This window comes from Spermophilus citellus, assembly GCF_964194105.1.
Source record: "Spermophilus citellus genome assembly, chromosome: 17".
NCBI classification, from domain to species: domain Eukaryota; kingdom Metazoa; phylum Chordata; class Mammalia; order Rodentia; family Sciuridae; genus Spermophilus; species Spermophilus citellus.
In genome coordinates this window covers 71,667,195-71,782,774 of record NC_138199.1, presented here as the reverse complement: position 1 = coordinate 71,782,774, position 115,580 = coordinate 71,667,195, and the positions used below count along the sequence as shown (strand labels likewise).

Sequence of the window (115,580 nt, the reverse complement as noted above, 5' to 3'; positions counted from 1 at the left end):
CTTTTTCCCCCATTTCAGGCTCTCCTCCACCCCCAGGACTTGCTTCTGCCCCCACAGGGCCACCGAGAAGCTCTGCACTGCTGGCTCCTTCTGGAACATGACGGCTCTCCTACCCTCGCTCTTTGGCAGCCCACTGTCCACGCCCTCACTGGTCTCAAAGGGAAGCCTGTCCCTGCCTCGATCCCCCAAGGTCCCATGGCCTCCCCCATGGAGCCAGGCTTCCCTTGGAGTCAGGGCCCGCCCTGCCTCGTGGCCACCGTCCCCTCCTCTCGCCCCTGCAGGTGTGCAGCGCTCTGAGGAGCGGCCTCTTCTCCCATCCGGCTGCTCTGCCTGGGCCCTCTTCTGCTTATTTGTCTGGCTCCTAAAGCTCATCCCAGCATCCTGCCCCACCCAGCCATGGCCGAAGACCCGCACCCCAGGGATTGGCTCCCGAGGGTGGCATGTGACCCAAACTGGGCCAATCAGGAACTTTCCCTGAGATTCTGTCACACTGAGAAAGAGGAGCTCTCTTCCACCTTTGGTGTTACTGGCTGAGGTGACCCAGGCCCCCGGGGAGGCCTATAGTCATGCCCAGTCCCTCCCCCAACCAGTGGATGGAGCTGCACTGTGTCCGGAGAACGTGGGGCCACGGCAATGAAGGAAGCTGTGCAGAGAGAGAAACTGAATATTCGGTAAGTTGCTGGATCCAGCTACCCCTGAAGCCAGGAGGACTCAGTCTTCCTAGTTTCTCCAGCCAATAAATATTCTTTGTTGATTTTAGTTTGTGTAAGTTTCTTTACTATTTAACTAAAAGGGTCCCAACAGATACAAGGGCCAGCCTGAGTCCCACAGGATTAGGCCTTTCCCTCTGTGCTGCTTTCTAACAGCACTCACCCCTGAAGAGTAGAATTACCTGTCCGTGTGTCAGGTGAGGGCGGTTTCTTTCTGAGTTTCTAATACAGTGAGAGTTTCTTCATTGAATGGGTGAGGAATCAGTGGGGGCAAAGCCCATCATCCCCACAGCAGACATTTAAGACCCCTGCCAGCCGCTGGCTCGTCCCCATGGTGGGATCCACAGGCTCCCACTTCCCCACACCGCCCCCTTTTGCCCTGGAGATCAAGGTTTAGTGGGCACCTGCACCTGCCAGAGGCCACGCTGGATGCCCAGCCTGTTATTACCTTTGGTCTTCACGAGGACCCCCCCCCCTTTTAACAACCAGGGTCCTCAGACTCAGGGAGGTGAAGAATGGCAGGTGGTGGTCAAACGGCCTCCGTCCCAGGCCACTGGAGACCCACCTGGGCTCAACTTTCTGCCCCACACCCTGTGCTGATGAGGCCGTGGCTCTCACCCAGGGTCCGTGGGCTCCCCAGCCCTCCTGCATTTGGAAACCACTGGCTTCCGGGAGCCCCGAGCGTGTTCTCTGGGACCCTCTGGGTCTCAGGGGACCAAAGTCCCTTTTGCTCAAGGGTGGGGCCTGGATGCCCAGGGGAGCACGGCAGGGGGACGGCAGGGGGACGGCAGAGGGCTGTGGAGAAAGCAAAGCATTTACTGAGGAGCTTCTCTTAAGAAGCCCGACATCCCTCCCAGGCCTGGGTCGGATGCCTCTGGAGCATTTGCTTAGAACCCGTGACTTTGCTTACTGGCCCTAAGATTCCCAAAGGAGGGGACAGAGATGGAGAACCGAGCGGTCCTGTGGCCACCACCCCGCTCCATGCTGCCACCTCTGTCCCCTGACACCACACTGTCCTCCCACGTGGCCCAGCGGCCTCCCTCTGGGCCGTCCTCCGTGGGCACAGTCCCCTGCTTCTCAGTGACCTCAGGAGGAAAGCTGGAGTCCTTAAGGTGGAGGCCCTGACCGCCGACGGCTGTGTCCGTCTCAAGGTCTTGCCACCCTTTAGTGCAGCTGTTTCTCTCCACGTGACACAGGTGTGCACACGCAGACCCTGGCCGCCTCCTGCGCATTCTCAGGGTCTCAGCTTCATGGTCACTTTCTCACACAGGCCCCCTGACAGCTCCTTCCCCTCCAGAGTCTAGTTAGTTCCTCCTGTTATCCCTCTGATGAAGTCTATACTGTTCCTGGGAGGGTCCTCTGCTCCACAGTCATTCTGCAGCTATCTGTGTGTTCAGCCTCTGTTTATCCCCCTGCGTGAAAGCCCTGGGAGGTTGGGCTTGCGTGGGGTTCCTTTGCTGCTCCGTGGGCAGCACCTGGCACAGGCCGAGTGTAGACAAGCAAGTGCTCAAGCTGTGCCCATCCGGGTTCCGCCTTGGGGCTCTGTGGACACCGCTGCTCTCCGCGGGTCCCTGCAGGCTGGCCCTCAGGCTTTGGCACCCAGGGTGCCTGCTTTTGGGCCCCAGGAGGTCTCGCTGCCCCTGAGGGGTCACGAGCAGTTCTTTGCCTCCTGCGTGGGCATCAGGGCCACCGTGGGGGTCTGATCCCGGAGAGTGCCAGTGGCCATGCTGCAGGTCCTGGTGGACAGGGAGCTGGGGTGCGGCCAAAGCACCTCAGTTAAGAGGCTGGGTAGAAAGGGTCCCAGGAAGGGCCCGCCCGCCCCTGGACGCACAGACGGGGCACCACTGTGCGACTGTGCTGTCCCTTCTGCCACTCTGCACCCAGCTTGGCGCGCCCTCCCCCATGTTGTTCTTTCCAACCCCTGGGGGGTTGGTTTTGCTCCCTTTTGGACAGGAGTAAAGCACAGGTCCACGTGGCCCGCTCACCACCGTGAGGTCGGCAGTGACAGGCGTCACGTGTGTCTCACTAAGTGACTGCCTTCAGTCCACGTGTCTGCAGCTGTCCTCTCCCGGCCCCTCCTCAGGTCCATCCCAGCACGTGGCACTCTCTGTGCCACAGATTTTCAGGACTTAGCAGGTGCCCCCCACACTCCACTAGCAAGCACAAGGCAAAGGGCCAGAAACGGAAGGCCAGCCCTGCGGGGGCATGACTGGGCCCAGGTCAACATGGGGCGGGGCGGTCTCTCGAGTGCTCCATCGGGACTGATTTCCTCTCCAAGTCGGGTCTCTGTGTGGTGACCCTCCTGACATTTTGGACACGGCCAGTCTTTGTGTGTGTGTTGGGGGATCACAGGATGTTGAGCAGCAGCCCTGGTCTCCAGGCACTGGATGGCAGGAGATTCCCCTAACCAGCTGTCTGTCCAAAATGTCCCCAGATGTCATCCAAGTCCCACTGGAGGCAAAATCACACCCAGTACAGAACCACTGCTAAAAGAAGAGTCCCTGAGAGCACTACGGGCTCCCTGTGTCTGGTGGTGAGGAGCCCGCTGCCCCTGGGCCCTCTGCCGGCCACCTGGACGGCAGCCCCAGGCAGGGAGTGGACACCCCCCCTCCTGGTCCTGGGGGGCCGGGAGTGCAGTGTGTGGTGTGAGCTCTGGGACCAGGACCCTGGACTGAACTCTCAGCTCTGTCACCGCTCTCGTTAGACTCAGCAAGTCCCTCCTTCTCTCTGTCACCACCACATCCATGATGGGCAGATTGAAGACGGTGAGCTCATTCCCGGACTCTGGTGAAGATCAACCACTCTAAAAACGTGACCGGTGATCACTGCGTTTGTCAAAGTCTAGCCCGAGTCCATGTCCGCCCCCCACCTCTGAACACAAAGGATCGATGGCCTGGGCCTTGTCTCAAGAAAATGCCTGACGCGGGCATTTTCAAAGGGCACCTTGGATTCCTTGCCAAGATCAGCTGGCAGCCAAGGAACCAGTGACGGTCCCGCACTTCCGTGGGTACAAAGTTGGTTCTGGGGTGCCCTCTCCCCTACCAATTGCTGAAGCTACAGCTTCAGGCCACCCCTGCAGCAGCCCAGCTCGCTGCCCACCCTGGACTCCCCGTGGGCCCCACGCAGCAGCTGCCCACAGTCACCTGACACTCAGGCCAGGGGACCTCCAGGGTTCCCATTCCTGCTCTGTCCCCTCCTGAGACCTGCTTCCCCCTCTGTGGAATGAGGGTAGTCAGGGCATAGACCCTCCAGGGCCAGTGTGCAGGATGCGCCCAAATGCCAGCCGTTGACCCTGTTATTAGTAATTTAATTTTACAAGAATTCAGAAAACAGAAAGCAGGTGACAACGGGACCGTAACCAAGTCCCCTGCATCCCTCCTCTTGGGGCCTCTGGTGTGTCTGGCTGGTGTAACCACGCCCCGCGAGCTGCTGGGAAAGACGGGTGTCCTGTCCCCAATTTGCTAGAGACTGAGGAGGGTGGGAAGGGAGAAGGGGGAATCCCCGGGCCCTGCCACGGCTGGGCTTGCAGCTGCCAGAGGAGGACGACTGGGGGTAACCTTCGAGAAGCAGACCCGGAGGAAGCAGCGAGGGCCAGGCCTGAAGGCTGGCTGCGCGTGCTCCAGGGTGGAGGGGCCCTGGGGTGGGTGCCGGTGCAGGCAGGAGCCCCGCCGTCCCTCGCAGGCGTTGCCCAGGGCTCAGCTCCAATGCAGGCCAAGGGTTTGTGGTGGGGGGCCAACGTGCCCCGCCAGTGGTGCTTTCAGGGAGCTCCGTTCCTCCCTTGAAAGACCAAGGCAATGCCGTGCCTCAGGGTGGGCCAGGCAGGGCGCGGGGACAGCGCTGCAGGAGGGCTGACCTAGGTTGGCAGCTCCTCCTCATCCACCTCCTCCTGGGAGCCTAGCTCTCTCTCCTCCTCCTCGTCTTCCATGTCTGAACCTCTTTTCTGTTAAAGAAGAAAACAGAATGTGGGTGCAGGGCAGGCCCTCCCCGCTTCTCCGACATGGGCCCCACGAGGCCAGAGGCAGCCCTGCCTGAAGCCTGCCAGCTCTGCCCGGGCGAGGGCCTGTGGGTGCTCAGGGCTGGCGGGGTGAAATTGACGGTCCTGCGCCTGCTGTTCCTCCTGGGGTTTCACCTGCAGTGTGGACATGACACCTTGCAGGGCTGACCTAGGGCTGGAAATAAGGGGTGCAGGGTGCCATCAGAGACAGCCGCAGGCCCCGGGGATGCTTTCTGTCCACTGGAGATTGGAGACAACTGCAGAGACTAGGAAAGGGGGAGGAAGGGCGTGCCAGGCCGAATCGGGGCCAGGGCCGTGGACCTCAGGCCTTCCGAGGCTCAGCCTCACCCGGAGTGTTTAAGCTGACGGGAGGAATACATTTGGGGATGAAGGCACCAAGCACAGAGCCTGATGGCCATATCACACTGTAAAAGGTGGCCCAAGGTCGCCTTCGCCTCCTGAAGGGCTGGACGGGCCAGGGGGTGGGTGGGAGGAGCTGCTGGCAGAGAGCAGGATCCCCGCCTCGCCTCTGCCGCTCCTGCCCCATTCAGTGCGAGAACAAAGGGGCCCCTCTCCAAGTGCTTCCAAATGCCAAACGCCCCCCACAAGCACCAGCTCCTTAGCGCTAGTGGGAGGGGGGCCAGGAGGGGTGTTCTCCCCCCACCCACTCCACCAGCCACCAAGAACTGCCCACGCCAACCATCCAGCTTCATGGGGGGTGGGGGTAGGGGACAATGTCAAGGGGCCTGTAGTCACACAGGGCCTGAACTTGGAAGTCACGCAGGGCCCGCACTTGATTATTGCCCTGGTGACACTTTTTCAAATGCTAAGTGCTTTTTCAACAAGGGCCCCATATTTTCACTTTGGGTGTGTGCAGGGATGCAGGCCGACACCATAGAGCAGCCAGTCTAGATCCTAGCAACCCTCACTTGGCCTTTTCTCCACCATGATGAGCTCTGGCTCCTCCCCACCTCAGCATCTTCTCCGGGGGCCCCTCAGGACCATGACACAGGCAGACTAGGTCTTGTTCTCCCTCTGTCCCCTGAAGAGGGACTGGAAGGTGACTATACTCTCTTACACCAGCCAGGCAAGTGCTCTGCCTCAGAGCCACATCCCCAGCCCTTTCTGTTTATTTATTTATTTTGAGACAAAGTCCTGCTAAGTTGCCAAGGCTGGCCTTGAACTTGAGATTCTCCTGTCTCAGCTTCTCGAGTGGCTGGGGTCACAGGCGTGTGCCACTGCACCCCGCTCACTTCACAGCTCATGCTCCTCCTTCTCCAGATGGAAGTGTGGCCACCAGCCCCGGAGATACAGCCAGGAGGTCTTCAGAGCCAGCCCCAGGGCCGGAGAGTGACCACAAGGTCGCTCCCGACACTCGGCTGCGAGAGCCAGAAGGGGGCCCAGGGCCAATGCCGTAGCCCTTCCCTCCACGGCCTCCAGGACTCACCTCTCTGACAGCTGGCCGTGCCCGGGGGCCCTCATTCACTGCTCAGATGCGCCTGCCGTGACACGGGAGGCTGGGGGACACCCTGCCCTCAAGGAGCCTGAAGTCCATTGGGAGGCAGAACCCCAGGAAGGAGCCAGCCATCCCTCCCAGTTGCCAGATGGACAAATAAAGGTCCGGCCCAGAGGCCACTGGCCTGAGGTCACCCAGGGAGTCTGCAAGCGGGCAGAGCAGGCCCGGCCCCTCCCAGCCCCCACCCGGGTCCCTGCCGAGGCGCCTACGAGCTTGGACTTCTTCTCCATGGCCTCTGTCTCCTTCTTCTTCAGCTCTTGGAAGATGACACTGAAGAACTCCTCCTCGGCCTTGGCGACCAGGTCCTGCAGGTCCACGGCCAGCTCGTCGGCCCGCTGGTCATCGTCCTTGCCCTCAGCCCTGCCCTTCTCCTTCAGCCGCATCTCTCGGTGCCTGGCCTCCAGGATCTTCTCCCGCCGGGTCTCGCGCTCAAACATCTGAGGCACAGGGGACAGAGGCCAGAGGGGAGGGTGGGCCAGGCTGGGCTTCTACGGAGCTGTCCTCACTCTACTCAACGCAGGGCCAGCGACCAGGAAGGACAGCTCAATACTGGGCAGAGGCTGGCGCAGGGAAACCAGTGTTCAATGCCCAGGAGCACCAAGCACCCGGGCCACAGGTCAGGGGGCCCTTGGGGCTGTGCAACATGGAGGCCCCGGGTCCAGTGTAGGACCAGCTCAGTGGAGAGTCTCCAGTCTCAGCCAGAGCCCGGAGGCTCTCCCAGGCCTCGAACTGGGGGCTTTCAACCCCACAGTGAGCCCCCTGCTGCTCCCAGGGCTGCCCAGGGAGGGGCTCTCTGCCCCTCCCCGAGGCAGGTCCCTTCCATCTGTCACCTCTATTGACATCAGCTAAGCCTTCATTAGAACTGATCTGATGCCAAAAAATGATTTTTAAAAAAATATTGTTTGAGCCGGGCGTGGTGGTGCACTCCTGTAATCCCAGCGGCTCGGGAGGCTGAGGCAGGAGGATCATGAGTTCCAAGCCAGCCTCAGCAACTCAGTGAAGCCCTAAGCAACTCAGTGAGACCTGCCTCTAAATGAAATACAAAATAGGGCTGGGATGTGGCTCAGTGGTTAAGTGCTCCTGAGTTCAATCCCTGGTACGTTTTGTTTGTTTGTTTGTTTGAAACTGGACAAATGGACCCTGTCAAGTCACTTTGGTTTCTGGCTAACCCAAGGTGGGAGGTAGAGAAACTTTCCCACAGGGTGAGCTGCCTGATGGCCGAGCACAGGCGGGTGGGCAGAATTGACACCATTCACAGAACTCACTTCAGGACATCACACTGCCACCCACAGACGTGTCCACCGTATCTTGGGGTCGGAGGGAGGGGACGTGTATGGCCCAGGCGCCCGGTACTTACAGAAGACGCTATGTTCCTCTCGTTCCTCTGGAGGGTGGAGAGCCCGCTGGAGACTTCTAGCAGGGTGGTGGTCCCCAGCTGGGAGCCACAGGCAATGAGACATCCAGTGTCCTGCACCCGGAGGCAGAAGAGGGCCTCGTCACACACCTGTGGGAGAGCCGATGGGGGTGGGGGGCAAAGTCACATTTGTCTGACCAACTGACCCCTGGGGAGACCTAGCCCCTCAGCCCTGTTCAAATACCCTCGCTGACACCCCCACTCCACAGAGTGACGTCAAACCCAGAGACCCGGCCGTCAAGACCCTCAGCCTAACCGGGGACCGTGGTGTGCACCTGTAATCCCAGCAACTCGGGAGGCTGAGACAGGAGGAGCGCAAGCTAAGGCCAGCCTCAGAACTCAGCCAGTCCCTGTCCCAAAATATAAAACAGAAAGGGCTGGGGTGTGGCTCAGTGGCAAGGCGCCCCTGTGTCCCATCTCCAGTACCAAAAAAAGACCCCTGGCCGCCAGCTTCCTCACCCGCCAGCCCAGCCCCACTCGTCCCATGGGACACCGTGGCCCTCTGGCCCGGCCAGCAGGTCTCAGCTTCAGCCTTGCTACAGGAGCTCGGGCCTGAAGTGGCTGCTGCCAGGAGCCCGTGTCCAGGGTCTGAGGGGTCCTCCTGGGGGAGGGGAGGCCAGGCATCTGCTCTCTTCTCTGTTTTAATTTCCCCTGGGTGACTCTGCCATACCACCAGGTTCAATGTCCCCCAGGTCCTTAACTGGGTAGGAGCACATGCCCCCAAGGCAAGAGTCGTAGGCGGCCAGAATGGGACTCACGGAGAGGCCCCACCACACACCCCACCCCACTCAGCACGCTGCCCCCCCACACCCACTCCCACCCAGAAGGGCCCTGCTCATGGGGGCCTGTACGCACAGGGAGGGAGTGCACCTGACCTTCAGGCTCAGGGCCGGGTCACACTGCTTGAACACAAAGTCCCAGATGTCCAGGGTTCCGTCCATCTTGGTGGTGAAGAACACTGCCGGCCTCACGGGGCTCCAGGCGCCATCAGTGAGGTAAGCCATGTGGTACCTGGGGAGCCAGCGCCGAGTGTCAGGGACCGTGGTAGGAAGGGGCAGAGCGCCCACTGAGCCACAGCTCTGCCCTCCCAGATGCTCCAGGGTCTTCGAGTCTTGCTGGGCAGGAAGTTCTTTCTTGTGTCTGACTTGTAGCCATGCCTGTCCCACCCACCCCTGGCACAGAGATTGCTCTTTACAGGGCTCCAGGCATAGTCCTTCCTGTGGGCTGGGCACTGGTGTCTCTCCACAGCAAACCAGACAGCAGGCACATGCTGCTGGGCTGGGGCCAGGCCAGGGCACTCAGAGGCAGCAGGAGGAAGGGCATACCTGGGAAACTTCCTGATCTGGTGCCGGCAGAGTTCTACTTCCTACTGGGCTTAATCTGGATTTTCTAAAGTTTGTTCAGTGAACATGGAACCTTTTTAAAAATCACACACACACACACACACACACACACACACACGCACGCGCTCATGGCAGAGACTTGGAATTTTCCATCAACTCCTCTCCCTTCCTCCGTGGTGGTACCTTTGCAGCTGGGCCCACTGTGACCACACCGGGGACTACATTTCCCAGCCTCCTTTGCAACTAAGTGGGTGGCCAGGGAAGCCACCGTGGGGGAAATGGTCTAGATAAAAAGGGCCTCTGGACATGTTGGACAAATGCATAGTTTTTTAGTATAAACACATCTCAAATATTAATATTGAAAACATCAGTCATTGCTTTTTTCCCTGGAATTCAACTTTACCTGGGGATCCTGAACTTCCTGTGTGTGGGATAGGGATTGAACCAGGGGCGCTCTACCACTGATACAGCCCCCGTCCTTTTAATTTTTTTATTTTGGGACAGGGTCTTGCCAGTTGCCGAGTCCAGCCCTGAACGTGTGGCCTCCTGCCTCAGCCTCCCGGGAATCCTCCAGTTTTATTTGCTGAATTTTACCGACGGCCACAGAGGCTCTGAGCTGAGCTTCCTCCGTCTGTCCCCTCCCCTTCTCTGCGCTGGCCCCTGCCCCAGCCTGCTGGGGGCTTACTTGGTCCACATGATGGACGACTCCCGGCTGTCCTCCGACCAGATGCGGGCTGTCCAGTCCCCTACGGTCAGGAAGTTCTTCGGGTAGAAGGGGTTTCTCTGGAGGGCGTAGATGGGGCCGTGGTGGCCTGAGAAGGTGCACACGATCTTCTCCGCTGAGGTCTTGGCCTTGCGGTTGCAGGAGACGACGATACCCTGCTCCGTGCCCACCATGAACTTGGTTGGCTGTGGAGGGGTGACAGAGGGGAAGGGACTGTGGGACAGGGTGGCATGGCCAGCAGGCTGCCCAGGGGGGCTGCAGGTGCTCGCAGACCCCTGGGTGAAGCTCTGGGCAGGCTGGGACCCACCCAGCTCTTCTGTCCCTCTCTTCCCAGTCTTGGGCACCTGCTGGAGGACCCAGGCTTATGAGTCCCTCCCTGACCTTCAGTTCCTGGAGGTCAGCACCAGCCCTCTTTAAGGAGCATGGCTTTGTCCTTCAGGCATTTGCCACAGGGATCCTGAATGTTTAAGATCAACAAGGCCCAGAGCAGGACACAGGGCCAGGCCATCCCTCGGGAGGCAGGCGGAGCCTCATCTGACCAGACGGTGACATGGGCCCTAGCATCACCCCGGTTAGATGTCCCTGAGGACTTGGAGCAGGTGGCCCCCATACTGGGAAAGTCACCTGGCAGCCAATGATGTGCCTGTCCTCTCTGGTCTGTGAGTGCCTCGCGGGGACCGTGACATTCACAGGTGCGTCCCTGTGTGTGTAGGGAGCCCGGTCCTGCCAGGTCCCCATCAGGGCTGAACACAGAGCCCTGTGCTAGGGTGGGGGTGGGGACGCTGGGGAGCAAAAAGGCTGTGCCCAACGTCCTCAGGTGGATGTGGAGACAGACCCTCACTTCTCCCTGCTGTCCCTCTCCCTATGTGGACTGGGCCACCCAAAGGCTGCACATCTGTGTGTGCAGCCGCTACAGTGCAGTGACAGGTTGGCCAGGCATGGAGCCGGACAGAGGAAGCCAGGCGGAAGAGCTGGTCCACGTGGGGCCCTGGGTGGGGGATTAGAGGTGTTGTCCCAGTGGGTCCCGGGCCACCGGAGCCCCTAGCACCCGGCAGTGACACATCATCTGCAAACACGGGGTGCTGCCACCTCAGGGCCTTTGCAGAGCTGCTCCGTGGCCTGGGCACTCTCATCCCGTTATCCGCTTGGCCAGTTCTGCGTCCCTCAGAACCTCGCTGGGCTCTCACCTTGGCCTGGAGGACCCGGCAGGCTCTGCTTCACGCTCACCCTGACTGTGGTCTAACCCACGACGGCCACACCACCCTGCCCCGCTCTCTGCGTCTGCCCCCAGCCCCTTCCAGGTATGTACTTGATTTCTTCATCTGCCATCTGTCCCACGTCCCAAAGTCATGCTCCTTGAGGACAGACATTTTGGAAGGGTGCCTGGTGTGAGCAGGGACTGGAAAGGTATTTGTTGAACAACTGAGAGAATAATGTGAATGGGCTCCCCCGGGCCGTTCCCCCTGGCAGAGAACGTCATCAGCAGGGCCTTGTGGCCAGCAGCTCAGGAGGTGCCACAGTCCGTCCAAAAGCCCTTGCAAAACCGGTGACAATACACATCTGTGTTCCCAGCGGAATGAGACACACTAGCCAGGAGATGGGAGCGACCTGAGGGCCTCGGACAAATGAGTGGATTAAAAAATGGGATCTACCCACATGACAAAATATTATTCAGCCTTAAAAAGGAGGGGGATTCTGGCACCTGCTACAGTTTGGATGGACCTTGAGATCATTGTCCAAAGGGAAAATGACAAGTTTTATGGTCCCACTCACAGGACATTCCTAGCACAGTCAGATCCACAGAGACAGAGAGTAGGCTGGTCAGCAGGGAGGTGGGGTGCGCTCATTCAAGGAGGGTTTGTGAGCAGTTTTGAGGGTTTGTGTCTATTTTTTGTTTGTTTGTTTTTTTTTTTTTTTTGGTACTGGGGACAGAACCCAGGGACATTCTACCACTGAGCCACACCCCCAGCCCTTTTTATTTTTTGAGACAGGGCCTCCCTAAGTTGCTGAGGCTGGCCTTGAACCTTCGATCCTCCTGCCTCAGCCTGGGATCACAGGTGGGCACCAGGGCGCCCAGCAGGAGTTTCAGTGTTGCAAGAGGAAAGCAGCTGCAGAGGTGGCGGTGGGGACGGTGGCACCACAGTGTGAATGCGCCTCTCGCTACCTTACACCTTAAAGTGGTAAAGACGGTACATTTTATGCATTTTTAAAAAACCATAATTAAAAATACATACACAGCTGGGGAGGTAGCTCAGGGACAGAGCGCCTGCCTGGCTTGCACAAAGTGCTTGGGTTCCATTCCCAGCAAATAAAGGAGAAAAAAAAAGGAAAAGAAAGAAGAAGAAGAAAAAACCCACACAGGCAACTTGAGACGGAGCTGAGAGGTCCTGAGAGGTACATGAGTGCACAACGCGGCGGCATGGAAGGACGGGGACCTCAGCTCACAGGTAGGACAGCGGGTGTCCCGCACATGCGCACTTGGTAAGGACGGAGCCAGGACCAGGCCTGAGGGTGCTCACAGCCGCCAGCGCGAACCTAGAAACCCCCGCGCGCAGGGCCGAATGTTTTCTGAGCCCCCTCACCTGCCCGGCCTCCTGTGCTTCATCCTCTTATGCCAGGGCTGGGGTCAGAAACCAGCCCCAGCCGAGAGCCACGTGAACAGCGTGGCCTTGTCTAGAGCGTCCTCATTTGCTGCTTCCAGAAACTTCCCTCTTCTGACACAGCCAAAACACAGCTGAATTCTGCCTCCCCCCGCCAGTTCTGGGGATTGAACCCAGGGCGCTGTACCACTGGGCTACACTCCAGCCTTCCCCCCTTTTTTTTTTTTTTTTTTTTTTGAGAGAGAGGGTATTGCTAAATTGTGGAGGCTGCCCTTGAATTTACAATCCTCCTGCCTCAGCCTCCCTGGTCGCTGGGATGACAGGGGTCCACCACCACTCCCAGCTTGACATTTCTTCAGGGTTTCTTCTTGGCTTCCCCCGGCCCCCCAGTACTGAGGATGGAGCCCAGGGCCTCCTCTGAGCTGGGGAAGCCCAGGACCATAGGAGGCCAGCCCACCCCTCAGCTCTTAGCCGGGCCTGTGCCCTGTGTTTCAAGGTTCTTCCTCTCATCTCATTTCCCTCTCCACCGCTTCGCTTTCTGCCCCAGAAGAAGGAAAGTGACCACGCCAGGGGAGGCAGGGCCATTCTGAGTTTTGGTCCTGGTCAGACCCCTTCCCGTAGAATGGGCTTTTCTGGATCTTGTTCTGTTCTGGTCCCCAGGGCCACCAAGCAATGGGTGGCTCAGCGGGCATGGGAACGAGCACCTTCCCTTCCCCGTGGACTCTGCTGCCCCCTGCTGGAGGTCATTGTAAAAACCAGGCAGGTGGAAGGCGTCTGCCAGGCCCCGGGCCCAGGGCTGGCCTGTCCTTAGGGGCTCAGGGAAGGGAGGGCCAGAGACTCACCAAAGTGGACTCGAACTCCAGGGAGATGGCGCCCAGGGCGTTCTCCAGCAGCTCCTTTCTGGTGATGTCCATGATCACCACCTCCGTGGGCTCGCTGATCTTGCGGATGTCCCACCACATGACCTGGCCGCGAGAGAGGGCAACTTGGAGACCCTGAGGTCCCTGGGCTTTCCCCTCCCTCATCCGGGGCATAAAGGGTGCAGGGCCCATGAGAGCAAGTGCCCTGGACAGTGGCTGAGCATCCAGGTCACCAGCAGCTGCCTGAAGCCAGGACCCAGGGCCTGGCCCCAGCCGGACTGGATTCAGATTGCAGGGCGGAGGCCTAAGAATCTGCATTCTCCAAGGCTCCCCACGGCACAGCAAGATCCAGCAGGACGAGAACCCAGAGTGCTCCCAGCCACCGCCAGGAGGGAAGGTGGCAGCTGTTCCCGCACGTGTGTGCAGGAACCTAGGTCCAAACACTCTCCTGGCTGTACTTTTTTTGGGGAAGGAACCAGGGATTGAACTCAGGGCACTCGACCCCTGAGCCACATCCCCAGCCCTTTTTTGTATTCATTTAGAGACAGGGTCTCACGGAGTCGCTTAGGGCCTCACTGTTACTGAGGCTGGTTTTGAACTCGAAATCCTCCTGCCTCAGCCTCCCCAGCCCCTGGGATTACGGGCGTGTGCCGCTGCGCCCAGCTTTGCTGTACTTTTCCTGGTAAAAAAACAAAATATAAAATCCACTTAAATATCCCAGGGGGTTGGGAGGCTGAGGTAGGAGGACTACAGGTCCAAGCCAGCCTCAGCAACCTAGCAAGACCTTGTCTCAAAAATAAAAGGGGCTGGTGGGTATGGCTCAGTGTCTAAGCACCCCGAGTTCAATCCACAGTACCCAAACCCAACAGACCAACAGAGAAGTGATGACACCCTCCTACCAAGCAGTCCCTAGCAGCTTGGGCAGTGCTTTAGGAAATAAGAAACGTCTTTGAGATCCACTAAATGGAAGCTCAGAGGGTCTGAGGAGGGCGCTTGAAACCAGGCCCCCGGGAGGGCTGGCGGTGGTGGGCAGGGTGGAGGTCACTGTCTGACTTCACGTCTTTAGGTCTTGCTCCATGTGCATGCGTTACCCACTGTGCAACTGACACATCAAATGTAAAAGGGAGGTTTCTCCAGGCGCCGTGGGGGGACGCGGGGCGCCATGCCGGGCCTCCTCTCCTCCCGGGGCTGCCCGGGTGCTACCTGCCCATCCGTGGATGCTGAGAAGCACTCAGTGCCGGTCTTCGACTGCAGCCAGATGGTGCTGTACACGGGGTCTCGGTGGCTGAACTCAATGGTGGACAGCTCGGCCACCAGGCTGCCCTTCCGTGTGTCCCAGCAGGCTGGCAGGGCAGGGGAGGAGAGACACGGGTCACAGGAGGCCTCAGCTCGCTCTTCCTGGTGCCAGGAGCAGGGAAGGAGGGAGGCTGCTTAGACTCTGGCTTGACCATGTGTAGACTCGGGAATTAGGAGCAGGCTCAGACCGGCCTGAGCTTCTTATCGGCCTGCAAAAACCTCCCCGAGACCCCCAGAGTGCAAGCTTCATTCCCCCGCTGTGCCTCTGCCGGGCGCTGAGCACCACCCGGGTCCTGAGGAAGCGGCTGGGAATGGGCCAGGCTGGGTCCCCAGGGAGGGCGGGGGGTCAGGGAAGGCTCCTGGGAGTAGTGGGGGGAACCTGGGGATGGAGGGGCCGGGGGTAGAATCCCGGCTCCCCTCAGGGAAGAGCCCCTAAGAGGCCCCGTCAGGAAGATCCTCCTGCTGCTCCAGCTCCTCCTGTCCTCCTCCCATCCTCCTCCCGTCCTCCTCCTCCCGTCCTCCTCCTCCTGTCCTCCTCCTGTCCTCCTCCATGCCTCCTAGTGAACTCCCGGAGGAGGAGCTTGACCACCATCTGCTCTTCCTGCTCTGCCAAGAAACGCGGGAGCCGAGGAGCATTTCCTCCTGACGGATTCTGTGTTCATTTTCCGAGGGGCGAGCGCGAGGGCCCCTGCTCTTGCTCAGAGCCTTTCCAGGAAACTGGTTTATAAAACAACCACAGAACTCGGTTCCTGAGTTTTGACTTAGTGTCCTCCCAATTCCAAGGCATTTGTCCCTGGACTGGCCTGGACCAGAAGTGGGTAGTGTGTGAGTGTGTGTGTGAGAGTGTGTGTGTGTGAGAGAGTGTGTGTGAGTGTGTGTGTCTCTGTGTGTGAGTGTGTATGTGTGTGTGAGTGTGTGTGTCTGTGTGTGTCTCTCTGTGTCTGTGTGAGTGTGAGTGTGTGTGTGTCTCTGTATGTGTGTGTGTGTGTGTGAGAGAGTGTGAGTGTGTGTGTCTGTGTGTGAGAGTGTGAGTGTGTGTGTCTGTGTGTGTGTGAGAGAGTGTGTGTGTGTGTCTCTGTGTGTCTGTGTGTGTGTGTGTTGCCCAGGCTGGCCTTGAACTTGTGATCTCCTGCCTCAGAGTCACCAGGATCACAGCTGTGTGCTGCGGTGCACTTTCTTGGCTAAGTTTGCTCTGCTTGGGCAAAGCAGTGCTCAAGGGCGGGTCCCATGGGCCCCACATGGCCCCCCTCTTACAGCAACAGGGCTGCAGAGCCCCGGCTACTCTGAGCTGGCAAGAAAACCCCTGGGGTTGTGAACAATGAGTGAGGCAGGCTCCTGAGTAAGTCATGGGGTGGGGGGCATCCCTGCTTCAGTCTTTGGAGCTCTGGCACCCGGAATAATTTGGCAGGGAGATGTATGGGAGCCTAGGCCACAGCCTGAGAGCTTCCCAGGGGCAGGTCTGAGAGGGAGATGGGCCTCAGGAGGCCCAGGGAGCCTGGCTATGGCCGGGGGGTTCTTAGCCTCCCTCCTCCTGCTCCTGAAGGAGAGAAAGTAAAGCAGCTTGTGGGGTGGGAGGATGGGGAACCCCTCAATGCCCGAGGTCAAGACTGGCCCAGGGTGTTGTGGGGGCAGAGGGCAGCAGGGACTTTCAGAGCTGAAGGTGGCCGGTTTCTTGGGATCTTACTGGGGATTTATTTCCCCCTCAATCTTTTTTCCAGGTGTGCCATCAGCAAAAGCAGCAGAGTAAGGACTTCCAAAATTCTTGCAAAGTAGCAAGGTGACAACTGACCAAAATGGTCAACACCAACTTTTTCAGAACTCTGGAATCATTTGATTCCTGGCCGCATTCTGGAGAGCTATGCTTCAGGGAAGCAAAAACTCCTGGTGGTTCCGGGGGATCCCTCCTGTGGTGTCCGCATTGGACTTGGCTCAGAGTTTGCATAGGGCAGGAAAGTCTTTTCCTTGAGGCACAACTGCAGGTGGCTTCCTGAGGCAGTGGGTAACAGGTGCGCCCAACAGCAGGCTTTAGAGGAGATGCCAGGTCAGGAGCTGCCCCAAGTTTGGACTCTTCCTGGACATCTAGGGCCCCCGGCACGGCTGGCTGTGTGCTGGCCTGCGGCCAGGCCACCCTGAGGAAGGAGCACCCACAGAACATAGTCTACTCAAGCACACACCGAGTGTCCTCCAGGAGAGGCAGCAGAACAGCCCAGAAACAATCTCCATCAAGGCTGAAGAGACTGAGATCAGGCCCAGCCTTTCTGACCAAAATGGAACGGAGTGGAGATCAATAGCGGGAGGAAAACTAGAAAGTTCACAAGCAGGTGGTAAAACACACACACACACACACACACACACACACACACACACACACACACACCACATCCTGAACACCACAGCGACAGACAGGGAATGAAGAGAGAAATTGGGACGGGCGAGCCGAGCACCAGGACACTAAGACCAAGAGTCGGAGGAGAGGGACGCTCCCAGCTGAGGAGGGCATTATGTTAAGACCAAGGCCAACAAACACGGAAACAAGGTCTGGGGGGTAACTCAGGGGTACGGCGTTCCCGCCTGGCATGGGCAAGGCCCTGGGCTCTGTCCCCAGCACGGCCAAAACAACATCCCAACCCAAACAGAGCCAGAGTGCCCTCAGATCCGTACCCTAACCTGCCTTAAGAAATTAGAGGAACCATAAATTAAACCCAAAGCTGACAGAAGGAAGCAATAACCTTGGAGACTTCACCAGCCCCTTTTTATATTTTATTTAGAGGCGGGATCTCACTGAGTTGCTTAGGGCCTCGCTCGGTTGCTGAGGCTGGCTTTGAACTCACTGTCCTCCTGCCCCAGCCTCCTGAGCCTCTGGGATGACAGGCGCGTGCCACTGCCCTCAGCCAAAAACTGGTTCTTGAAAAGAAAATGAAACTGACAAATCTGTAGCTAGACCAGGGGGGAAAGGAGGGTGCGGATGACTAAAAGCAGGAAGGACATGACCGCCAGCCTCGCGGAGATGACAATGACTGCGTGATGGCCGTGAAGGGTGATGGCCGTGAAGGATGATGGCCGTGAAGGATTGGGAGTCTACAAAGTAGATCGAGGGGCGAGGGGCGAAGTGGAAAAGTCCCTAGAAAGACAGACTATGAAAAAAGACGGATTCAAGGGGAAACGGAAAATGGGAAGAGACCCGTAACGGATGGGATTGGCCTAGGAATTCTAAAACTTCCAAATACAGGAGAACCCGGGCCAGCTCCCCCGGTGAATCCTACCAGACGTCAGCGGAGTCGGTGCCAGCCCTTCCCCAGCTCTTCCAACACAGACGGGGGCTGGCTTCCCAGCGCCAGAACCGCCAGGCCCATCACCCAGAGGTCTGCTCCCCCAAGGTGGGCTCCATAAGGTCTCCCCGTCCCTCTAAGAGTGGCCCCTAGTCACGTGTTTCCTGACTGGACTCAAACTTCGGCTTTTTAGATCTTTTTTTTTTTTAAATTTTCTTATAGCAGTGCGGTCTGTTCTATTTTAATATTTTTTAGTTGTCAATGGACTTTATTTATTTATATGTGGTGCTGAGAATCGAACCCCGTGCCGCACACATGCCAGGGAAGCCCTCTGCCCTGAGTGCCGGCCCCGGCCCTTTTAGATCTTTTTATTTTAAGCCAACCTCAGGCTTACTCAAGTGGACTAGAGGCAGCGCCAACAGAACAGGCTGACTGGCCAGCATCTGGGGTGGCCAGCTGCAGAAGTGCCCGCCTACAGGGTCTTCCAGGACCCGCCCGGGCAGGCGCTGGCTGAGAGCCGGGTCCCTCCTTACCTATCTGCCCATTGTAGCAGCCCCCCAGGAGCACGTGGGAATCTTTGGGGTTGTACTCCAAGGTGACCAGCGGAGAAGGTGGCTTCAGGACAATTTCAGGCCTATTTGGGTTTTCTATAAAGCAGGAAAAAGAAAAAGATCTCCTCAGGCCTGCACAGAAGAGGACAGGGTCAGCCAGTTTACCCCCTTTTCCAGAGGAGGGTGGTTAGAAGGCAGCCATTGAGACCCCCCCATCTTTCTCTGGCCTGCTTCCTTTGACCCCTAAGGCCTAAATCTTAGCTACTGGCTTGATTTGGGGGGACTGGGGTGTTGGCGTGGGTGTTCAGTTCCAGTTCTAGTCTGTTTCTCATATTTGGTGTGAAACCAGCTTTTATGGGGATGCGGGGTCCACCCCGGGGGTTGCTGTGAGAACTGGGCGAGCTGTTCAGGTCAGCTCCCGATGCAGCGCCTGCACAGTTGTTGTAAGGAGGGGGAGAACGGGAAGCCGGGTGTGTTGCTCGGGCCAGGCTCTTGTCCCTGCAGTGGAGAAAGGGTCCTGCTCCCAGCAAAGTTGGGTCCAGGCACAGTCCCCTCCCCTCCCCTCCCCTTCCCTTTGGGCTCCCTTCAGCCTGCTGAGCCTCTCTCTGTCAGGCTCTCCAGGGACCCACAGTGGGAGTCCCCTTGGGTTTGGTATTTATTTATTCATTTTGCAATACTAGGGATTGAATTTGGGGAGCTCTACCCCTGAGATACAGTCTTGGCCCTTTTTAGAATTGTATCTGAGGCAGGGTCTTACTAAGTTGCCCAGGTTGGCACTGAACTGGCCTCAGCCTCCTGAGTCAGGGGATCACAGGCGTCCATCATGGTGCCCTGGCTGGGGTGTGGTCTTCATGCCCCAGATGAGGAATCTGGAATTGGAGCTGGAGGTCAGCCCAGCGGGTGTGGGTCCTGGGCTCAATCCCCAGCACGTCAGGGGGAAAAGTCAATCTGGAGTTTCTCGCCTTGGAGTTTGCTTAGACCCAGGCAGCGAAGGGACAGCAGGGATTTCCTCCTGGCCCCTTCCACTCCCCGGCTGGCCCTGGCCTCAGCCCTGCCTGGCCAGCAAGACGCTGCTGCCCCTTACCCAGTTCCCAGATGTATGACTCGTGGCTCATGCCCGCAGGTGCCCGCTGAAAATTCAAGCAAGAATAGGCCACTGCCAACTTCCGGTTGCCATCGGGGTGCCAGGAGACGTGTGTGGCTGCCCTCTTGATGTCCTGCGGATCCCTTTGGGGAGAGCAAGGGAGTCAGAAGGCTGGAGGGTGGGGTTCCCCCGGTTTCTAGTAATTCTAGCACAACTAGATTCTTTTTTTTTTCTTTAAAAAATACTCAAGTATATCTAAGGAACCACCTTCACTTCAGAAAATCTATTTTAAAAACAAAGTGCAGGGAGAGGGAGGGGGAGGGGAAGGGGGAACACTAGGGAAGGATATTGGCCACATTACATTGTTATTTTAACGATATGGTCATGTTGTGTTTGTACAAATGCCTAACAATGAATCCCACCATGATGTATTAATTATCCTGCACCAATAAAAAGTGGAAAAAAAAATAAATCCAGACCAAGTTGACAAGACTCCCGTAAATGGAATACCAGTCCCACCAACTATAAATAGAAGGTAATAATAAAAACCAAGACAATGGGAACAGGCAAAACATGAAACTCCAGTTTAACCCTCCGCTCGCTGGAAGTCGAGCCAGAGCCTGATCTTCCGTTGCGATTCGAATCAAAAGGGATCAGGAAGTCTAGCCATCTCACGCCTCCGTGTTGACTCAGATGAGCTGAAAACTTCCATCCACACAAAACCCTCCATACGAATGTTTATGGCCTCTTTATTCAAATTGCCAAGGCAGGGAAGCAACCAAATTGTCCTTCGATGGCTGTGTGGATAAACGGTAGTGAACCCAGACAATGGGATACCATTCAGCACGAGAAAGGAGATGAGCTATGAAGACCTGAGAAGACACTCTGGGAAGGGCCAACTACACGGACAGGAAGATGAGTGGTTGCCAGGGGCTCGGGACTTGGGAGGGACGAAGAGGCGACCACAGGGCATTCTGAGGGCAGGGAACTACGCTGTACCCTACTGCAATGGTGGACACCAACCCATGGGGTGTGCAAGCCTCGGGAACAACCCTGATGGAAACTAGGGAGTGACAGTGGTGTGTCTATCCATGCAGGTCCAACTGGTGGGCATGCTGGCAATCGGGGCTGTGTGCCCAGGGCAGAAGGTGGGAGGGGCATGTGGGAACTCTCGGTACCTTCTGCTCAATTTTGTTATGAGCCTAAAATTGAAGTCTGGGAGTCGGGGCTGGGGCTGGCGCCCCTGGTAGAGCACTTGCTGTGCATGCCTGAGCATCCTTGTCAGGTCGAACGCATCATGTGGTTTGAGGGGTCCCTATGTGGGGTCAGAGCCCAGCAGGGCTGGGGGCAGCATGTGCCTGTTGCACATCCCTGGATACAGCCATTGGCCCTACTCTGCACCCCACAGGTCACCACTGGATCAGAACAGGTTGTGCTGGGACAGGGCCAGGTCCTTCCTAGGATGCTTGGTCAGCTGTGGTGGCAAAACGAATCCCCCAAGTTGCCACCAGAGGCCGGTCACCTCCAAATGCCTGCCATCTCTGGAATCTGCATCACCCAGACCACACCTGACCCAGACCACACCTGACCCCGCCCAGGGTCCTCAGAGACGCCTTGGCCTGCACCGGCTGGGACCCTCCCACACTTCCCCCTTCCACTACCTCTACTTCTAAATGGACAGCCATCTCCCTCCTGCCCCCTCCACCGCCATGAATGTGGCCCCACCTGCAACTCCTCTCACCAAGTCTTCAGGATGAGCTGTCCCTTTGCCCTGGTCCTCTCCCCATTCCTGTCCCCAAACTCTCCTTCCTTACTCTACCCATGTGCTCAGAGTCCCCGTGGGAAGTCAGTGTCATTCCTTCTAGGGCTGCTGGAGCCAGGGACCACAACTCGGTGGTATTGTTTTTTGTTCTTGTTTGTTAGTTTTTGTTAGGTTTGTTTTGTTTTGCGGTGCTGGGGACGGAACCCAGGGCCTTGCACATGCCAGGCAAGCTCTCTACCCCTGAGCTGCAGCCGGGGCCTTAGGTGTTCTTGACAACAGAAATTCATTCCCTCCCACTTAAGGAGGCCAGAAGTCCAAAATCGCAGGCGATCTCTGCAGGTGAAGTATATGCACATACCTGTCCACAGATGCAGGACACACGTGTACATAGGAATAGACCCGTGCACGTGTACATAAGTATTTCTAAACAAAAATTAGCACTCTCAGCCAGGAGCAGTGGCCACTCCTATGATCCCAGCAACTAGGGGACTGAGACAGAGGATTGCAAGTTCAAGACCAGCCTCAGCAACTTAGCGCACTCCATCATCTCAAAATAAAAAAATAAAAACAGCTGGGGAGGTAGCTCAGTGGTGGAGCACTTGTCTATCATGTGTGGAGCCCGGGTTCAATTCCCAGTGCCAAAAAAAAAAAAAGCAGCACACTCTCCCCTTTACTCTTCCGCCGCTTGTTTGGGTTTGGTTTTCACGTAACCAGTCTTGGAAATGGGTCCCTCTTGTCACAGAAGGAGCTGCCCTATACTTCCAGCGCCCCCTCCCCACCCTGATACCCCTTTGTGGGCTCTGCCAGAACTGTGGGAACCAGCCCCGACTGATGGATCTAGCTTGTTGGAGCTCTGGTCGGCACACCCTGCTGCAGCGAAGATCCTCACACAGAGAACACACAACACCCACAAATCCCCCTGTCCTTTGAGGCTATTCCCAGCTCCACTCCTGCAAATGTGGGCCAGCAACCTGTGGGCCCAAGACCCACTGGACCCCTGAGGTGCGCGCCTTGTCCTGCTCTGCCCTGTGGGAGATCCCCCCTGCGCCCAGCTCACACACAGCCCAAGCCTGGTCAGCGCATGCATCCCCACAGGGCAGGGACCACGTCCTGCTGGGCACCGGCTTGCTCTGACCCTCGTCGAGCTTGGGCACAGAGAGTGCAGTGACCGCGGTCTGGAGTGATGAGCAAGGAGTCCCTCTTGGAGGTGACAGGTTGACCAGAGGCCAGCCTCGCTAGGGGCTACCTGAAGACATTAATGGTCTTAGCTGAAGGGGCCTCTTCCGTCACCTCCACCTCTTCCTCATCGTCAAAATACTCCTGGTAGATGTCAATGGCGTTGTTCTGCTTGATGCAATGCTCCATGATCTGAGGGGACAGAGCAGGGGTGCTCAGCAGGAAGGAGAGGGCCTGCAGGCCCAGGGGCTGGCTGGAGTCTAGGAGGGACAGGGGGACCAGGGGCCTTTTCCTGTTCTTTAGCCAATGCATTTTCTTTCTTTTTTCTTTTCTGCAGTGCTGGGGACGGCACCCAGGGCCCTGCACTGGCCAGGAAGTGTGTGACCACTAAGCTCCACCCCGGCCCACAGCTTATGCATTTTCAATTGGCTTTTGAAGGTGAATTAATTGCTTTCTGTGTACAAAGCCCTGATGCACACACAGCACATCAACAGATAAACGAGATATCTGTGGCATTAAAATTTCATGGAGGGAGAAGGAGATTAAAAAAAAATGTCTAAAAATACTCTTGGGGAGGGATGATAATGCAAAAAATGTTGAGAAATGTTGCTCTAGCCAAACAGTTTCATCAGGCCTATGTATATATGGCACCCATATATTTGTCTGGACCTACAGTGATCTCTATCTAACTCTTCCGTGAAGGATGTAAGTGAGACCCATTTTTGCAATCGACACTGAGCCAGGCTGAGACTTAAAGCTTATTCCAGATTTATTGGATGTGGGGCTGGGGTTGTGGCTCAGTGGTAGAGTGCTTGCCTAGCATGTGTGAGGCACTGCGTTTGATTCTCAGCACTTCATGTAGATAAATTTAAAAAAAGGTCCATCAACAACCTCCCCCAAAAAATTAATAAAAAAAAAGTAGTAAAGGACCAAAACTGTTTTTGGGGAGGGTGGTCCTCTCTGCCCCGGGAATTTCCCACTGTTTTAGGCTCTTTGTAAAACCTGCTCAGCTATGGCCCTGTGTGGTCAGCAGTCAGTCTCTCCCCAGAGTAGCCATGTGGACTCATGGCTGGCACAGCTCTGGCACCCCGGGGAGCTGGAGTGGGGAGGGGAGGTCCTCAGTGGCGCCGAGCCTTACCGAGCCAAGCTGCATGATGGCATTGATGTAGTTCTCGTCCTTCTCTACTTTTTTCCGGAAGCGAATCGTCTGCTCCAGCTCCAGGGGGTTCACATCCTTGGGCCAGCCCCCCTCGACGTGGTTGACCCCTCGGGTCTCCATCTCAAACCGCTCCGTGTTCGCCTGAACAGAGGGCCACCCGTGAGACGTCCACCACCCGGACACGTCCAACCTCTGCTCCTGCAATCCAGGAGCCTCCCAGGACCCTCAGCTCTCGGACAGACCTATGAGCTGCCCCGGCTAAAGCCACAAGGTCAGGAACCTCCAGGTCCTCAGGCAGTCACTGGTGACCTGGCAGCTTCTTGGCCCTTGATAGCACTCGTCATGGAAGACCCAGTGCCCAGATCCCCTGAGTCTAGTGGGCCCAGGAGCCTCCCCACCTGTTCTGCAAGATTCAGAAGAAAAGAGAAGGGGATTCTTCTTTTCCACCCAGCGGGCAACGGAGTCGGACGTCGAAGCATCAACAGGGACTCAGAGGCTGGATCTGCGCCCCTCTGGAGCCGGGGGACTTTAACCTGTTGGACTAGCTTCTTGGCTCCAGCCCACTTTCCCCCATTTTAAAAACTTTGCTGACGTACACATGACATGACATTTGCCATCTGAATCATTTCACAGTGTGCAGGTCCGTGGCCACTCACAGCCACGCAGTCATCGCCCCAGAAGGAAGCCCTGTGCCCTTGGGCAGTCACTCCCAGCTCCTTCCCGATGCTAAGCTGGCTCTCCCAAGAGTGAGATGCCTTGCCAGGGCAGGGCTCTGGCAGGAGCCTGGGCACTGAGGCCAGCATGGCTGCCACCTTGCCGGAGGCTGTGCCATGGGCACAGTTGTCCTGGTCCCCGAGACGGCCTTCAGGCTGAGAAGTTAATTCATCTAAACCAGGAGTCACCAGACCACTCACGTGGCTGTGAATGTGTTCCAGTCAAGTCCAGTGACTCATTTGGTTTGGGGCCTGACCTGGGTTATCTTGACCCAATCTAGTGCTGATCACCAGGTTCACAGGAACCGGAAGCTCTACGGGCCTCCACAGGGCAAAAGGCATGACCATGGCCCTCGGTGCTCTTATCTCAGAGCCCCGCCCTCCCCGGCCAGAACTTCCTGTGGGACGCTTTTCTTTTTCCAAGATGGGCTTTGCCTGTAGATATGAATCCATGCTCCTGAGAATACCTCTTCCAGAAGCACCAAAGGCCCAAAGTAGCTCTAGAAAGTCTCAGCCCCTCGGAGGCAAGGCCGCCAGGGAGAGAGAACATCTTGATTGACACTCGCCTGGTCCAGGGGACAGTGCTGCTGTGTCTTCTCCTGAGCCCAGCACTCTGGTGGCTCTTGGGGTGACTCCCCCCCACACTTCCAGCACCCACGCTGGTCCATTCTACCTGGATTCCAGGTGGACAGGACACCCAGGACCCTGACCTGCTCTTTCTGGACACCTTGCCCGACCACACCTTCACTGACCTGGATTCTTGGGGCAGGGACCCACCTCATGCTCCGACATGCTGGCGGAGCACTGGACGCCCGTGTCCACTGGGTTCCGCTCCACGAATTGCGTGGCCAGCTCCGGGTTGGGGGGGATGTCGATGTTCAGCTCGGCCTGGCGGTCTGAGAAGTTGCACTGCTTGCCAAACTCGCTGCGCTTCTTCACGTACACGTAGACAATCTCCATGGTGACGGGGGCTGCGGGGGGGTGGGGGGGAAGGGAAGGGGTGAGGGGCCACCTGGCCACCCCTCTGCCTGGGTCCCAAGGGGCTGCTTCAGGTTCCCATCTGGCTCATGGGTGAAGGTGGGAGTGGAATCCAAGGGGTTTGTCAGGTGTCCAGAGCTGCACTGGGTTGCTGTTGCTGCACTGGGGATTGAACCCCAGGGTCCCACCCAAGATAGGCAAGCTGTCTATCACCGAGCCACGTCCCCAGCCCTTAATGTTTTGAGAGAATCTCACTAAGCTTCCCTGGCTGCCCTCAAATTTAAGATTCTCCTGCCTCAGCCTCCCCACCAGCTGGGATTATAGGTGTGTCCACGGCACCTGGCTTGCATCTGAGGGTTCAGCATATGATAAGCATAAATTATCTTGTTCAGTTCTTGCAAATACCCTCTGAGGTGGGGAAGAAAATCACCATTTGATTCGAAGGAATGTGATACTCAGAAGTACCCTGAGCCACTGGCCCAGCATCACATAGCCACTGAGTGGTGGCGCTGGTCTGCCTGACTCCAAAGCTCTGAGCATCCACTGAACGGCTTCTCCTGATCAGTATTATTGGGAGGCAGGAAGAAATGTTGATGGTGGTTCTGTTGGGCTAAACTGCCTGCTGCACTCTGGATCTGAGCCATGCAGCACATGAATCGGAGATCCCTGGGCCCCTTCTGGAAGCCTCCACCCAACGGTCCACTTCTCCACCTAATTGTGGAAAAGGTTCATTGACACCAGAGTCCTCCGTTGCCAGGCTCCACCCCCCCACACCCACCGCTCTCTGGACCCCCCTGGGAATCTCTTCCCTCTGCACCAGGCCAGCCAGCCAGAGCTGAGCGGTCACCTGAGAGCACAGAGCCAGATGGCTTCCTGAGCAGGAGGGATGGTCAGCCCTCAGGAGCCCCTCTAATTTGCACTGGCCATAAAGAGTGGGAACTGGAAAGCAGCTGGGCAGGGCCCTGACCTCAGGTCCAGGCCTTGCTCTTCACAGCTGCATGACCTTGCCAAACTCAGGAAGCTGGTGTTCAAATCCTTGATGTAAGGAAGAAGGTAAGGAAGAGTTCTTCACCAGTGCTGACCCAGGGCTTAAAGTTACACACACGGCTCCCACAAGCTGCCCTTCGCTCACCCCAAAGAGACCCTCCTGCCTCCATCACATCCATGGATTCTCTGGGGCTCAGTGCTGGCCATCAGGTAGGCCAGTCTGCAACGTTATGCTGTGGACTTTAGCAGTACTGATCATTAGGGGGCCACCCCAACTCTCAGGAATTGTGCCTTTGGTGTCTCATTCCTAAGAGGGCTTAGACAGCCCCTGGACTTCGAGAGCCCTGGGGGTGCCGGTGGGGAGCTGTTGAATGAGTGGCCACGTGGTTTGGGAAAGGCCCATTGTGCAAATTAGCTGTGGCAGCACTCACAACCCAAGGCCTTTTGAGACTCAACAAATCAGGCTTTGGCCCCTGAGTGGGTGTTGCTGCCTTTGAATGAAGTAGGGACCTGGTGGGAAAATGGCTGGAGGGCATATTGCCTCCATAGCCAAACTCAGGAACTAGAGGGATCCAGCAGAACTGCTGGAGTAGTGAGCCCTTTACCTAGCAACGCCATCAGGAAAGCAGTCCAAGACTGCTCAACAACACTCAAAATGACTCTTTTAAAAAAAAATCTAATTATGTAGACTTTTCTAGAAAGTACAGTTTTTATGACTGCCAAACTGTATGCTTTATCTTCATTCTAATTATAGTTTTCATTATCTCATCCAATTTTGCAACAAACACTTATTAGATCCTACTATGTGTGATCAGGACGGTGCGGCTCTGGCACAGGGTAGACATGCAGATGAATTGAAGGGACTCAAAGTTCAGAAATGAACCTTTACAGTTAGAGTTGACTGATCTCTGGCAAAGGTGCCAAGGCAGCACAGTGGAGGTGGGAAGGACTGTCTTTTTGGCAAATGGCTCTGGGACAACTGGACATTCCAAAGCGAAAGAGGGACCACCGCTGGACACAGTGGTGTATGCCTATAATCCCAGAGACTTGGGAGGCTGAGGCAGGAGGATTGCAAATTACAAGGCAGCCTGGGCGATTTAGTGAAGCCTGTCTCAAAATAAAATAAAAAGGACTAGGGATGTGGCTCAGTGGCAAAGCACTCCTGGGTTCAATCCCCAGGAACAAAGGAAAAAAAAAAGAGTGACCATAGATCCCTTTTTTTTTTTTTTTAGAGAGAGAGAGAGAGAGAGAGGAGAGAGAGCGAAAGAGAGAGAATTTTTAATATTTATTTTTTAGTTCTCGGCGGACACAACATCTTTGTTGGTATGTGGTGCTGAGGATCGAACCGGGCCGCACGTATGCCAGGCGAGCACGCTACCGCTTGAGCCACATCCCCAGCCCCATAGATCCCTATCTTACCTCAAATTAATTCAAAATGGGCTGCAGGACTGAATGTAACAGCTAAAACCATAAAACTTAGAACACAGGGGGGAAAGACTTCATACAGATGGTATAAAAAGTATGGTCTCTAAGAGAAAAACAAATGATAGATTGGACCTCATTAAAATTTAAAACTTCTGCAAAGGACAACATCACGAAAACCAAAGAGGAGCTGGGGACGTAGCTCAGAGGTAGAGTGTTCGCCTAACATGTGCAGGACCCTGACTTTGATCCCCGTATAACACACACACACACACACACACACACACACACACACACGAAAGAAAGAAGAGAAAAAAAGAAAGAAATTTGGAAGCACAAGCCACAGACTTGGAAAAAAATATTTCCAAATCATATATCTGATTAAGGACTTGAATCCAGAATGTAAGAAGACCTACCAGGTCTGGGCAACCTCATGTCCACTAAGACTATGAAATAGGCATCATGATTTCCCCTCGACAGGAACAGAGAGTGGTGCTCAGAGACATGTAGTGCCTTGTCCAAGGTCCCAGTTTTTTTTTTTTTTTTTTAACCCAGGGGCACTTAACCACTGAGCCATGATCCCAGACCTTTTTTGTATTTTATTAAGAGACAGGGTCTCACTGAGTTGCTTAGGGCCTCGCTCACATGCTGAGGCTGACTTTGAACTAGCAATCCTCCTGCCTCAGCCTCCCGAGCTGCTGGGATTACAGGCGTGGGCATCCATACCTGGACCAGTCACAACCAAGATCAGAGCACATCTGGCTCTGAAGCACTGGTACTTCATCTTGGCTACACATTTAGAAATATCTAGAAGGCTTTATAAAGTTACATGCTGAGGTCAAACCCCTGCCCAACTAAATCAGAATCTCTCAATGATATTAAAAAAAAAATTCTCCAGGTAATTCCAATGTACAACCAACTTTAAAAACCACGGATTTAAAATAAAGACTCTTCTTCATTTTCAGCCAGAATTTCTCAGTCAGGATGCTCATTAATAAGAGGGGAGTCCCAAGCCCCCTCCTGCAAATGCTGACCTGCCCCCCCTGGGGTGGGATCTGGCAATTCCTGTTTTCTACAATCACCCCAGATGAAGATAATAACTAGACAAGGGCTACTAGAAACCCATCCAGTGCAGCCTGGCTGATGTCCCCTGAGATGCATGACCAAGAGCTGAGAGATGATCTAGAAGCAGATGCCAGGGGTGGACTTGGCCAGGAGCAGCGGAGACAGGGTGTGAGAGCAAGAGGGCAAGAGAGTTAATCACCCAGTCTCTTTGTAGCCACATAACTTGCTCCTTAAAGGCAGCTCCTCCCTAGCCGCTCCCACCCCAGAACAGCCCAACTTGAATCAACAGCAGAAAGGCATTTGGAGACTCTCTGGGGTAGAAGGGATGGCCTGGAGGGCAGGGGGCGGGAGAGAGGCCCAGTTGCTGCAGGACGCCTGACTGGATTTATTCTACAGGGACCAACAAAGAGGGAGCCTTGGAAAAAGAATGTGAATCCAATTAAATTCTCCCCTCTGCCACCACATGGAGAAGCACCTGTTCCTGCTAGACAGAGCCACTGGCCCCAGGCAATTAGGGGCTGCCTCTCTCTCTTTCCTCGAAAGACAATTGTTGGGAGCCGGCCAGCTCCTAGGGGACACAGGAGGCCTCAGAGGAGGAGGAAGCTCCAGGAAGACACAAATGGACTCTTGAGCCCAGATCAGGTTTTTAACGGCTTTGCTCTCCTTCTTGGTGCTTCCCAAGGCCCAGCCCTGAGCGAAAACAGAGGCATTGTCTTGTGTCTGGAAGGAGACAGAGGGGACATTTAAAGGCTGGCCCCGTGACAGTGACGGACAGCTCATTCAAGGACTCAGCAGCCCAGGCTCTTTTCTCACCAGCAAGCAGGGCATGGAGATGAATAGCAGGGCCAGCCCGGGGGGTCTCCGAAGTCCCCCTCCCTTGGGAGACAAGTGCTACAGGGGGCTTCCCCCAAGTAGGGCTGAGCAGGGCTGTCTCCAAGAGGGCCCAGAAGGGGCAGGAGCAGTGTTGCTGCCGCCTGGACGTTGGGGGGAGATTGCCCTCCCCTCCCCCGTGGGAACTAAGAGACGCAGAAGCTTGCGGGACACCACTACAGGGCCACCCAGACACAGGACGCACAGACCTGGATGCTTGGGTGGGACCAGAAGTGCAAGTCCCCCACGTCCTGGAGGAAGGAGTTGGACTGGAACCTTCACAGACCATGCAAACGAAACTCCCCTGAGCAGGGAGAATGAGCAAAGCCTTTCCTGAAGAGAACCTGCCTCGCTGAAGAGAAAGCGCTACCCAAGCCGGCCGGGACCAAGAAGTGGGAAGGAGAGGTGGCGGGTGCAATAAGGACATGAAAACATCTTCCTCTTCCTGTTCCCTGAGACTGAGGGTCCCTGCATGGCAGAGGGATGCAGGAGGGGGGTTTCTCATGTCCTTGTGCAACTTCTGTAGTTCTGGGACCTAAGGGTTTTGCTGGACCTTCCAAAGGGCGGAGCTTGGCCAGGCACAGTGGCGCAGGCCTGTAATCCCAGTGGCTCAAAAGGCTGAGGCCGGAGGATTATAAGTTCAAAGCCAGCCTCAGCAACTTAGAGAGTCCCTGAGCAACTCAGGGAGACCCTGTCTCTAAATAAGATTAAAAATAAAAAAGGCTGGGAGGGATGAGGGTATAGCTCAGTTGGCAGAGGGCTTGACTCGCATGCACAGGCCCTGGGTTCACTCCCCAGCACCACGCAAAAAACAAACAAACAAAACCAAAAATAAAAAAGGCTGGGAATAGTTCAGTGGTTAAATGCCCCTGGTTCAATCCCAAGTACCCATGCCCCTCAAAAAGGCAGATCTCCCTGGCCATCTCCCTTCATCACCTCTCCCTCCCTCCAGGAAAACACTAAGGTCCCCAGCAGGAGCATGGAGAATGAGAGCAGGGAAGGGTGGGAGGAGGTCCCAGAACTGGGGAGTGACCAGGTCTGAGCATCTGCTCCCCCCACTACAACAGTGGACTTCCTGGGCCCAAATAGAGAAGGGGCCCAACACCCACTCAGTTACCTGCTGAGTGTGTGACCGTGACACCAACCCTCCATCAGAGCTCTGCCCCCCCACCCCCGATTCCTCCTCTTCTAATCAACTTAGCGAGACCCTGTCTTAAATAAAAAAACAAATAAAAAGGGCTGGGGATGTGGTTCAGTGGTTAAGTGTCCCTGGGTTCAATTCCAAGTACAAAAACTAAATAAATACAAAAGAAACAAAGGATTTGCACGGAGGAAATGCAGGGTCTGAAAGCCAGGAGAAGAGGGGCTTGGGATTAAAGTTCAGTGGCAGGGGGCTTGCCCAGTGTGTATGAGGTCCTAGGCTTCATCCCGGGTGTGCAAACAAGAGAACTTGAACTTGTTGCAAAGACAAACTGCCCAGCCTTTGGAAAAAGTAACCAACAGTGTGACACTGATCGAGACACGTAATGGGCATATAATGCCATCTCCTGGGCTGAGGGTCAGATGAAGGGATGCATTTAAAATTCCTGTCACCTTGCTGGGTGCAGTGGCACATGCCTGTAATCCCAGTGGCTCAGGAGGCAGAGGCAGCAAGATTGCAAGTTCAAAGCCAGGTTCAACAATTTAGCGAGACTCTGTCTCAAAACAAAATAAAATTGGGGATGTGGCTCAGTGGCTAAGACCCCCTCCCATCCCGGGGGGGTTCACTCTCAGCAACAGTAACAACAAAAATCCTGACACCTAGAAGGTGTGCCATATATATGATTGACTTCCTTTCCTCTATTGTTACCAGAAAATACTCCTTTTTTCCTTTTCTTTTCTTTCTTTTTTTTTTTTTTTAATTATACAGGGGATGGAACCCAGGGGTGCTCTACCACTGAGCTACATCCCCAGATCTTTTTATTTATTTTTAAATTTTGAGACAGGGTCTCCCTACGTTGTCCAAGCTGGGCCACTCCAGAGGAGCTGGGATTACAGGCGGCTCCACTGGCCAGGCCAGAAAGGTCCCCTCCTAACGTCCACCCTCCCAGGTGGTCTTTCCCACCGTCACCTGTAAATCCTTTAGGAGCCTCCCACCCGCTCCAGGGCAGACTGCCTTCAGGACCAGATGGCGCCGGGGTGCAGGATGCAAGGTGTTCCTAAGTTACAGGATACTGTGGCCTGGGGGGCTACCCCCGGGGGCAGGGCTACTGTGGCGGAGGACACTGGAGCACTGGTCCTGGGTCCACCGCGGGCAGAGCAGTCCCAGAAGGAACACCTCGCACTCCGGGGATCTTTACCCTCGGGGGCGCTCTCCTTCACCCTCCACGCTCCTCTCCGGCCACAGCCCTTATCCTGGGTGGGCTCCTCCTGCCGCTGGGTTCCGCCAACGGGGAAGCTCCGGGTCCAGCTGCTCAAACGGCTCCGCAGCAGCCGAGTTTACCGGTTGCCTAGCAACCCCGGGTCAGGGACGCGGGCGGACTCGGAGGGAAGCGACTCGGGGCACGTGACTCCCTCCCGCCACGTCGGAAGCACAGCCTGACCCTCCTCTTCTGGAGGCCTGTGGCGGGTGACCCCAGGTGGCCAAGAGTGAACTGTCGGTAGTGGTGATTCGCGTCCCCAGGGGCTTCGCGGTGGCGCTTGTCCACGTCCCTCTGCAAGGTCCCGAGAAAACCAAGAAAAGTAGTGCCTGGGAAGCCCTGAGCCCTGTTGGTGATGGTGGCCTCGTGATCTGCTCCTGATCCTGGCAGGCCACGGTGCTACTCCTTCCTGTAATTCCCTCCTCCCGCCGCCACCATCTCCCCTGCACGCTGTGTGCTAAACACGAGGGACCACACTGGCCGAGGACTTCCACGACTTGGCTGCACGGTGGGAAACACCTAGTAAGTGCTCATTGGGTGAATGAGCGAAGGATGTTTCTCAGAGGATGAAGGCAATAAAAGTGAGATAATGAACCTAGAAGGGGATTTAGGGATAGAAACCACACCTAGAGCCGAGATAGCTTCCCACGGGAAGCCCCGAGTGCACTTTGGAGCCACGGAGTCCCAGCGTGGCCATCTGCTGCCTGTGTGTCCATCTGCTGCCTGTGTGTCCCTGGGGCAAGTTACTTTCCTTTTCTAAGCCTCAGTTTTCCTCATCTGCAAAGTGGGGGACAGTGGCCCCCTTTAGAGGATAATCAGGAGGATGAAATAAGGTGATGCAGAGGAGTGTCCAGCCCTGTGCTGAGGGTAGAGCTAGTGGGGCCTGTTCACCCCCTCTTTATTTACCACTAGCAGGAATGAGGTTAAATTGGGTTCAAGGATGGATGCTGGAGATCTGGACAGACAGGAAATGAGTCATCCAAGAAGTGGGATTTGGGGTTGGAACTGAGCCTTGGAAAACCGTTCAGGGTTGCAGGGGGGAGGGCCGGGGGGAGCATTCCAGTCTGGGAGTGGAGGGTGACGCGAGCAGGGGTGGGGGTGGTCTTCTAGGAAGAAAGGCGTTGGAGAGGTGGGGGGAGTTGTGGATCACTCTGGCTGGAGTTGACCGTCCCTGCAGGGGAGAAATAAGAGAGGAACTGGCAAAGGTCACTTGCAGCCAGTTTGTGAGGGGCCCAGAGGCAGGGGATTCCCAGATTTCATGTGGGAAGCCCTGAGTGGGGTTTGGAGCTGTTTAAGTAACAGAAGAAGCAGCCGTTCGCCCCTGCTTCCTGACCTCTCCACAAGTATGCATTTGACACCACCCTCCAACCTTGAACCCAGAAGGTACAAGGAAATCCCCAATCATGGCATTTGCAGGTAAATGGACGGAGTTAGAGAAGATAATGCTAAGTGAAGTTAGCCAATCCCCCCAAACCAGATGCCAAATGTTTTCTATGATGTAAGGAGGCTGATTCATAGTGGGATAGGGAGGGGGAGCATGGGAGGAATAGATGAACTCTAGATAGGGCAGAGGGGTGGGAGGGGAAGGGAGGGGCCGGGAGTTATTAATGATGGTGGAATGTGATGAACATCATTATCCAAAGTACAGGTATGAAGACACAAATTGGTGTGAACATACTTTGTATACAACCAGAGATATGAAAAATTGTGCTCTATATGTGTAATAAGAATTGTAATGCATCCCGCTGTCACATATAAATAAATTAAAAAAAAAGAAATTCCCAAGGAGGGGCAGGTACCCTGCAGGGCCACCTACCCTCCCACTTGGCTCCTGCTCCTACCAGCTTCTCTGGCAAAACTCCTGGGGTGGGGTGGTGAGGGGGTGTGAAACCCCACTGAAAGGGTTCCGTGGGAGCCAAACTGCCCAGGGGTAGGAAATGAACAGGCTGGCTCGACCAATAATGGCTGTCTGGGACTGCAGTCCCCCACCCACCCCCAGCTGGGGAGGCTTGGGGGGGCTGTCTGATGATGGAGAATGGGGGGTGGTAGATAAGAAAAGAGGAATAGGAAGAGTCCAAAGGACACTTTCTCTTGTTCAACAGTTTATTTGGGGCTTCCCACCCCCACCCACAATCAGGAGGTCCGAGTGCTGCCAACTACCGCCGGAAACTGTTCTCTGGTAACCTTTTTTTTTTTTTTTTTAATATTTATTTTTAGTTCTCGGCGGACACAACATCTTTGTTTGTACGTGGTGCTGAGGATCGAACCCGGGCCGCACACATGCCAGGCGAGCGCGCTACCGCTTGAGCCACATCCCTAGCCCCTCTGGTAACCTCTTGGCAGGCCCATCTCAGCCACCCTGGGAAGGCAGCATGAGGTCATAGAATTAGGGACATTCTTGAGAAACTGGTTTTTTAAGATATTGTACTATCTCCCAGATCTCCGCCCCTCACAGTGTCACTGGCAACAAATTCTTTCCTGAGAGCAGCCCCTGGCCCTGGACATCCTCCAGACCAGCCCTCAATCCACTGACAGCCCCCACCCCTTTTCTTTTCCAATTTTTTTTTTTTATTGGGATAAAATTTACAGAACATAAAATTTGCCATCTTGAGTGTTTGTTAGTGTACAGTTCAAAGGCATCACGCACACTTGTATCATATGCAACCACGCCCACCGTCCATCTCTAGCCTCTTCAAGCTTCCAAATAGAAACTGTACCCATGAAACAACAGGTCCCCTTCCCCAATGCATGGGCTCATTCAGCAGGGCAAAGAATGAGCACATGCTGTGGGCTGGGTGAACTGAGCAAAAAAAACAATTTTTTTTGTAGTAGCGACTGAGCCCAGGGGTGCTTAGCCACTGAGCCACATCCCCAGCCCATTTTATTTTTTATTTTGAGAAAGGGTTTTGCTAAGTTGCTCAGGGCCTCACTAAATTGCTGAGGCTGGCCTTGAACTTAAAAATCTCCTGCTTCAGCCTCACGGAGTTGCTGAGATTACAGGCGTGTACCACGGTGCCTGGCTCTAAAGTCCAGTTTGTCTACTTTTTTTTTTTTTTTTTGCCTTTGTCTTTGATGTCATGTCTAAGAAATTGCTAAGTTCAATGTTGCAAAAAATTTCCCTGCTTTGCTTTCTTCTAAGAGTTTTGTAGTTTTAGGTCTTACATTTAGGTGATCACTCACCACTGTTTAAAAAAGACTGTCTTTCTGGGGCTGGGGGTATAGCCCAAGTGGTAGAGTACTTGCTTGGCATGTTCAAGGCCATGGGTTTATTTGGTTGTCTTTATGCCTAAGCCACGCTCTTGATTTCTATAGCTTCATTCTGTTTTGAAATCAGGAAGTGTGTGAGTCTTCCAGTTTTTTTCTTTTTTTTCAAAATTATTTTGGCTCTTTGGAGTCCCGTGAGACCTCACATAAGTTCTAGGATGGATTTTTCTTTTTCTTATTGTTTGGAGGTACTGGGATCAAACACAGGGCCTGGCCCAGGCTAGGCAAGTGCTCTTCCACTGAGCTATACCGCCAGCCAGGGTGATTGATTGGTTGATTAGTGCTGGGTATTGAACCCAGGGCCTTGTGCATGAGGAGCAAGCACTCTATCAACTGAGCTATATTCCCAGCCCAAGGATGATTTATTTTTATTTCTGCAAAAAGCATTATTGGGCCGGGCACAGTGGCATATGCCTGTAATCCCAGCAGCTTGGGAGGCTGAGGCAGGAGTATCACGAGTTCAAAGCCAGCCTCAGCAAAAGTGAGGTACTAAGCAACTCAGTGAGACCCTGTCTCTAAATAAAATACAAAATAGGGCTGGGGATGTGGCTCAGGGCTCCAGTGCCCCTGAGTTCAATCCCTGGTAAACCCCCCCCCAAAAAAAAAATCATTGGGATTTTGACAGAAATTGCATTGAATCTGTAGATTATCTGGGGTAGTGTAGACATCTTAATATTCAGTGTTTCAGTCTGTGAATATGGATGACTTTCCATTTATTTACACTTTTAATTTATTTCAGTGTTTGTTAGTTTTCATTGTATTAGGCTTTTGTCTCCTTGGTTAAGTTGATTTCGAGGTGTTTTATTATTTTTGATGCTATTACAGATGAAAAATTTTGTAGTGCAAATTTGAAATAAATAGATTTCTTTTCTCTGATAGTTCATTATTATTGTACAGAAATGTAACTGATTTTTTGTGTTGATTTTGTATCTAGTTACTTTGCTGGATTTATTAGATATGACAACTATTTTGAATCCTTAGTCTTCCTCATGTAAGGTCACATCATCTGTGAACAGGGGGACTTTCACCTCTCCCCTTCCAAGTTGATGCTTTTCGTTTAGTCTTGTCTTTTTAAGGTTTTGGACCAAACTTTCAGTACCATGTTGAATAGAAGTGACCCAAGTGGGCATTCTTGCTGTCCCTCCTCTTTTAAAATAACCCTTTTATTTTAGAACAGTTTTGGATTTACAGAAAAGTTGCAAAGATGGTACAAGAATCCCCAGGTGCCCCATCTCTGGTCCTCTATCATTACCATCTTAATTAGTTCTGGAAAATTCTTTAAAAGGTGTGAGTGAATATGGATAATGCTATCATCAACTAAATAAAGTCTATACTTTTGAAAAATATTGAACCCATTGAAACCATAGTTTCTCACTGCTATGGTTTGACTCTGAGATGTTCCTCAAAGACTCGGGTGTCGAAGGCCTGGTCTCCCATGTGGCGGTGTTGAGCATGAGGGCTCTGACCCCATCAGTGGGTTAATCTCTCGATGGGTTCATAGCAGATGGCATTGTTGAAAGGTGGCAGAGGAGCTGGGATTGTGGCTCAGAGGCAGAGCGCTCGCCTAGCACCCGCGGGACCCAGGTTCAATCCTCAGCACCACATAAAAATAAAGGCATTGTGTTGTGTCCATCTCCACCTAAAAATAAATACTAAAAAAAGAAAGAAAGGTGGGAGAGCCTTGTTGGAGGAAGTGGGTCTCTGGGGGCAGGCCCTGGAAGGGTATTTCCTGCTGCCCCATCCTGCAAACCCTTCCTTTTTCTGCTCTTGGTCACCAGGAGGTGAGTAGCTTTGCTCTAGAACCCCCTCCCCACCGTGATGTTCTGCCTCACCACAAGCCTAGAATCAGCAGACTCAAGTGACCGTGGACTGAACCTTTCCTCCTGCTAGTTTATTTTCTCAAGTATTTTGTCATAGCAATGAGAAGCTGACTAACACACCCCCAGCGTCTTTTTTTCTGTTCTAGGATCTCATATTACGTTTCATTATCATGTCTTTTTAGATTCCTCCTGACTGACAAGGTTTCTCAGACTTTCCTGGTTTTTAATAAGCTTGACCATTTTGAGAACTAGTCAGATATTTGTAGAATGTCCCTCCATTGGTATATGCTTAATATATATTTTTTTCATGATTAGACTGCAGTCATAGGTTTTGGGAAGGAAGGCCACAGAGGTAAAATAACCATGTCATTCTATCTGTTGTACCCTGTGGATCCTATGGGGTCGATCTTTTTTTCTGGGGCAGGGGTGGTGGGGATTAAATCCAGGGGTGCTCTACCACTAAGTTACATCCACAGCCCTTTTATTTTTTGAGACAGGGTCTTGCTAAGTTACTAAGACTGGCCTCAAACTTGAGATCCTCCTGCCTCAGCCTCCCGAGTGGATGACAGAGAAGGTTTAATTATATTGCTTTCATCTTGCTCCACCTGAGACCTGGGAGACTGGAGGAGTCGGAGTGTGGGGTTTAGGTCACCTCAGAGCACTTGGAGTTTAGAGGAATAGGGAGTGCTGGGATGTCAACCGTGCACTTCAAAGGGAGGTGAGGAGCTGGTTTGCCTTTGTACTTTCTTTCGTGGCCTGTCTCCACCTGCTCCTTCAGCGCTGGGGTCTATTAGACCCCCCCAGTCCTCCTGCTCGGCCCCACCCTTCCCCACGACGTCAGTGACCACATGCATGTGCTGTCTCCCCTGTCCAGGTCTCTGGGCCTCTTTATCAGTTCTGCTCCAGACTTGGCCTTGGCTGCCCAAGGTGGACCCTCAACCCCACCTGTCAGGACTGAGATCCCCACCCCCCCCATGTGCCCCTCTCCCAGTACCCAGTCCTGGTTATCCGCTGTTTTAATCAGCTTTGCGTAACTGTGACCTAGGTACCCAACAAGGACAACTTAGAGGAGGAAGAGTTTATTCAGGCTCAGAGTTGCAGAGGTTCAGTCCGCAGGAGGCCGACCCCCTAACTCTGGGCCTTAGGTGAGGTAGGATATTATGGCTGAAGGGAGTGACAGGTGATCCACTTCCTCCATTAACACCTCCATGCCTACAGCTGCCGCCCAGCGAGTCCACCCAGGTGTACTAATCTACTGATGAGGCTGCAGCCCTCATGATCTAATCATTTCACCTCTGAACATGCTTTCATTGTCTCATACGTGAGCTTTCAGGGACGTCTCATATCCCAACCACAACATCCACCCATCAGCTGGAATGTAACGGATGACCCTTGACCCATCTCTGTGAAGCAGGGTGACAGGTGTGGGGGACTCATGAACTCGGCCACAGCTGTCACTCACGTGCTCATATGTTGAGTGCTGCTTGCTCTGTGTGTGAACCTCAGGGTGGCTTTTGTGTTGTGCTTGCCAAAGGCCCTGTCAAATTGACAAATCACCTGCAAGGCAGGAGGACAGCGCTCCCCTGGGTAATTCTCAACGATGAGAAGATACAGCATTAGGTAGGAAAAGCAACTGCAGAACTCTGTGTAGAGTGTGGTTATATCTCTACAAATATTTTAGAACAAAACTTGGGAGAATTTCCGCCAAACTGTTCATGCAATCATGCTCTGGACTGAGGATTAGGGAGGATTTTCACTTTTGCACACATTTTTGTGAAGTTTGGAATGTGTGCAGCACACATGTTTTTATAATCAGAAAAAATGATGGTCAGATTAAGCAGAGAGTGGGCTGGGGATGCAGCTTGGAGGAAGAGCACTTCCCAGCACACATGAGGTCCTGGTCCAACCCCTAGCACTGCAAAATCAGAAATAAAAAAAAGTCGGAGAAGCCAAAGTGGGAAGCACAGGACTCCAGGAGTCTCGAGCCCATGATCCTGAATTTGCATCTAGGCACATGTGTTGGGTGGTACTTGCTCATTTGTAATCACCATGAAGTCCAGGACCTGACTGCCTTAGGTACTTCTGAATTTTCAGAATTTAGAGAAAGTGAGGTGCCAGCAAATTGGAAACTGCTGTAAAAGATGGCAGATATTTTAGGCTTTGCAGGCCAAGAGAGAAAAAAGAAATCATGTAGGTACTATTTATTTCTTTCTGTGGCATTGGGTATTGAGCCCAGGTACTGTACTACTAGGCCCCATCCCTACCCCTTTTTGTTTTGAGACAGGGTCTCACTAAGTTGCTGAGGCTGGACTTGAACTTGCAAACCTCCTACCTCAGCCTCCCAAATCACGTAAGTACTTTGGACAAAAGAGAAAACTGACTTCCACACACGGGACTGATGAAATTAAAAACATCATGATGATTGAGCGCACTTCTTTTGTAATATATATAGGTCTACACAACAATGAGAAGAATGGAATTCCTGGCGGGCGGGAGAGAACATTTTGTTTAATTGGAGTTTGAAATTAGTGTTCTCTGCCACCCAAATCAGCTGTATATGTCTGAACTTTTCTTTTTTAAACCATTTAAAATGTAAAAGCCGACTGGGTGTGGGGCATGTGTCTGTTAGTCTCAGCATTGGGGAGGCTGAGGCAGGGGATCGCTGGCGTCCAGCCAGGGGTCTGAAGCCTGGGCAATGTAGCAAGGCCCCATCTCTAATCAGTCAAGTCAGGAGAAACCTCTGTAGGCAGGCCATGCAAGCAGCAGGTCGGGTGGGCTCAGGGCTGCCCTGTGATAATACAATCTTAGTTTAATAAGTGACGGGGAAGAAAGGAAGGTAAGTGTCCACATTTGAGTATATTGGTCTCTTGGTCTGCAGTGTTTGGAGTCCAAGGCGTTGATAACCACCTGCGGGCCTACACAGAAGACCCTCAGGTTGGGGATGGACGTCGCATGCTGGGGGTGAAGGGCTTTGGAGGAACCGCACAGCCCACAGAGTGCCTGCGCCTGGCGGAGCTCTGCCTGAGGGGCCCGATGGTCCCTGCTCTTCCTCTGGGAGCAGGTTAAATGTCCCCCTTCCTGCAGTCAGTTTGTTGTCAGAGGATGGTAAGGGTGAAGTGGGGTAGGACTGACCCAGTGACCACTCTCCCCACCCCTCTGTCCCCTGGCTGAGACACTGCTGGCACACCATGTAGGGACAGAAGGTGACACAGTGGTACTGGTCAAGCCTCCCTGGGGCCTGAGCATTCCCATGCCTCCTCTCTGCTTCACGCTGGGCCTGTCTGCAACTCCCGTCTCCACTGATCTCGGTGCCCAGAGACCAGGGGTGGGGTGGGGAAGCCTGCCATTCTAGTGAGGCGGTTCTGGTGCCCAGTTCTGAGCTGGTGAGGTGGGCTGCACTGGGCTTTCTGCATCTCGTCCCAAGCAGGGGACACATCTGCTGCTCACTACAGGGGCTCCCGGGAACGCTGTGGTTTGGGGAGTGCAGCTGCCACAGAGAAGCACAGTGTCTCAGGGCCGCGGGAGAGCTGGGGCCAGTGCTGGGGAGCCACCCTGCTGGCTAGGTGCGTCCCCAGAGACACCGTAAAGGAGGCTGGAGGGCGCTGGGTCTCGGGTGTGCCTGCCCTAGAGGCTCCTGTGGAGGTGAGTGTTTAGGCACAGCCGCAGCAAGGCCCCCTGGTGACACCCATGAGGGAGAGCAGCCTCAGGAGGCTCACCCGGGAGGCCGCCCACTGTGTGGCCACCTCCCAATCCCAGTGAGTCCAGGGCACTCAGCACCATCGAGGTCCAGGGCTCGGGCAGGTCTCCCAGCTCTGCACTCGCACCAACCGGATCCTCACCCTCAATGCACCTGTTGACAGATCTGCAAAACTAAAGCCCTCCAGGAATTATTGTGAAGATCAATGAAAAACCAACATGAATGTCGGGGAGATTCCCTGGCACCTTGAGTCACTGATAAATACTGCTTACGGCTGACGAGAATGAGCTTTAGGGAGAACTTTGGAGAAAGACTGGGGCAGAAAACAAGGGCTGTCCTTGGTCCTGCAGGAGCAGCTAGAGACTTCGAGGGGCCCATGACCTTCAGAGCCCCCTTTCAAATCTCTGGAAGCCACCGGGAAGCCCCTGCCATGTGCGGGAGCCTGTGGGAGGGACTGCTCCATGCTCCCCAGTCCCGCAGGGAGGAAGTCAGAGGCCACACAGGTTAGTACAGTGGTTTATTCCTCTCCAGGTGAGGGTGCATGTGTCAGGTGAGGGTCTGCCCACCTGGCTCCCAAGGCAACCCCCAGGAAGTTTAGTTTAGTTTACATGCATTAAAAACAACCCTCAGGTTACCAAGAACAGGTTAGAAGCAACACCTCGAGGCCGGTGCGCCTAGCTGCACTCGATGGGGGCATCCGATGGCGTTCGAGGTATGCACAGGTTAACGCAGGTGAGTCACAGTGGCCCCGACTGCCCAGGGGCTGAGGAGCGCTCGGCTATCGGTTTGTGAGGCCAAAGTGGCTCTTCCCAAATGGCAGCAGAGCCCTCGTCCTGAGCTGTTAGCTGTGGTCCCGCTTTGGTGTGGAGGCCCCGGGGCCCAGTGCTGGGCATGCTGGGCTGGCAGGAGGGCGGGAGCACCAAAGACCCCACCTGGTCCCTGGGTGGGCAGGATGGGGGTCATCCTTCCCTCCTGGCCAACTCCATTTCCTTCCTTCACAACCGGCAGGTCAGGGGTCTCAGACACTGGGGTGGGGACAGGGAGGTGGGAACAGCCTGTGGTCACATGAAGCCAGGATAGTGGCACTCTGCCTGACGACAAACCTGCTCCAGGACCAAAGGGAAGTGACAGCTTCTTGGGTGCCAGTTGTCCCCAGAACGGGGGACCCCACTGCTTTTCCTGTTGGCTCTCCCCTCTCACGGGGCCTCCAGATGCCCCCCGACAGCAGCTCAGGACCGGAAGTCTCACTGACCTTTCTTTTATTGAAAAGCCCGCCCTCTCCTGTCCTCCAGGTCTGTAAAGCACTGGCCAGTGCCAGGGAAACCTGACGCGTCTGGCACAGAATCTGTAAGGAGCGCACCCTGAACCTAGCCTAGGAACTGGAAGTGCTGAGTCGTGATTCTTTGGATCATCATGTTAAAACACTGCACAAAAGAGTGAAGATGCTTTCAAGGTGTCTGCGCACCCCGGTCCCTGTCTGCAGCACCCACTCCTGGGCAGAGGTGGGCAGCGGAGGCCAGACACGGCAGCACACGACAGCTTTCTCTCCTGTGTGCACCCACGGCTGCCAGGCCCAGGCGCCACCAGCCTCCCCCTCCACTGTAACACAGTGCCTCCGGGCTCAGGAAGTCTGTGGCCCTGGGAATGTGGACAGTGTTCTGGTCTCAGGGACACCACTGCCCCTAAGCACATCTCTTGATCCGGCCCTCCCACTGGCCCCTGCTGGGAAACGAAGAACAAAGGACAAGAGTGTAGCTGCCTGGGTTTCTAGCCTTGCTAACAGGAGACAGAGTCTGGGGGGAGGGGGCGGGGGGCAAGAGGACACAGCCCAGAGGCCAGCGCAGACGGAGGCGACCCCCTTCTTACCGAAGCTCCCCCAGACTGGCTAGAGGGACGTCAGGATGGGCCGAACCAGGCTTGGGGCTCAGGAATGATGGCCAGGCCCTGGGGTGTTCTGGGGTGCACAGCAAGGCAGGAGAGAGGATGGCCCAGTCGGGGGCCTTCTGTCCACCCAGGGCTTTGGTCAGGAGTCTCAGCCTCGCCTCTGCGGCCACAGGAGGCTGCGAGCCTCCAGGTGCCTTTGGTTTCCATAGAAGGAACTCGCTGGTATTCACACTCGTTAAAACCCAGCTGGGAGGAGGAGGCAGCTGCGGCCGAAGGGAAGTCCACGTCCACCCGCTAGGCTGGAAACTCACTCCCATAGTGCCTCAGGTGCTCATCCGCCACGGACATGTAGGTGGCCCTCATGCTGGGAGAGTACTGTGGGAGAGAGGGGCGGGCAGGGCACAGCTTGTCACTGTGAATGGGGCACCGTAGAGCCAACCGCCACCCACCCCGTCCCCGTATCCTGTGGCCCCACAGATTCCACCCACCTCAGACAAGGTATTTTTTTAAAAAACGGTCTGCACTGAACATGGTCAGACCCTTTCTTGTTATTTCCTAAACAATACAGGACACCAGCTATTTACGCAGCATTTGCATTGTGTGAGGAATTAAGAGTGATCAGGAGATGGGCTGACCGATTGATTGTGTGGGCTGCCCAGCAAATGCCACATCATTTTACATCAGGGACTTGAGCATCCTCAGATTTGGGTGTCCTCAAGGTCCTAGAACCAACCCCCATGGAGACCTACGGGCCAGGTGCTTGCAGAGGGGGAAAGCCAGGCCAGCCGGGCATGGAGTTTCAATCACAAGTCATTGAGGGGCTGAGGGATCTGAGAGTGACTAGGGCGGGCTTTGTGCCTGGTGATGCCTTCTGTCCCCTGTCCCTCAGGGTGTCTTGCTCCAGCCTCGAACACACCATGCTCTGACAGAGAGGATGAAATGACACCAGGCAAGACCCTGCACACGGTTGCTTTTAAAGTGACATCAGTTGGCTGGGGGTGTAGCTTAGCGGTGGAGCGTTTGCCTAGCACGCGTGACTACCTGGGTTAGATCCCCAGCACTGCAAAAAAATAAATAGACGAATGCACACCACCCGCGACTCGCAAAGTGCTCTTCTGGCAATTCCAACACGGAGAAGTAGTGACCCTGGTACAGGGTGAGCTCGACAGCACTTAGTCACTCCTCAGGCAGCAGAGACAGGGCTTCTCACACCACGCCCTGAGCCCAAAGCACCTGGGGACCTTGTCCACTAGACTTGAGGTCCCACATTTCTAATGAGCTTATGGGTGCTGCTGCTCTGCCGCCCTGAGCAAGGGCCACGTGCTCTGTCTCCTGGCCTGGGGAAGCTTTGGAGGTGTGGGCCATTCACCCCAGAGGGGACTGAATACTTCTACCACTTGGGCTGGTGTCTGGGAGGAGAGGGCAGAAGCTCTGCAGCCCAGTGAGTCTCCATGACAGGTGGCTTTGCCTCCCAGGGCTTCTGACAATGTCTGGGAAGGTTCTGATCGTCACAGATAGGGGCTGGGGTGCTACTGGCACCCAGCGGATAGAGGCCAGGGATGCTGCTACATACCCTACAATGCACAGGACAGCCCACCACAAAGGATGACCCTGCCCCTCCACAGTGCTGAGGCAGCAAGGCCCAGAGCCCAGGTCCTCCACCGCGGTCTCCAGGCCAGCCCATCAGCTCTGCCTGGGAGCCTGGGCCCACCCCAGATTTCCTGGATCAGAGCTAGTGTGGGCCCATGGTCTGTTTCAACCAGTCCTCTTGAGTGACTCTGATGTTCCTTTGTAGGACGATCCCCTTAAAGCAGTATTTTGCTTTGGACAGAACTTCTACGGGGGTCCCCATGAGACGCAGCTACAAATCCAAACGGAGTCACTTGACCTAGAGTCTCAATCCACCAAACCAAAGCTAAGCTGTTTATCTGATCTTCAGAGATATCGGGAGAATAAGACTGAGTGTCCTCCTAAGCAGGTCAGTTTCCACCAGCATGATCATTAAGTTCCCTCCCCTTTAATCTTTATAAAAAGTGACCTGGGGGCTGGGCCTGTAGTTGCCTAGCATGCACAAGGCCCTGGGCTTGATCCCCAGCGCTGTGACCTGGCATTAACCAATCAGTGATCTCTATTGTTCTCATTCCATTCTAGTCTTAAGGGAAGATAACTTTGAAATGATCAATCCACTTTTTTTTTGGGGGGGGGTTACGGGGGGCTTGAACTCAGGGGCACTCAACCACTGAGCCACATCCCAGTCCTATTTTGTATTTTATTTAGAGACAGGGTCTCACTGAGTTGCTTAGCACCTTGCTGAGTTGCTGAGCTGGCTTTGAACCCACAATCCTCCTGTCTCAGCCTCCTGAGCTGCTGGGATTACAAGCGTGCACCACTGTGCCGGTGACCAATCCACTTTTTGTTCCTTGTTTCTGCTTTCTTTAATCTTTCATTGTCTATAAAATCAGCCTCCTGGGGGCTGGGGAGCAGCTCAGAGGTAAAGCGTGTGGTTTAGCTTGGGCGAGGCCCTGGGTTTATCCCCAACATCACCAAAACAATAAACAAACAAACAAGAAGCCCCTCCTGGGCTGGGCTCAGTGGAACACTCCTTCTATTTACGGAATGCGGTGCTGTCCAATTCTAGAACCACAAACAAAGCCACGGATCTTTAACTCAATTTGTTGTAAGGCTGTTCTTTGGATGGACTGCCTGGGCCATTTTTGTCCATCAGGTCCAGGAAGCAGTGCCTGGGAGGAGGGGTTCCCTGAAGGCAGAGCTGGGGGAAGACACATTTCCAGTGGAGGAACAGGCTGTACCTTCCAGATGGCCTTGCTGGGTGTCGGCCAGCCAGGGAAACCCTCTGGCTGTCCCCAATAGGGAGCTCAGCACTGGGGGTGGGGGTGTGTCCGATTCCACCACTGAGCCACACCCCCACTCAGTTGTGCCACATTGGGGAAACCCTCCATGCTGGGGCCATCGGGGTCCTTAGCCATGTCCTCTGCCCCTTGCAGGGCTGAGCTTGGTGGCGCCGCACAGCCAACTATGCCAAAGCACTGAGGGTCTCTGGGCAGGCTTGGCCTGGGGGAGGCTGATTCTGTCCTTGAGTCGTGCATTAAAGCCAGTTCTTATCTGCCTCTGCTGGGGGCAGGGGGAGGGGCCTGGTCTTTAACCTGAGAATCTTTGGGTGTCACAAGGCTCCGAGTAATTCCTTTTCCATGGCAGCAGATTTCCCCTAATTATGTTTTGCTTAGATTAATATTAAAGTCAATCTGAATCCCTGGGGCCTAGCCGCTGGTGGGAGAAGGGATCCAGGAGGCTTCTGATTAGGAGAGAAGCCAGGTGCTGACTCTGGGCAGTTGGAGGTAGAGCTCAGTGGTAGACGGCTTGCCTGGCTTGCACCCCAGCACAGGAATAGATAAATAAAAATTCTAAAAAATTAAAAATTTTAAATAAAAAAAAGGTGCTTACTTTAAGTACAGGCTTCAACTAGTTCACTCCCCTGAGTCCCGGGGAGAAAACAAAACTAGGCAGGGTCTGATGCTGTTAGAAAGCTGCTTAAAAAGGACAGCAGATGAGCCAGGGACCATGGTGCCCGCCTGTAATCCCAGTGATTCAGGAGGCCGAGGCAGGAGGGCCGCAAGTTCAAGGCCAGCTTCATCAACTCAGCGAGGCCCTAAGCAACTTAATGAGACCCCCGTCTCAAAAAAAAATGTTGGGGACTTAGCTCATTGGTAAAGTGACCCTGGGCTCAATCCCCTGTAAAAGAAGGCAAAAACAAGAACAAAAAGAAGTCAGATAGCTGGTGGTGCTCTGGGCAGACAGCAGGGTGGGGAAGGCTGGTGGAGGGCAGGGCACCCACACCTCGCCCACCTGCTTCCTGGCTCTCCCTCCCTGGCCCAGGTACCTGGTTCCCAGTGCCTACTGCACCAGTTTCTGATCCCCTTCCAGACTCCCTGGGTGGGGCAGGCAGGACGCCTCCTGGTCAAGCGAAGGCAGACCCTGCCTCCAGATTCTCTGGCCCACCGTCCTGCAGCCACCCAACCTGGGCCTTTCTCCTAAGGCCACACCTCTGTGGACGAGGGCGGGGAGGAAGTGCTGTTGACTGGAAGGAGCAGGCAGGGGCCGGCCAGTCTTAGGGGTCATGGGAGAACTCTAAGACCGGGTCCTTCCATGTTCAGAGCACCCTCGCAGGGGTCTGTGACCACCATCTCCCTTCTACACATGGAGAAACCGAGGCACCTGAAGGCACTGTCCTGGTCCAAGGTCACAGAGGCCACAAGCAAGAGCTAGGATTCCAAGGCAGGCCCTTGGCCCGGGAGCCTATGCTGTGCCCAGGGCAGTGGCCCTGTGACCTGCAGATGCTCCCTGAGAAGTGGCAGAGCACTCCCTTCTCCGCTGCCCACCCTGCACACCTGGGGCTCCTGCCTGGCACTGCTCCTGCTGGCTGCACAGGGTGGGCACAGTCCTGACGGAGTGAAGAGGCTGCCTGGCATCGGCCTCCCACCCATGGCACCACAACAGACTCACCCTCCCGCCCAGGGCCACCCAGAGGCCAGGGCCGAGGAGAAACAGATGTAAAAAGGAAAACTCCTATAACTTTCCCTGCTGCAAAAGGAAGAGAAGGTCCTCTTGGAGTCATTTCCTCCTCCTCCTTTCTTTTTTTCTTTTTGTGTGTGTGATACTGGGGAGGATGTTACTACTGAGCTACATCCCCAGCCCTTTTATTTATTTATTTTTGGATACCAGGGATTGGACTCAGGGGCACCCAACCACCGAGCCACTTTTGCTTAGCGCTTTGCTTACGCTGAGGCTGGTTTGAACTCATGATCCTCCTGCCTCAGCCTCCCGAGCTGCTGGGATCACAGGCCTGTGCCACAGCGCCCGACCAACCCTTTCATTTTGAGACAGGGTCTCACTAAGCTGCTTATGCTGGCCTTGGACCAGGATCCTCCTGCCTCGGCTTGGTTTACGGACATCTGCCACCGCACATGGCTCTTCTTGGAGTATTTTCTTTGGAAAACTTACTTAAATCATTTCTCTGCTGGGGATGGAACCCAGGGCCTCAGGCGTGCTAGGCAAGCGCTCGACCCCTGAGCCTCACCACCAGCCCTCTGGCCAGGCTTACTGTGTAGGAGTGGAGGGACCGCTCCTTGAGGGCCTGAGAGCCACCCCTGGGGAAGGTCACATAGCAGAAGGCGGTGTCTCTGCTCCTCAGAGCTTGACTGAGGCCCCTGCCTCTGAGCTGGTATTCCGTGACCGTCAAAGATACGAGGAATGTGATTCTTCCTAAGGTGAAGGCCATCACCTAACATCCACCCAACCACCAGAGATTCGGGACGGCCAGAGGGATGGGTGGTGCGGTGTGACCTCTTACTTAAGGACAGGTCCCATTTATCCAGGGGACAGGGGTGCAACAGGCCGAGCCCCGCCAGCCACAGGAAAGGGCCCGACTTCCCTTGCTGCAGTCTCTCGGGCAGCCTGTCTGCGCACCGGGGGCTGGTCCAATGCTCATTCCATAACCAGATGGTTTCCTCCTTCTCTGCCTCTGTGGGGAGCGCTCGCTGGGTCGCCAGGGCATTTTGTCATTATGTCCCCAACAAGGGCAGAGAGTGACTGTGCCGCTGAGGGCACTTACCGTGGGCGGGGGGGAGCCTCTCCCGATCAGCGGCACGTTCTCGTAGCGTGGGTTCCCACCAAAGAGCATGGCCTGGTTCCTGGGGGACAAGAGGGGGCTGAGCAGGGTCTGCGTGGGGGGAGGGCTGCGGGTTTCTAGGAGGGTCCCCTGGGTGTGCAGAAATGGACACAGTGGCGGGAGCGTGGGTGGGCAAATAAGGCAGCGAGCCCTCCGGGAGCAGTGGGGTCCGGAGCGGGCAGCATGGCGCCTGGGGCCTGCCAAGGGGCCGCGGCTGGACATTTGTCAGGGCTCCCCCCAGGTCACACGGGCAGCTAGATGCTTGGCACCGGGTGTTCCGTGGCTGCAGCTGGGGGACCACAGCTGGCCTTTGATGACCTCCCCCCCCACGCCCCCCGGCAGACCCAGCTGCCCTCCAGGGATGGGAAGGGCTGGGCCCCGAGCCTGCCTACATGTACTCGGAGACCGGCGCGTTGGACACGGCCTGGGCGGGGGGCTGCAGGCTGCTCTGGCTGCCCAGGCCGCTGCTGTAGCTGCAGAAGCTGTGCAGCTGCCCCCTCGGCGGGTTGTGGGCCGCGATGCGCCGAGCTTGGGGGTTAAAGGGGTCGTCGTCATCGATGTCGTTGTAGTCTCTGTCCCTAGAACAACACGTGGAATTCAGCCAGCGGGGCTGAGGGAGGCCGGAGGCCTGTTCTGCTCTTCCCACCCAGGATGTTCCCCCACTCCTATCCCCGGGACAGACGCAAGCGTGATCCTCAGCGCCGCCTCACGCAGATCACTCCGCCGCTCCCAACTCCAGGTCCTCCTCCCCAGGCAGCCCACCCTGCTGACTGCAGGTCCTCCCCGACAGTGACAGAATGCATCTCCCTGCACATCCACATCTCAGCACCCCACTTTGCAGAGTCCTGCTGAAGAAGAGGGGAAGCCAGGGGTGCCAGGCTGCCCTGGGCCCGTGAGCCTTCTTTTGGGGATTGTCTGGACTCCTGGGAAGGGCCCTACAGGAAGCCAGTCGGTGTGCTGGCCCTCAACAGCCTTGCTGGTCAGGTGATCAGCTCTCCTCTGCTCCCCCAGGGGCCCCCGGTCAGCAGGAAGCCCCCCCTTTTCTGGCAGCCCACCTGGAGGAGAGGTGCTTCCAGGCCCGTGGTCCCGCACAGATGAGGGTGGAGAAGGTCAGGGTGCCCAGGAGGGAGAAGAGGCCGAGGTACAGCAAGCCCTCGATGCCATCATAGCAGATGCCAGTGAGGGCGTCCAGGTAGTCCTGGGGAGGGGCAGGTGGGCAAGAGGTTGCAGAGGGAACGAGCCAGCAAGACCTGTGGCCCACGCCCTTCTTTGGAAGCCCTTTCTCAGCCTGGACTCTGGGCTTCTGGCCGAAGATATCTCTTACTGTCATTAAAGGTTCCCTGGTTTGGAGTCAGCACAAGGCAGCCTCCTGGGTTCACCCTGCAAGTGTCTCCTGGGCACCTACTGCTTGCTGGGCACCAGAGAGCTGGCTCTGAACCACACAGGGGGTTGTGGGGAGGTACAACAGGGGCCAGGAGAACAGGAGGAGCGTGTCTTAGGAGACAAAGCCAAGGCACAGGCTGGCCAGTGGGAGAGGAGGCTGGGTCTTACCCCGAGGCAAGTGGAGGTCACCGGAGGGTCTGGGGGTGGATGGGGGTGGATGGAGCTAATGGACTCATTTTCTAAAGGACCTCTGGCTGCTAGTGTGGAAGATCTGGGTGGTAAGGGGCCAGAGGAAGCTGAGGGGTGCTCTGCCTTCCTGGGGAACAGGTAGGTTATGCCTGTCACCCAGGGGACCAGGACTGCATGCACCCTGGGGAAGCTGTGAAGACAGTGGGCAGATCCAGGGTTCGCCTGAGCGTGTCCTTGCTGGGCCTTGCTGAGGTGCTGGATGTCAGAGGAGGGAGAGCGGGCACAGGGTGACTCCCATGCTCTTAGCTCCAAAGTCACACGGCCAGGGTCTCAAAGCCAAGTCCCTGACTTGCCAGCGAGGTATCTTCAAGAAGCTACTTCAGCATGTGTCATCCCTCTGTCACCCGAGGCCAGATGGCAAGCTCCTCTCGGGCACCCACCCTCCTCCTCCCTTCCACACCCAGGCACAGTCTAGTCTCCGTATCTAGAACGTGTCCTGGGGAAGTAACTGTGGAAGACCCTTGTGAGGATAAATGACATATGGCTACACAGTGCACGGAACAGGGCTGAGTACTTAATCAATGGCAGCTGTGACAGTTATTCTGATTACTGGCTCTAAATCCACAGAAGAGGATCACACGCATTGGCTCAAGGCTTGGGGGTGGGGGTGGGGGGCACTGGTATATTTCCAATGTGTTCCCAGCAATTATTAGTTTTGTTTTTATTTTCGATTTGGGGTTGAACCCAGGAGTGCTTCACCACTGTGCTGATCCCTGTCCTTTTTATTGTTAGATGGGGCCTCGCTAAGTTGCTGAGGCTGCCCTTGAACGTGCTACCCTCTTGCCCCAGCCTCTGGAGTGGCTGGGGTGACAGGGGGGTGCCACAGTGCCCGGCTACCCCCTCCACCGACATTCCAACTTCTTAGAAAGATGACGCTGGCCTTGAGATTAGGACAAGCACTTGCAGCCCAGGAAGATGGGTTCCCAGACAGCCGGGAGTCAGGATAAGGGAAAACTGCCTTCTTCAGTGGCCAGGGCCCCAGAGTTCTAAGCTGAGTGACCCTCCTACTCCTGTCCTTTTGAGTACAGATAGGAGCTCGTTGGAAAAGCGAGAAATGAGGGTAAGGTACGGGCCGGCCCTGCGTGTTCTGCCTCCAGGAGAGCAGGGTGGCTCCTGCGGAGTCTGGGGTTTTAAGGATTTGGGGTCCCTTTGTTCTTGTCCCAGTCCCTCACACCCCTGACACGCCGCCCCCAGTACCCCCCACTGAGCCACCCTGTCTCAGCCACTGGACAGAACAAAGGAGCCGCACCTCTTCCCCTCCCACTGCCTAGCTGAGGGGGCCCAGGGAGTCTCTCTCCTGGGCCTCCACTGGCCTCTCTGGGAGACCTGGTTGTGGGGAACGGCCCGTACCCTCCATGTACCCCCGAGGTCACCCGAGCACCTTGTGCAACCCTCGGCAATCCAACATGGCGGTCAGCTGGTGAAGGCTGGTCTCCGACATGTTCAGCAGGAGCTGGATCCCAAGGAGATCTTTCTGGAGCAGGTGGGGAAAGAGGCAGGGAAGGGTGTGGGCTCACAGACCCAAACACAAGGGCCCTGAGCTGCTGGGGGAGGCAGAGCGGGGCACACTCAGAGCCTGCCTGGGGCTTGGGGGGAGTGTGGCGGGGAAGGGCGGTGGGGACCACCCAGCTCCCCTCTTCCAGCACGGATGCTGTGGGCGGCGCGGCCTTACCTCTGCCGTGGGGAAGAGGGGCACGGCAAACTGCAGCAGTCCCACCACCTGGATCTGCATGGTGGTCAGCGAGCGCTGGAAGGTGGTCAACGCCTGGGTGGAGAAAGCACAGCCCCCATGAGGCTCCATTTCCCAGAAGCCTCCATAGCCCCTGTAGCCCCCCACTGCCCACTAGACCCTCCTGCCAAGGCACAGATTTCCAGGTGGGCCGTGTCTGCTGGAAGGGGCTGCTGATACTCAAGATGCAGGGGCTAGGGATAAGAGGTGGGACCGGGTAGGCTGTAGAATGTTGGGGACCCTGGTCCATCTGGGGGTGGCAGTTCCCCAGGGTTCCCACTCCCAGCCATCTGGTCAACTGTTCCCTGTGGTCATCACTACAGGCCCTCCGGCTTGCAGGAGTCCCCCCCCCCCCCACCCATTCCTCTGGCCTCTTGAGACCTACACAGTCCTACTTCCTGCTTCTCAGATGCGGTCCTCAGACCGGCACATGGGCCTAGCCTGGGAGCCTATGAGGAATTCTAACCCTGACCAGCACTGCGGGGTAACCAGCACCCCAGAGGAGGGGAATGCATGAGCAACCCAGATCCGAACACACAGACCAAGAGCACAGCCCCCTCAGGCAGCTACACAAGGACCAGAGTGAGGCCCGGCCTCCCAGCCTCCCAGTCAGTGGTGGGGCTAGGGTTCTAGAGGGAGGGAGGGGACGGAGGGGCTGTGGTAGGGTGAGGGTGTGTCTGGGTGGCTGTACCTGCTGGAAGGGGCTGCTTACACTCTGACCGCAGTACAGGTAGTAGCGCGTCACCTCTGCAAGGCAATGACACTGGTGTCAGGCAGCTTGCAAGGCACCAAGCCCTCGACCACCCTCAGTGCGTGAGCTGGGCCTCCCTCCCCACCCATGCTCCCAGTTTCTAGAAAAAGGCCCTGAGGTCCAGGTGGACCTGAAGTCTGGGGCAGGAGAGGTTGGGTGGTGACTGGGCTGAAAGAGGTTCAGCAGAGACACAGCGTGGCTGGCCACACGGGCCCGGCCTGAGTGTCCAGAGAGGCCCCAACAGCAGAGGTCCAGGAGCGTGCATTACCTGTGCTGATGTGGCCCTGCGTGTTGTTCAGGATGAAGGTGTCAGGAGCCACACAGAAGTCACTGGTGCCCTGGGTCAGGGAGAGATGGGAGGGAGTGGAGGAAGGCCAGTCCCTCTGACCCTCGGCCATTCCCAGGGAGAGCAGAACAGTGGGAGCAGGTTCGGGGGTTCAGCCCCTGCCCCACCCTTCCCTGGCCATTTCCTGGACGGGTTACTTATTCCTCCTGTGCCGCGCCTGCATCATCTGTCACCTGGGGACGGTAACTGCACCTTACGAGTGTGTACTGGGGGCTCTGGAAAGTGACCTGGCATGGGACTGCTCATGCCTCTTCTGGAGCAGACGCTCAGGGGGTCAGGTGCCCCTGGGCCGGGGGCAGCTGCAGGGCATGGGGGAGTTCCCTGCACCCCGGCCTCATGTGCTCATCTCAGTTTATCTTTATTACTATCATCAAGGCCTACAAGCTCCGGTCGTCATTCTGTGAAGGCTCGCTGGGCTCCCTAAGGAGTGAGGTAACAGATAAATCCATCCTAGAGCCTTCAGGGACAGGTCCTCACTGATGAGACAGGGGACAGGAAGGACAAGGGGCTGGGAGTCAGGACAAACTGGGGACCTGGTCCTGCAGCATGGCCCAGCTAGGTGGCCACAGACCTGTGTGGCTGTGTGGCGCAGGCACAGGCCCTAGGAGAGGTGGTGGCACGGATGCCATCCTCTGAGCCAAGCCCCTCAGATCCAGCCGGGGTGCCGTGGACTTTGGGGGAAGGGAGCCCCCACTTTCAGAGCAGCCAGGGTAAGTTTCAGTCCTGTAGCCCCCTCTGAGGCACGAACCCCTGGCCTGGTGCATGCTCCTGAGCAGGGACCCCTGCAGACGGCCCGCAGTGCCAGGCACCCTGTCGTTCTTTGGGGGCCACTGCCTTGAGGTGCCACACTGCAGGACCCTCACTCGCTGGGTCAGAGGTGGCGAGTACCTACTAGCAACCAGCAGAACCGGCACTGGAAGCTGTACCGGGAGGTCTACAGGTCAGGGGATCCGGGGATCCCAGGGGAGGGAGGGAGGGACAGGAGGGCCCCAGCTGAGGATCCAGCAGGGACGTGGCTCCTTCCCTCGGGGCCAGGGCTGCTGTTGTGTTGGATACGAGATGTCCCCCCAAGCTCCTGTGCTAACTCAGGACTATTCAGGGGTGAGATGGGTAGATTCTGAGAGTCGCGACCTAATTGGTCAGTTGAGCCAGTTGATGATCTGAAAGGACTTCTGTCCTGGGGGGCAGGCAGCTGGGCGTGGCTGAAGTGGGCGGCTGGGGCTTGCCTTTGGGGGTTATAAGCTGTCCCCAGGTTCCTCCCCCTCTTTCCCTGCTTTCTGGCCACCCAAGGAAGCAGCTTTCCTCTGCGACGATGCTCAGCCTCACCCTGAGCCAGAGATGGGGCTGGTCAGCCTCAGACGGAGACCTCGGAAGCCACCAGCCCAGATCACCTTCTTCTCCCGAGTTGCTCCCGCCAGGCATTTTGGTCACAGTGATGAAAAGCTGACACACCTGGGCTTTAGACCCTTGGCTACTCCAGTCCCGCTCCGGGGGGCCGGCTTAGCCAGGGTGGTGTGCCGAGTGTGGCTGTGAGGAGCCTCATCTCCTATCACAGCAGTGCCTACGCGTGTGTGCACGTGTGGGCGTGTCTGTGTGCACAGGTGTGTGCGCTTCTGTGTGAGTGTGTACAGCACTCCCACAGTGGGGAAGGAGGAGGAGGAAGGGCAAGGGGAGAGGGAGGGGCGCCTGGCGGGAGGAGCTGCCAGGACCCGGGAACACAACCAAGAACCCCCTGGATTTACCCCTCATCTTTGCCTCCCCCGCCCTCTCAGCTGGGTACTGGAACCCTCTCCATGTTATTCCCGGGGAAACCGAGGCACGCAGAGACTTTCCTGAGGTTCCACTGCTGGGAAGGGGTGAAGGGGGACATGGCACAGGCTGGGGGGCTCCAGCGGCCACACGCCTCTGACTACAGAGCCCCGCCACACTGCTCAGTGGCCCACCCCTTCCTTCTTCTGGGGGTTTCCTCTCCTCTGTCTGAACGGCCCTGCACCTCCTAACGCCCTCTGGCCAGGAGGGTTGGGGAGTGAGGTGGGGTCAGAGGCCTGGAGGCTCAGCACAGCCCCAGCTCCCACTACCCTCCTCTCTTGGCATCTGAGGGTACTGTTTCTTGTCTTCTCCTTTTTCCTCTTTGGTGCCAGGGACTGAACCCAGGGGTGCTCTACCATTGAGCCACATTCCAGCCTTTTTTATTTTTCATTTTGAGACAGGGTCCTGCTAAGTTGCCGAGGCTGGCTTTGAGCTTGTGACCCTCCTGCCTCAGCCTCCCGAGCTGCCGGGAGTACAGGCCTGCGCCACTGTGCCCAGCCCAGAGCGTCATTTCTGGCCCAGCTTCTCAGGGCCGGCGGAGGGCCTATGCCTGTCCTATGAGGCCCTTTCTGGGGAAGGTGGGGGAAGGGTAGCAGTATCAGTCCTCTGGCCCAGAGACTCTCAAAACAGGGAGCAGGGTGGTAGCAGAGGCCACACAAAAGCTCAGCACAATGACCCCTTGACAGCCAGCGGCCCCCTGCTCCTCCTTGCTCCTCTTCCTATTAAAATGCGGCAGCATCCCCGGCCATCAAAGGCCCTTTCAGCAGGGCCTCAGCCCCCCTCCCCCTCCCCCCTGGCACAAGGGCCTGACTAATGGAATTAGGGACATGGCAGTGCTCCCAGTCCCTGGCATTCCAGGGCACCCGGCTGTGAGCTGAAATCAATCCCTGTGGGTCCCCTGCCCAGGGAGTGGGTGAGAGAAGCCCCCTGGGAGGGGGCCGGCTCCTAAGGGGCAGCTGGTGGTGGCAAGCTGGAAGTCCCCGGTGCTTCCAGAGGCAGACGCAGCCCCGGATGGGGGGCTGGACCCCGGAGGCCTGCCCGGGAGGCCTCCCTGTGCTTGTTCTCAGACGCTGCCAGGCAGCTGTGCTGGTCACTCTGGCCCGGGGGCTCCCTCAGCTCTGTTTACAGCCCTCTCAGCTCCACAGGGGAGCTTTGAGACCACACTGGCCTTTTCTGCCCCAGTCCTGGGGATGTGGCCATGGCACGGAGGAGGGGGAGACAGGAGGTGCCCACTTCCTTCCCACAAGATGCAGAGTCAAGTGGCACCAGGGGCCATTGATTGGGTGGGCCTCGTGGAGGCCAAGTGCCCACGGCCAGAGCTACTGGGCAGTCCCTGAGACTCTGAACCTGGTGTGAGCGTGGGCTGGGGGTGTCCATCACAACCCAGGGCAGGACGCCAAGGTCTCAGGACCTTCATCTGAGGCCCTTGACTCAGGGAGGGGTCCCGTGAAATCCTCTGGTACATGCCACTCCTCCAGCATCTGTGTTCACACAGGCACACACACACACACTCTTGCATGCACACACACACACTCTTGCATGCACACACACATACCCTTGCACGCGCGCACACACGCACACACACACACACACGAGTGTGCACACAGCTGTCAGATCCATTAAAGTCCAGATGTACCTTCATAGGAACCCCTGCTTTTAACGACATCTTGAGGGACCAGGAAATATCCAGGTTTTTGAGCCACAGCCCCACATTCCCCAGGCCCAGGGAAGCGGGTCCCTCCAGCCTGAGCTAGAGACCCCGACCTGGTTAGCTCCTCACACCCACACAGAAGCGACCGGCCAGCACGAGCCTCACAAGCACTGGCGTCCGTCCTGTCCTGGCTCTGTCCCTAAGCGCCCACCCTTCTTCCCTCCTGTTTCCCCACCTGGAAGGAGAGGGGCTGTGAAAGACGCGAAGTCCTCTAGTCCTGAGATTCTGGGATGCTCGGTGAGGGGTCAGGGCAGGAAGCTGGCTCGGCCTGGGGGTTCTCAACAGGACCCAGCACCAGAGAGACCCCTCCCCACTGCCCCACTCACCACTGCCGCGGCCGAGTCGGCGGCCAGGGAGGCCCAACTGAGGAGCAGCGCCAGCACCCCGCAGCACATCGTCCTAGAGAGAGGCAGGGGCATGGGTCCTGCAGGGTGGCAGGCGGGGTCCCCTGTGACAGCGTGCACCGTTTCCAGCACCCTTCTTTCTAGCTGCTACCCCACGCAGCCACAGCCCTGCGAGCGCTGGACAGCCTTATGGGGCCCAAGGCCTAGAGCAGAGGTCCTGGGCTAAGGGACCCAGCAGAGACGGCAGTAAGGAGGGGACACTGGACAGAGAGACAGGTGCTGGGCTTGGACCTGCGCTCTTCCAGCTGCCCCACAATCAGACCCACAAGGGAGGGGACCCACAGGGAGCCCCTGTGCGCTATCCCCACCCCCTGCCCCCCGGCTGGGCCCAGCCAGGCCCTGGCCTCTCTCTGCTAGTGGCACCTGGCCCAGCTCTTTTCCCCAGGCCCAGGGACAGGGCTACTCACGAGGCCAGGAGACACTTGGAGCGCTTGGCCAGTCCCAGACAGGCGATGAAGCAGATGACCAGGTCCAGGATGAAGAGCAGGAGGTAGGAGAGCCACCTGGGAGAACAAAGAGGGACGGTCAGGCCAGCGAGGCAGAACCTCCACCTGCTGCCCACCCTGGAGTCCCTGCTTGCTGGACCCTTCCCTGAGACAAGCTTCCTGGAGCCTATGGGGGCTGGAGGCTCTTGAGGGGCCCGGCTGCACCCCGATCCCACCTCCCTGCCCTGGCCTCATTCCCCGGCCGTGTCTCATCTAGCACGTGCCCTAGAACTTGAACACCGTGGGGATGCTCTACAGCGGTTCTGCCCAGTCCACCTGCCACTGCTCGCAGGTGGCCACCAAGAAGCCGAGACGCAGCCTGTGCAGGCGAGGAAATGAATTTTTACCTTTACCTAACAGTTAAACTGTCCACGTGGCTCCTGGTCACCACACAGGACAGCACAGCTCTGAAGAGTCTCTAGAGCCCACCTGCAGGCCTCTCCCGAGATCCTGTTTCCCTTTGCTTCTCAGACTCTCTGACAGCAGCAGGCCAAGCCTGACATCACAGCCTCTGACCTAAGGAGGCCCCTGAGTGCCCACTACTTCTTCTTTTTCCTTTATTTGTTTAAGTGTTGGTGACTGACCCCAGGGCCCTGTGCATGCTGGGCAAACACTGCACCACACACTTTATTTCTGACACAAGGTCTCACTAAGTTGTCGAGGCTGGCCTTGAATTGTCATCCTCCTGCCTCAGCCTCCCAAGTTGCTGGAATTACAGAAATGTGCAGCCTCACCTAGCAATACCTACTTCTTCAAAGAATGCTCAGTCTAGCCCCCCACCCCGACCCCCAGGCCTCCCATCTTGCCCCGATCTATGTGGGATCCACGATGTAGGCTGTTTAGGTTCATTTCAACCCATGTTTGTGCCAGGCACTGAGCTTGGCACCAGGGATGTCCACACAAGAGGAGGGCTTGTGGTTGACCACTGGGGAACAAGGCTCCCACGGACCTCCAGGCCTCCCAGCCCTGGGTTCCTCGGGCCTTTCTACCCCTCAGGCTGAGCTAATGGGGAAAGACTGTCACATACCCCTGGGAGACAGTGACAAGTCACTTTGCCCTTTGAACCTGCTTCCATATCCGTAAGGGAGTCAGAACTCTTCTCTCACAGCGCGAGGGCCGAGGCTCCCTAGATGCAGAGGAGCACAGGGAAGGCAGCAGGGACAGAGGTAGGGGATGGGAGAGGTCCCCACGGAGGGAAGCCCTTGGTCATTACTTGTCTTGATGCAAAGGCCGATTGAATTCATTGACCCCTCCCTCCAGCACTGGATTCCTGCCTCTCCAACAGCATGGGCGGGGTGCTGCTCAGGGACCAGGTAGGGCTGGCAGGGCGGGACAGAGGCTCCGGGTGGAAGGGGCACGCTGCAGGCCCTGGGAGCCAAGGAAGGGAGGCTAAGTGCCCAGAGCTGGGGCCCAGTCCAAGTCCGTGATTCCCACACGGGGCAGGGGGCAGCGCACAGAGGGTCTCGGGTTCCCAGGAATGGAGACGCAGCTTTGGGGGAGGGCAGAGTGCACCCCCCACTTGCTGGGGGTGACGAAGGAACCGGCTTCCTTAGCCTCAGAGCTGGGAGGAACCTTGGAACCCCTGGCCCTAGGATCCCATCCTAGACTGGGGACTCCAAGGTGCCAGCCAGTTCCAGATGCTGCACAGGACTCCACACTGTCCTTCTCCAAGGGGCACAGCTGGCCACGGGCCCCTTGCAAACTATGGGTTCCACGCTCCCAAACCAGGCTCTCGCCTGGAAGCTGCTTGGGTGACCCCGACCCTCAGCCACCCTTTATCTCCGTCAGACCCTTGCCAGGCCTCCTGTTGTCCCGGAAGCATTTATTTTGCTGGGTGGCCACACGGAGAAGTCACCAGGAAGGCAAATGTGAGAGGCCCCTGCTGCTGAGCTCCCTGAACAGGCCTGTGAGCCACAGCGGCTCTGGGGGGGCCGTGACAAGACGCCACAGTCCACTTCCTCAAGTCACAGCCTCATCATGAACAAAGGGTGGGGATTGGAAATGGGGTACAGAAGGGACCTGCACTTCGGTTGTCACTTTGCCCCTATTTAAAATAAATTCATCTCAACAGTAAGCTCCTTTCAATATGTAAATTGATGGGCTCAGCTATGAAGGGTCCCCAAGTCCTTGGGCTCAGGTGCTCCTTAGGGACAGGGGAAGTCTCAGACCACCTTCAGAGTTGGCAGTTTCTTTCTGTCCTGGGGGGCGGGGGAGTCATTTTGCCCATCAGCATCTGTCTGGTGGGGAGATGGACCAAGGTCCCTTTCAATCTAGAACGTCCACCACATCGTGGAAATGCAGGAGCTGGACAGGCTGGGGGCCGAGGGCCGGGAGCGCCATCTGCGGCAGGGACTTCATAGCTCCCTTCCCCCTCCTCCTGGGAAGGGGAGGTCTCTGGAGCATTCTCTCTGGATTCAGCCCAGCAGTGACCTCCTGGGGTGGGGCTTTAGGGCACTGTGCAAGTTGGTGTCAAGGCTTGACCTTCATCAGTGGCCTCACAGGAGCCAGCACACTGGGGGGAAGGGGGTGGGGGGGGACTCAAAGGCTGACATTCGCTCTCCACGACTCATATCCGCTCCACCCTTGGGCCTCCTCTGTGTGGGCACCAGGACACACACTCTGCGAGTCAAGGTTGCCATTTGGCCGGGGGTCACCCTACGACCTGGACTGCTGCTTCCTTCCTGGACTTACAGAAACGCCTCCTAGACCCCCCTGCCCCCGGAGGGAGGGAGGCCAGCCACAGTCTCTGACCTGTGCCCAGGGACTTCTCCTGGGATAGGGAGTCAGGAGAGATGTCCACGGACCCCCCAAAGCTGGAGGACGGAGGGCGGGTCTGCGTACCTCACGGGGCGGGGGCCTCCCCGCGCCTCACCTGTAGTACTCCACGTAGCCGGTCTGGTCCGACAGCTCGGTCAGCTGTGTGGTGACCTCCCTCCACACGGGCAGTCCTGAGAGCTGGGCCACGATGCTGCCTGCCATCTGCTGCATGAACTTCAGGGTCTGGATGTAGTCGCCCCGGGCAGCAAAGAGCTCGTTGAGCCGGGCCAGGTGCTGCTCCAGGTCCACCTGCAGCTTCTGGGCATTTTCGGACACCTAGGGAGAGGTGGGGCTCAGGGCTGGCCCTTGGTGGGTGGGCAGGGGGAGGTCTCTGCCAGCACAGCAGACGGCTACCAGGGCTTAAAAAGGGACACATTCTGCGGAGCCAGCCCTGAGGAATCCATGAGGCTGCTCCCCTGGAGGAGGGACTGGACACGGTGTCACCACGGATATAGTGGGAGCCTACAATGTCCCCCAGTGGCCCAGGTGCAAGGCTTGGTTCCCAGTTTGGCGATCCTGCGGGGAGGGGGTGGAAACTCTTGGTGGGAGGTCTTGGGGTCACTGGATGCACGTCCTTAAAGAGGACAGCAGGACCACGGTCTCTTTCTCTTTTTTGCTTCCCAGCCAGGAGGGGAGTGGCTGGGTCCCACCATGTGCTTCCCGACACGCTACTCGTCACAGGCACAAAACCAAAGCAGGCCAGGCAGGGACTGAAACCTCCCAAACCGAGCCCCCCCAGCCCCTGTCTCTTTATAGACATCTCAGGTGTCTTATGTATGCAAAGGTGCTTTCAAGCAGCCAGGCCCAGGGCCACAGCCTGGTGGCCTTGAGCTCGTGACAGTAAGCTGGCTAACACACCACCCGGCTCCTCGGACCAGGCGGCAGGCCCTGCTCTGACCCTACCAGGGCTGGACTCCAAGATCCAGCGCCTTCATCCAGGTGGACCGTCCCTAATCTGAAAGTCCTAAACTTCTTAAACCTCGAGCAGCCGAGTCTATGCACATATCCCAAAATATGGGGGTAAAAAACAACAACCCAAGTCCCAAACACTTCTGGTCCTAAACGTTGTGGATGAGGGATATTCCATCTGTGTCAAGAAGACTCCAAGGGAAAAACAATGATCCATTTTTCTTCCTTGAAGACTCTCTTAAAACACTTGGGATTAAGAATTCTCTTTTACAGAAACAGAAAGTTTAAACTGAAGCACTTGATGTTGCCACCTTGACCTTCTCCCCACAGTAGGATTCTAACTGCCCTGCAAGAGGGGGGCTCTGTTGTGCAGCAGGCCCGGCTCCCTGCAAACGCAGAACAATGGGACTTTGAAAGGACAAAGACAGATGCCGTCCTCCTCCGAAGGGCCTGGACAGGAGGCGGCAGGAGGAAACCGGCGCCTTCTCTGGGTGCTTATTCCTTCCTGGACAGACGTCCTGCCAGGTGTGTGGACAGGCTCCAGCCCTAGGCAGAGGTGGGGGGTGCTGGAACTGTGGTTCTCAAAGTCTGGTCCCTGGCCAGTAAGGGCCCTAAGGGCTTGCAGATGAGTGGACCCCAAGAAAGCATCTGTCTGTGCAGAGGTAGACATGGGAGGAGATGGCGGTGACTGTCCTCGCTGTGACTGTCCTTCAAATAAGGGGCACAGCTGGGCTTGTATGCAAAGGTGCTTTTAAGCAGCCCAGGCCCAGGGCCACAGCCTGGTGGCTTTGAGTGCGTGCCTGTGGCGCCTGCTCTGGGCCATGTGTCAGTCAGCAGCTGGGCTGGAAGGGCTTTGTTGTTCTGAACAGCCCCAGCAGCACAGTCTCGGGCAGCAGTGGGCAGCGGGGCGGGCAGCGGGCAGCGGGCAGCTGTGCTAATCCTCAACCTGCAGCCTGCGGCTCCCAGAGGCCTGGGATATAAAAATGAGGCCGAGGAGGGGCGGAAGGTTCCCCAGGGAAAGCGTGGCCACGAGCGTCCACGTTACTGGCCTTGTGGCTTTTTACATCTGGCCCGCACTGTGACTTCCGGGTTCCAGAAGAGAAAGGCCCTCTTTGTTTCATTTTGTTCTATTTTCTCAATGTCAGTGTCCTGTTCGTTAGTTTTCTGGCTTGTGCCTGATTCTAGGAGCTGGTGAAAGGACTAGGGGACACTAAGATAGAACTGGGCACTGGAGAGACCCTGTAGCTTATAGCTTCACACAGGAGGAAACCCCAAACCCTATCAAAGCAAGTTCAGTAACCGAGCACCAACCTGCTGAGCTTTCGCCCAATTTCACAAGATAGAGACAGAGGCTTTGGACCACGGATAAAAATGACACTATCTATCCTTAAATGGTAAATTATGAGCAAACCCAGTCCTACGCATTATATAAAACTTGAGAGCAAAGGGCTATTGTTAAAAATCATCTGAAAACTTTCCCCCAAGTCCACTTTTTTTTTAATATTTATTTTTTAGTTTTAGGTGGATACGATATCTTTATTTTATTTCTATGTGCTGCTGAGGATGGAACCCAGGGCCTCACACGTGCGAGGCAAGCTCTGCCACTGACCACAGCCCCAGCCCCCACGTCCACTTTTTTCCTTCTTCCCAGCCCTGGATTTCTAACTCCTCTACCTCTTAAACCCCTCTTTGAAAATAAAACACACAAAGCAGTGAACAGCTGTCAGGCCTGACCTTCCTCTTGCTGTTTTCCCCGTAGGAAACAAAACAAAATTAAAAATAAAATTGAAATCACAGCCCTGACCTACTTACGGGCCTGCCTTCCTCCCACTGAGCCCAGTTCCTGAACCCCCTTCCCAGGGAAGCAGAGGTGAGTCGCCTGAGACGGAGCTCTGAGAGCCAGAGGGGCAGCTCACACCCCTGCTAGGCAGGCTGGGGATCAGCGACAAGTGGTGGAAACTGTGCGTCACAGGCTGGGACAGTGGTTCTCAAAGTGTGGTCCCTGGCCAGCAGTATCACCCAGCAGCTCCTAACAAGTGCAAAGCCTCAGCCTGCCTCGGGCTCCCAGAACCGGCAATGCAGGGCTGGGCTCCAGCCTGATAAGCCCTCCCGGGGATTCTGATGCAAGCTCAAGTTTGAGAACCTCTCGGAGGGAAAAGCTCCTCAACTTGGCAAGGTTACCTGGGAGTGGTCGGCCAGGGGTAGAGGAGGCTGAAGGGGTCGATCTCAGATCATGAAGACCAGAGGCAGGAGAGAACAGGGCCAAGAGGAGCCTGGGAAGACCTTGCTGGGAAGGGACACGCTTTCAGCCCCCAGAGCATCCACCTCCCAGGGTGTCCCCTCAGGGCTGCCCATGGTCTGCCTCAGGGTCATTTGAGGAAGCCACACTGGCCACCAGATCAGGGCACAGAAACCTCTGCAGTGGTGCACTCCTGTAAGCCCAGCAACTCAGGAGGCCGAGGCAGGGGGATTGCAAATTTGAAGCCAGCCTCAACAACTTAGCAAGACCCTGTCTCAAAAAAAAAATAAAAAAAAAAAAAATAAGAAGGACTGGGGATGGAACTCAGGGGTAATGCGCCCCGGGGTTCCATCCCCAGGACAAAATGAACCCACCAGCGCAAGCACAAGTCTGCGAGGGCACGGGCTGCAGGGGCCAGCTTCACCCTAGAGCCCACTAAACCCCAAGGGTGAGGGCCTGGGCCTGGGCCCTGGGGGAGGTCTGGGAATCCATTCCCCCCACCAGGTGGCTGGATGCAGGGACTGGGTCCATGTCCCTTGGCTTCTGCCCACCCAGCATTCCCACCTTTTCTGAGACCCCCATCAGGGCATGCAGCTGGCCTGGGCCCCTGCTAGGCCTGCCCGAGTCCTGAGGTGCCCCAAGCCCTGCCCCTTGCCACTTCCGACCGTGGAAGGACAGGGTGGGGTTCCAGCAGAGGACCTCCTGGGCTGTTGGGGACAGTCCCACCAGGCCTCTTGATCACCTGATGGCCTGAGTTGGGCTCCAGCAAGGCCCAGGCCCAAGTTGCCCAACCTGCCCTCAAGCTCCCCACCCTGACGCTGCCACCCCCAGCCTCCCCCACCCCCTTTCTACTCCAGGGTGATTACGGCCATTATTATAATGACCCTCCTTATCTTAGCGATCCTGTTGGAGGGCGCTTTCTAGTTTACCAAACACTCTCACCAACTTTAATCACCTGACATCACTTATCTGATTCCTGGGTTCCAAGATCTGCGGCCTCCCCCAGGCCCCGGGGCTGTATTGGACCCCCCAGAGGAGCAGAGGAAGCCAGTCAGAAGCAGCGATCCGCTGGACCATCTCGAGGCCCAGGCACAAGTCCCCAATCTTCAGGAACGGTGGGGAGGGCGAGAGGCGGAACTTGAGGGCACAGGGGATTTGAGAATGGGATCTGCAGCCGAGACCCAGACCTGGCCATGCAGGACTCAGGCCCCAGGTCACGCCTTCCCTCCCGGAGGACTCAGTTTTCCTCTCAGGGAGGTTCAGCCGGTGAAGGTCAAGGCCACGGGGCTTTCCTGGGCCAGGGCTCTCATTTCCGGGCTGGGTTCCTCTTCCAGGGGTGCTGGCGCTGAGGGGTGGGGAAGGGGATGGAGCAGGACGCCAAGAACGGAAAGCTGGGCAGAGGGCAGCCACCATGAGACCTCCTTCCCACCACGCCTCTCGGTGCTGACTAGGCAGCGCCCAGTCCCAAGCAGCTGACCCTCAGCTCCTCCACCCCAGCCGCAGCCCAGCACCCAGACACAAGAGTGTCATATGTCTCCCAGAAACCAGTCCAGGGGACACGAGGGGAGGACGGGGAGCCTGGGAAGGGTCCTCCTGGTGGCCAGAGGCTGCCCCTCCCCCCACCTGTCATGGGCATGAGCAGTGGCTGCTGTCTCTTTAAGGTGAGCCTGGCCCCTGGGATGGCTGGGATTACAGCCTTAGAGGAGCTTAAGGGAGCAGGCCGAGGGGCTAACGAGGTCAGCCCTCTTCCCCGGATGCTGGGCAGTGACCGATTCTCCAGTTAGCGCTGGGCTCTGTGGTTGAGGCTGCTTGACACGGATGGGCACTTTGTGGCTGTCACCCTTTTGCTGGGGACCTGACCCAGACAGGATCAGGGACGGGCAGATGCCCACGGACTGGTTTCCCTGAAGGCTTCCCTCTGCCTTCCTACCAGCACCTGGTTCTCGGCCAGCACCCGGGGCTGCCCCAGGACGGGCCGAAAACCAGCAGAAATGACCCGGCACGCACAGGGAAAGGGACAGGCACACGGGGTCAAGGTGGAAGTGGAGGACCGCGATCCCTCGCCCTCAGTGTCTGGGGCTCAGGGGAGAAGCCCTTCCCTTCCCCCCAAAGTCCAGCTTCTCTGACCAGCTCAGCCAAGTCCTTCAGACCGGGAGCCCCTAGCCAGGGTCACAGGGGAAGCCAGAGCCCTGAGGATGTGCTACAGGGTTTTAGGTGGAATCTCCCCCCCCTCCCTGGGGTACTGGGGATGGAACCCCGGGCCTCACACCTGCAGAGAGGTGCTCTGCCCCTGAACTATACCCCAGCCCTCCCTCCCTCCTTACCTTCTATTTATTTATTTATTTATTTATTTTTGATACCAGGGATTGAACCCAGGGGCATTCAACCACTGAACCACATCCCCAGTCCTTTTAATTTTTTATTTTGAGACAGGATCTCGACAAGTTGCCTAGGGCCTCCCTGAGTCGCTGAGGCTGGCTTTGAACCCGCGATCCTCCTGCCTCGGCCTCCTGAGCCGCAGGGATTACAGGCCCTCCTTTGTGTCTAGGTTTTCCCCCTTGACATCTCCTGGAACCCCCAGGACGCCGTGTGCAGCCCTTAAAGAGAACATTAAAGAACGCAGGGGCTGACTTTCCAAGTCCAAGGGGTTAAGGTGACCAGCAAATGGGAATGTGTCCAGCTCCTGAAGATGAATGGGATCTGACCCCCAGCCGCCCCGAAGTCCCCCTGGTCTGGGAAACAACAGTTGCTCATTCGCCACAGGCAAGGCCCAGAGGGGAGGCCTGCCCAGGCCCACCGTGTGCAGCGGGCTGCCCAGCACGCCTGTCCTGGCCACACTGACCCATCGGTGTGTCCGTGCGGGGACCACTGCCCACGGGCCTTACCAGTTCGTCGATCCCAGAGAAGGTGTGGTTGGCGTTTTCCAAGGAGTAGATGAGCTGGTGCGCCCCGTCGTGAGTCTCGCTGTTCCCATAGAATCCAGCGCCCACCGCAGCACTGCCAAGGAGACCCAAGGTTAGTGGTGACACCCAGACTGAAGGTTAGAGGTGACACCCAGGGGGGATGTCTGGATCCACCTTAAACCAAACCAACACGAGTTTTAGAGCATTTTTAGGTTCACCGCCAAGCGGAATGGCAAGCAGCGTGCCACAGTCCTGTCCCTCTGTGTGGCCACCTCCGACACAGACATCGGACACCAACCTGCGCATTCCTACAGCTGCGGAGCAGTGGGTGCAGCAGGGCCACCAGAGCCCACAGGGAGGGGGCTCACTCGGGGTCTTGCCAGTTCTGCAGGTTTGGATAAAAGTCAGCGACGCGTATCTACCAGACGCGCATCTGCCGTCACCCCGTGTCCTGCAGGCGAGTTCCAGGGCCCTAACGCCCTTGAGCCCTGATGTTCAATCCCCTGTCCCCTCCCCGATCTCTGTCTTCATGGCTGAGCCTTCTCCAGAGTATCACACAGTGGGAATCCCACGGTACCCAGCCTTTGCAGATGGGCTTCTCGCCCTCAGTAAGGGAGCGGCCTGGGAGGCTCCTCCATGTCGTCTGTGACCTGAGCTGAGTGATATTCCACCACCCAGACCAGTCCCCCCCCCACCTGCTCAGCTACTGCGGGGCATCTGGGCTGGGCACGGAACTGAGGACCGTGGAACTGACGACCGCGGGGTGAGGAGCTCTTTCCTAGGGGCTGGAGTGTGGGACGACGTCTGGGGGTGAAGGTGAAGGGTCCCCCCAAGCCACCGAGCAGGACCCAGCCAGCTCCATAGCACATTCTGTTTGACCCTGGGAGGTGGGAGACCAGGGGCCAGCCTGGGGACCCCACTGCAGTGGGGCTGGGCTGGGCGTGGGCACCCGCACCTTCTCATCTCCCCAGGGGACTCTGGACAGCCGGCCTTGGGGCCCAGGGAGAGCACATGCCCAGGGCTGAGCCCCGGCCCTCCCGGCGCCTTCAGGAATCAGGGCGCCCTCGCATTCTGGGCCCTTTCCTCTGGCGTCCCTGCAGAGCCAGGAGGCGGCTGTCCCCTCTGCAGTTCCAACTTGTAAACCTGGTTTCCTTGGTCCCCGCCCCTGGGGTCCTGGCTTGCTCTCAGGGCGGCCCAGGAGGTGCCTCCATTCTTCCCACACTGCCCTGACCTCCATGTGCCTCCTGCCGTCCCCCGCTCCTCAGGTCGCACAGGTATCCTTCCTGGGTAGGTCTGCAGGCCCTGGTCCCTGTCACCACCGTCCCCTCGGTGCCACTGTCTACCTGGTCAGTGTCACTCTGGAACATGGAGCTGCCCGCCCAGCTCCAAGCTCGGGGGCTAATGCTCTGCCCCCCCCCCCCACTGACCTTGAGGTCTAGCTCGGAGCCTGCGTCTCTTGGCGGAGCTGCCGTTAAGCCCCGTCTCTCCTCCCTCCAAAGTGCCGTGTGGATTTTTATTGAGTCTTAACCAGAAGCAGAACCTGAATCCCTCTGTGAGATCTCCTCTAGCTGGTGTTGGTCCAGGGTTCCGGCCTGAGCACACCATTTCAGATCTGACCCTGCATCGATCACGCATTTCTGATCTGACCCTGCATCGATCACGTTCCATCTGGTCCACGCCTCCCGGGGTTGTAGTGAGACTGACCAGCGGCTTCCCGCGTCCAGCCAGAACACTCGTTTGTGGGGAGAGGGAGGCCAAAGGCCCACAGGATGTGGCCATGGGCACAGGTACGGACCCACCTGGAAGGCTTTCAAGGTGCGGACAAGCAGCCCCAACTGATCTGTTGGCCTAGGGACCACACGTTTTAGGAGGAGGGTCCTGCATTCACCTGTCCTCTCCCCGTCTCTCTCCCTCCCCCTCCCTCTCTCCCTCTGTGGGGATCTCTCTCCCTCCGTCTCTCACACACACACAGTCCGTGGTCCACTTGCACCTGGTGCCCTCCATCTTCTCCTCAGTGTCAAGGATCTGAACTATGCAGATGTTGAATGCGTGGCCCTGCAACCATCTTCCACTGGTGACTTGCTCTTGGTTTTGTGGGGTGGGGGTTTGGGCTCTCTAAGGCGGCCTCCACCCCAGCCCCCAAGTGAGCAAGGTGCTGAACAACTGCTCCTTCTCTGGGGACAGTCCTCTTCTCCAGTCTCGGCCACAGCCTGGTGTTTTCTGAGGACCCTGAGCCGATGCTCGGCCCCCCTCCTGTTTGGGCATGGTGGCACCCGGCGGTCTGCCCTTCTCCTAGTCTGTGGCTTTGTCACAGGTGGCCCAGGCCTGGCTGGGAGCTGCCTGGTGGACAGGGGGAGCCCTGGCGTCTTGGGCACCCTAGGGATGGAAGCCAGGCTCACCCGCCCTGACCCCCCACCTCGCCTCCCCAGCCTGTCCTAAGGAGGGTCCCTGGTGTCACGGGTCCTGCCTGGGCTGTGGGAAGCCATCTGCTGGACAGAAGAGACAGAGTAAAGGGTTTGCCGGCCCTGCCTCCCCCCTGGGTATGCCACGCCACCCTCCTTCCCAGATCCCAAGTCCCCACCCTGCACTTTCCAGGACCCTGGCATGTGCTCCTCTAGGGACGGCACCCCTCTCCCTGGGTCCTGGGGGGCAGAGTGGGGTGTGTCCCCTGACACCCCTGCTCCCTCGGCGCCCCTCGCCTGCTGGCCGCTCCCTGCAGTGAAGGTGTCTGATGACCCCCACCCACGACCCAAGGGCACCTTCCACCCCCAGCCCCTCCGGATACGCGTGGCCAGCGGCCTCTGCCCGTGGCCTTCTCCCTTCCTGGCCACGCCTTCCTGTCTCCTTGGCCAGCTGCTCTCTGCCCCCAGGCTGTCCCCAGAGCGTCCTCCTTCTCCAGGCCTGGCCCCAGTCCTCTTCCAGTCTCTGCCAGGCTCCTTGTCCCATGTGCCAGGCCACGGCATGGGCCTCCCTGGTGACCCTCGAGTCTCCCTCCTACACTGTGCCCCACCAGCGTCCTCAGCGCTGCTCCCTGGACGCCTCAGAGGACCCTGGGCAGCGAGCCCCTCCCTCCTCTGGGACCAGGTGCTTGCGCCAGAGCCCGGGGCTCACCTCCTGCAGCTCCTTCCAGGTCACCTCCCGCCCACCCACCAACAGGGCCGTCCCCTCTCCTCGTGCCCCAGGCGGCCCATCGGCCACGCTGCCCACCACCGCCTGCACCCACACTTCTTCACACTCGAGCCCCTCTGTTCTAAATGCTCCAGGGGGTCTGGCTTCTGCTTAAACCCGGCTTATGGGGTCACCTACCTCTCTGTGAACCCCACTCTTCTAAAAATAAGACACAAATCCCTCACGCAGCCTGCAAGCTGCTGCGTGGCTCAAGTCCTGTCTGGCCTGGTGTCTTCTCCCATCAGCACACTGCACCACCCCCTCCATGGCTGCTTCCTGCTCACCCCTCAGTGGCACCCTCAGGCCTCACCGGCTCTCTGCTCCAGCCACAGCGGCTACTCTCAGCCCTCTGCGCCCCGGCCACAGGGCCTTTGCACGTGTTCCACCCCCTTCTGCTTGGAAGTATCTGCTCCTCCTGCCCCACCTTTGCCTAGTCAGTGCCTCCTCATCCTGCCTCGGTGCCCACCTGACTCCCGAGGCCACCCAGCTCCTTTCCTTCAGAGGACTCTCTCTAGTTGTCTTTATTCACATCAGACAAGTGCATGACTCTGTCTCCCCTGAAGAGACCCAGAGCCACAGGATCAGAAGGCAGACTGTGCCTGGTTTTTGTGTCCCAGGTCCCCTCCTGCCTGGGACGAATGTGAAGAGGGCTGTGAACGGATCCCGCCACAGACTCGCCTTCTGCTTTGGGTTTTCCTTCAACCACAGGCAACTACTGCTTATTGGACATGGCCATCCCCGGAGCCACCTGGACTGTTCTAAAGTACACGGTCCCCTACTGCAGACTTTCCACCTGCTGACCCGAAGGCCTACCCACACGGCCACTCGGTCACCTCCAGTGCGGTGTTCGACAGCTCGGCAGCGCTGACTGTGAAACAGGCTTTGTGTCAGGGGACTCTGCCCTCGAGGGGCAAATGCACGCCTCCGAGCCTGGTCAGACTCTGGGAGTGCCCATGCTCTGTAGGACAGGTTTGTTTATTTATTTACTTATTTAAATCTGAGTTCCCAGGAACAAGGATAGAGAGCACTCTGCTGGTGTCCTGCCCCCGGGGTCCCAGCTCCCCTGGCCACCCCTGCACGCTCTCAGCAGGAGGATCTGAAATTCCAGTCACCTCTCAGGAGCTCTCCCTCTTGATGGGAGGTGACACTGGTCTTTGAACTCCCAACCTGGGCTGGGACACTTCAAGTTTCATTTAAGCTGGGAACCGCGGTGCACACCTATAATCCCAGCAATTTGGGAGGCTGAGGCAGGAGGATCACAAGTTCAAGGCCAGCCTCAGCAACTTAGCGAGGCCCTAAACAACTTAACCAGACCCCGTCTCCAAATAAAAAATAAGAAGGTTGGGGGTGTCTCAGAGGTGAAGTGCCCCTGGCTTAAACTCCCAGTACAAACAGAAAAAAAAAAAAATTGACACTTAAGCCCCAGCTGCCGGGTCCCTTCCACATGCTCCCGCCCCGGGGCTACCTCTCTGGGCTCTGGGATAAGAATGTGTTCCAACTCAACCTGGACATTGGAACCCAGGTGTCCTCGCTCCCAGGCGCCAGCCCTGCCGTGGAGCCGTGAGGGACCCCACCCCAGAGGGTCCCCACCCCTCACGAGCACCTGGAGCTGGGGACACTAGGCTTTTGGCAAAGCCACTATAGACACAAAACAAGAACCCACTCCTCCCGGAACGCCAGTGTGTGGACGCTGCCCGGGGGGCCCAGAGCGCTCCCCTCCCCCAGGGCCCACAGCACTAAAAGCTATCGATCCTGGGGCTGGAGCCAGACTCTCCTGACCTGCGGCAGGTGGGAGGGGACAGGGCTGCAGAGAGCAGAGGCCTCCGTCTGGGAGTGCCACCTGGTCGACTCGGGGGCAGCCCTGCGCTGGGGCAGGAGAACCGGGGCCCGTCGCCACCCCGGGCATCCGATGCCCAATGCTTGGCCAGAAAAGGGACGGTGTTCATTTAGGGACAAGCTTGTTCCCTCAGGTAGCAGGAGCTTGGTCAGGAGAAGCTGAGGGTCACTCAGGGGAAGGGGACACTCACCAGCACACGAGGCCGGCCACCACTGCCGTCCAGGTGACGCAGCAGGAGCTGCGCTGCTTGGTCTGCACCATGGGGTCCGGCCGGCAGCAGCAGGCGCACACTAGGTAGGCCGCCAGGAAGGCGAGGTTCAGGCCCAGGCAGATGGCGGCCAGCAGCCCAAGGAACAGCAGCGACTGGAAGGGAGGGAGGGGTCAGCTGTGCCCTGCCCTGGCCCTGAATGCCCAGAGGGGAGCAGGGGTGCAGCTGTGAGTCTGTCCCCCACCCTGCTCTCCGCTTAGAGCCCTCCTCTGTAGGCAGAGAGCCCTCCTCCACCAGGCCCAGGTGGAGGCCGGGGAGAAGGAGCTGGGGGGCTCAGTGGGCCTGCGAGGGAGCGGAGCCCAGGTGCCTGGTGTGGGAGGCTGACCAGGGCAGGGTGTCCCGCGGACCAAAGCTCCCACAGGCCCCTGGGAGGGGACAGCTTGGGCAGGATGCCTTGGGGACCAAGTGGGACCTGAGGCGGGGCCTGGAAGGGACGCTGGCACATCTGCTGCCTGCAAAGGGCCCATTGTGCCGGCCACGCTCCACGCAGAGCCCCGTGCGCCATTCCAGGTGCTGCCCATCCAGAGCCACGAGGAGACGGCTCGGTGCTGGGCGTGGGGACAGGACACCCTCCCCGCCCCGTGGTGCCCCTTTCACTGAGCCCCACAGGGGACAGCTGACCCAGGGGCCAGCAGAAGCAGCAAGAGCACAGTCCCAAAGTGGTCAGGGTCCCTTCCCAGGCCACCTAGCGCCGCAGGGTCCTGCAGAGGGAGCCCGTCTGTCAGGATGCCCGGGAGCCCCCCGCCACGTCTTCCAAACTCTCGATTCAGCCAGATGGACACCAGATGGCCCCGGGATTGGTGACCGCCATCCAGCGCTGGACCTGGCTCTAAGTCCACTCCTGAGCTGACAGCCTGTCCTGCTTCCCAGGTGCCCCCGGGCGCTGTCCCTGTCCAGATTCCCCGGTGTCCAGCGTGCCCGTCAGGAGAGCCTGGGCCAGGGCCCCCGGGTGTGGTGGTGGCGATCAGCAGGGGAGAGCGCAGGAGCTGGGGGTCTGGGGGCCAAGCCGGGCTCCGGGGCACACACAGGCTGGGTCCTGACGCACAGAGTGGCTCTAGCGGCTGCAGTCTGAGGCCTGTGGCCATTTCCAGGTTGGGCAGAGCACAGCAGTAGGGGCCCCTGCAGCAGCCCCCCGCCCTTCCCGGGGCCTGCCCAGCTGCTCCGCCCTGCAGGACTCAGCTCCCTGCAGGGACAGGCTTCTTGATCCCAGGGACAAGGGGAGCACAGAGGACTCTCTGGCTTCCCTCCTGCGGGCAGCTGGGAGGCCAGGACCAGTGCTGGAGCACATCAGCTCCACCCCCATCCCACGGCCCTCGGGTGAGAAAGTGGGGGGGGGGGCACTCATTAGCACAACTCTCCCCAGCACTGACCCCAGGAGGTTCCTCCCAGACAGTGGGAAGTCACCTGTTTCCCAGTGTCCAGTCCACCCCCCCCGCCCCCCCCCCCCGTGGAAGGCCCTGGAGCCCCAGGCCAAGGCAATACTACTTCACAGAAGGGAGGGCTCATGCCCCCCACAAGATCCACACACCAAAGTTCACAGAAGCTTAATACAGAGAAACCACCTCGATGTCTACCAGTAAGATAGTGCCCATGTGCTACAGCCACAAGATGGACTAGTATGCAGCCATGAAAAGGAAACAGGAGCTACACACAAGGTGGATGGATGCCACAGAGGAATGTATGGGAGGGCAACAAACCAGCACAGGCCGTATGTTCAGTTTATATGAAGTACAAGGTCAGATGCTCACTGGCAGCAGCAGAGGTGTGAACAGTAGCGACTGTAGGAGGGTCAAGAGCACACTTTGACCAGGAAGGTATCGCACAAAACCAATAAATCCACTGAGCTGCACATTTCATTGTCCATATTCCCGTAAGTTATTTCTTTTTATTTTCTTTTCTTGGCACCAGAGATTGAACCCAGGGGTGCCGAGCCACTGAGCCACATCTCCAGCCCTTTTATCTTTTATTTGGAGACAGGGTCTTGCTTAGTTGCTTAGGGCCTCACTAAGTTGCCGAGGCTGGCCTTGAACTTGTGATCCTTCTGCCTCAGCCTCCCAAGCTGCTGGGATTACAGGCATGTGCACCATGCCTGGCTTCCTAATTATTCCTAATAATTAAAAAAAAAAAAGGTCACCAGCCCCCAGGCAGGCCTCCCATGCAGCCAGCTAATGCGCCACCACTGTCCGCTGCCTCCTGAACAGTGCCACTGCTGAGCTGACCACGTGTCCCCACCGTGCAAGGAAGCACCCCCTCCATGAAGCCGTGGAGATGACATATGGGTTGGTGCTGCTTCAATTCCTCCAAACCCACCAGCAGAGCCCCCTGCGCCTGGCTGGCATGTTCAGCCTCCTGCAAGCCTCCCTGGCCTGAGCCCCTGGGAGCCCAGACCTCCAGCAGCCCCCGGGGCTGCAGCCTGGGCCTCTCCAGCCAGCAGCTGGCCTCAATTAGGGTCCTGACAATGCGTCCAGCCAGGGAAGGGCAGCGAAGCCTGGGAACGCTCTCAGGGTTCCTGTAGGCGGTGCTCTCAGGGTTCCTGTAGGCGGTGCACCCGCAGCCCCCAGGGTGCTGGAGGCCAAGACCTGGAGCAGGAAGCTGGGGGTCAGTGGGCGGGGCAGAGGCAGGGAGGGAGCAATAGGTGGAAGGGCAAGAGGAGGGAGGTGGTGGCCGGGAGGAGGTGTGAGCCTGTTGGTGTCACCTGCTGCTCTAATGGGCAATTATTTCTCTGCTCCTAATTAACACTCCAGTCCCCAAGTGCACAGGGTGGGGGAGGGGCAGGGGAGGGGGTGAAAGAGCCCTGTGGCTGGCCCAGGCCTTCCTGCTCTGAAGGACAGGGCTAAGGAGGACAGTCCCCACACTACCCGTGCCCCCCAGCGCCAGGCCCACGGCCCCCACATAGCGCTCAGGCCTCTCCCACATCAAAGGCACTTCAATTATTTCTGGTTTGTCACTCTGTAATGAGAAAACCAGAGTGGGGAGCTCAGGGCAGGGCCCAAGCTGGGTGGCATGACACTTTGGGGGTCTGGCCCCTCCCCCAGAGCCAGGGGCCCCCAGGAGATGGCTGGGGAGGTGACCCGCCTGGGGGAATCAGCAGCACCCAGAGGGAGCCCCAGGCCCATGGGAAGGCCACCCCTCGGGGCTCGCGGGCGTGACTGTCTGATGACGGTGACTCAGTGCTCAGGATGAGTGGGCCTTCCTCATTCCCACCTCAGCCGCTACCGGTGCCCTGGCTCCTGGAGTTCTCCAGACTGCCCCACCCTGACCCTCCTCAGGCCTAGGGACCTGGACTGGCCCTTGGGACTCAGTGGGGAGAAGGCGGAGATCAGGGCGCCTCGGCCTGCCCTGCGCTGCACCTGGGGCGGGGACACCAGCCTGAGTTCTGTCCCCCAATGGGGCGCTGGGTGGATGGTGACCGGGGCACTGGCGTGGCTCACTCATTGAGTGAGTGGCAGGTGCCCTTCCTGTGGTCCCCAACACTGCCCGAGGGGCACTGGGCCCAGGGTCTCCTCCTTCCCGAGCAGGGGTATGGACACGTGCTGACTCGGGGCTCTCACTGGCTCCTCGGGGGACGTCTCCACGTCAGTCCTTCTCACCTGTCAGACCTTCTCACCTGTCAAAGGTTCCATCTGGGCTCTCCCCACCGTTGCTGGGCAACCTCCCCCTGGTGGCCGCAGCCCAAGCGGCCTTCCCTTCCCCCAGACCCAGATTCAAGTTCACCCAGGCGAGGGGGGAGGGGCAGCCACCTGGGGAACTGGGGGTTCCTGCCACTCCCCCAAAACCCAACGGGAGCCCTCCTTCCTCAGAGCCTGGTGCACCGAGCTTGCTCAGGATCTTCCAGGGGACCTGCTCTTCTAAGGCCCCTCCGCCTGGGAGCCACCTTCGCCTAGTTCTTAATGCAGCCACAGGGACCCTCAGGCTTGGACACCTGCGGCATGAGCTAAAGCCCTTTGTACGTTTTGCTTCCAGGAGTGCAGGGTCGGTCTCTCTCTCCTGTAGGTGCTGTGGCTGGACAGCTGCAACATGGAGGCCCATCATCTGGTGACATCTACCTCTGGGTCCTGTTATGTGCCTGGGACCGTCCATCCTATTACATGATCATTACTTTCCATGAGCACTTGCAGACGAGGGAGGCAAGTCTCAGAGAGGGTAAGAAACCTGCCCAGGGTCACACAGTGAGAGAAGTGGAGTCCAACACCCCCAGAGGGAGGGCCAAACTACTTGGCTGCTGCCGCAGTAAAGGCCCGCCCCAGAGAGCCCTCAGCAACTGCTCCAGAGTTACTCTGGCCACCTTGGTTATCACAGTCACCCAGGCTTCGCAGAACAGGTGGCCCAGTCAAGTTTGTCGAGGACTGAGATGACCTACTGCAGAAGCCGCCCGATTCATGCTGTGAACTGACCGGTTGCCTCTGGTGCTCAGGAGAAAAGGAAAGACCAGTGGTCAGAAAACAGGGGAACTTACAATATAGGAGGAGCAGTGGCCACGGAAGGGGTGCCTCTGGAGCCCAGTACAAAGGGTGTCTGGGGCAGGACGCTGGGCGTAGAGAGGGGCGGGGACCATAAAGGGTCCCTCCAGCTCAGCTACCCACCGTCCATGGGGCCGAGGGCGGGTGAGGCAGGCACAGGCCCCTTGGCCCAGCTGCTGGCAAGACAGGTGCTGCTGTCTGGGGCAAGGCCAGAGGGGGCCTCACCACCCCTCCTCCACCCAGGGGTCTTCTTGATCCAGCTGGGGGCTTAGATTTCCTCCAATGGACAGAAAAACATGGTGGGGACCTGGGAACAGGATCTGGGGCGCCCCCCTAACAACACAGCTGTTCCTGAAATCATATCCGCTTCCTGACGCCCTGGTGGGAGTCGCGGAGCCCCGAGCTAGTCCAGGCAGGGCTCCAGGCCCTTCCCCTGACAGGGCTCTGGGAGAGGCAGGGGCAGGCACGCCCCCTGAACTGCCTCCTGTCCCCCCATGGCAGGAAGGTGGATTCTCCCCTCCTCCAGAAGGACTGGCACCAACTGCCTGGGCCCGAAGGCAGCGAGGCCACTAGGGGTTATTATTAGACTCCTGGTCACTGTCCTTCCTAGGCTTCAGGATCCCCTGGGCCCTAAGGAGGCAGCCCTGGAAGGGGAGGAGCAGACAGGGGCCTCAGGGGACAGCCTCCAGAAAGGCCCCACACAGCGTGGGGGGAGGGGTTGGGGAATCACCCAAGACACCCCAGGAGAGACCGAGGGGTCAAAGTCCTCCCACCTGCCAGAGCACTGGACTAACGCCTCTTCCCCACTCACTGCCCAGCCCCGGAATCTCTACCCAACCAAGGAACTGAGTCAGCAGGGCCACGGGCCGGGCTGGACTTGAGGACACCTGAGACGGAGCCGGGACAAGGGTCCGGGCAGCCCGGGCTCTGTCTGTGGGGTGCAGAAAGGTCAGGGGGAAGGGTGGGCAGAGCAGGAAAAGGCAGAAGTGCCAGGACAGGGGAGCGGCAGGCCAGGAGCAGGAGACCCCAGAATTTCAGAGCCTGGAAGACATGCGAGTGGAGGGGACGAGCCAGGGATGGGGCAGCGCAGGCGAGGACAAAGGGAGGGGGTTGGCTGTCAACACAAGGGGACGATGGTGCGCGGTGGGGCCGATCCGGGGCGACCTTCCTCCCTGAAACAAACACTAGCGGCCGCGGGCTCCTGCGCGCGAGAGGGAGGTCACCACGCCGCCTCCCCCAGCCCTGCAGCCTTGCAGAAGGGGCCCAGGCAGAGGTCCCGGCAGGCAGGGGCTGGGGAGGAGGGGCGCTGCGGACTCCGGAGCCTCAACTCAGTTTCTGCCCAAACTTCCCCCAGGCTATCCTGGGGAAGGCAGCGTCCGGTCTGGGAACCTCACAAGGGGAACTTCGGGGCGCCGCGCGACATCCCCGCCCCTCCCGAGCCAGAGCTGCCCGGTCACGAACGCCCCAGCCCCCACCCGAGCTGCCCGGCCCCTCGGCGCCCAGCGCCCGCCTCCCGCAGGCAGTCTCCGCGCCCGTCCTCCCCTTCCCGCTCCGGCTTAACTCCGATCTCGCCGCTTTCCCTGAACCCCGAGGGTCCCAGCCAGAGGAGGCCGCAGGGCCAAGGGTCCTGGAGGAGAAGGGGAGCGAGGGGAGAAGGAAGGGGCTGCGGCGGAGGAAGGGGTCTGGGAGGCGGTGGAGAGCGCGGGCTGCGGAGAGGAGCAGGGTGGTGCGGGGACTTGAGCACGCGCGGGCCGGCTCCGGGGGTCCGCGGTGGCTCAGGTCTGGCGCGCGCTCACCTCCTGGTAACTCTCATCGCGCGGGCTGAAGGTGCTGTCCACCGGTTGCAGGCGCAGACCGAAGCGCGGGACGCTGTGCAGCCACACAACCCACCAGGGCGCGATGTACTCCACGCGCGCCGCCGGCATGGCTCGGTCCGAGTACAGCCGGCGCGCAGCAGCCGCCTCTGCCTCCGCCACCCGGCCCGGGACGCGCGTCGACCCCGCCCCGCCGCGACCTAGGCCCCGCCCCGCACCCGCCCAGGCCCCGCCCCGGCCTGAACCCAATCTCAGCTCAATCCTGGGGAGCCCAAAAGCCTGCTGTGCCCTTCTGGGCTGGCATCTTCTTGCCCCGACGGTGCAAGAGGTGGAAGAAGTGCGTTTCAGTCTCGGTCTCCACGTCTCTTACTAGTGACTTAACATCGAATCAGTGTGAGCTGTGCAGTGCAGCTCCAAGTCACAGCCCGAGAGCTGGCTGGCGGTTCCAAGGGCTTATCCGAGTGGGAAAACTGCTATTGGGGGCAAAAGGACCTGCCCTGGGTCACTTGTTTTAAATTCACTCTCAATCATATATTGGCCCATCTGTAGTGTAAACCATGTCCACTCGGAGAAATGACTCGGTCCCTGCCCTCCAGCTCCGCACTGCCTGCCCGAGCAGCAGGCCCTGAGTGAGGTAGAAGTGTCTGGCGGACTGAGAAGTTTTGATTCCTCCTAGCAGGAGGGTCAGGCCGGCTTCCCAGAGCAGGGGAACGTTGGGCTGTCTAGAGGGAAGGGAAGGGGCCATGGGAGCCCAGGGAGGGATGAAGCGCATTCGGCAGCACTTAGACGTACCAGGTGCCAGGCATGGCTCCATCAGTGAGCAAAGCAGCAGGAAGCCATTGCTGTGTGTCCTTCTGTGTGGACCACTGTATGCACAGGAAGACATGTGTCTTTAAAGGTGCTTGGGGGAAAACTGGAACAGGGTGGGGCAGCCACCCTCAGCAAAGCCCTGTGGGCCCTTGGTCCTCACGCCTTTGCACACTTAAAGAGCACCCAGCCTGCAAGTACAAACGGCTTGGTGAGCAAGTCTGGGGGCAGTGGAGTGAAGGAGGCCTTACCGCCCCTCCTTCACCCAGGGGTCTTCTTGATCCAGCAGGGGTTTAGGTTTCCTCCAGTAGACAGAGAATATGGTTGAGCTTGGGCTGGAGGCAGGTGAAGGGCTTGTAGAGGTCGTGGGTGGTGAAAAGGGTTGTGCTGGGTTGGGGCTTGGTGGGAGGGAGCTCTGGGCAGCCAGCCTGAGAGGGTGGTTAGCCGCATGGGGGACTCAAGGGAACGAGGGACTCCCAGGTTTCCATCTTGGGGCCTACATGACTGCTAGTGGGGCCAGCGTACAGCCACTGCCTGTTCTATCAAAGATCCTGGGGCCCAGAGAGCAAGCCCTGTCCTGCCCTGCCCCTGGGGCCTCTCCTCTGGGCCAGCTAGAGCCTGGCGGCTGCCATCTTGCCTACACATGCTCACAGCTGAGGCCAGAGGGGAGCAGGAGGCTGGGGAACCCTTTGTTCTCTCCTAGGGGTTTCTTTCATGAATGCTGCACATTTTGTAGGACACCTTCCTTGTTCTAGTGATTAATAAAACACACACATCCGGTCTACATGGTGTTTAGTCTAGAGGGCGGCGAGGTGGGTTTGAAGAGCCCGGTGTTGGGATGAGGAGGCAAGACGGAGTTGCTGCTGGGAGGTTTCTTGCAGAGCCAGAGTGGGAGGAGTTGGTGTATGAGTTAACTGGGGTGTCCTTGGGAGGCTTCTGAGTGGCAAGAATGGGACCCTGAGGTCAGAGACCAGGATAGGTGGGGCTTAAGAGGGGACATCAGGCAAGTGAAACCCACAGTGGATGCTGGGGACTGCAGGGCCAGAACTCTGATCACACCTGTGGCTGCTTGCCAGTGCCCGGGGACTTCCAGGGTGATTGAGTAGTGATCACACAACCATAAAGGTTTATCAAAATTCATGGAACTAGACTCAAAAGGATGAATCTCACTGTTTGTAAATTATGCCTGAAAACTAAAAAACAAAACAAAAACCCCACCAGAAAATAAGTACTTGTTTTTAATATAAGACAAAAGGAAAAAAAGTTGGCAGCAAGGGCCAGGTCACACACAGCCCCGCAGCCGCGGCTGGTTGCTGGGAAAGATGGACGCGAAGCAAGTTACTAGGGGCATTTTATAGCTCACGCCCTCCGTGGGAACTCCCTGAATGTGGACATGATTATGCAGCCACAGCCCATGTCCCCTGCAACCTGGGAGAGGCACTGCTGGGTGCCTGGTATACCTTCCCACCTGTCCTTCTCCAGTCCAATGGCACCCACGGCTAAAGCTGCTCAGCACCCTGAATGTCAAAAGATGTCCTTCTTCTTGGAAAAAATAAAGCCCCAGCTGTGATCACTGTAGGGCCTTAGGGAAGGAGGGCAAATCATGGGGTGACAAACAGGAGGCGTCTATCTTCCACTCAGGTCCTGGTGTTCACCAGGGGAGCCCCCGAGTAGGGCCCGGGTCAAGAGGAAGCTGGTAGAGGACGGGTAGGGTGTAGGGCACTGGGTAGGTGAGCTGCAGGCTCTCCCTGGGGGATGGCCACAGCCAGGGCTGCTTGGAATACCAAAGCCCAGACTGGATCTTCAGCCAGTAAGACAGCGAGCCTTCCAGCTGCTTCCCCCAAGGCCCACTCACCTAGAGGGGAGGCCAGGAAGCAGAGGCCCAATAGGAACAGACCTCCCAGGGTTCCAGAAGGAATAGCTTCCCCATCCCACCTGAACCAGCAGCTTCCAGGTGCTTTCTACAGCCTCACAAAGCAGTGGCAACCCTGGCTGGAGTTAACCCTGGTCACTTGGGTGAAGCACCCCAAGTGACCATAGCACAAGCCAGAGTAGGAAGTGCCGCATGAAAGGATGCCTTCTCTGGACCAGGCGGCCAGACAAATCCCTGCAGGGTTCGTCTCCTAGGAGCGGGGACAAGTTTCTGGATAATGTGCTGGGGACAAAGAAAGCCTAAGTGGTAACTCACTCTCCCTTGGGAATCCTAAATGTTAAAATGGGAAAGACTGAAAGCTGCTGACAGAGCCACCTCTGGGTCTGTCAACAACCCAGGGCCTCCCTCTCCTGGAGTAAACAAAACTCACACCTTTCAATGAATTCATGAGACCCAAAGATTGGTGCTTGGTGTCACAACCTGCTTAAGCACTTAAAGCGCAATACCAAATACACTTTTTAAAGAGATGGAAAATAATCTCAAGAAGGATCTACCAGCTACTGTTCATTTGTGGTGGTATGGTGCCACCTTGTGGCCCACCTCAACATGACCCAATGTTCCTAGTATAAAGTGTCAGAAGTTCAAAAACTTGTACACATTAGCCCATTTCACTGAGTAAGCCAGTGACAAGGGAAAGGTATCAATGCGGTTACTTTCATTTCAGGAAATAGTCACTTCTCAAAACCATGCAAGTCAGATTCACCTCCTTCTAAATCAGTGAAAGCCCATCACTGTCCCCCCTTCTCTCCAAGGCTGGAGGGCTCAGCTCAGACCTCTGCAAGAACCACTCCTTCCTCTGAAATGTCACCTGGGCTTGACTTCACTTCAAGTCCTGCCGTCTCATGCTAGGCTAGCATAATTCTGAGCCCCTATCTCAACTGTCCTTTTTTTCTGCAATCATCTCACTTTCAATCCCACTCTGTCACATAAGTCATGCTGAAAAAAAAACTTAGGCTACCTTTGTGCTCAGCAATACCTCCCTTTCACTTTAGTCAGAAGGAAACCCATTCTACCTAATCCACTCTAAGTCCCAGAAACGCAGACGGTGACTCACACAGATGCCCGGCTCTTCTTCCTCTTCTCATGGGGGCTTCCCGATAGCCCTGTCTTGTGGTGCTTGGGACGGGACCCAGGTCCTTGCACACGCTAGGCAGGTGCCCTACCCCCGAGGCAGAGCCTACCTACCTCTACTATGTCTCAAACAGGCTAAATAGAAGTCTGGCCTTATTTGTCCACTGAGATCCCAGCCCTAGACTTGGGAGACAAGGAGGTGGCAAGCAGGATCCATCACCCATCCCCAGCAGATGGCACCACCAGCAGCACCTCTTCCCCAGCTTCAAAGACAAAGGACACTTAAGGCTTTTTAAACACTTTAATGTAGTTCAAATCGGCCTGTCTGATTCATTTCAGTTCCTTCACTGCCAAACCTAGAGGGAAAGACAAACCAAAGCAAGTCATTTTTGTGTTACTGCCATCCTGATTTTGTACTCCACCTAGGAGCTCATAAAGAAGGTTTGGGTTAAAATCAAGCTAGTATTTGATAAAAACATTCCACTCAAGACTTGGTCCATTAGATTTAACTGATTGTTCTCCCTGCAAAGTGGGGGTCAGTACAGCAGCCAGTGTGGAGGGCTGTGAGGAGCGAGCTGTGCACTTCCTTTACCCAAGGACACCACTCCAGCACTGGGTCTAACTGCAGATCGCCACTCCTCCCCACACTACCAGCAGCAAGCCCAGACACCCAAACCACACAAGGGCAAGCCAGAACCCCCCACACTGTGGGCGGCCTAACTCACCTGGGGGCAGGGACTGCTTCAGCTTCTCTGCCTTCTCCTTGTCTGTGATGACCAAGGTGTAAAGGTACCTGCTGCATCGAACTTTAAACTTCACATTATCCTTGTTTTTCTTGATCTTGACAGCTACCAAGCAAAGCAGAATTTGTCATTAAATCATGTCACAGAAAACAGATGCCTCACCGTTGTTCAACACTTACAAAAGCCTGGGCCTCTCTCAATTTTAACTCATTGGTTTATATTTAATACAGGTTTTTTGGTACAGTGAACACAACATTGTAGAACATTCTATACTGACCTAATTTATCATTACTTGAAACAACAACAACAACAACAACAACAACAACAACAAAACAAACCAACTCTCTGCAGGCATTAACATGCAGCTTTTCCTTCAGGACATCCCAGCCCACTCATCTCCTAAAATGTATGTGGTCCCTGTTTTCTGGGTTCTTTGTTGCTTCTAAATTCTATCTTGGGGATCACAGATTAGACAAGAGCCTCAACTGCACCTCAAATTCAAAGGGGCAGAGTCTGGTTAGGTAGAGTCTATGTTAGGTCAACACATTTCCATCCATCTGGCTGCTGGAAGAGAACAGCTTCCCAGGAGAAAGTTAGCCATTTCATGCACTTGTCAAATCCCCTGTTCCAGCTTCCTTAAAAACCACTCACACACTTCCAACAACTAAGTTACAAAAGCAGTGAAGTGCCTATTGCTTCAACCCAAGTATCCCACCAGACAAAAGCACACAGCACTTGGCCTCACAGAAGTAGCACAAGATTAACTTGCACTCCTACGACTCCATTTCTGCCAATAATTGCTAAAGGGGCCCCTCAAGGAAGCAGAAGCACCATGGCTCAGAGCCTGCCTGAGGCACTGGTTGGTTGCCTTGGCTTATCCTTGTAATAAAGCCAGATGCCTAGATGCTCATCCCAGTGCGCGATCCTATTTCAGCATGCCCACATGAAGTACCCTGCACTGCCCTGCAGCGGCTTCACTCCTGAAACCCAAGTGGAACACCATTTCTTTTTACTTGTTAATTATTTTTGGTTCTGGGGACTGAACCCAGAGGTACATAACTACTGAGTCACATCCCCCAGTCTTGTGACAGGGTCTTGCCAAGTTGCTTAGGCTGGCCTCCAACTCCCAATCCTTCTACCTTAGCCTCCCAAACTGCTGGGAATACAGGCACAAACCACCAAGGTTAGCTGAACACCACTGAAGACACATGATCTCTTAAAAATGTTATTTTAGCATTACCACACTAAACAACTGATGCAGCAATTCCACTTCTGGGTACATATCCAAAAGATATAAAAACACAGAAGAAATATTTGCACACATGTTCACAGCAGCATTGTTCACTACAGCCAAAATGCCAGCAAAGCAAAGCCCAGCAACAGATGAGCAGGAATGAAGATGTGATATGTGCACATAGTAGGAAATTTAGCCTTGAAACAGGACAATCTGACATACAGCACCACAGATGAATCATAAGGACACTATGCTCAGTTAAATAAGCCAATCAAAAACCAAAAGGTTCCACTAATACAAGACACCAAGAGTAGCCAAAACCAGGGACAGAAAAGAATGGTAGTGGCCAAGGGCCTGAAGGCATGGGGAGTAGGTGTCAGATGAAGAGAGCTCTGGATGCTGTGCTTATGCCAATACACTGCATACAATCTAAAAATAATGAAGAGCACAAACTTTATGTGTACTTTACCATAATTTAAAAAATTGGTTTATTCATCATTGACCCCCATCTAAGTTCAGGTTCCCAAACACATCCCCAAATAAATCCAATGTATTTGGTATCAAAGTCCCGTTAAGGAACTTAATGGGCCATCAAATTTGGATCCATGCACCAATCTTTAGAGACAGAAACTCAGAGTCCTACTGCCACCCACTTTAAAGAGAAGGTGGCCTTGTGTTAAACTTGTCAGAACAGTGACAAACTGCATGGTTAGATCTAAAACTGACCAGATAATTGTTTCTCTATAGCATGACCGTGTGCACAACAAGCACTCCATCACCTGCTGTCCCCATCAGGGACAGGGAGGCATCCTTCCCACCAGATACTTGCTCCCACAGGTGTCACCAGCTCACAGTACCAGAGGATGAAAGGCGACAGCCTGTTTTGGGTAATGGATTGGATACACAAGCATGTCGGTGTCCCTCCCCGTCTCCCAGCCACCATCTTGGTCCCACCACTTACAGCCTTACAGATGCCTGTACTCAGTTCACCTTAACACACCAGCCCAACCCTGTTCTACTGCCACAAGTATCTGACTCTTCCTAAGACAAATCTGTGAGAGGGAAAGGAAGTTTTGTCTTCTAAGGTTTTTCATGTGGCGGTAAAAAATTCAAACGACCTTGAACTATAAAAAAGAGATACCTAAGTGCCTCACCCCCAAGTACAGCGCAAACAGAGAAGGCAGCAGGAGCTCGGCAGCTGAAATCCTGCACCGCCCCCCTTTGGTACCAGGAATTGAACCTAGGGTCATGTAACCACTGAGCTACATCCCCAGCCCTTAAAAGTATTTTATTTGGAGACAGGGTCTCCCTGAGTTGCTCAGGGTCAAGCTAAGTTGCTGGGATTCCAGGCATATGCCAGGGTGCCCGATGAAGTGTGCTTTTTAATTGTTTTGACCCATCACCTCTTTCCCTTCACTTACAAGCTGTAGAAGGGACACCGATAGATGCCTGCCTACTTAATAGTGGAAGTGTGTGTGGCCCACAGTAGGACCCCAACAGGATACCTAATACTGAACTCAGTGTTTGCAGAAGCCCAGGACTTTCGTGGGGTAAGGATTCTACTCAGAAATCCTCCTCCACACACAACAAAACAAGTGGGGATCGAACCTGGGGATTCTCTACCCCCGAGTTGCATCCCCAGGCTTTTCTTCTGAGCCAGGGTCTGGCTGAGGTGCTGAGGCTAGCCTCGAACCTGCCCTGCCCCTGGGGTCACAGCGTACATCGCCACTCCCGGCCCAATACAGCTTTCACGACGGCCACCGTCGGAGCCGGGAGCCAGCCCCGGAGCCCCCTTCGCCCTGGTTGGTCTTAGGAGACGCACGACAGCCAGGCCCCGGCTCGCGGGGCCCGAGGCCCGGCCATTCGCCGCACTTACATTTGGCGTCCTTTCTCCTGGCGGTGAGCAGGAAGTCTTTGATTTCCTCAATTTTCCGGGGCTGCAATACACGGGGACGGAGCATCGGTCAAGCCCACCAGCCCTCGGCCTCCGAAAGACCGTCTCACCCTCGCCCCGGGTGTCCGCGCGCCTCCCCGGGAAGGTGCCCGGCAGGGGTCGTACTCACCATGGCGACGAGGCACGCAGACGGCGTGGACCGGCACCTGCCAGGGACAGTGCTCGGCGTTAACGGGGCGCGGATCGCGACCCCCGCTTCCACTCCCAACCCGAAATACCGGCTCCACCACACTCCCGCCTTCCCCTCCCGCACCCTGGGCGCAAGCCTGGGGTCCCCACAGTCCACCCGGCTGCGGATTGCCCCGGATTATCACCTCTCCCCGCGGACAGACGGAGACACAACTAACGCCGAGAACCGAAGGGAACGGAAAAGAGCGAGCCTTCCGTTTCCGGGCAGTTAAACCCTCCCAACGCAGGAAACTTCGTACGGTGTCTGCAAAGGATCAAGAATTATGCGTGCGCCCTTTCAATTTCAGCAGCCGTGCCCCCTTCTGGTTTAGGTTAGTAGTGCATCTTCCTGAAGTAACTGGCTGCTGACCAGGTCCTCTGGCTGAGTCCTCCTGCCTTCCTCCTCCTCTGTCCTCCACGTTCGTTCCCTCCTCACTCTTCACCTTCCACTCCACCTTCTTACCCCAAAGTCCTCCAGACCCCAGTTTGGCTTTCCTAGGTTTTATTTGAGAGTCGTTAGACCTGGGCATTGGCCATACATGCAGAGAATTCTTTCCTAATTTATTCTGTGTACCTTGAGCGCCTCTTGTTGGGGATTCCTCATGTTTCCATCATGTCTCTTTGTTCCCATTTACTGGTTCCCATTCCTTTATGAATCAGTGTACCCCAAAAAAGAAGTTACTACTTTCAGTAGTTGAAGTTATCACCCCCCCCCCCCACACACACACACACACACACCGCAGTGTGACAGGTGGCCTCGTTGCTACCTGAGGCTTCCTGGCCAGATTCCCCAGCCCAGTTCCCATCCCCACCACCACCTCTTCAGAAGGCTCCGGAACATGCAGCTCTCCCCACCCCCATCCCGTCAGCACAGTCACCCTCAGCTCTTACGTCACTTTTAAGATAGGCTCTGGGAAACCTGTGGTTATCGGTTTTATTTTTATGTTCTACTTTCACTTTATTTTCAACCTCTCTGCAAATGTCCACATTTTATTATGTTCTGTTTCCCCCCAATTTAATAACCCCTCAGCAGAACGGAGTCGCCTTGTGCTCATGACCGCAGAGTAGCCCTCTCGGGGAGAAACTGCCCTTTGCACTTGAGCTGCTCCCCTCTCGCCCCCACCCTCCCTTCTGATGAACAGGCCCAGGGTGAGCCCTGCCTAGGGGTGCTGGCCACACCTGGAAAGGTAGACCAGTGGTCCTTGCTGCAGAGAGATGGCCAGCTATTCTCATTGCACTAGACAGTCTTTCAAAGGAGCCAGACCGTGGTTTCTACCGCGCAGAGCGTGTCTGGGTGTAACCCGGGCAAAAGCTGGTTGATGGGCACTTGGTTTCAATGTTTGGAGCCCAGATGGGATCAGAACCGTGGGTTCTTCAGCCCTGACCCGAGGACGGCCACACATTTCTCAGCCTGACTTGGCCAGCCTCCTCCGTCCTGGTAGATGCTATTCTCTTCTACCACCCGCCCCTCCCCAACAGCTGCCCTTTCAGCCAAACCAAGGGCCTCAACTTGCCGGGCCTTTCTGACCCGCAGGCATTGATGTGCGCCGTGTCCTGCTCTGATCCTACCCATCTCGTGTCTGCAGCCCATCTCTGCCTCTCTGCCCTCGTCGGAGCCCTTCGCCTGTGACTGCCGTCACTGTCACCTGTCACTCTTTGCAGGTGACGATTGGTGGACTGTGCATTGAACTTGTCACACATTTGCACTGGTGTTTCTTTGAGGGCGAGGGCAGGGGTGGACATTCTGTCTGAAAGCAGCACTCATGCATGTAGCAGATGCCGAATACTGACCTCCAAGTACTCTCAGGCTGGCCTCTGAGCTTACTGTATGACAGACTGTGTGGGGGGTGGGGGGAGGAGGCGTGGAGAGAGGGACTGATATTCTCAAAGCAGGGCCTGGCACATAGTAGGTGCTCAAACATGTTGTTGAGTGAATGACCGGGGTTTCTCCCGTCTGTGCAGGACCCATGGGGAGCGAGAGGGGGACAGGAGGAGGGCCGCTTCTCCTTTTTGGCAGCCATCCCAGAGAGACAGATGTTCACCCACTCGAGCTGTGCCACTTAAGGGAACACGGATGTGTAGCAACAAACACAAAGGCACATTTGTTCAAGTGCCCAGGTCTCCTCTGGCTCCTCAGGGAGACAACATAAACGGCAGCGGAGGAGAGGTGAAGCAGGGGCCCCGAGGGAGCGCTTCCCGGCTCCAGGGTGGAGGAACCCGAGTGTCGGGACACAACCTGGAGCTGGGAAAGGAGGGGCCCAGCCCTGGCCTCCACCAAAACACCCCGAGCCTCTGTGAATGGGGCCCTGGCGCTGCCTGGGCCGTGGGCTTCCCTGATTCCCACACGCAGGGAGCTCCAGGGCTCCAGGTGGGTCCTGCAGATGAGAGCCCCGGGCTGGAGAGAGGGCCAGTCCACTCTGCTGAGCTGCTCACCCTCAGAGTGACCAACCCAGTGACCAGAGTGTCTACCACATTTGAGAGGCAAGAAAGGAGAGTCCCAACCAGGGCCGTGGACGCAGGGCCGGAGACCGGAGCTGCCTGGCGGCCTGGGTCGGTGGGTGCGCTCCGTCCTGGCCACCTTCTTCCCTTCTGTTGGTCTGCTGGGCTCAGGGGCTGCCCTGGAGGGGTGTGCGGGGGACAGAGCAGGGTCCAGGGGGACACACCCCTCCCCTGCCCTCCAGCAGGCACCACCCTGCCGCCCCGGGAAGGCCAATTGGCTTAGATTTCTCCCTCCAGTTTTGAAGGCACCAGAATTGGTCAAAAAATGAGTGCCCACTCGCAGAGGTCGCCTGAGCAGAGCGGACTGTGACGTCCCCCTGGCCTCTGGGCTTTCCTCTAATTCTGTTGGTCCCACTACTGGGGCTCCTGTTAACGAGTCCTGCTCTGTGCCGGGCACCGGGGCCCAGGAAGAAGCAGGAGGAGGCTCTGAACATGCACAGGCGGCTGTGGCCCCCCAGCAAGCTGGACACGATGCCCAGAGGCCAGCCGGGCCCCTGCCTCCTGGAGGCCTCCTGGAAGGCTGCATGGAGGCGGTGACATGGAGCTGGCCTCTGTGGGGGGAGCAGGAATTTGCCAGAAGTGGGTGGTGGAGGGCTTCCAGGTGGAAGGACAGAGAGACCCGACACTCACCCCGCCAGCCGAGCGCAGGTGCATCTGGAACAGGGGGAAGTTCCGCCTGGTGGGAGTAGAGGCAGGGATCTGAGGGGGGGCAAGGGGAGCAGAGGCCGGGGGCGTCGGCTGGAGTTCCCCCTCCAGGGACAGCGAACCCTTGTCAGCATCTGGGGTCCAGCTCCACGCCTTCTCCCTCTAGAGCCAAACTCCTCGGCCCGGCTTCCTGGTTCTGAAGGGGTGTGTGTGTGTGTGTGTGTGTGTGTGTGTGTGTGTGAGAGAGAGTGTGTACTGCCTCTCTGTTCTTCCTCACAGGACTGCTATGAGGCTCAAGTTGGCACATCACAGAAAAGCCAAGGTCACCAGCCACAGTGGCACATACCTGTAATCCCAGTAGCTTGGGAGGCTACGGCAGGAGGATTGCAAGTTTGAGGCCAGCCTCAGCAACTTAGTGAGACTTTGTTTTAAAATAAAAAGGACTGGGATATAGCTCAGTGGGAAAGCATCCTGGATTCAGTCCCAGTACACAGAGAGAGGTGGGTGCTTTCCTATCTACCATCTCATTTAATCTCCAGGAAGCCCCAGGAGGCCCCAGGAGGCCGGGCCTCTTGGCTCTCAGCAGGGCTGGCTCTAACCCACTCTGAAGGGAGCTGCACATCAACCTGGGGGTCTCTGTGGTGGGGGAGGCAAGGGTTCCCCGCTCACTGAACTTGGCTACCAAGAAGAGCAGGGTACAGGTGACTGGGCTGGTGCTTTTTTTGGAACCCAAGATGGTGAGACTAATAGGGTGCTGGGTGCACCCCCCTCCACCAGCCCCCAGAGCTTGAGGCCCTTAGGTGGCCCTGTGGGGCAGACAGGCTGACCTTCTCGAAGCTGCTGAGTAGAAAGCCGCAGGGCGTGGCTGGACAGACGCAGCAGGGTGCCCCACGCTCAGCACCATGGGTCCTGGCCACTCTGTTCGGAAGCTGGCGTGGGCTGTGATGAACAAGGTAGGATCGGGATGGCATCCTGGGCCTCTATCTGGTTGGTGCCAGCCACTCACGATTTTTAAAAACATTATTTTATTTTTTACTTTTTATAAATTTTGAGACAGGGTCTCGCTCAGTTGCTCAGGGCCTTGTTAAGACACTCACAATTGTGACAGACAAGTGTCTCTAGACACTGTCAAATGTCCTCTGGGGGTGGTGGTGGGGCAAATGGCTTCTGATTGAAAACCACTGGGCTAGGAGGAAAAACCAAGAGAATATTCTTTATCATGCAGACTGTCTCTCTTCTGAACTTGCTTTTTAATGAGGCTGAGGCTGGAACCCAGGGCCCTGACCATGTGAGGCAAGGGCTCTGCCACCGAGCCGGCCCCTGGTCAGCTGACTGTGTGGTGCTTGGGACCAGCCCCAGGCCCAGGCCTGACTCTGCTCCTAGCAGGCATTTCTCAAGTTCGTACCTAGGGTTTGTGTTCGTCAGCTTTGTCACTGTGACCAAAATACCTGGCAAGAGCGACATAGAGGACGAAAGGTTTGGGCCCACGATTTCAGAGACTCAGTCCCTGTCGGCCGACTCCGTCACCCCGGGCAGGAGGGAGGCCCGACATCATGGAGGAAGGTCATGGTGGGAGGAAGCTGCTCACCTGAGGCAGCCACGAAGCCAAAGCCGAGGGGGGGGGGGAGGGACCAGGGGACAAGGTGTGACCCCAGTGACCTAGCTTTCTCCAGCCATGCCCCACCTGCCACAGGTGTCACCCAGTGAGTCCATTATGAACCCATCAAGTGGCTCGATCCACTGACTGGGCTTCAGGTCTCCTGATCTCATGATTCTGCCCCTGAGCTTCCTACATCAGCACAGGTGTGGGGGGGGACACCTCCCACCCAAACCGGAGCAGTGTTAGAGCCTGTCTCTGGTGCTCATCGATGACCCTGCTCCCTCTGCTGGGACTGGGGCGCGAGTGTCCAGAGGCCAGGAGCCTCACCCCCACCCTGGAGGCTTCTGTCCTCAGCCGGAGCCTGGCTGGACCTTCCCAGTGGGAAGGCTGGTGTTCAGGTGGGGACGGCGTGGGTGGGAGGAGGGAGGAGAGGCCCTGAGCCCGCTGCCCAGTGCTTGGTGCCCCTGGGAGAGCCGCGCCGCGCCCCTGCTCAGAGTGCCAGTCGGTGGGCGGTGGGGCCTGCTCTCCTGCTCCCCTGCCGGCCAGGGCCCAGGCTGAGCACCTTCTCAGCCACAGCTGCGTCCATTCTGGGCATCTTTGTGGGGCTCCAGCTTAGGGTCAGGCTCCGAGCAGGTGAAGATGCAGAAATTAGATCCCGTCGCCGTCTCTGTTGCCATCTCAGGGGACTCGCACACTTGCGGGGCAAGCAGTGACAGGCCGGGCCACCTGTGGGCAGCGCTTCTCACTGTGGAGCCGGAGGGGCTGTGGCGGTCAGAGCCACCAGCCAGAGCGTGCAAACCAGAAGTTCCGGGGCGACAAGAGTCGGGACCTTCGGATGAGCTGGCTCCAGTCCAGGTGGTCTTCCTGGAGGAGCTGGTGTGGCACAGAGGGTCCAGCACTGGAGGGGGACAGTCTTGAGTTCACGTTCTGTGTCCAGCTGGGGGTCCCGAAGCTCCTCTGGTCTCTGGCCTTCATTGCTGTCGAGGAGGGGGATTCGTTCTTCCCCAGACCAGCCCACGTCCCCATCGTAGGTGGCCTCCACACCTCTCAGCTGCCCTGCCTCTGAGAACCAGAGGACGTGAGGGACAGAGGACCGTGAGCCTGGCAGCAGCTCTGTGGCTCTGTGGGGCGGATGTGAGGCCAAGGCCAGGGCTGGAGGAGGGGCCAGGCTGCAGGGGCTAGCACCCTCCCCGGCCCGGGCCCACAGGCAGGGGCCACCTGGGAAGTGGCTGCCTCCCCCGGGGGACAGAGTGGGTCTTGATTGATGACACCTCCCCAGCCACCTGCCTCCCCGCACGGGCCCCTCTCACTCTACCAGCCGCTTTCCCCCGTGTCCAATCTGTTCCCGTAAAAAGGATAGATTAGACCTCGTCCCCCAGCGGCGAGGAGAGTAATACGGGCCCGAGGAGAATCTATCTTCACCGTAAGGGACAGGCTCCCCTCCTATATATCAACATGTGCCAGGGTGAGGGGACATTAGAGTGAGAAAGAAAAAGGGCACAGTCCCTTCAAAGTAAGGGACAGGGGCCAGCCCACGGGCTGTATCTATCTTGCATTATGCAGTGCCGGAGAGAAAATCAATAGAGCTGTCGCGGCTTAATGCATGCGGCTCGGCTGACGTCCCCAGCTCAGGATGCTCCAGACGGATGCTTCAAATTAAAAAAGAGGGAGGGGGAGAGACCGGAGGGGCCCAGAGAAACACCCGGCAGGCCAGAGGCAAAGGAGGGCCCGACGGAGGGTGCGGAGTTTAGAGCCCGGGGCCCCCGGGGCGCAGAGAGCACCGCACGGCATGAGGACGGGTGGCCCTCAGCCTCCCAGCAGTGTCTAGCGGGTCGTGGCCCCTCTGCCAGAGTCCCTGGGGCCCAGAGCTGACCTCGCGGAGCCCATGGTGGTGCTCAGCCAGCCCTGCCACCCCCGCCCCTCTCCCTGTCTGTCCGTCTGTCCTGCTGTCCATGCTCTCCCTGCCTGAGTCTGTGGTGCCCGATGGCCACCCGCTCCTTCCACCCTGGGAGGCTCCTGCCTTCTGCGTCCCCAGCCAGGAGCGCCCTGGGGGCGGCTGTCGCCGGTGACCCATGTGCAGTGCCCTGGGTGGTCCTGGCCCCCTCTGTGTCCTGCCAGGGCCGGCCTGTCCTGGCCGGGGGTGTGGGAAGCTGGTACAGAGACCCCGGGAGGGACAAGGGTGGGTGAGGTGCTGGCTCACCCTCCCGTCCTGTCCCTCCTGGGGGCACCAGGGCGGAAAACCAGAACCAGCCACTCCCCGGGGAGGGGGCTGGGGCAGGGTTGGGGTGAAGGACAGAGACTCCCGGTTCCAGGGGCAGGCCTGCTTCCCATGTCCCTGTCCTACCACCCCAGGGGCCTTCCAGGCCCGGACAGGACGCAGAGGCCTAGCCCCACCGGGCAGTCTAAGGGGCATTGTGGTAAAGGGCTGGTTCTGAAGGTGTGGGCAGTGGGCAGTGAGGAGGGAGAGTGCGGAGCTCCCGTGCAGGGACAGCAGGGGCCCTGTGATGACCGCTGGCCTCAGGGGCCTTTGTCACCAGGCCTCAGACAGCCTGGGCTGTGAGGAGAGGGAGCCTGAGACCTTCCCCAGGGACGGCCCACGGTCTGCCCCTCCCTGCTCCCCACTGGGGACTCCTCCCAACAGGCTCATGGGGGCCTTCTTTGGGGACAGGGCAGTATGTCCCATGTCCCTCAAGGTCCCAAGGCAGAGGAGCGCCGGGGCTTGTCCTTCATCCCAGTGTCTCACAGCCTTCAGGGGCCCTTTGTCCCACACCCATCCAGGCCTCCAACTCAGGTGCCCGTCAACAGGGGCGATGCCCGGTGGCTGGTCGCCCCACGCACAGGTGGGTCACACAGGTGACCTGGTCCCATGAAAACCCACAGGTCCCCACGCGTCCCAAGAAGGATGGGCCTGAGGTGGCTTCCCCCCGTGACATCGCCCAGGAAAAGTTGTACCAATTAAACCGGTGACCGAGTTTCCCAAAGCAATTACCAGCGCGGCCTCCGGAGGTGTGGAGAGCAGAGATGCGGCTGGCTGGCGTGGGGGCCGCCGGCCTGGGGCGGCCACTGGCCTGGGGCTGCACCCGGCTGAGCTGAGCTCCAAGCCCAGCAGAGTGCGGGCAGAGTGCGGGCAGGGGCGCGGGCGCGGGTGCACTGGCCCTGCCCGTGGCCTCTTCTCTCTGTTTTCTTCTCTGGTGGCCGCGGGCAGGAGACCTGTGCACATCTGGACTGGATCCTGGTGGACGGGGAGGAGGAGCTGTACCTCTCGAGGGCAAGGAGACTGCTGCTGGGTCACCTGTGAGAACTGGCCACTGCCTGCCCCTCCCCGAGCCCCCCAGCCTCCTGTTGTCCCCACGGGACAGAAACGGCCTGATCTTCGAGGAGAAAGAAGGGAGGTGAGAGTGGCACGAACCAGCCTTGTGCCCACGGAGCCTGGGGAGGGACTTCTGCCGCGGTCAGGACCCCTGAGCCATGGCTGTCCCCCACCCGGCCTGTTCCCAGCAGGAAGTCACAGGGGCTGTTCCCTGGGCTCTGCCCTCCACGGGCTCAGTGTGGCCTGGGGCAGGAGTGGGGAGGGCGGTGGGAGGAGCACGCTGACCCGGCTGGGTCCCACCCTGTCCCTGCCCCTTCCTTCTGAGCCCCTGTCCTGGACTGTCCAGCCCTGGCCTGTCAGGCCCATCTCTGTTCATGGAGCCAGACAGCCACAGGTGGCTTGTTCATTACAGCAGATGAAATCTGCAGACCCGGCTCAGAGGAGCGGAGAGGAGCGGCCACACTCTGTGGGCAACGTGGCCTCACCCTTGGACTTCACCCCCAGAGAGAGGGGTCAGGGTAGGGGCTGGAGAGGGTCAGTGCACGTATCTGGCTGGAGTCACACCAGACCTGGCCCCCATCAACCTGCTGGGGGACTACTCTGTGGACTCAGGATAGAATGGAACAAAAGCCACCACTGGGACCACATGTGACATGTGCCAAGATCATCTCCTGTCATACAACAGCTCCAAGTTAGGCCAGTTGGCCCCATTGACAGATGTGGCCCCAGAAGCACAGAGAGCTTAATTGATTGACCCAAGGTCACACAGCTAGACACTGGAGGACGAAGATGCCTGTCACCTGTGTGTCGAGCGTTGCATCTGAATTCCCCGAAGCCTCTGGCCCTTCTCCACAGGTTGCTGAGAGTAGGGCCAAAACCAGGCGGGGGCTCCTCTGGTCCGCAGATGTTTGTTAAGCAGCTCCTCTGTGTTAAGACCGGGATGGGTGCCGCGAGCAAACACCTGTCCTCATGGAGTCTGCCCTGCGGCCTGGGAGAGGGGCCAGTTCCCAGCTCAGCCGCTTCTGCTCAGAGCCACCTGTCAGTCCCTGCCGCAGGGAGAGCTGCGTGACCCCGCACCTGCACCGTGGCTTCCTGATTGGGCCAACCTGGGACCCTCCTGACTTTGGAACTGGAACTTGGGGACGCTGGTTTGTGGCCACTTGAACTGGGATTTCATGCAAACTAGAGGGCGAGGGAGGCTTCTCGGGGGGAAGCCACGGTGGACAGGTGTAGATGGGAGCCAGAGCCTGGGTGGCCCCGAGGAAGAGCAGAGCGGCTGACTCCCTGGTCCCTACGAGGGCCGCTGCACCTTCTGTCCTGGGTGAGTGAGGGCCCCTCTCGCCCCCTCCCGCCCGCTCCCACGGACTCCTGCCTCTTCCTTTGGCTCTTTGCTCTGCTTTCTGAAGAGCAAGGTAAGGTCCTGTAGGAGCCGGGAGGGGAAGGGGCCTGGCTCCTCACTAGGCAGAGGGGACAGGGGCAGGACAAAGACGGGGGACGTGCAGGTGCCTGACATGTGCTGCAGTTGCTTAGAATCCAGTTTCTGACCGAACCAACCAACCAAAGCTTTGTCTGCAGCCTGTGCCGGTTCCTGGGGTGTGAGCCCCCCACCGGGAGCACTTCAAGCTGCCACACTTTCCCAGGGACGGCAAGAGGCAGGTCTTCTGTGGCTGCCAGGATGCTGGGGACCTGTGGGGAGGAGGGCAGAGGCTGGAGAGGGGACCCAGAGGTGACCGAGAAGGGATTGGAGTTGGAGCTTTAACCTGAAGTGGCAAAAGCCCAGCCGGGTGGCTTTGTGAACGTGCTGGCATCGGCAGCCACGTTGCCGTTCGCTGTCCTGGGCCCTGTCTGCCCCTCCGGCCGGCACTGCAGAGACCCAGGGCGCCTGGGCCTGGCCACGGACTGGACACCATGTGAGGTGCATTATTTTTTATTAAAGGAGAAAAACATCAAGAAGGGGAAGAAGCGGGTTACGCTCCCGCCAGCTGCACGTCGGGGCCATCCCTCATCTTAATGAGCTCATCCGAATCTCGTTTGCTAATGAGGAATTTAATGGTCACAGACTGACAGCGAGACGGAGAGGGGAAACAGGAAGGTCGTTACGAAAATGGAACCAGCAGCTGAATGTCACTCCACCACCACCACCTGCCGCCCAGCGCCCCCAGAGCAGGGCGAGGCAGGGTGGGGAGATGATTGACATCTCTCACAACTGGGCTTGAGGCTGGGCCAGCGGGTCAGCACCATGGACAGGGCACGGCTTTGCTCCTCTGAACCCCCTGGTCTGAAGTGTCCTTTCCTGGCCCTTTGGTCCCAGCTCAACACCACTCGGATGGACATCACCTTGGAAACCTCGCTCACAGCCCCGATGGGGCATCTGCACCTACTCACAGCCCTGGTGAGAGCAGGGTCCATGCCTGTCCATCCCAGATGCTGACCCGCACCCAGCACGGTGCAAGACATGAAGGAGAACTTCTGAGTAAAGAGAGAAGGAGGAACGAGGTCTGTGAGCAGGTGGAGGCAGGAGGGGGCGAGCGCAGACACTGTGCTCCATGAACTGGTGGCTACAGAATCACGTCCAGGCTATGCAAAGGAGGGCCAGCCGTGCGCAGGGTGCACCCTGTAATCACCGAGGCTCGGGAGGCTGAGGCAGGAGGATCTTGAGTTCAAAGCCAGCCTCAGCAACGGTGAGGCACTAAGCAACTCAGTGAGACCCTGTCTCTAAATAGAATGCAAAATAGGGCTGGGATGTGGCTCAGCGGTTGAGTGCCCCTGAGCTCAATCCCCTGTACCAAAAAAAAAGAGAGAGAGAGAGAGAGAGAGAGAGAGAGAGAGCGCGCGCGCGCGCAAGGGTTTGGATACCAAAGAGATACCCCACACCTGAGTTTGCCTACACAAGACAGAGAAATCAGAGTGGAGAGTGGCAGAATTCCCCATATCCACCCTCTCCTGAGTAGCATATGCAAAGTAAAAGGACACATTCCAGCGTTCTTTGCTGTCATCTGCGGCCACGTGACTAGTTAGGGGTGGAAGGAGGAGTTGTGTGAGCCATGCCTTCTCCTTCCTCCTCCTTCTGTTGGGCCTGCAGGGGTGATGGCTGGGGCTGGAGCAGCCATCTTAGCCTTGGGAGCCAGGCAGCGATATGACAGGAGGAGGGTGTCATTTGAGGACAGTGCGCTCCCTCCTGGTCCAGCCTGGAGGAGCTCATGGTGTGTCTCCAGGGATCAGCACCCTAGAAAGAAGGGAGGAAGCTGGCCAAGGCGGGCGGGCCAGGGTAGCCAGCATTCTGGCTGGGGTGTGGGACACAGTGAAGATGGGAGCAGTGATAGCAAAGTTGGTTGCAGGACACAGCACTGGACGGCGGTCAGAGGTCACCCGTGTCCTGGAAGTCTGTCCATCTCTGCCCCACGTGGGCAGGACCTCCGTCCACCTGGCTGCTGGGTTTTTGGTTGGGCTCAGTCCAGCTCTGGGGCTGGGAGGCCTGTGGGTGGGGGCCCAGCTTGGGAAGGGACGTCGGTCAGAGTGGACGTCTGGGCATCCTGGAGCAGGGTTTGGAGAGAGCGCTGGTGAGAGCCGGGGGATGCTGCCCCCATGTAATGTCCCCTCCCTGCTGCGGGTGAGACGTTGCCATGGGTGAAGGTCCCCTCCAAAACTCAGGAGCGCATTCAGTCACCAGTGTACCCGGCCTCACGAGGTGGGACCGCTCAGGGGCAATCACGTCACCATAATGCTACTCATGCTGCCACCGTGGGAGTGGGTTTCAGATAAAAAGACGAGTTTGGCCCCAACCCCTGTCTCCCTCCATCCAGGGATACTCCTTGGCCCTTCTGTTAGGTTAGGGTGCAACACAGGTGCCGACTCCGTGCTCTGGGACTTCCCTAGAGCCATGAGTCAAACAAACTTCTATTGTTTATAACATACCCAGCCTGTGGCATTCTGTTACAGCAACAGAACACAGACCAAGTCTGATGTGGAACTTGCTTCCAGTTAATCGAATAATGGCAAAAGTGAAGGGATTTTGCAGATGTCAATTAGGTCTCCAAACAGTGAGCTTTAATCTCAAGGAAAATTATCCAGGGGTGGGCCTGGCTTAATCAGGTAAAATCTCCCTCCCACAGAGGGCCTGGAGATCAGAGACCCTCCTGCTGGTCTGAAGAAGCAGTTTGGGTGAGTGGTGCAGCTGGAAGGAAAAACTCTGCCAATGACTACATGCTCTTGCACGAGGACCCTGAGCCTCAGGTGAGTCCCAGTCCTGGCTGACACAATGAGGGCAGCCCCATGGGACCCTTGCCAGAACACAGCTCCACCGTGGCCAGTCTCCTGCCCCGTGGAAGTTTCTAGATGGTGTGTGGTGACTCCAGCGCTAAGCGTGCGGTCATTTGCTACAGAGCAATTAAAAAAACTCCTCCTCCCGGAGGTCAGATACGGGTGGACTTCCTTGCTCTGATGGAGCCCCACTGCCTGCCCCTTTCAAGCGGGGTGGGGGTGGGGCTGCGATCGCCTCTTGCAGCGACGCGACAATGAGAGAGAAAATTAAAATCCAAGACGGAGCGATTCAAAACGGTAATCTCGGCAAACAGTGGCACTTAGATTTCCCGTTATCGATCCCCTCAGTGGATATTCTCCAATCTCGTAATCACAGGAGGACTTTTTCAATTTGGGCTGAATGGCTTCCCCTCCCCCAGGCCCCTCCTGTATTTCTGTGAACCCACAGTAACACCCGGTAGGTGGGGGTAGGTGGGACGTGGCTGTGGAGTCTGAGTAAACAGTGCTCATCGTTTTAATTGGAATCCGATCTCATGGGAGACGCTCCTCCTTATCTCCCTGGAGCAGGGAGCCGAGGGGTGTTTGCTGGGCCTCTGGCCAGTGCTGAGCCCTGCCCCCTTAGCCCTCCCCTGGCTGGCCAGGGGCCTCTGGACAGCGCACGGGTCTTTGGGTCTTTGCTCGACGCTATGGGCCACGGCTGCTGTCCTTACAACTGACCCTGTGGGCTGGGGACAGTGTTGACCCCTCCCCAGGAACACTGAAGACATTTGGTTGGTACAGCTGGGGACGGAGGATTCCATGGGTATCAGGAAGCCAGGGCTGGTGCTAGCCCGCAGGCCCCGGGCGGGCCCAAGTGTCAATAAACAAAATAAGTATTTATCACATGAGTGTACGCATTTTATCATTTAATGGAAAGTTTATTTAAAAAACCGACCCGTTTTGGTTGGCTCTGGCCCACGGCCCTTGACCGTGACCTCACCCAGCTAAAGAGAAGGTCCTCCTCTGGGGGAGGTCGAGAGGCCCAGAGTCAACCCAGGTCTTTCTGGACCTCATTGACTTTTTCAGAAGCCAGAGGCGGGCGGGTGAGACCTGGGGCACATGAACTTGGGCAGTGGGAGGCTGGCGTACCGCGTGCTGCTACAGACACGCACAGAGCTCGCCTCGCCCCATCCCTCCTTCAAGACTTGGTGCACACGTCATTTCCCCTCCAGAGCCTCCTCCCTGCTGGGGGGGGGCCGTGTGCCAGTGTCCCCTGGGCATTCAGAGTCAGCATGAGCACTCAGGCCCTCCTGCCCTTGACGGTGACCTCACCAGGTGGAGGTGGAGGCCTGCTCGGGGCTGGTCACCGTCGCTCTGCCGCCTCTGAGCCACCGTCTCCCTCTGTAAGGAAGGAAGGACGATAACTCTGCCTTGTTTGAGGTAGGCCATGCCTCTCAGGGGTTTGGTCAGCACAGAGCCTGGTCACTACCAGGTGCTTAGTTAAGCTTTGCCAACTAAGGCTAACTCACCCAGGCTGCAGGCTCCACAGGGCAGACACCGCCCCCACCCAGGGGCGCAGCCTGGTTCCCCACCACCGTCTGTCCAGGTAGGAGCTGACCGCCCTCCCTCCTCCCTCCTCGGCTTCCTCCAAGAAGTGCCCAGGCCCCTCTGCGCAGAGCCCCTGTCCACCCGCCTGCCGGGGCCAGGTAGGGAGGGATCGGCCTGTGCAGTCATGACCGCTGCAGGCGCCCGGGAGACGGTCACCACACGCTGGAAAGCCTTTCCATTAGACCTCGGCTCTCAACAGGGGACTACAGATCTGACCCCAGGGGACCTGCCACTTGGTGATCCCCAACCAGGGAGTCGGGGCTTGGCTGTTTCGGCTCTCATCTCGCTTTTCTCGGGTTTTCACAGGACGAGGTGACTCCTGGTCTGAGTCTCCAGCCTCTGAAAGCCCAAGAGTCTTTGGATTTTTGGAAATCCAGCTAGACTTTTCCCTCCACCATCCGTCCTCCCTCCCTCCCTCCCTCCTCCCTCCCACTCTGCTGGGCCTCTGCTGAGAGCGTTAGAAATGCTGTCACCAGAACACCCCAGGCCTCTGGGTGGGGGTCACTATGGAGAGTCCTTGCTGGGGAGAGCTGGTCTGCCAGGAGGGCAGGCTGTGCTGGTGCAGGGTGCTGGCCTCCAAGGGCGGATGCGGGGACGCAGGAGGGAGGAGGAGCCGCTTGTCCCAGCCCTGTGGAAGGCAGACCGGGCGGGTCACATGGCCACTGGCGGGTCACCTGGCTGGGACAGAGAGGCTCCGGGAGCACCAGAGGCCTCCAGCGGCTCTTTGCCATTTCTAAGCTCGGTGCTCGGGTACTGGACCCGTGTGTGGGGTGGCCCCCGAGAGCCTGGTCCAGATGTGGGGAGCCAGGAGAGCCAGCATCTCCTCCGAGTGCAGGGAAGCAGGAGAGGGTCCTCTGGGCACAAGGAGCAGTTAACGAGGGAAACTTCTGGAAGCGGGTGCCCTGGGCAGAGCCCGGGAGAGTGGGGAGGCGGCGGCCGGGGTGGGGAGCAGGCAGGGCAGAGGGCCTCCCAGCCGTCATCTGACTTCCATTTCCGATTTGTGGCCTCACTCACTCGAATGCAGATCATAAAAATTACAATTGATGTTTCAATTAGTTATAATTTACAGAGTGATTACATTTAATTTCTCTTTTATTGTATTTTAATGGCTTCAAATTTCTTGTTGATGAGATTCAGCCCCATGCTCTGGAGTCACAGGCCGCGGGACCAGGAGGGGGCTGGGGTTCTTAAGGGGGCAGGTGGGCGGGACACAGCTCTGGGGTCTCTGGAGGCTGCCTTGGTTCCCCGGGCTGGCCTGGCGTCCTCTCAGGGTCTCGGTCCTCTCAGGGTCTCAGGGTCTTGGCTGCCTGGGGAGGGACGTGGGGCACTGGAGGCGGGAGCTGGGGGCTGGCCCTGCGGCTCTGTACAAATGGTCCTGCTAACCGGGAAGGAGCGATTGTGCCGTACTAAATGAGGATCCGGGGGATGAGGTGAGAGAGGAACGAGGGAGAGATTCTGTGAGCTGTCCCCTGCCCGGGATGCAGAGCAGGGTGGGCGGAAGCCCTGGGCAGGGGAGGCCAGCGGGAGGATTGCATTCTCCTGGCCTGGCGGCCGAAGCAGGGTCACCTGGTGCTTAATCAGCTCCGGCTCACACCCTGGTGCCTGGCCCCAGGCCTCCTCCAGAGCGTCCTTTTGGAGCTGGTGTTACCTGGGAGCAGCTCCTCGGGGCCCTCCCTCCTGCCTTCCTTCTCCAGGGGCTGCCCCAGGGCTGGAGGCAGGGGTGGGAGCCTGGCTGGCCGCAGAGGAAGGGGCCTCGCGTCCGTCCTTCCTCTGCTCCGGAGGCGCTGACCCATGCTCAGGCCCCAGGCTCGCGGTGTGATGGAGGAGGGGTCTATGGTGAGCAACAGGCTGCCCATCTGTGGGGCCGGGTGATGGAGTGGCCAGGGTGTGGGGCTTCTGGCTCTGGGAGATGGCTCTCCATGCTGCCGGCAGCTTCAGAGATCTCCCAGGAAGGCCCCTAGATCCACGGGAAAGCAGCCGGGGCTCTGTCAGCTCCGTGGGCAGGAGAGAGGTGACGGCTCCGTGGGGTTCCCTGGTGGGAGGCGGCATCCCCACATCAGAGTCCCCAGAACAGACCTGAGCAGATCGGGGATCTGGAATTGGTTGTGAATAACCTGCTGCTGCTCCGGAGCTGCCCAGGCCAGCGGCTCTGGGTTTTTATTAGGAGGGGTGCAGGTGTGGCTGGGCCGGCCCTGCCCACCTGGGCCTGAGCAGGGGGGTCAGTGTCCACCCCTGGAGCTGGGGGCTGATGGGGAGACGGGGCAGGGGTCTGGCCTAGGCACCCCCTCCTCCCCGCCCTCCCAGCCAGCCTGCCCCAGCCCCGTCTCTAGCAGGGGGCAGAGCCTGCAGCAGCCGGGCAGGACACTGGCCCTGCAGTGAGGCAGGACACGTTGCTCCCCAGGGGGCCTGGAAACCATCTCAGAAGGAAAGGCGGTTCCAGGAGCGGGAACTTCAGGCTGGGGAAGAACACGGAGGGGGTGATCGCACTTTCTACCTCCGGACAATTAAATCAGACGAGAGAGTGGAGAACCCGGGAGGGGCCGTATCCTCAGGGTCCATCGTAATCCCAGGCTGGAACCCGGCAGCTCCCGCCCAGCACCCCTCCACTGCCCGGGGGCACACAGAGTCCTGACGATGGCATGGTTCTCGGGGGCGCCCACCGCACACTCTAGTTTTTACTGAACCGTCAGCCCTACAGAGGCAGACACAGGTTGCGCACCACCTCCCTGAAGGATTCTTTCCCTTCTCAGAGACCCCTGAAGTATCTGGACAGGGTGGGCTGTCAGCTGCCCCTGGCCTCAGTGTACCCGTGAATAAATGGGGTCCTGGGATCTCGGGGACTCTCAGGCTCTGCCGTGTCACGTGTGCACAAGCTGTGGACAGGCAGCCGAGGGGCACTGACCTGAGCCAAGGCTCCCAGAGACCACAGGGAGCAGGGGCAGCTGGTCTCCAGAGGAACCTTCCAGAACCTTCCAGAACCTTCTAGCCCCATCCCTTGCCCCAGCATGCTGGAAGTCTGTTGGTCTCGTGTCCTGTGTTTCTTAGGGCTGCCACAGGTAATGACCACACATTTGTTTAACACCGGAGACGGATCCTCTCACAGTCAGTCCTGGGGGCCCGAAGTCCAAAACCCACGGGTCCGCAGGGCTGTGTCCCTCCGGAGGCTCCCGGGGCCATCTCCCTGGCTTTTCCAGCTCCTGATGGCCTCCGGCCCATGGCCACACTGCTCCTGTCTTGGCCTCCACCTACACACAGCGACCTTCCCTGTGTCCATCTCTGATTCTGCCTCTTATAAGGAACTCAGGGGCTTTGGGACCCATGCTACCCCCGGGGGAAGCTCATCTTGACCCTCGTCTAAAACACGTCTGCAGAGACCCTGCTCCCAGGTGAGGTCACACTCCAAGGATCGGGGTGAACGTGAATTTTGGGGGGACACCGTTCAGCCACGGCTCTCTTCCTGGTAACGCATCTTTCCTCCTCTGGGCAGCTCCGCCGTCCCTCGGCCCATCGCACAGGATTCTGATGGGCAGGTGACCACGTGCTCCTCAGGAAGCTCCTGCAGGACGGGGCACCCGCCCTGCCCTTCTGCTCTGGAGTCTCCCTTCCTCCTGCTGTGTGGAGGATGAGAAGGACTGGCCGAGGCCAGCAAGGAGCAAGATCAGAGGTGGAGCTGCTCGGTGGGCGAGAGTGCCGCAGGGGGAGGTGGGGAGGCCTGAGGTCTGCTTCCTGGAACCCGGGCCTGCCAGTGCCCAGTGCCGCCCTTTCCCTGGCCCAGCTGTGGGGGCCGCTACCCTCCTCTGCTCCTGTCCCTTGCAGCAGAGGCCAGCATATGGTGAGTGACTGTCAGCGGCCAGCTTCAGGCTGTGTGAGCAGCCATCAGAGATTCCCACTTCAGGCAGGGGCGGGACTGTATCAATGACTTCCATAAGCACATATTAGGCGCTTCCTGTATGCCTGGTCCCAGGGAGGTAAAGTAGGTCAGCTGGAGGAGGCTGGGGAGCAGGTAGACGGCTCAGGTGGCTGTCGGCAGGGGTGGGGTGAGCTCTGTGCAGCGTGGGAAGCCGCTCCCCACATTTGGTGCACAGCAGGTGACTGGAAGTATTTGTTGAATAAATGAATTTAGATTATTTTATGGTTCACTTGCTTATGTCTGCCAGTGACTCACGCTGGGAGCATCCTCTCTTTCCTTTGCGCGTCCTCCCCCAGTGCGAGCACACACACACACACACACACAGAGTCAGCCGGCTGCCTGGCCTCACCCTGGGCACCTGGGAGTGTTGAGTAGGCATCTGTGTTCTGTATGTGGCATGGCTGGCAGACGGGGGGATTGGCAGCCGCCGTGGAGGAATGTTACCCCATTCACCTTTCTGTCTGCTCCTCCCCGGGTGGGGGCTGGGAGGGCCGCCTGGCTCCTGGGAGTTGGGCCTGGACTCTAATGACTCAGTCTGTGGATCACTCACGTGTTCCCTCTGTGATCTGTCACCAACAAAAGTCTGGGCCATCTTTAGCAAGAACAGGCACATATGGCTACTTCAACACGCGTCTTGGGGGCGTCTTGGGGGCCGTCCAGGGAGAGGGATGGAACCGGCAGAGGGAAGCACAGCGGGCAGTGGGCACAGGTACTGAGTACTGAATACTGAGTCTCGCCTGCGATCCCAGCACGTGGGAGGTCGAGGCAGGAAGATCACTTGAGTCCAGGAGTTGGAGACCCGTCTGGGCAACGCAGTGAGATATTGTCCTCCCATTGACCCCCAAATAAACACCCCCAACTCTAAACCTAGGAAACCAACACCACCAACAAAACTGCCCCAGGCTTTTGCACCTGCCGTCCTCATTCTGGGAAGCCGGCGTCTGGGCTGCAGACCCCCATGTGACCACTAGATGTCAGTGTTTGTTAGTGGATGGGAAGTGGGAGCGGGCGGGGCTGTCGGAGAAGGACGGTCCAGATGCTCTAGGGCTAAAGTGCCCCGGTGGTGCCCATTTCATACACGGGGTAGTCCAGGGAACACGGCGGGGGCACAGGTAGGGCTTTCTGGACAAGATGCAGCAAATCAGGAGAAAACCCAGTTCTGACCCCCAGTTCCTTATTCAGTGGCTGTTTTCAGGGCCTGTCCCTCCTGCAGTGTCCAGAAGGGGCCACAGGCAGGTGAGTGGGGGTGCCAGCAGGTGAGAAGGAGGTTCTGGGGCTGGTGAGGGGACAGGAGGTGAGAGGAGGAGCTGAGGGCTGCAGCTGGGGAAACCCGTCCACCCTGTTGGCCGGCTCCTTCCTCCCGTGCCTCTCGCCGGCCTCTCTGTTTTGGGCTGGTTTTAAGAAGAAGGAGGAGAAGGAGGAGGAGGAGGAGGAGGAGGAGGAGGAGGAGGGGGAGGAGGGGGAGAGGGAGGGGAGGGGGAGGGGGAGGGGGAGGGGGAGGGGGAGGAAGTGTGAAGGGGGAGGAGAAGGGAGGAGAATCCCTCCCACTCTGGATGGAGGCAGGGCTGAGTCAGAGCCTCGGGCACCCCCCCCCCACCGCCGTGCCCCTGTGCCCTCCATTCCTGGCAGTGCCAGGTGCCCAGGGATCCCTGGCAAATGTGCTGGCAGTGTCGGGGGGTTGTGGTGACGAAGGCAGAGGAGGGGGCAGTGGGTGGCCAAGAGTGGGAGACGGACTCCCCAACACCCCTCTGCCTTCCCATGGGGGCAGACCCAGCGATCCCCAAGCGCGAGGCAGGGATTGGCTCCTGGGCCCCGGGGACAGTGCCAGCCAGGACCCCGCGCCACTCAGGAACTGCGGATAATGACAGCTAAACCCTCACCTCGGTGGGTAGGGAGGGCGGGCAGGCCAGGGCGACCGCCCTGCCTCCTCCAGAGATAAGGAGGTTATCTGCCCAGACGCTGCCCCCAGGAGCCTGGTTCCGTCATTAGAGACTGATTTATTTGGGTCAAGCCCTGACTCCCTCCAGGAGTTTTACATAGTTTCCTGCATGTAATAGACTATTCAGTAAATATTTGTCAACCGAGTCTCCATTAAAATGAAAATACCCCGAGGAGGGATAGACCATTTTCATTTGCTCACACTTCACTGTGAATTAGCTCATCACACTAACTACTGCCCTAACAGGGCTTGGCAGGGGCAGGGACTGGCCGGGCTCCTTCAGAGGGGGCACCTGGGGGAGGGGAGCGGTGGGTCCTGGCAGAGAGCGAGGCCCTTGTGCTCAAGGTCAGCACAAGGACGCTGCTGTGCTAGCCACCAGCCGATACAATGGTGCCCCTCCCCTGCTGGAAACTTAATGGTCACCGCCGTCCCTGGGACAGTGGCCCAACTCCTGGCCGGGGTTGAATCGAAAGTCCTTTGGGGTCTGGCCTCCTCAGGCCTCCCTGCCTCCCATTGTGACACCCAGCTTCCTGAACCCTCAGGATGGCCTTCCCTCCATGCCTGCTCCTCTGCCTGGGCCATGGCCTGTCCCCTTTGTCCAGCTCATTCTATAGAATCATTCAGGCTTAATCCAGAGGCCACCTCCTCTGGAGATCTTTCTGACCAGCTCCATGGTGGCAGGCCATCTCCTGAGACCCTGCAGCTCTCTGTAGTGGACTCTCCTCGCGCTTACGTCCCAGGTTAGAGAGGTTAATAAAGAGCAGAACTGGCCAGGGTGGGGCGCAGCGGCGGGGCGCTTGGCTGGTGTGTGGGAGGCCCTGGGTTCAATTCCCAGCACCGCACGCACACACACACACACACACACACACATAAATAGTGCTTGTTCAGGGTTAAAAAACATCCAATCACATGGGGGGCTCCTGATAGAAACTTCCGGTTGTCTGCCTGTATCAGCCGGGGTTCAGTCAGGAAAATGGAAATGCATCCACTTTATTTATTTATTTTTTATGGTACTGGGGATCCAACTCAGGGGCTCTTGACCACTTAGCTATATCCCAGGTCTGTTTTAAATTTTTTATTTGAGACAGAGTCTCACTAAGGTGCCCGGGCTGGCCTCCAACTTGTGATCCTCCTGCCTCAGCCTCCCGAGTCTCTGGGGTCAGGGGTGTGGGCCGCCCCACCCAGCAGCACCAGTTCTCTCAACAGAAAGAACTTATGAGGGAGACTTGGCCGCCGGAGCAGGACGGACACAGTAAACGCAGGAGGAGGCCATCATGGCTGGACTGCAGCACCGGAAGAGGCGGGGATGTCTATTTTGTACCACGACGACCCATTTGTTCTCAAAATAGAGGAGATCAAAACCCCGGCCATCGTCACCTCCATCTCCGGGGACAGGCAGGTGACTGGGGTCTTGGTCCCCGTCCTGCCTGGCAACTGAGTTTCTCCTGAACTATTTACTGAATAGTTTCTCTATTCAGGTCAGTCTTGACTTCCACCGGTGACCGGTGACCGTCGGTGGACCTCTGACCCAGCAGAGCTTAGCGTTTCCGAGGCTGAGGACGCACCCTTCTGTGAGTGCCGTCAGGCCCTCTCCCACCCCTGGTTCCCCGGGCCTGTGAATCATTTCTGGGAACCACCCCAATGGACATTGGTCATTATTCGCTGTACCCTGTAACACAGAGACCCGTCTTTGGGACGGTCATTGTCCTGCTGGTATCACAACTGGGCCCTGGCTCTGAAGGCTGGCACCAGCTGCTCCTGGCTCATGGGTGTGTGGGAGGACCACGGGTGTCCAGGGAGGAGCCCCTGCTTTGCTTCTGCAAAGTGAGGTCCTTGGCCAGAAGGATGGCCCTGTGGAGCCTCCTCCGAGTTGGTGGGTGGGCGGCCTGGCAGGCGCTTGGTGAGCAAGGAAGGCTCCTCCGTCTCCTGAAGATGTGTGACTCGAGGGAGGACAAACTGCTGCCCCTTCCAACAGAGTCAACCTGACCTTGATTGTTCAGCTGACCCCCTGGGAACCGTGCTGCTCAAGGGCCCAGCGTTGGCACCTGAGGTTGGCGGTTTAGGTGCTCAGCAGAGGTTCAGGTGGACTTCGGGAGTGGGGGTCCATACTGGTCAGCCCACACGTAGCCTCCAGCTCGGCCACTGTGGCTGTTTTATATGGTCCTACTGAGTGACCACTGGGATGGCTGGGAAAGCAAATGGACATCCATAAAATGCATCAACGTGTTTATGTGATGCCTGAAAACCTTCTCTACAGTGACTGCCCTTGGGGGAGAATTCAGGATAGGAAGACGTATTAGTACTCTGTGCCCCTTCATCCCAGATCTCTCCTCCTCCCCAGATCTCCTGCTGTCTCCATCTCCCCATCTTGTTCTTTCCAAGTCCAGCCGTTAATCACTGCCTGCGAGTTGGTGCAGACCCCGACAGCTGGTCACCTCTTAGTTCAGCAGAAGTGGACACCCAAGGACACTGAACTCCTGCCCATGGGGAGGGGTCACCGTGACCACTAGCCTTGGATCAGGGTGGTAATGCGGTATCGATATCATGCAGAACCGTCTATCAACTAGATGAGGTTCTTTTATCTTTACCGGCCGATCTTCAGAACCTTCCATGAATGCACGGGGGTCGTTCTGTGCTTCAGAGACAGCCACGGTGTTCTGGGGCTTGGTGGCCTTTGGTATTAACTAGTATCACATGATCTCCTTTTCTTGATGTCACCTTTAGACCCATAGTGACTCTCTACTGTGAAAGTTTAAAACTGATGACTTTCCCGTCCACGTCTCCTGTTTTGGTAGTGATATGTATTTCCTTCACTGCTTACCTTAGCCATTTCAATTAATTCACTTAAAATGCCCAGTCCTTATCCCCCCCCATGTGAGTCAGTCATTCTGTGGGCTTATCTGGAAGATAAGGATATTATTAAATCTCCATTCACTTCTCCACTCCCTTTTCTCTTCTCAATTCTGTCATTTTTATCTTGACTTTAACGTTGTCAGAGTTGGTGACATTTCCATTCTGTTCTTTAACCACATTTGTGCCATCCCTGGAATCATTTGTAAAGTTGAAATCCAGTCAACAGCATTTACGTGGGGAAGAGGGTGGAAGTATTGTCTTCTGCCATGAGCCAGGTAGTTTAGAAGGATCATGTTTCCTTGTCCCAGCCTTACATCAGAACCCTCGTACAGAGATTTCAAAGATTCCGTAAACCAAAACCAAATAGATTCTCTTTTTATGTTCTCCACCAATTGTGCAAAATTAGGCCAGGTTTTCGTTTGCTTCATGCTTAGATCATAATTATTCGGTGTAAGTTTTGTTTCTTGGAGCTTTCAAGTGCATATTTTAATTCTTTTTTTTTTTTTTTTTTTTGGTAGAAGAAAAATGACTTCACTATCATTTCAAAAATACCCTCCAATTTCTTACTCAGTCTGTCTAATGCTTAGACTCTGTGTGTTCTTCCTGAGCCTTTCTACCCTAGCAGCCATCACCTCCTTCTCCCTGGGAGTTAATGCGTGTTCTTGAAGGCCAGTTTCCCTCTCACTGTCTCGTTCATTTTGTTAGAGCTCCTCTTCCAGAGATTTGGTTTATACAGAGTGTTCAGGAGGTGCAGCTGTTGGGTTTTGGGAGGTCTGAGACGTATTGTTGATGGTTTCCCTGGGAACGTCAAGGGTACTACTGGGCAGTGTTCTGGATCCTGCCCGGCTGAAGCGGGACCATGGGTGATTTCTCATTCCTTTTGTAGGAGTCCTCTTCCTCTGACTTCTCTGAGGACTTTGAGGATCTTCAAATTATCCCTGAAGAACTAATGTTTCCTGATAGTTCTCTGTGTGGGCACTTAGAAATTCATTTTACTGAGAAGTCCCTTTTAGTCTAAAGCTTCTTCCTGCCTTGGATTCAGTAAAACTTCTCCTATTTTTATTCAATGAGTTGGCTTCTTTCTGTTTTCCCCCTTCTCTCTTTTTAGAGAGCCTATTAACCAGATGTTGGGCCTTCTGAATTGGTCTTCTAAATCTCTTATTTTTTTTTTCTCTTTTATTTTTCACCATTTTTGTCTTCTCTTTTTATCTCATATTTTGGAAATTACTGATTTTTATCCTAGATCCCTTCTCTATATTTTAGCACTCATATGGTTTAAAATCTAGTAACTTGTTTTCTTATTCTCTGAGGATTCCTTTTTCGTTTCATCCTGTTCTCTTTTCATGGATACAATAAGTTTCCACATTTCTCTGATGATACAGTTCAATTGATGTTCATTTACTTTTTTAATTTTAAAATTTCTCTTTCATTTGTCAAATACCTAATGCATCTCATTTTTTTTTCCTGTTTCTATTTAAGAATGAAGGAAGGAAATTGTCTTAGTCTGTTTTCTGTTTCTGTAACAAAGTACCTGAGGCTGGGTACTTTATAAAAATAGATATTTTTGTAGCTCACAGTATTGGAAGCTGAAAGTGCGAGATTGCACAGCCTCACCTGTTTGGCCTCTGGTGAGGGCCTCATGGTGGATGGTGGGAACATGTATAGAAGAGATCAAATGGTGAGACAGGAAGCCAGAGTGAGGGGAGGGGCCAGATCTGCTCTTTTTACAACAACTCACTGTCTGGGAACCAGCGGGGTTTCTGTCAAATTACATTAATCTTCTGAGGGTGGTGTCCAAATAACAAGTACCTTGAACCACCTCTCAAAAGTGCCACCCTGGCATGGCACACACCCTGGCAGAGGACACATCAAACCATACCCAAGCTCTAGCAGGGACCCTTACTCTCTGGAGCTGGTGTGGGTCTCTTGTCATTTTCCTGAATGGAGGTGCTGCCGACAGTTCCGGTTCACAGGAGGGCTTGCTTGCTATCTGGCTTTGGGAGGACTGGCCGGAGAGGGCGCTGTGCAGCCAGCACAGGAGGCACCCACGGCCTCCACCCCAGCTCGGCAGCAGCCTCGATCGCATGGTCTATACGCGGTGTCCTGGCCTGAGCCTGGAGTCCTCTCTGGTTTTTACTGAGCTGCCTCGGGCGCTCCGGGCAGGATGGGGTTGGCGGGTGGTGAATGACAACTCTGCCTCCTAGACTTTCCATTAACCCCTGGCTCTTGGCACGGCCTCCCTGCTCCCTCCCACCTGGGGTCGGATCTGACAACCCGAGTCCTGGTCTTTCTGGGTTCTTTATGGTGGACACTCAGCCCTGCCTTGGTCCCGCCCACCCAGTGTGCTCTGGTGGCCCCTGCCCCCCTGGGCTCCCCACCAACGCTCCCTCACATTCACCTCCTGGGTGTGGCTGGCTCTCGCTCGCCCCCCCCCCCAGACCCTTCTTCCTTTCTACCGTGATTGGCTGATCCCGTCTGTCCCTTTGTTATTTGTTCACTTAGGAAGGGCCATCGCTGTGTCAGGTGGTCTCAGACATGGGGATGAAAGGAGGAATCGGAGGGAGGGCTGACCCTCGTGGAGACGACGTTTGGGTGAGCCACAGACTAGAATAAGTTTATAACTTAGAAAGGTCAGGTGGTGGGGGACTTCAGGGGCCTGGGTATGGAGCAGCTGAGACCCTTCTCCAGGGGGAGCAGCCGGGGAGGGCCTCCTGGAGGAGCTGACTTTCAGCCAAGAGCTGAAGAGGAGAGGAGCTGGGTGTGTGCAGAGGGGGTAGAGGGGGGGTGGGCTGCGGTGGACAGGGAGGATGGTCAGTGTGCCCGGAGCAGCGGAGCAGGCTGGGCAGGGACCCTGGAGGGACAGGCAGTGGCCGGATGGTCCGGGACCTGTAGGTCAGGGCAAGGAGCTGGCCTGTCATTCTCTTTTGATCAGGGAGTGACATGAGCTGATTTATCAGTGTCCATGCCTCCCTCAGCTGCCGAGCCGGGGAGGGACTGTGCAGTGCAGTGGAGGGGCCAGGGGAGCAGTCAGAAGCCCAGGGGGAGCGGGCAGCTGGGCCTGGGCGGAGACCGATGGCGAGAGGTGGATGGACCCGGCCGTGATGGAGGAGCTGAGCGCCTGCCACGCTGACGGACTGGACACAGGGAGTCGGGCAGAGACGGGAATCTAGGTTAGCTCCTAAATGCTTTGGCTGAATGCAGGGTCGTGCCATTCAGGGCTGTTTTAGGACTTAGGAAAGTCAGGGTCACAGGCGTCCAGTTACCACACAGGGAGCCTACTCACTCTCTGGAGTTCACAGCCTCTGAGCCGGGTTGTCGGGTGGACGTGGGGGTCTGGAGATCTGGGGAGGACCGTTGGCGGGAGATGACGTGCGACGTCGTGCGAGTGGGTGAGGCCTTTGGGGTGCCAGTGGGTAGGAAAGAGGAGAAGGACCGAGCCCCTGCACACCCCAGTGTTGGAGGGCTGAGGAGGGCCCGTGGAGGAGGCGGGAAAGACAGGCCAGTAAATGTGGAGGACCGCCAGGAGAAGTTGGGAGGACCAAGAAGGGATTTCCAGAAGGACCAGGGGTCGACCCCACCGAGTGCCGCTGGATGGGCAGCGTGAGAACGGAGCCCCCCGTCGGCGACGTGGAGAGGTGCGGGGACCTGGGAGGAGCGTGGCGTCGGGGGTGTGGTTCTGGTCCACCTGGGCAGCGGGCAGAGAGCAGAGGTCAGGATGTGGCTGGCGTGGTGGGGACAGCTCCGAGGACAGCTGGAGGAGTGAATGGCAGCGCAGGCCCAGGGTTGTGGCACTGGTGCCATGATCGCCTGCTCAGCTGTGGGCTCTTCACGGCTGGTCCATTCTGGAGTTTTCCGTGTCTTAACCTGTTGGCTACCTGCCCGGCCACGTCCCCACCAGGTGGAGCTCTGCTCGTCGGGTCAGCACATCACAACCCACAGCCTCACCAGGGTCACCTGCCTCTGGTCACTCAGAGTCCCCCAGTGATGACCTTCCGCGTCACCTGACCTGCCTGGCCCCTCCTGGGCACTGGGAATGGGGGTGGATGGAGGAGAGTCAGGTAGGGGTCTCCGTCCAGGAAGCCTGATCTTTTTTCTTTCTTGTGTGCAGGGAATGGAACCCAGGCCTCACCCATCCGGGGCCGGCACTCCACCAGGAGCGACGCCCAGGAAGCCCATCGTAGCCCCAGACCCAGGAGCTCCGAGGGTCAGGCTCTGCCTAACTCGGCCGGCAGGCAGAAGGAGCTGTGTGAGGCGACAGCAGAAGAAGAATGAGCGCTGTCCTGTTCTCCCCGGAACCCGCGTGCGCCAGCCTCCCATGCGCCAGGAGAGTAGATGCCTCTCTTTGTTTTAAATTAGCTTGTGTGTGTTTCTGTCACTCTTGACCAAGAGTCCTAATGAATTCTGCGTGATTATGTCATTTTTCCCCATGATGGAGCTGGGCTTCCGAGGTGAGGACCCCATCTGCTGTGGCCACCCGGCTGCTGCTGGTGGGCCTTGGAGAGACGCCAGGTGTGAGGACGGCACCTCCGCCGTCTCCCGCTCTGCTCGTCCTCCTCTCCACGTCCTGGGGACAGTGATTTCTTCTCTGTGTGACCCCTGCGGTTTGGATTCACGTAGATCTCGGAGCTCTTGTGACAGCCCCCATTGCCATCCCTGCCCCGTCACCCCTGAAATGTGCTTGAATTTCTCAGACCTTTGTCCCCAACAGGCTCAGAAAATATGGTCCCCATTACTGCATGGCCTCCCTTCGCTGCTGCACTCCTCACTGTCTCATTAAGAGGGGAGAAAGGCGCAGAGTGCGGGGAGGGCGACGAGGGGTGCCCGGAGTGGGAGAGGACGGCAGACACAAAGGGTGGACAGGTGACAAAGGGCCAGGAAACCAGGTCAGGGGAGGAGGAGGAGGAGGAGGGACGGGAAGCTTGCCAGGCAGGCAGACGCAATCCAAGGGACACCGGCATCTGGTCATGTGGCCTCCCTTACTGCCCTCAATGGCTCCCCATCCCTCCCTGGCCGGAGCTCCTGCTTGGCTGACCCTGCCACTCCCCACTGGCAGGCTGTCCAGGTGTCCCTGGGACCGTTCATGATCTCAGCACCCAACACGTCACATGACTCCTGCTGATTTTCAGTTCAGTTGCTGATTTTAAAATCCCACTCCCATCTCTAAGAAGATGGTTTGGCTGCTGCGTGGGGAACAGGCCTCAGGCGGGAAGGTGGCCTCTGTCGGAGTCCCCTCTGTGACTGGAGATGGGCTGGGCTGTCAGTGGTGGAGGGAGGAGCCGGATTCCGGATGATTCCGGAACACAGTGGGTGGGGAGTGAAGGAGGGAGATCCAGGGAGATGGAGGAAGCAGGTGGCCGTGGGGGTCTGCTTGGCTGCTGGTCCCTGGACAGACTGACAGCTTCCCAGCGAGGCCGGGCCTCCTGGGATCACAGGATGACCCCGAGTCCTGGCACATGACAGGGCCTCAGTCCATATTTGTTGAGTGAATGAATGAAATCAAGAGAGACACCGAAGGAAAGAGAACGAGGGGGCAAGACAGCACGGCAGAGGCCGCCAGAGAGCCCCTGGGACCTCGGCGGCTCTGTCTGGTGGGGGCCTCATGGGGTTGGGCCTCCAGGACTCCAGGCACAGTCGCTCGAGGTCTCCTTACCTCTGAGCACATGGAGGTAGGCACATTTTCAAGTTGGGAATGGCTTTGCGATTCTCTCTGATCAATAAACTCTGAGCATGTATTTCTCATCTGGGCGGCAACTGGAAGAGCCAGTAAATGATTTGCTACGTGTCCTCCCACAGTTGGGGGAGCCCATGTGGAGATGAAGCCCTGTCAGCTGGGGCTCCTGAAGGACCTCGATGAGCAGAGCTCCTGCCATCTGTGTTGCCCATGCAGTGGGAGTGGGAGAGAAACTCTCATCTGTGCTCAGCGACTGGGATATTGGAGATATTTGTTACTGCAGCAAATCAATTCCATCCTGACCAATACACTGGAGAAGCTGTCTGGCTGAGGCTTCCTTTAATATTATGGAGGCAATAATTTAATTTCAGTGCCCACTGTCCTATCTGTCTCCTGATTCAACACTCACCACTTCGTCCCCAGATACAGATGCCTCTTCCCTCCCTGGAAATGAGGTTTCCAAGGCCCAGTGAAGGGGGCTGTTATCAGCTTTGCCTAGGCCCTGAAGTCCTGTTGAGTCTGTGTGTAACGTGGGTCAACACTCTCCAGGTGGCCCCCTGGAGGACAGCAGACAGCCCCCGGAACACCCTGACTATCTGGGCTGCTGCCGGGACCTCTCACCCAGCTTTGTGCTCAGGGGGAGGCTACGAGAGGAGGCTCCGATCTCGTCCCTTGAAGAGCAATTGAGTGCTATGGGAAAGGACGCTCGTGTCCTTCAGTCTGGTGGCCAAGCTGAAGCTAAGGAACGAGGGACCCTCAGGGCTCGTCCCAGCTACTGTGGTCCCAGGAAAGACCAAGGGGGGAAAAATGACAAACACCTCGTCTTCCTGTCCTCACGGCCAGGTGGAGACAGGATGCCAGCCCTGGGCCAAAGGCTGGGGACCAGAAGCAGCTGGTCAACAAGCCCAGCTGGACATGAGGACTCAGGGGTTCTGGGCAGGCAGAGAGGTGACCCTTCTGGAGGCTGCGCTGTAGGGCAGCCTGTTCTTTCTGGCTCACGTGGGCTCAGCTTCCCTTGGTGACAGCGTCTCTCACACAGGGAAAGCCATCGGCCAGTGAGGGCTGCCGTCCCTGAGTGGAGCCACGGTCAGTGGGGGAGCCCAGGAGGGAGGGCCAAGGAAGCAGGGGTCGGAGGAGTCAGAGAGGCTCACGGGGGAGGAGACCCCAGGGGGAACCCTCAGCTTCAGACACTCACAAGTCACCTGTCCCAGAACAGGAAGCAGGTGCAGAGGACCCGGCTCAGCTCAGGTGGATTTCCACTCCAGGCAGGAAGGAGCACACGTCCTGCGGGGGGTGGTCATTCACGCCCTCCTCTCCCGTGATTATGGGGGGGCGTGTTCTCCTATGCCCTCCGTGTTCCTTGGCCATCTGACTTGCGATGGAGCGTTGGCACCTGTGGCACAGCGGGGGCCTCTCCTGTCTCTGTGTGGTCTGATTCACCCTCCTGGATTTCCTGTCAGAAGGCTGCTCAGGTAGATTCTGGCCCAAGGAGAATGGACACCCAGAGAGCAGACCCGAACCCAGGTGCAGCCAAACGCCACCAGGCCTCAGCCAGGAGCAGGGCCATCTGAGCCACCACGTCGGCCTAAAAACAAGAAGGGACAATGCTTATTATTTTAAACCACTGAGCTCTGGGGTGCTTTGTCACACAGCATTACTGCTGCAATAGCTAACTAATACATCATCACCAAGGTGATGAGCCTCTGCTTCAGACCCCTGGGTGGGACATGGCCAAGGGAATTCCAGCGTTGGGTGGAGTGAGGACAAGGACCTCCTTCAGGCTTCTTCGGCCCCTAGGCCCCGTGGTTCCTTGCTCTGGAGGGAGCTGTGGCTGACAGCTTGTTGGAGGCTTGCACTAGGAGTCCTGGGGG

General features: G+C 57.2%; 3 protein-coding genes across 5 annotated transcripts; all 3 read right to left on the bottom strand.

Annotated features, from left to right (window-relative positions):
* Positions 1–4,259: 4,259 nt before the first annotated feature.
* On the bottom strand, positions 4,260–31,866 carry DNAI2 (dynein axonemal intermediate chain 2). Its single transcript, XM_081272577.1, has 13 exons — positions 31,833–31,866; positions 24,949–25,142; positions 23,438–23,599; positions 22,370–22,491; positions 19,362–19,504; positions 18,260–18,373; positions 14,365–14,504; positions 13,144–13,266; positions 9,663–9,886; positions 8,510–8,645; positions 7,578–7,724; positions 6,430–6,657; positions 4,260–4,650 (listed from the first exon to the last, which is right to left on the bottom strand). The coding sequence occupies exons 2-13, from the start codon at positions 25,129–25,131 to the stop codon at positions 4,564–4,566; spliced, it is 1,809 nt and encodes a 602-aa protein (XP_081128703.1). The 5' UTR covers positions 25,132–25,142; positions 31,833–31,866; the 3' UTR covers positions 4,260–4,563.
* A 9,307-nt stretch (positions 31,867–41,173) lies between these two features.
* On the bottom strand, positions 41,174–77,708 carry TTYH2 (tweety family member 2). Of its 2 annotated transcripts, none has more exons than XM_081270055.1 (14): positions 77,508–77,707; positions 71,174–71,346; positions 65,961–66,072; positions 59,983–60,203; positions 57,033–57,128; positions 56,548–56,620; positions 52,624–52,693; positions 52,296–52,351; positions 51,548–51,640; positions 51,257–51,349; positions 49,299–49,441; positions 48,636–48,821; positions 48,187–48,265; positions 41,174–42,932 (listed from the first exon to the last, which is right to left on the bottom strand). In XM_081270055.1, the coding sequence occupies exons 1-14, from the start codon at positions 77,634–77,636 to the stop codon at positions 42,852–42,854; spliced, it is 1,605 nt and encodes a 534-aa protein (XP_081126181.1). In that variant the 5' UTR covers positions 77,637–77,707; the 3' UTR covers positions 41,174–42,851. The 2 variants fall into 2 exon arrangements, with proteins under 2 accessions (XP_081126181.1, XP_081126180.1); XM_081270054.1 differs by lacking the exon at positions 41,174–42,932 and adding an exon at positions 42,951–48,096 and having other exon boundaries at positions 77,508–77,708.
* A 3,915-nt stretch (positions 77,709–81,623) lies between these two features.
* Positions 81,624–85,677, bottom strand: RPL38 (ribosomal protein L38). 2 transcript variants are annotated; one of them, XM_081272576.1, is made up of 5 exons: positions 85,582–85,677; positions 85,377–85,413; positions 85,190–85,250; positions 82,062–82,184; positions 81,624–81,692 (listed from the first exon to the last, which is right to left on the bottom strand). In XM_081272576.1, exons 2-5 carry the CDS (start codon positions 85,377–85,379, stop codon positions 81,667–81,669), a joined length of 213 nt encoding a protein of 70 aa, XP_081128702.1. In that variant the 5' UTR covers positions 85,380–85,413; positions 85,582–85,677; the 3' UTR covers positions 81,624–81,666. The 2 variants fall into 2 exon arrangements, with proteins under 2 accessions (XP_081128702.1, XP_081128701.1); XM_081272575.1 differs by having other exon boundaries at positions 85,608–85,668.
* Between the last annotated feature and the right edge of the window lie 29,903 nt (positions 85,678–115,580).

Coding starts and splice junctions, on each gene's coding strand:
- DNAI2 (XM_081272577.1), bottom strand. CDS start 25,131: ATGGAGATTGTCTACGTGTACGTGAAGAAGCGCAGCGAGTTTGGCAAG. Junction 18,374..19,361: donor GTCATACATCTGGGAACTGG/GTAAGGGGCAGC, acceptor CCTGCTTTATAG/AAAACCCAAATAGGCCTGAA. Junction 13,267..14,364: donor CAGCATCCACGGATGGGCAG/GTAGCACCCGGG, acceptor TCTCGCGGCCAG/GTCATGTGGTGGGACATCCG.
- TTYH2 (XM_081270054.1), bottom strand. CDS start 77,636: ATGCCGGCGGCGCGCGTGGAGTACATCGCGCCCTGGTGGGTTGTGTGG. Junction 56,621..57,032: donor TCCAAGTGTCTCCTGGCCTC/GTGAGTAGCCCT, acceptor GCCTCTCTCTAG/GACGATGTGCTGCGGGGTGC. Junction 49,442..51,256: donor ATTGCCGAGGGTTGCACAAG/GTGCTCGGGTGA, acceptor GCCCCTCCCCAG/GACTACCTGGACGCCCTCAC.
- RPL38 (XM_081272576.1), bottom strand. Junction 82,185..85,189: donor CAGGAGAAAGGACGCCAAAT/GTAAGTGCGGCG, acceptor TTTGCTTGGTAG/CTGTCAAGATCAAGAAAAAC. Junction 81,693..82,061: donor GAAGCAGTCCCTGCCCCCAG/GTGAGTTAGGCC, acceptor CTTTCCCTCTAG/GTTTGGCAGTGAAGGAACTG.